General features: G+C 54.4%; 7 protein-coding genes across 15 annotated transcripts; 2 read left to right on the top strand and 5 right to left on the bottom strand.

Annotated features, from left to right (window-relative positions):
- Window positions 1-10,804: 10,804 nt before the first annotated feature.
- PLXNA3 (plexin A3) lies at window positions 10,805-24,671 on the top strand. The gene is made up of 32 exons (XM_047098431.1): window positions 10,805-11,407; window positions 11,794-12,333; window positions 12,818-13,000; window positions 13,830-13,958; window positions 14,029-14,129; window positions 14,494-14,617; window positions 14,720-14,876; window positions 14,956-15,055; window positions 15,229-15,343; window positions 15,510-15,710; window positions 15,847-15,943; window positions 16,084-16,274; window positions 16,354-16,499; window positions 16,571-16,691; window positions 16,797-16,933; window positions 17,042-17,212; window positions 17,498-17,591; window positions 17,675-17,914; window positions 17,991-18,134; window positions 18,204-18,438; window positions 18,528-18,670; window positions 18,749-19,005; window positions 19,130-19,196; window positions 19,293-19,439; window positions 19,525-19,684; window positions 19,839-19,942; window positions 20,118-20,214; window positions 20,500-20,690; window positions 20,946-21,115; window positions 21,603-21,815; window positions 21,954-22,104; window positions 23,604-24,671. The coding sequence occupies exons 1-32, from the start codon at window positions 10,811-10,813 to the stop codon at window positions 23,697-23,699; spliced, it is 5,619 nt and encodes a 1,872-aa protein (XP_046954387.1). The 5' UTR covers window positions 10,805-10,810; the 3' UTR covers window positions 23,700-24,671.
- Window positions 24,672-28,431: 3,760 nt separating this feature from the next.
- Window positions 28,432-29,678, bottom strand: LAGE3 (L antigen family member 3). The gene is made up of 3 exons (XM_047098440.1): window positions 29,461-29,678; window positions 29,019-29,147; window positions 28,432-28,772 (listed from the first exon to the last, which is right to left on the bottom strand). Exons 1-3 carry the CDS (start codon window positions 29,676-29,678, stop codon window positions 28,658-28,660), a joined length of 462 nt encoding a protein of 153 aa, XP_046954396.1. The 3' UTR covers window positions 28,432-28,657.
- A 5,183-nt stretch (window positions 29,679-34,861) lies between these two features.
- On the bottom strand, window positions 34,862-37,497 carry UBL4A (ubiquitin like 4A). The gene is made up of 4 exons (XM_047098439.1): window positions 37,401-37,497; window positions 37,113-37,218; window positions 36,705-36,919; window positions 34,862-36,586 (listed from the first exon to the last, which is right to left on the bottom strand). Exons 1-4 carry the CDS (start codon window positions 37,446-37,448, stop codon window positions 36,476-36,478), a joined length of 480 nt encoding a protein of 159 aa, XP_046954395.1. The 5' UTR covers window positions 37,449-37,497; the 3' UTR covers window positions 34,862-36,475.
- A 651-nt stretch (window positions 37,498-38,148) lies between these two features.
- SLC10A3 (solute carrier family 10 member 3) lies at window positions 38,149-41,882 on the bottom strand. Its single transcript, XM_047098434.1, is given in 5 exon segments — window positions 38,149-39,370; window positions 39,458-39,763; window positions 39,765-39,953; window positions 40,536-40,610; window positions 41,156-41,882. Coding segments are annotated over 5 exon segments (1,587 nt in total). The 5' UTR covers window positions 41,183-41,882; the 3' UTR covers window positions 38,149-38,380.
- A 3,836-nt stretch (window positions 41,883-45,718) lies between these two features.
- On the bottom strand, window positions 45,719-53,358 carry FAM3A (FAM3 metabolism regulating signaling molecule A). 2 transcript variants are annotated; one of them, XM_047098442.1, is made up of 10 exons: window positions 53,238-53,358; window positions 52,859-53,055; window positions 51,350-51,463; window positions 50,789-50,812; window positions 48,486-48,609; window positions 48,337-48,395; window positions 47,820-47,870; window positions 47,412-47,496; window positions 47,209-47,335; window positions 45,719-46,396 (listed from the first exon to the last, which is right to left on the bottom strand). In XM_047098442.1, exons 2-10 carry the CDS (start codon window positions 52,869-52,871, stop codon window positions 46,301-46,303), a joined length of 693 nt encoding a protein of 230 aa, XP_046954398.1. In that variant the 5' UTR covers window positions 52,872-53,055; window positions 53,238-53,358; the 3' UTR covers window positions 45,719-46,300. The 2 variants fall into 2 exon arrangements, with proteins under 2 accessions (XP_046954398.1, XP_046954399.1); XM_047098443.1 differs by lacking the exon at window positions 53,238-53,358 and having other exon boundaries at window positions 47,820-47,898; window positions 48,344-48,395; window positions 52,859-53,052.
- A 5,041-nt stretch (window positions 53,359-58,399) lies between these two features.
- G6PD (glucose-6-phosphate dehydrogenase) lies at window positions 58,400-72,052 on the bottom strand. Of its 2 annotated transcripts, none has more exons than XM_047098432.1 (13): window positions 71,857-72,052; window positions 70,836-70,963; window positions 63,583-63,620; window positions 63,393-63,501; window positions 62,497-62,714; window positions 61,371-61,529; window positions 61,086-61,211; window positions 60,675-60,768; window positions 60,120-60,306; window positions 59,595-59,830; window positions 59,426-59,502; window positions 59,248-59,340; window positions 58,400-59,147 (listed from the first exon to the last, which is right to left on the bottom strand). In XM_047098432.1, exons 1-13 carry the CDS (start codon window positions 71,966-71,968, stop codon window positions 59,057-59,059), a joined length of 1,668 nt encoding a protein of 555 aa, XP_046954388.1. In that variant the 5' UTR covers window positions 71,969-72,052; the 3' UTR covers window positions 58,400-59,056. The 2 variants fall into 2 exon arrangements, with proteins under 2 accessions (XP_046954388.1, XP_046954389.1); XM_047098433.1 differs by lacking the exon at window positions 71,857-72,052 and adding an exon at window positions 71,583-71,690.
- A 322-nt stretch (window positions 72,053-72,374) lies between these two features.
- On the top strand, window positions 72,375-92,591 carry IKBKG (inhibitor of nuclear factor kappa B kinase regulatory subunit gamma). 7 transcript variants are annotated; one of them, XM_047098436.1, is made up of 11 exons: window positions 72,378-72,518; window positions 76,424-76,625; window positions 79,332-79,543; window positions 84,582-84,700; window positions 86,900-87,052; window positions 87,600-87,696; window positions 88,788-88,931; window positions 89,171-89,313; window positions 89,530-89,591; window positions 89,791-89,967; window positions 91,609-92,591. In XM_047098436.1, exons 2-10 carry the CDS (start codon window positions 76,439-76,441, stop codon window positions 89,931-89,933), a joined length of 1,260 nt encoding a protein of 419 aa, XP_046954392.1. In that variant the 5' UTR covers window positions 72,378-72,518; window positions 76,424-76,438; the 3' UTR covers window positions 89,934-89,967; window positions 91,609-92,591. The 7 variants fall into 7 exon arrangements, 4 of the variants coding, with proteins under 4 accessions (XP_046954394.1, XP_046954393.1, XP_046954392.1 ...); XR_006965561.1 differs by lacking the exon at window positions 91,609-92,591 and having other exon boundaries at window positions 72,376-72,518; window positions 89,110-89,313; window positions 89,791-89,821; XM_047098437.1 differs by having other exon boundaries at window positions 72,377-72,518; window positions 84,585-84,700; window positions 89,791-92,591.
- Window positions 92,592-119,582: the final 26,991 nt, after the last annotated feature.

Genomic DNA, 119,582 nt, shown 5'->3' with positions numbered 1-119,582 from the left:
AAGTCCCACATCGTGTGACCTGGAACCCCGCTTCGGGTGAGCCCCGCTTCTCCCTCTCTGTCTCTTTCTCTCTCTCTCAGCCCCTCGCTCACTTGCACACTCTCTCAAAAAAATTCTTTTCAACTGAGGAAAAATTCACGTAACAATAACCATTAACCATTTAAAAATGTAGGTTTCAAAGTGGCATTTACTCTGTTCACAATATTGTGCAACTGTGACCTCTGCCTGGTCCCAAAACATTTCCATCACCTCAAAAGGAGACCCTGTGCCCATTAAATAGTCTCTCCTCACCCCCTTCCCCCAGCTCCTGACAACTACTAACCTTCTCTCTGTTTGTATGGATTTGCGTCTTCTGGAAATTTCACATAAACAGAATCATACAATTAAAGATCTATGAACATGGAAAGACACTTCATCTTCATGGATTGGAAGGCTCAATACCGTCAGGGTGTCTCTATTAGGTTTCCATCGCTGTGTAACAAATTAAGCAAAACTCAGTGGCTTAAAACAACACCCAGTCGTTACCTGACCGTTTCTGTAGGTCAGAAGTCCAGGCATGACATAAGCAGGGCCTCTACTCAGGGCCTCACGAGGTCGCCCTGAAGGTTGGCTGGGCTGCATTCTCATTGGAGGCTTGGGGTCCTCTCCCAAGCTCATATTGTTCTTGGTAGGGGTCAGTTCCCTGTGACTCCAGGACTAGGTCCCTGTTCTCTCATTGGCTGTGGGCCAGAGAATGCTCTCAGCTCCCAGAAGCCACCTGAGATTCACTGCTACCCCGGAGCCCTCCATAGCCATGTTCATGCTTGGAATCTCTCTCTTCAGGAAAGGCCCCTTTGTGGTTAAGGCCTCACCTAATTAGGTCTGGCCCACCCAGATACGCTCCTTTTTGATGAACTCAAAGTCAACTGGTTAGTAACCTGACCATGGGAGTGATGTCCCATCATGTGTGAAGGGTCTGCTCTGCCTCAAGGGGAGGGGATCATACAGGCTTATATGCTAGGAGGCAGAAATCTTGGGGCCATCTTAGAATTTTGCCCCATGATGACAACTTTCCCCAAAGTGATCTATGAATTCAGTGCAATCCCTACCCCAAACCCCAGCATGCTTTTTTTGTAGAAATTGACCACCTCATCCTCAAAGCATATAGACATGGGAAGGACCCAGAATATCCAAAAAACAATTCTGATTTCAAAACTTACTATGAAGCCACACTAATCAAGGCATGTCGTATAAGTACAAGGATAGGTGTGCAGGTGGATGGCACAGCATCAGGAGTCCAGAAATAAATCCTTACACTTACGGTTAGGAAATGATGCCGGGAGGGCGCCTGGGTGGCTCAGACGGTTAAGCATCTGACTTCGGCTCAGGTCATGATCTCGCGGTTCGTGAGTTCGAGCCCCGTGTCGGACTCTGTGCTGTCCTTGCAGAGCCTGCTTCAGATCCTCTGGCCCCCTCTCTCTCTCTCTCTGCCCCTCCCCCAGTTGTTCTCTCTCTCTCAAAAATAAACATTTAAAAAGAAAGGAAGGAAGGATGGATGGGTGCTGGAGCAGTCAGATATCTGTATGGAAAAAGTGAATTTTAACCCTGATGTCATGGGTTGAATTGTGTCCCCTAGAAAGAAATGTTGCAGTACTCCCCCAGGAGCTTGCAATGTGACCTGATTTGGAGACGGGGTTTTTATAGATGTAATTAAGTTAAGATGGGCTTGTATTGGAGAATGGGCCCCAATCTAATATGACTGGCATCCTAAGAAGAGAGGAGTTGGACACACACATGCAGGGAGCAGGCCATGTGACAACAGAGACCGCAGTGCTGTGCCTACTGGCCAAGGAAGGCCACGCACTGCCAGCAACACCAGAGGCTGGAAGAGGCGAGGACGGAGCCTCCCCCTAGAACCTTCGGAGGGAGCTCGGCCCTGCTTTCCCTCCTCTGGCCTCCAGAGCTGTGGGAGGATAAACATCTCTTGTTTTAAACCCCTCAGTATGTGGTACTTTCTTTCGGCAGCCCCAGGACACTCGCCTTGTTTGACCATATGGAGAAATGAACTAGACACGGATTATAGGCCGAAAAGTAAGAGCCCAGACTGAGAAAAACATCTAAGTAAAACACAGAGAAAATCTTTGTGACCTTGGGCAGGACACAGGAGACATTAATAATAAAAGGAAAAATGAATAAATTGGACTTTGGGGCGCCTGGATGGCTCAGTCGGTTAAGCGTCCGACTTCGGCTCAGGTCATGATCTCACGGTCTGTGAGTTTGAGCCCCGCGTCGGGCTCTGTCCTGACAGCTTGGAGCCTGGAGCCTGCTTCGGATTCTGTGTCTCCCTCTCTCTCTCTGTCCCTCCCTTGCTTGCACTCTGTCTCTGTCTCTGCCTCTCTCTCAACAATAAACAAACATTTAAAAAATTTTAAAAAATAAGTTGGACTTCATAAAAATGCAAACTTTTTTTTTTAATGTTTACTTACTTATTCTGAGAAACACAGAGAGACAGAGGGAGGCAGAGAGCGTGAGCAGGAAAGGGGCAGAGAGACAGGGAGACACAGAATCCGAAGCAGGCTCCAGGCTCCAAGCTGTCAGCACAGAGCCCGACGCGGGGCTCGAACCCACAGACCGTGAGATCATGACCTGAGCCGAAGTCAGACGCTTAACTGACTGAGCCATCCAGGCGCCCCAAAGCTCACTTTAAAGGGAAGACAGAAAACAAAGGCAATTAATGAAACTGGTTACCTAAAGGAGGAGGGACAGAACCAGGTGGTAGTGGTTCAGGAGGGGATGACATTGCCCTGGGTGTATCTTCTGTGTAATTTTGACTTCTGGACACATGTTGCTGCTTTATATACCTAAAGACTAAAAACAGCAGAATGGGGGGAAAGCTAAAATTGAACACAAACAGAAATTATCCCAAGAGTATTTTGAATGAATAGCATAACCACATTAAAGGGATACGTGAAAAAGACTATCCAAGCAATCTTTTTTTTTAACGTTTATTTATTTTTGAGACAGAGAGAGATAGAGCATGAATGGGGGAGGGGCAAAGAGAGAGGGAGAGACAGAACCGGAAGCAGGCTCCAGGCTCTGAGCCATCAGCCCAGAGCCCGACGCGGGGCTCGAACTCACGGACCGCGAGATCGTGACCTGAGCTGAAGTCGGATGCTTAACTGACTGAGCCACCCAGGCGCCCCATCAAGCAATCTTTTAAAAAAAAAAAAAATTTTTTTTTTAACATTTATTTATTTTTGAGACAGAGAGAGAGAGAGCATGAACAGGGGAGGGTCAGAGAAAGAGGGAGACACAGAATCCGAAACAGGCTCCAGGCTCTGAGCTGTCAGCACAGAGCCCGACGCAGGGCTCGAACCCACAGACTGTGAGATCATGACCTGAGCCGAAGTCGGACGCTTAACCGACTGAGCCACCCAGGCGCCCCCAAGCAATCTTTAAATATAGCATTCTTACTTTACACCCTCAGTGTTGACGGAAGACACAAACAACAAAATCCTGCAAATAAATCCCAAACCCCACTCAGTAGGTTTGTCTGTCCTGGGGCTATGGGTGCTGCCTATTACAGGAGGATCATGCAAACGAGTCAACATATTGACGATGTTGGGAGCTAGGTCTCTGTCTCCCACTACTGGAGAAGGGAGACATAAATATGGATTGGGGAAAGGCTAAGAGCTTTTATTGTGGAATTGGAAGGGAAGGTATCAGTAGTGTGTCCTCCGGATTTGTATATATAAATCTGTCTGTCTATCTATCTCTCCGTCTATCTGTCTATGTATCTATCTATCGGGGCAGATATCCTAGCTCTGCCCACTGACAGTGCCTAAGAGCACGATACCCCAGTAGCAATGAGCACACCTCAGCCCCATTTCTTGGTTTCTAAATATTATTCTCCTTGGAAGAATGGCTGATTCCAGGGTTGGGGTGAGCAAAAGTACAAGAAGCATGTGGAAATTCTTGTGCCAAAAGTAATAAAGGACCTAAAGAATTATGGGGCGGGACGCCTGGGTGGCTCAGTCAGTTAAGCGTCTGATTTCAGCTCAGATCATGATCTCACTGCTCTTGGGTTCGGGCCTCACGTTGGGCTCTGCGCTGACAGCTCAGCGCCTGGAGCCTGCTTCGGATTCTGTGTCTCCCTCTCTCTCTGCCCCTCCCCCGCTCACGCTCTGTCTCTCTCTCTCTCAAAAATAAACATTAAAAAAATTTTTTTAACAATGATGGGGACATGTCAGAAGGGCAGAGTCGTCAGCTTGAAGGGGCCAAATCTGACACAATTTGAACATCAACATGAATAATGAACAATAACGGGTTATAGTCCACTGAATAAAATGACGGTCCACAAGCCCATATTGATGATGAATACACAGATAAACAGAGGAGCTCTTCCTGATGGCAGAAGGCCATCGAATAAATGTAGGAGGGGTCACGGAGGAAGAAAACCCCTCTCGCGGCTGTCAGAATAATCAGTGATGCAGGCAAGGATTATCAATGATTGGGTGACGTTTTGATGAGGAACGGAATATTTACCTAGTTTTAAAGTATCTTCCTACAAAGTACTTTTTTGTTAAGTACACTCTACACCCAACGTGGGGCACAAACGCAGAACCCCAAGACCAAGAGTCACACGCTCCACTGACAGCCAGCGAGGGGCTCAGCTACAAACTAGTTTTTTTTTTTTTTTTTAATCTTTATTTATTTCTGAGAGAGAGAAAGCAGGGGAGCAACAGAGAGAGAAGGAGACACAGGATCCAAAGCCGGCTCCAGGCTCCAAGCTGTCAGCACAGAGCCCGACGCGGGGCTCGAACTCACAAGGTGCTCACAGTGAACGTCACAGGGAGGGGACAAGGCAAAGACACACAGAGAGACGGCCTAGCCTCACAGGGAGAGAGCGTGGGTGTCTTCCCAACACGACACAGCCTGGATCTCACCATGAGAAAACATCAGACAAACCCAAACTGAAGGACATTCTACCAAATACCTGGCCTGCATTCCTCAAAAGTGTCCATGTCATGAAACGCCAAGGCAAGCACAGGAATGTTCCAAATGAAAGGGGACTGAAGAGAAGTGACAACCAAATGCAATGTGCAGTCCTAGGCTGGACCCTGCATCAGAAAAAACAACGTGAACATTTCTGATGTTGACATGTTGTACTGTGGTTATGTAAGTCACTAAAATAATTCTATCGTAACTATACTGTGGTTATGGAGTGCAGGCTGAAACATTTAGCGGTAAAGGGGCAAGGTGTATGCACATGACATTGAATAGTTCAGAAAAATATCAATTTTTTACATAAAATAAATGTTTTATACTATATATATATATATATATATATATATATACACATACACACGTGCATACATCAGAGAGAGGTGGGGGTGACGGAGAGGGTGAGTGAGAAAGCAAATGGGGCAAAATATGAACTATGGGTGAGTCTGGGTTAAGGGCACATGAGGGCTCTCTGTGCTGTTCTTACAATTTTTCTGTAAGTCCAAAACAATTGCAAATTATAAAATTAGAAGGAAATCAACCACTTCTAGCCAACATTTGACAGGAAGGTTTAGCCATGGCAATTAGGCAACAAAATAAAATAAAAGACATCCAGGTTAGAAGGGAAGAAGTCAAACTATATTTTCAGATGACGTAATCTTGTATATGCAAAAGCCTAAGAGATCCCCTAAAAACATATTAGAGGTAATAAACGAGGTCAGCAAGGTTTCAGGACAAAAGGTCATTACGAAAACCAATTGTATTTCTATATACCCTAGCAATAAACAATCCAAACTGAAACTAAGAAAAGAATTCCATTTACAAATAGGATCAGAAAAAATAAAACACTTAGGAATAAATTTAACAAAAGAAGTACAAGGCTTGTACACTGAAAGCTACAAAATATCATCAAAAGATATTAAAAAGGACCTAAATAAACAGAAAAACATCTGTTCAGTCAGAGTTCTCCAGAGAAACATAAGAGGACACACACACAGAGGATTTATTTTGAGGAATTAGCTCATGCAATTGTGGGGGCTGGCAATTTGGCAGACTGGAGACTCAGGCAGGATTTCTATGTTACAATCTTGAGGCAGAATTTCTACTTCTCCAGGAAACCTTAATTTTTGCTTTTAAGGCTTTCAATTGAGTGGACCAGACCCACACAAATCATGGAGGGCCATCTGTACTTAAGGTTGACTAATTGTAGACATTGACCACATATACAAAATACCTCCACAGCAACACCTAGATGAGTGTTTGATTAAATAACTGGGGACCATAGCCTAGCCAACTGAAATTAATAAACATAAAATTGATCAACATCCCATGTTCATGGATGGAAAGACTTAATCTTATTAAGATGGCAACACCCCCTAAATTTACCGACAGAGTCAATTTCATCTCTATCGAACTCCCATTGGCTTTTTTTTTTTTTTTTTTTTTTTGCGGAAACTGACAAGCTTACCCTAAAATCATAAGGAAATGCAAGGGACATTGAGTATCAGGCAAAACACTCTTGGAAAAGAACAAATTCAGAGGACTCACAATTCCCAGTTTCAAAACTTACTACAAAACTACAGTGATCAACACTGTGATATTGGTATAAAGACAGACATATAGATCAATGGAATAGAAATGAAAGAGTCCAGGAATAAACCCATATAACTATTGTCAACGGATTTTTGATGAGGGTGCCAAGACCATTCAATGGGGGAAAGAACAGCCTCTTCAACACATGAATAGCAGTCACATGGAAGAAAATGAAATTGGACCACAACCTCACATTACATACAAAAACTAACCCCAAAATGGATCAGAGACCTAAACTTAAGAGCAAAAACTATAAAAGTCTTAGAACAAAGCATAGGGGTAAATTTTTGTGACCTTGGATTAAGGAATAGTTCCTTAGAACAACAAAAGACAAGCAGCAAAGGAAGGATAAATTAGTTGTCATCAAAATCTAAAACTTTTGTGCATCTGAGGACTCTATCAAGAAAGTGAAAAGAGAAACCACAGAATGAAAGAAAATATTTGCAAATCATATATAAGGGATTAATATCCAGAATATATAAAGAACTCCTACAACTTGGCAACAACAAAGCAAAAACTCAATTAAAAATGGGCAGAGCTTAGGGGCGCCTGGGTGGCTCAGTCGGTTGAGGGTCCGACTTTGGCTCAGGTCATGGTCTCATGGCCTGTGAGTTCGAGCCCCACATCAGGCTCCGTGCAGACAGCTCAGAGCCCAGCCTGCTTTAGATTCTGTGTCCCTCTCTTGCTCTGCTCCTCTCCTGCTCATGTTCTGTCTCTGTCTCTCTCTCAAGAATAAACAAAACATTTAAAAAATGGGCAGAGCTTGAATAGATGTTTCAGATTGCTTTGTATATCACAGAAGACATGCAAATGGCCAAGGAACTCATGAAAAGATGCTCAACATCATTCGTCATCAGGGAAATGCAAATCCAAACAAGATACCATTTCACACCCACTGGGATGGCTAGAAACAAACAATCAGATAATAAGGGTTTGTCAGAATGTGGAGAAATTGGAACCCTCATACACTGCTGATGGGAATGTAAAATGGTGCAGCTACTTTGGAAAGCTCTTTGGCCATTTTTCTCAAAATGTTAAAAATAGTTATCATGTGACCCAGAAATCCCACTCCTAGGTGGAGGGGAAAGGAAAATGTGTTCATGCAAAAAACTTGTACACGAACGTTCTTAACAGCATTATTCACAACAGCCAAAAGATAGAAAAAGCCCAGATGCTCATCAATTGATGAATGGAGAAATGTGATATATCCATGTAATGGAATATTGTTTAGCCCTAAAAGGAGACGAAGTCCTGATCCATGCTACAACATGGATGAACCTTGAAAACATTACGGTAAAGTGAAAGAACCCAGACCTGAAAGACGCATGCATATTGTATGAGTCCGTTCATATGAAATGTCCGGAACAGGCAAATCCATAGTCAGAAAGTAGATCAGTGGTTGCCCGCTGGGGAAGGGGGGGGGACTATTTATGAGTATGGGGGTTTCCTTTGGGGGTGATGAAATGTCCTAGAATTTGACGGGGTGGTTGCACAAGTTTGTGAATATACTACAACTCACCGAGTGTTACACCTTAAATGGGTGATTTACGTGATAGGCGCATTCTATCTTAATAAAGCTGCTTACAAAGAAAAGGAAAAAGAAAGCAAGGGAATTAAACCTCCAGATTCCGGGCCCGCGGTGGCGGTGGCGGGCTGGGTAAGGGGCCGGGTGTAGATGGCTGACAGCCTCCCGTCCTCGTGCTGGGCACTTGTACGGTATTAGCTGCGGGCCCTCCGGGTTATGGATCCTGAGGGGGAGGGTGTCCCGAGCAAGGACCGCGCGGACGTCGGCTGGCGCGCGCCTGGCAGGTCGACGAACGGCCGCCGGCGCACCGGCAGCAGGTGGCCAGGGGCGCGCCTCGGAGCGCCCGGGCGGGGCGGGGTCTGTGCGCGCCGGCGCAGCGGCGCGCCGGGCCCGAGGGGGTGTGGCGCGGGCGCGCGCCGGTCCCAGGGTTGCCCCAGGCGGCGGGCGGGGAGTAGAGGGAGAGGCACGCGCCGCGGACGCGGCCATTGTGCGAGGGGGGGTCGGCTCGCTGGGCGGACACCCAGGCGGTTCCTGGGGTTCCCGGCTGCGCGCCGGGCTCCCCCGGCCCCGGGGTAGGAGCGGCCCTCGCCCGCGCGCCCGGCCGCCCGGCCCTCCCTGGGCGCCCCTGCCCGGCGCGGTGGTACGGTCCGGGTTTAAAAGGCCCCGGCGGCCGCGGGCCTGCCCAGTGTGTGGGCGGCGGCGGGGGCGCGCGCGGGGCGCGGCGGCGGGGACGCGCGAGTGGGGCCGGTGTGGGGCTCGGGGGCGCGTCCACGTGGCTGGCAGGCGGCCACCCGGAGCCAGCGGCAGCGGAGGGACCGGTAGGTAGGTGGCCTCCATACCCCGCCGCCCGTGAGGGGACGGACTGCTCGGTGGCCCGGGATTTGGGCAGCTCGGAGGTTGGGTTCGGCCTCGAGGGGGTCGGGCCCTACCTCTGCTCTTGCATCTTGGACGCCGGCCTGAGTGGTCCTTCGTGCCCAGCGCCTGCAAAGACGGCCAGCCTGAGCCCAGCTCCCCTGCCCTATGTGGACCCTTTGTGGCTGAGGAGCGGCCCGTCCAAGGATTGCTGGGGCGCCTGCATCCACCGGGGTCCTCGTGGGTCCGTTGAGGAGTGCCCCTGGTGGGGGCTGGGCGAGCCAGGCCAGCAGCACGGTGAGGGGCATCGGGGAGTGGGACCCTGGAGCCGTATCTCTGTGTAGGGCTGTCTCTCGGGCAGACAGCTGGGTGTGCCTGTGATGCCCGAGGCTCCCACTTACAGGTGGAGGTTGGGGTGGGGGCTTGGGTGGCACATCCTGCCTCTCCAGGTCTCTCTCCTGACCTCTCCCCTGCCCCCATCTCCATTCCTAGGCCTGTATTCCTGCCGGTTGTGGAGGAGGTGAGGGTGGGATATGGCACCCCCATCTCTTCCGCCTCCCTTTCTTCTCTGGCTGTTGCATTGGGGTCCAGGATGCAGACCTGACAAAAGAGCCCCAGAGAGATGATCAGTCTGAGCTGAAACTCTTCAGTTTCAAGAAGGGCCTGTTCCTTGTTCTATCAAATGCATTTTTTCTTTTCTATCTCCTATGCATTCTTAGTTTGGTCCCCTGTACCCCCGCCCCCCGAGCTGGGTACCTTGTGTCTCCCTTGGGGCTTGGGCACAGAGAGGGTAGCTCTGAGCCCTGCTCCACTGGGTGCCATGACACTGCTCTGCTGTCTTTGCTGCCTAGAGCTGGCCAGAAAGCTGGGTGTGGCCTGGGGGTGAAGACCTGGCCAAGCTGGGCATTTGGCCCCCACCCCATCTCCCCAGGGCCTCGCTGGGTTTAGGGACATTGCTTCCTTTCCATAGGGCTCCTTGCACCCCCCCCCCCGACACCTCCTGTTCCCCAGCTCACCTCTGGATTTGGAGGGAGAGCTGCACAGGGCTCCCTGGGCCATCTGTCTGGCTGTGCCTGAGCACAGCCTGACTTATGTCTGTCTTGGCGCGTGGCTGTGGGGGCAGGCACAACTCGGCTTTGTGTTGCGGTGGGTAGGCCAGACAGCAGGCTCCTGGACAGCCAGCTAGGGGAGGCCCTTGGGGCGAGGAGGCAGCTGGGGCCAGGACTCCGGGTGTGATGGCACCGGGTTCAGTTTCAGATCTGGATGCCTCAGACCTCTGACCTGGGTCTCCTGGTGGCAATGCCACTCTGGAGTGGTGTTCCCCCCCCCACACACACTTAGGATTGTTCACTCTCCGCCTTTCCCCTTCCCCCAACTTGGGTGTGGGGCGTCTCTGTGGCCTGGGACTTGCCTGTAGTGGCTCTTGCGTGTGGCTGGCCACCCTAAGCTCCAGGATCTGGTGTTTGGGGTCTCATTCTGGGAGGGCCTCCCACCCTTCCTTTTTCAGCATCTGGCTCTGCTGCCCCCTTGGGTGTGGCCCGGTTGTGGGGAGGCCTCCTGGCTCCTTTCCAGCGGGGGTGGGGGGTGGGGGATGATTGATGGCCCTCAAGCCTGCCTGTGCTCGCTGCTCACTCATGCGCCCTGGTGGAGGCCCTCCTTGTCTCCCAGCCACGGGCACCATCTGGGACTCTGTGGTCCGCTGGTGGAGGAGCGGCCTCCACCCTCTGTGGCATGGTGCTCGGTCCGCTGGAGGCCCTAGGCCAGTGGGGCAGAAGGAAGGCAGGCAGCTTGGGCCTGGGCCTCTGATTTGCGCTTGCTTCTTCTCCCCAGGCCTGTCCTCGGGCGCAGCTGCCGGCCATGCCTGCTGTCTGCCTCCTCTTGCTGGTCCTCCTTGCCGTGGGGGGGGCCCTGGGCAGCGGCAGGCCCTTCCCTGCCTTCTCGGTGACAGACACGACGCTCACACACCTGGCTGTGCACCGGGTGACCGGGGAGGTGTTCGTGGGTGCGGTGAACCGCGTCTTCAAGCTGGCCCCCAATCTGACTGAGCTGCGGGCGCACGTCACAGGGCCTGTTGAGGACAATGCTCGCTGCTACCCACCTCCCAGCATGCGAGTGTGTGCCCACCGCCTAGCACCTGTCGACAACGTGAACAAGCTGCTGCTCATAGACTATGCGGCCCGCCGCCTGGTGGCCTGCGGCAGCATCTGGCAAGGCATCTGCCAGTTCTTGCGCCTGGACGACCTCTTCAAGCTGGGTGAGCCGCACCACCGCAAGGAGCACTACCTGTCGGGAGCCCAGGAGCCTGACTCCATGGCCGGCGTCATTGTGGAGCAGGCTCGGGGGCCCAGCAAGCTGTTCGTGGGCACGGCCGTGGACGGCAAGTCTGAGTACTTCCCCACCCTCAGCTCGCGCAAGCTCATCAGCGACGAGGACGGGGCCGACATGTTCAGTCTGGTGGGTGAGCCCGCTCGCCTGTTCACCTTGTCAGACGGGCTGCCGGGCCCTCCTCCCCTGCTGCCTCTTCTTACCCCCCTCGTCTCCCTCCTTCCTGCACCCTGTCCTGGCTCTGCCACCGGAAGAGCCCTGATCCAGGAGGAGGCCAGCCGCCGAGGCCGGGCCAGGGCCCAGGAGGGTGCTGCTCAGCCCACCCTCGGCGGCCTTTCTGAGCTGCGCTCCTATGACTCTGCAGGCAGAGTGGGATCACGAGGGAGGCCCCAGGGGCGACCGTGTCCTGGGAGCAGGGCCCGGAGTGGGGTTGTGGGGGCCGAGAGGCCAGGGTCTGGGAGGTTGGCAAAGGACACGGGCCTCGTCCCATGCTCTCTCCTGAACCCCCTCCACAGGTGTACCAGGACGAATTCGTCTCCTCGCAGATCAAGATCCCCTCAGACACGCTGTCCCTGTACCCCGCCTTTGACATCTACTACATCTACGGCTTTGTGAGCGCCTCCTTCGTGTACTTCCTGACGCTGCAGCTGGACACCCAGCAGACACTGCTCGACACGGCGGGCGAGAAATTCTTCACGTCCAAGATCGTGCGCATGTGCGCTGGGGACTCGGAGTTCTACTCGTACGTGGAGTTCCCCATCGGCTGCTCCTGGCGAGGCGTGGAGTACCGCCTGGTGCAGAGCGCCCACCTGGCCAAGCCCGGCCTGCTGCTGGCCCAGGCCCTGGGCGTGCCGCCCGACGAGGACGTCCTCTTCACGGTCTTCTCTCAGGGCCAGAAGAACCGGGCCAGCCCGCCGCGGCAGACCGTCCTCTGCCTCTTCACCCTCAGCAACATCAACGCCCACATCCGGCGCCGCATCCAGTCCTGCTACCGGGGGGAGGGCACGCTGGCCCTGCCCTGGCTGCTGAACAAGGAGCTGCCCTGCATCAACACTGTGAGCTCGCGCCCGCGCCCGCGCCGCAGGGCCCCGGCCTCAGTGCCCGCACCCTACCCTGGAACGCCGTGTCTTCCTGTCAGGGATTCCCACCCTCGTTGCCCCCGCCCTCTGCGGCTCCCCTTTCTTCCCCGGCCGCCTTCTCACTGTTGACGGGTGCTCTCTGTTCACGAGCTGCCGGCTTCCGGGTGCTCCGCGCTCCTGCTCCTGGGCGGCCCTGTGCCGTCCCGCAGGCCTCGGAGGTGTGTGGTGTGTCCGGGGGCCACCCGCTGCCTCAGCCTCACCCCCCCCTCCCCCGCTCCTCCTCCTCCTCCTCCTCCTGAGCCGCTGGCTTCCTGTGGGGTCCTAGGGCAAGCCGCTGGTCTTGGCTGGTGGGGGGAGCCGGTTCCAGATCCAGCTCCCGTCCGGAATATGGGGTCTCTGCCCTCTGTCCAGCTGGCGCCCCGAAGCTCGGATTCTCACCGCACCCATCCTGTTTCACCAGCCCATGCAGATAAACGGAAACTTCTGCGGGCTGGTGTTGAACCAGCCACTGGGTGGCCTACACGTGATCGAGGGGCTGCCCCTGCTGGCTGACAGCAGCGATGGTATGGCCAGCGTGGCCGCCTACACCTACCGCCGGCACTCTGTGGTCTTCATTGGCACTCGTACCGGCAATCTAAAGAAGGTAGGGCGAGGGCCGGGGGAGGGGGGACTTCCCGGGCTGGGCCCCAGGAACCTGGCCACGCTCCACAGGCGGCTCCTCGGCCACCCGCCCTCTCCAACACCAGTGCCCACTGTGGCCTCAGTTGCTGGCTTCCCGTGACACGGACCAGACCGGTCTCGAGGCCTCTCTGCTGGGAGTGCAGGGGCCCTGGCTGAGCCATCATTCTGGGTCCTCAGTTGAACGAAGGAGGAAAAATGTGAATGTAACCCCTTTTGCTCTCTTGTCCCCTCATGGGCACCAGGGCTGCTTCCGTTCCTAGACGGGGTAGCATGAAAGGGGGAGATGCACTCTGGGAGCCCCAGTGTGCTCGCTCCGAAGGGACAGTGGTCAGGAGAGCCGCCACGAGCTCGTCCGGCTCACCCGGCAAATACGGAGTTGTCCCCAGGAGTTCTGGGGTTGGCTGGGGAGGGTTCGTGAAGGGAGCCAGTGACTTCTGGGGGGCCTGGTCTGCTGCCCCTCCTGGGCCCTTGTTTGCATCTCTAACCACTTCACGGAGGCATCGCCCGCAAAGCATACACTTCTCCCACTTAAAGCATACAGTCTGTGGTTTTAGCAAGTTTGCACAGGGTGTAACTGTCAGCATGAGCTCATTCCGGGATGGTGTCTGTCATCCCCCAGAAAGCTCTTCCCCTGCCTATGGCCATCTTGGGAGTGGGCAGGTTGAGAGCTGAGCCGCACCAGGCCCTGGCTTCAGCTTGGCCACGACCTGGAAAGTCCGTGGCTTGACAAGTGGATGTTCTGGGTGTGTGCGGCACCCTGTGGCATCAGGCCAGCGTGTCTCGTGGCCCAGGTCCGGGTTGACGGCTCCCAGTATGCCCACCTGTACGAGACAGTGCCCGTGGTGGATGGCAGCCCCATCCTTCGAGACCTGCTCTTCAGCCCCGACCACCGGCACATCTACCTCCTGAGTGAGAAGCAGGTAGGCCCGTGGCAGGCGGCAGCGGGTGGCGGGGTGGGGGCAGGGCGGGTACTGACGCCGCCGTCCCCAGGTGAGCCAGCTCCCGGTGGAGACGTGCGAGCAGTACATGAGCTGCGCGGCCTGCCTCGGCTCGGGGGACCCGCACTGCGGTTGGTGTGTGTTGCAGCACAGGTGAGGGCCACAGGGCCGGGCAGGGAGGAAGGGTCTGCAGGGGTCCTGCTCCTGGGAGGAGCCGGCGATGCCCACTGATTGGGGTGGGCAGAGCGTGCCCTTGCCCACGTACCCATTTCTCCCAGTCGTACCCTTGTGGCCTCTGCCTCCGTCCCCTCCTGCTTCATCCAGCTAATGAGCGGAGCCCCCGTCCCGAGTGACAGCTCTTAGGGCCCAGGGGACGAGGCCAAAGCATGCTGTTGCCTGGCACTGTGGGCTGGGCTGGCCGTCCCCTCTTTCCCTGCGGACATATGTGTACCCTCCCACCGCCCGGCCAGGGCCCTCGGGACAGCTGTATAACGGGCTCTGGCCTAACCCCACGCAGATGCTGCCGTGAAGGAGCCTGTCCGGGTGCTTCCGCCCCCCATGGCTTCGCCGAGGAGCTGAGCAAGTGTGTCCAGGTGCGGGTCCGGCCCAACAATGTTTCAGTGACGTCACCCGGGGTGCAGGTAAGTGCTGTGATGGGTGGGGGTGCGTGGGCCCGCATGTGTGTGTGTCGGTGGGGGTTGGGGGGGGGACGCCTCCCGCTCTGACTCCTCCGCCTTCCCCAGCTGACCGTGGCCGTGCGCAACGTGCCAGACCTCAGCGTCGGCGTGAGCTGTACCTTTGAGGAGGTGGCGGAGAGTGAGGCCGTCCTGCTGCCCTCCGGGGAGCTGCAGTGCCCGTCGCCCTCCCTCCGGGAGCTGCGGGCTCTCACCAGGGGGCACGGTCAGTAGGCTGGGGCTTTCCGGGATGGGGACGCTCTGCGTCCCGGGCCTGCTCACGGCCACCCCTGGGCTCGCCACAGGGGCCACGCGCACTGTGCGGCTGCAGCTGCTGTCCAAGGAGACTGGCGTGAAGTTCGCCGGGGTCGACTTCGTCTTCTACAACTGCAGCGTACTCCGGTCGTGAGTACTGGCATCTCTGACCTCTGTCCCCACATCCCTCCGTCCCCTGCTGTGTTGTGTGGGCCTCAGGTGGGCCCCGGCGCCTCCTCCCTGGGGCTTCCCGTGTGCCCCGTGGGCGAGTGGTGAGAGCGCGGCCTGGTCTTCTGCGTTATTCGCGAAGCCTCTCCCTGCAGGTGCATGTCCTGCGTCGGCAGCCCGTACCCCTGCCACTGGTGTAAGTACCGCCACGTGTGCACCAGCCACCCCCAAGAGTGCTCCTTCCAGGAGGGCAGGGTCCACAGCCCTGAGGTGAGGCGGGTGCCGTGCGCGAGGGGGCTGGGCTCCATGTGGGCTGGCCTCTGGCTTTTCTGCCTTTGTTCTCATTGTTTTCCCGGAGCCTCTTCAGTTCGGGGCCAGCCCAGCTGGGCCCAGATGGCAGCGGTGGGTGTGTGGCTGACGGGCGGTCTCCCCGCAGGGTTGCCCTGAGATCCTGCCGGGCGGGGACCTCTTGATCCCAGTCGGCGTCATGCAGCCCCTTACCCTGCGGGCCAAGAACCTGCCGCAGCCGCAGTCGGGCCAGAAGAACTATGAGTGTGTGGTCCGGGTGCAGGGGCGGCAGCAACGGGTGCCGGCCGTGCGCTTCAATAGCAGCAGCGTGCAGTGCCAGAACGCGTCGGTGAGGCCCCCTCCCGCGGGGCATGCTGGTCGTGCGGGTCTGCGCCCGGCTCGCTGCTCAGAGAGCCCGACGTGCCTCTGGCGGGGGACCTTCTGAGCACCTCTGCTCTGGGGTGACGCAGGTCCCTCTCTCCCAGTACTCCTACGAAGGCGACGAGTACGGTGACACCGAGCTGGACTTCTCCGTGGTCTGGGATGGCGATTTCGCCATCGACAAGCCTGCCACCTTCCGAGGTGCGGGGCAGCATGGGGCTGTAGGGCCTGGGGCACGGTGGGCGCGACCTGGGGCCAGGTGCGGCAGGGGGACCCCGCGTCGGGGTCCTCGGTGCCCCCGGCGCCCCGCGGCCGCCCCCAGCGGTGCCCTCTGCCCGCAGCTCTCCTGTACAAGTGCTGGGCACGGCGGCCCAGCTGCGGCCTCTGCCTCAAGGCTGACCCTCGCTTCAACTGCGGCTGGTGCGTCTCGGAGCACAGGTGCCAGCTGCGGGCCCACTGCCCGGCCCCCAAGACCAACTGGATGCACCCGAGCCAGAAGGGCGCCCGCTGCAGCCACCCTCGCATCGCCCAGGTCAGCCTCCCCGGTCTCCTTCCGTCTGCCAGGCACCCACGAGTCTGGGCTCACCCTCGCCTATCGTCCTGCTCTGCAGATCCACCCGCTCATGGGGCCCAAGGAGGGAGGCACTCGGGTCACCATTGTGGGTGAGAACCTGGGCCTCAGCTACCGGGACGTGGGCCTGCGGGTCGCAGGTGTGCGCTGCAACCCTATCCCCTCCGAGTACGTCAGCGCCGAGAGGTGAGTGCGGCCGTGTGGGCGCCCGAGCCCTGGGCTGTCTGCCCCCAGCCCTGACCTTCTCTCACCCATAGGATCGTGTGTGAGATGGGGGAGTCGCTGGTGCCCAGCCCACCGCCGGGGCCCGCGGAGCTCTGTGTGGGCGACTGTTCTGCTGACTTCCGCACACAGTCCGAACAGCTCTACAGTTTCGTGGTGTGTGGGCTGCCCGTCCTTCCCCCTCCCCTCCTTTCTGAGACCCCTCCCCCCCACCCGCACCGGGCCACCTCCTCCCTCTCCTCAGGGCCGCTTCTCCCACAGACGCCAGCGTTTGACCGCGTAAGTCCCGGTCGGGGCCCGGCTTCCGGGGGCACACGGCTCACCATCTCCGGGAGCTCTCTGGATGCCGGCAGCAGGGTCACAGTGACTGTGAGAGATGGCGAGTGCCAGTTCGTGAGGTGGGCGGGGCCCCATCAGCTCTGGCCTGGGCACTGGGTAGGGGGCCACAAGGGCAGGGTGAGTCATGGCCCCGGGCTACCTGCTCTCAGCGCCCCACTTACCAACAGGAGAGACGCCGAGACAATCGTGTGTATCTCGCCCGTGTCCACCCTGGGCCCCAGCGAGGCCCCCATCACCCTGGCCATCGACCGTGCCAACATTTCTAGTCCCGGCGTCTTCTACACCTACACCCAGGACCCTACGGTCACTCGCCTTGAGCCCACCTGGAGCATCATCAAGTAAGACCTGAGGAGGAGTGTGGGTCGGGGACTGTGTCCCTGAGCTCCTGTCCCGGGGCCTCGCTTGGTGACTGGGGCCCAGGGCGTCAAGTTACGCGTCCTCCAAGCCTCAGCCCTCGTTGGCAGAGGGGGGCAGGGTCCTCCCAACAACATGGCACCTGGCATTCACCCAGTGACCTGGGGTGGGGGAGGCCCCGGGCTCCATGGCAGCCGTGATAACTCTCTGGAGGCCAGGCTGGGAGCAGTGGCGGAGGGAGCCTGAGGCCCCTCCCCCGCTGCCCCCAGTGGAAGCACTGCCATCACTGTGAGTGGGACCCACCTACTGACCGTCCAGGAGCCCCGGGTCCGGGCCAAGTACCGAGGCATCGAGACCACCAACGTGAGTGCCAGCGGTCCTCGCCCTGCCCCTAACCCTGCCACCTGTGGCTTCATGTGCCGGGCTGCCCTCCCTTGTCCCCGCAGACGTGCCAGGTGATCAACGATACCGCCATGCTGTGTAAGGCCCCCGGCATCTTCCTGGGACGGCCCCAGCCACAGGCCCAGGGTGAACACCCTGATGAGTTTGGCTTCCTGCTGGATCACGTGCAGACGGCCCGCTCCCTCAACCGGTCCTCCTTCACCTACTACCCTGATCCCAGCTTCGAGCCACTGGGGCCCTCCGGTGTCCTGGATGTCAAGCCTGGCTCCCACGTAGTGTTGAAGGTGCGAGTGGGGGCACAGTGGACCAGGAGAGGCCGGGAGGTGGGGAGCCCTGGCTGACCGCACCCTCCACCCACAGGGCAAGAATCTGATCCCCGCAGCAGCGGGCAGCTCCCGCCTCAACTACACGGTGCTGATCGGGGGCCAGCCATGTGCGCTCACTGTCTCCGACACACAGCTCCTGTGCGACTCACCTAGCCAGACGGGCCGGCAGCCTGTCATGGTGCGTGGGAGGTGGGGGAGGCCACCGGGTGGGCGTGGGGGTCAGCTCACAGTGGGGTTGTCCCTGCAGGTACTGGTAGGTGGCCTGGAGTTCTGGCTGGGTACCCTGCACATCACGGCCGAGCGGGCGCTGACTCTGCCGGCCATGGTGGGCCTGGCGGTGGGCGGCGGGCTCTTGCTGCTGGCCATCACCGCTGTGCTGGTCGCCTATAAGCGCAAGACTCAGGATGCAGACCGCACGCTCAAGCGGCTTCAGCTACAGATGGACAACTTGGAGTCCCGCGTGGCTCTGGAATGCAAGGAAGGTGCCTGGGACAGTGGTGTGGTGCAGGGCGGGTGGGTTGGGAGCCTCTCCCCTCCCGCTGCGCTCATTCTTCCTCCCCGCCCTCCCCAGCCTTTGCTGAGCTGCAGACGGATATCAATGAGCTGACCAACCACATGGACGGGGTGCAGATCCCTTTCCTGGACTACCGGACCTATGCCGTTCGCGTGCTCTTCCCGGGCATTGAGGCCCATCCGGTGCTCAAGGAGCTGGATGTGAGTCCCCAGCTCGCCTGCCGGCCCTCATCCCCTGCCACGCCTCCCCCACTCTCTGAGACGCCCTGTCCCTCCCAGACTCCCCCCAACGTCGAGAAGGCCCTGCGCCTCTTTGGACAGCTGCTGCACAGCCGCGCCTTCGTGCTCACCTTCATCCACACGCTGGAGGCCCAGAGCAGCTTTTCCATGCGCGACCGTGGTACCGTGGCCTCGCTCACCATGGTGGTCCTGCACAGCCGCCTCGATTACGCCACGGGGCTGCTCAAGCAGCTGCTGGCGGACCTCATAGAGAAGAACCTGGAGAGCAAGAACCACCCCAAGCTGCTTCTGCGCAGGTAGGTGCTGCAGGGCCGCGGCCCCGCCTCCTGCGGGCCCCACTCCCACCAGGCCCGCTCCTGCCTGGGGAGCAAGGTGGGTGGGCCCCCTCTCCAGTCTGGCCCAGCGCCCCTTTTGCCCTAGGACCGAGTCGGTGGCTGAGAAGATGCTTACCAACTGGTTCACATTCCTGCTGCACAAGTTTCTGAAGGTGTGCTGGGCGGGTGGGCGGGTGGGCGGGGCGACCCGGGGAAGCGGCGGCTGGCGGGCGGGCGGGCAGCGTACGTGTGCCCGCCCCTGGCTGCAGGAGTGTGCCGGGGAGCCGCTGTTTCTGCTCTACTGCGCCATCAAGCAGCAGATGGAGAAGGGCCCCATCGATGCCATCACGGGCGAGGCCCGCTACTCCCTGAGCGAAGACAAGCTCATCCGGCAGCAGATCGACTACAAGACGCTGGTGGGTTGGTGGTCGGGTGGGCAGGGCCTCAGGCATGACGGCACACCTCGTCTGGGGTCCAGCCTGTGGTTCCCCTCACCCGCAGACCCTGCACTGCGTGTTCCCGGAGAGCGAGGGCAGCACTCAGGTCCCAGTGAAGGTTCTCAACTGCGACAGCGTCACCCAAGCCAAAGATAAGCTGCTGGACGCTGTGTACAAGGGCGTCCCATACTCGCAGCGCCCCAAAGCCGAAGACATGGACCTAGGTGACCTTGCCCCTTCCTCCCGGCCCCGACCCTGTGGCCACATTACATTGACTGCCATTCCCGCTCCCTGCTTGGGCTCTGTCCGCTGAGGGAGGTGGGCCCCGGGGCCCAGGGTACTCTGGGCAGGACCTCAAGGGCTGTCTGTGGCCTACAGAATGGCGCCAGGGCCGTATGGCCCGAATCATCCTCCAGGATGAAGACGTCACCACGAAGATTGAGTGTGACTGGAAGAGGGTCAACTCATTGGCCCACTATCAGGTGAGGGGCTGGGAGCCACCTGGGGGCCCTGGCCCTGCCCCGAGGACACAGTCCCTCCTTGGGGAGCCTCGGATACCTCCGACATGCACACTGCAGGGTCCGGGTGGGTGGTGGCTCAGGCCCGTTGGCTCCCCAGCCTCCTGTGCTGCCCCCCCTCTGTCTCTGTGGTTTCCAGGTGACAGACGGCTCCTTGGTGGCACTGGTGCCCAAACAAGTGTGTGCCTATAACATGGCCAGCTCCTTTACCTTCACCCGCTCACTCAGCCGCTACGGTAGGTGCCTCCAGGGTGATGGCCTTGATTGGCCTTGTGCCCTCTGAGGCTGTGTCAGCCATCCTGGGGAGCCCCCTCTCTGAGTGGCCACCATGCTTCTGGTGGTCGCCCTGGGCCTTGCCCTTGGGAGATGTCCACTTTCATAGAGCCTGGAGGTGGGGCGGGCCGGTAAGAGTAGGCAGCCCCCTTAGCCCGCTGGGCTCCTGGAAGAGAGGTGGGCAAGAGCCGTGGCGATGACTGGCATGGCCCCACTGGCCTAAAGGGCATGCCTGTCCCCTGCCCCAGAGAGCTTGCTGCGCACAGCCAGCAGCCCCGACAGCCTCCGTTCTCGGGCACCCATGATCACGCCTGACCAGGAGACTGGCACCAAGCTGTGGCACCTGGTGAAGAACCACGACCATGCTGACCACCGCGAGGGGGACCGCGGCAGCAAGATGGTCTCAGAGATCTACCTGACTCGACTCCTGGCCACCAAGGTGTGGGCCTGCCCTGAGCCACCCTGGCCTCAGCCCAGACATCTTCTAGCCCAGCCTTGGCCCTGCGGTTGGTCCGGCCTGCCCTGGGGGTAGGCCGCGGGGTTCTTCAAATCTGGTGCGCCTTTCTCGAGGCCTGAGGCTGGGGCGGGGCCCGTCTGGGGCACTGTCCCTGCAGGGAAGCTCCTTGCCCCTCTGTCCCCCTGTTCTGCTGTGGGGCCATCCCAACCTGACCTGTGCTCTTGCCGACCCCTGCAGGGCACGCTGCAGAAGTTTGTGGATGACCTCTTCGAGACCGTGTTCAGCACGGCTCACCGAGGTTCAGCCCTGCCCCTGGCCATCAAGTACATGTTCGACTTCCTGGATGAGCAGGCCGACCGGCGCCAGATCAGCGACCCTGACGTGCGCCACACCTGGAAGAGCAATTGGTACCGCCTTGTGCTGGGCCACTGCCGGCCCCCCTGGGGATGGGCGGACAGAGGAAGGGAGGACACCTGTGGCTGTGCCGGCACTCAGAGACCAGGGGGGTGGGTGACTGACGGGGGCTGGAGCGGCCATCCAGGCAGGAGAGGGCCTGCATCAGTCGCCCCTCAAGCACAGGAGGGGAGTTCGGTTGATTCCGGATACGGGCCCCGCTGGGCCATGTGGGAGGCCGGGAGTGGGGCCGGCACAGAGCAGACGTGCTGACGGCCAGGCCCATGTGGTGGCCGTGGCGCGGGGTGAGATGCAGCGAGGACGGAAGGCTGTTTGCTCTCATTTCTAACTGCTTGAAGTCTGGCAGAAACTTAAAGAAAAGGCCGCTAACCCTAAATGTGTCACGCTTGCTGCTTGTGGGCAAGATGTGCACAGGCCAGGCAGGAAGCGTAGAAGGGAGCACTGACGGGATGGGCTTCAGGTGCCTGTCCCTCTATCCAGCCTGCCCCTGCGCTTCTGGGTAAACGTGATCAAGAACCCCCAGTTTGTGTTCGACATCCACAAGAACAGCATCACGGACGCCTGCCTCTCCGTGGTGGCCCAGACCTTCATGGACTCCTGCTCCACGTCTGAACATCGCCTGGGCAAGGACTCGCCGTCCAACAAGCTGCTCTACGCCAAGGACATCCCCAACTACAAGAGCTGGGTGGAGAGGTGGGCTGGGAGGGGAAGCCAGGCCTGGCAGCCCCCTGCCGCGTCAGCTTGGGGAAAAAGTCCCCAGAGACCGGCCTGACTGCCAGGGCAGGGGCTTTGGTGGCGCCTGCCTTTGTGACCTACTCAGGGTCCCAACAGGTACTACCGGGACATTGCAAAGATGGCATCCATCAGCGACCAGGACATGGACGCCTACCTGGTGGAGCAGTCCCGTCTGCATGCCAGTGACTTCAACATCTTAAGCGCGCTCAGTGAACTCTATTTCTATGTCACCAAGTACCGCCAGGAGGTGCGTGCCAGTCTCGCGGGCCCCCAGTCGTTAGGCCCTGATGGTGCGGTCAGTGGCAAACACGGGGGGGCCCCGTGAGGGTGAAGGGCACTAGAGGGTGGTGGAGGGGACAGAGGGGGCACGGACCCTATCTCTTAGATCGCTCGCAGCGCCTCCCCTATTCAGCCCCCAGGCTAGCACAGGTGATGCTTTCCAGATGCTGGGATTTGAGGGGGCTGGGAGAGAAGCCACTGGCCAGAGAACGAAATTCTGCTCAGGCAAAAGTAAAGGTCCAGGGAAGGGGTGGGCTGAGGGGCTAGGGTGGGGCCAGAAGGTAGGCAGGGCCAGCACCTTATCCAGCCCATGGGATTGGTGACCCCACACTTCAGCAGACAGGGAACATAGAGGTGTGGATCTGAGGTTGTATTACTGCTGGAAGTAAGAACCCGTCAGCCAGGACACGGCCCAGAAAGCTCTGAGCCTGGATGAGCTCACCAAGGGCAGCCGAGAGCCAGTGTAGGGGTACGAGTGGCCCACGCACTGAGTCCTGGGGTCCTGGGACACTCAGAGGTGGCAGAGAAGACAGGGAGCCAGCAGCAGAGACTGAGGAGTGGAGGGAGGGACCCCAAGACTGCAGGGTGGCCTCCTGGAACAGGACACACACACACACACACACACACACACACACACACACCACCTGGGGCAGGAAGGGGGTGGTCAGGAGGGAGAAGAGTATGATTGGCTTCCTGGGGTGCTACTGATGGTCAAGGGCAATGAAGCCCTAGAAGGTTGCCGCATTTGGCAAGGAGATCCTGGATACCAGCAAAGACAGGGTTGGATGCGGGTCAGGAGGGGACGGGGAAGTTGGGTGCGGGTTGGGATGGGGGTCAAGAGGGGACAAGGAAGTCAGGTGCAGGATGGGGGTGGGTGTCAGGAGAAGACGGGGAGACCAGGAGGGGATGGGGAGATTGGGTGTGGGGTGGGGGTCACGAGGGGTGGGGAGGTTGGGTGGGGGTGTGGGTCAGGAGGGGAAGTGAAGATTGGGTGCAGATTCCGGGTCAGGAGGGGACGGGGAGATCAGGTGTGGGGTTGGGGTTCAGGAGGGGATGGGGAGATGGGGTGCAGGGTGGGGGTCAGGAGGGGAAGTGAAGATTGGGTGCAGATTCCAGGTCAGTAGGGGACGGGGAGATCAGGTGCGGGGTTGGGGTTCAGGAGGGGATGGGGAGATGGGGTGTGGGCCAGGAAGGGACGGGGTGTTTGGGGACAGCGGGTCCAGCCCACTCCCGGGAAGGGCCGCACTGTGGCCGCCGAGCAGAGAAGGCGGTGGCTTCGGGGTGGCCAAGTCGCAGCGTGGGCAGAGGTGGGGGGCTGCAGCCCTTCCCACGTGCCGGGGACCCGCAGAGAGCGGGGTGCGTGGACGCAGGAGGGACAGAAGAGCTCAGGCAGGGGAGGACGGCTTGGCCACGGAGGGAGCGGCCCCTCCTCGCCAGCCCGGCTCCGGGGGGACCCTCCTCCCCCAGGTCCTCACCGCTCTGGACAGAGACGCCTCCTGTCGGAAGCATAAGTTGCGGCAAAAACTGGAACAGATCATCAGCCTCGTGTCCGGCAACAGCTAAGGGTGGCGGAACCGGTGAGGAGGGGGCGTCCCAGGCCTGAGGTGACCTCGGGGCCGAGCCCTGGATCGGGTGGCACGGGGGCGGGGATGGGGTGGTCACCCGTCTCTCGTGCCCTGCGCACACCCGGGCCCCCTTCATTAGTGCCTTTCTTTGGGCCCTGCATGGGGGCGGTGGTGACAGGACCAAGGGTCCTGACCCTGGCAGCAGCAATATCCCCGCCCTCCTACCCTCGTGCCCCCGGGTCGTGCCAGCCCCTGCCCCCTCTTCCTGTTTATACCCCCAACCACCTATTTATTTAATTTATCTGCCCCTCACCGTGTCCGTCTGTCACCACGTGCCCCTTCTCTGGGATGTGGACAACCTCACGCCCCTTCTGTCCTTGGGTCGTCCTGGCTCCCTGGTGGCACGGTCAGCCTCGGCCTCGCCTCTGGCACCTGCCCCTGGCCGTGGCCGGCCCCGCCGGGTCCGAGCAGGGGCCCCCGACACCAGCAGCACTTGATGGCGAGGAGGGGGGCGCCCAGGGTGAGGCGGCAAAGCCCTCCCCAGACTGTGGCTGCGCCCGGGGGTCTCCCCGCGGCTGGGTCCCGGCATCCCCTCCGGACTTCTCGGGGGTCGGACCGTACCTTTCTCGGGCGCCCTGTCCCCAGCACCTGGGGAGCTATGAGCGGGTTCGTGCCAGGGCCCCACGTGGGCCTGGGGGCTCTGGAAGTCTCCTTCTCCAGGCCCGAGCGCCCAGCTTCCTCGGCGTGGTGCCCGCTCAGCCCGGACCCCTCACCCCCGCTGCCCTGTCCTGCGCCCGCCCCGAGTGGCCGAGGCGGCAGTGCCTTACCCCTCTGTTCCCTCTTCCCCCTCCGAGGGATCTGGCCCCGGCGCGTGGTCCCGGAAACCCAGCTGTCCCCTCTGTTTTGGCATGAGCTTCTTTGTCGTTGTTCCTGGAACCTTGTTTCTGAATTAAACGTCGGGAAAACGGTGGCAGTGTGTGGCAGGTGGGTGGTCGGCGAGCAGGGAAGCAGGTGGGGAGGCTGTTGGACTCTGGAGGAGCTGGGCTCCCTTTATGGGAGGAAGGGTGACCCGTTGCAGGGGTCCCGCGCATCTGAGGAGGTCCAGGGCCACGTCCGATCCGTGCCAGCAAACCCCGGTGGCTCTCCCGTCAAGATCCAGCCGGAACCCGTTCCCTTCTCCCCACCTCCACTGGCCGCAGCCTGGGGGTCTCTCGCCTGCGTGCCAGTCTCCCCACTTCTGTCCTGCCTGCCCTCGTCCCCTTCCCAGCGCAGCAGGCACTGCGACTGTGGTGGTGGTTCCAAAACTATGCATTTGCCCAAACTCCTAGGCCTGTACACTCACAAAGGGGAAGGCTGAGAGGATGGAACTTAGCCCTCACTTCAAACACAAACAAGTAAACAAAAAGGCGAGGTAAACAGTCAAGAGAAAGCTGCTTGATCCAGGATAAGGATTGAAGCCCAGACCAAGGGAGGTGCCGGGCTGACAGCTGTGCAGGCACGTGGCCCAGAGGAAGCAGGCAGGGAGAGAGAGGGGAGGCCGAGGAAGATGGTTTTAAAAAATTACCATTGTGAGATTACAGAAAGGCAATGAAAGACTGAAGGCAATTAAAAAAAATTTTTTAATGTTTATTTTTGAGGGAGAGAGAGAGCACAGGTGCGAGTGGGGAGGGGCAGAGAGAGAGGGAGACACAGAATCCGAAGCGGGCTCCAGGCTCTGAGCTGTCAGCACAGAGCCCAACCCGGGTCTTTAGCCATGAGATCATGACCTGAGTCAAAGACGCTTAAGGGGCGCCTGGGTGGCGCAGTCGGTTAAGCGTCCGACTTCAGCCAGGTCACGATCTCGCGGTCCGTGAGTTCGAGCCCCGCGTCGGGCTCTGGGCTGATGGCTCGGAGCCTGGAGCCTGCTTCCGATTCTGTGTCTCCCTCTCTCTCTGCCCCTCCCCCGTTCATGCTCTGTCTCTCTCTGTCCCAAAAATAAACGTTGAAAAAAAAAATTTAAAAAAAACAAAGACGCTTAAGTGACTGAGACACTCAGGTGCCCGTAAACAAGGCAATTTTTAACCTAGGAGGTAAAGAAAGCCCAAGTGAATGGTTCCCCAAGAACCATTTTGGGAGAACGAAGAGGCTAGCAGAATGGAGAGTGGTATAAAACAGCCAGATCCTCAACCATCAAGAAGAAAGGTCCTCAAAATTACTTTTCAAAAGGAAGGAAGAGAAAGAGACCCTTGCTGTAGCCACTACAGCTGCTGTCTGCTGTCAGGTGAGAGTGTCATCACAACCGCCACCACTGTCCCCGTGACGGCGTGTCTCCCCTGCAGCACGCACCAGCTCGCCCCACGTCCAGCAGTCATAGACTCTTCGTGCGTGTGTAGTAGCAGGGACCGATTTACACTGCCACTTACTTGAAAGAGCCCCCCAAACCAGACAGAATAGATGAGACCCAAGCTGTAAGGAAACCAGGTATCAGGCGATGAAGAACGGCGATCTCCGGGAGATGAGAAGTCAGAGATCGGCCTTGCAATTGTCCCAGCTGACCGCATTGGGAGTTTTGTGCTGAGGCCCGCCGGAACTGGTGGGGCAGAGGGCCCCAAGGAGTGGCGGGGGGGGGGGGGGGGGGAGCATGGGCGAGGACCCTGTGGGAGGGAGCAGCGCACGGCTGATCAGCGCAAGCGCGCGGGGAGACCATTGGAGGCCCGCTGAGGACCATCTGACAGAACGAAAGTAACTTTGTTGGGCACTCAAGCGGGACAACAACCAACAGCTGTCCCCACCGGCTAGGAGGGCAAACCTCACAACTGGGGAAGTGTGGGAGTGGAAAATGACACCTGCCCCGAGCTGTTCTGGTCCCGTAGGGCAAGTCTTTGAAGACTCAAGAGGGTCCAACTGGGGGCGCCTGGGTGGCGCGGTTGGTTGAGCGTCCGACTTCAGCCAGGTCACGATCTCGCGGTCCGTGAGTTCGAGCCCCGCGTCAGGCTCTGGGCTGATGGCTCAGAGCCTGGAGCCTGTTTCCGATTCTGTGTCTCCCTCTCTCTCTGCCCCTCCCCCGTTCATGCTCTGTCTCTGTCCCAAAAATAAAATAAAAAAAAAAAACGTTGAAAAAAAAAAAAAAAAAAAAAAAGAGGGTCCAACTGTTCCAGGTAAGTGACGCATCGCGGAACAAAGCTCACAAATATTTGTAGGAATAGAAAGACCTCCAGCACCCAAGGAGAATCATGTCCGGCATCCAGTCTACAGTTAACGGGCACGCAGAGAAGCGGGGAAACCCAACCCACACAAATTCTCCGCTATAAGGTACCCAGGTCAGAAAGGAGGAAACAGAACTGGCTTTATCCTGAGAAAACACGATCACCTGTGGAGAAAATCCCATGGCGTCTGTCCACCAAAGAGCTGCCAGAATTGCTGGGTCTGCAGGAGACCTCGTGTGTCACGGGGAGCGCACTCCTTCCACCAAAAGGCTGACAGTTGTCCAGCACTTTTCCTCACTGAGCTAAGGCCAGTCAGCCTCAACGCTCTGATTCTAGTGTTTCTGGGTTGTTTGCTCTTCTCGTGCAAACTAATTTTTACATTATTTTTTAAGGATTTTTTTAAATGGTTTTTTTTTTTTAATTTTGAAAGAAAGATTGTGAGTGGGGAAGGAGCAGAGAGAGGGAGCCATGGGGCTCGATCTCGATCTCACAAACCGTGAGGTCACGACCTGAGCCCAAATCGAGTTGGACGCTTAACTGACTAAGCCGCCCAGGTGCCCCAAATTGTTATTTTGAAATGTTTATTTTCTTGAGAGAGCGTGAGTGCGCACATGAACAGGGGCGGGCAGAGAGAGAATCCCAAGCAGGCTCCCCACTGTCATCTCCCAAACTGAGATCGTGACCTGAGCCGAAGTCAAGAGTAGGACAGTCAACCAAGTGAGCCAGAGGCACCCCCAAATGAATTTTGTTTTCAAATTTTGCCAGAGCCAGCAGTGACAAGGTGTAGCAAAACCAGCATTCTGGCAGAGTGGTAGGTACGTTTTCTGGAGACTTAATTTTGCAGTCTTGACAGAGCTTTAAAAAATATACTAAATATTTACCCACTAATTGTACCTCTTTTAACCTAGTGGAAGGAAGCAATCATTCGTGCAAGGTCATATGCAAGAGTTCCACTGAGTCATCACCTAAAATAGGGCAAAAAGGTGAAAGCAATTTAAACGTTCAGTAGTTACATTAGAATATTATAATGCGTCTTTTCTTTTTATAAAAAAAACCTTAAGTTTATTAATTTTTGAGAGACAGAAACTGAGCAGGGGAGGGGCAGAGGAAAGAGGGAGACATAGAATCCAAAGCAGGCTCCAGACCCTCAGCTGTCAGTACAGAGCCTGACACGGGGCTGGAACTCACCAGCTCCAAGATCACGACCTGAGCCAAAGTCAGACGCTCAACCGACTGAGCCTGCCAGGTGCCCTTAATGCATCTTTCCTGCACTCATTCAATATTTTTGAAGAGTTTGGATAAAAAGTTCACATTAGATGAAAGCCATCAGGAGTAATGCGAAACGTGCCAACGATGGGCATATTCCCACATGTTGAGAGTCCTTGATACCGAAGGACAGGACGCACGTGGGTTCTGCCAGTTCCCAAACTGCCTTCTACCACCTTCCGCGACTTGCACGTCGTCGACATCCCAGAAGCCGCCCCCCCCCCACCTGAGGACAAAGGGAAGAGTATCCGGGGGTGCCGCAACTGAGAAGGAACAGGGAATAGCAAAGCTCAGTTTTATTTTCTGCAGTAGCAAACATTTAAATGGCAAACAAAACAAGGGGACCGTGAGTGCCCAAGGGCTCGGGCCCTCGTTGCCCTCAGAAGACCAGGCAGGCCCCCAACCTCAGGTGGCAGCTAGTGCAGGCATCACTGCCCTAGGAAGGACGGACCGCCCAGACGGGGGACACGAGGCTAGACCTTAGCCCCCTTTCGCCAGCGCAGGCTTAGCGGGAAACAGGGGGCCCGAAGCGCTGCATGGTCCGAATCACCAGGGAAAGCTGGTCAAGAAAGTTGATGATGGAAATTCGGAGGAGGCGAGAGTTTTCAGCTCTCCAGCGGCTGAGAGAGAAAAGGCAATCAAGTTGGAGGTGGTGGCTCCTCCCCTTCCTCGCTCCGCCCCCCCCCCCCCCCGTACCCATCCCTCGCACCCTTCTCCCCCCAGGAGCACCCCCCTCCGCGGGTGCAGGTGTTAGAGCCTGCGGGGCCCCTCCCCGCACCTAGTGCTTACGCTCCAGCAGAGCATCCCCCCCATGGAGACGACCCGCCACCTGCAGCCACCCCGACCCCGGCCCTTCCAGAACTTACATGGCCAGAACGCTGTCAGTTACGGTGAGCTGCTTCTCCACGATGCCTCCGTGCGGTTCCCGATCTGGGGCCAAGGACGCACAGGCGATCTCCGCCTCCAAGTGGGACGGGAAAGGCACGCCGAGGGCGCTGGGTGCAGATTCGGTTAAGGTACCACCCCTACTCACTTAGGGCCTGAGCCCCCTTCTCAGGCCACCCTGACGAGGCCACCCACTCCCGGCCCTAATCGCTCGCGGCCACCCCATTCCCTGGCCCAGGTCCTCCCACCGCCCCCAGGAACCCGTTTCCCCCCTGCTCTCCTTCCTTCCTCCTCCCCCACCTCTCTCCAGCCACCCCGGGACCACCCTGCTTTCAGATCTTTGCCCCACGCCCCGCAGATTACCGCGGCTCCTCTCCCTTTCCGCCCCCTGCCCATGCCCCGCTGTCCCCTCGGCTAGGATACAATATGTGTATTCGGGTTTCCGGCCTTCCGGTCGTGGAGAGGGCATCTCCGCCTGGCCCCGGGGCGTGCTGTGGTCGCGGGACACGCGGAGCTGCGCCGGCGACCGCGGCCTCCGTGCCTGCGCTGCAAAGGCCGCCACAGCCGCCCTGGCCCTGGCCCTCCAGGCTGTTGTCGGCGCCGCCCGCCGGGCCGCCTGCGTCTGCGTCTGCCGCCTGCATGGTCGCCGCGCTCCGCCCCAGACCCCGCCCTTCGAGCACAGGCCCGGCCGCTCGCCCAGTCGGCTGGCGGCTGAGGCGCTGCGGCTCCTTCCCGAAGCTCCGCCCCGCGCGCCGACCCCGCCCTCCCCGCGCACGCGCAAACGGACCGTCGGGAGGCTGCCGCGCGCGTGGCCGGTTCCCGCCAAAGCGACGCTCGCTGTCCCAGGCTCTCTCGGACCCTGGCTGCGGAAGCCCCGCCTATCACAGCTCGACGCCACCCCCAGGCGCCTGCGCCAACGGGCTCCTAGGGTTTCCAGTGAGGCCGCCAGGCCTGCGGCCGGTGCCCGCCCAGCCGGCCTTTCCGCCCTTGGGCCCTGGGAGACCCCCTGGCTTAGCTAGACTAGGAGCGCTTCCTCATAAAGCCCACGCAAGTCACCCCGGCCTCCCGGGAGCGCCGAGGCCAACATTTCCCCACCCCCACCTCCCGGCCGTTCCCTTGGGCGCCTGACTGGTTCCCGCCCAGCCAGCTCTGCCAGGAGCCCCTAGAGACTACCCCCCCCCACCCTTGTCCTCCTAGCCAACGAGGGCTCCCTCCTAAGGCTCCGCCCCCAAGCATCCAAAGCAAGGGGGCTCCCAGGAGCGCCTGAGCAAACGGACCCCCCTGTGTTCCTCCCGGGCCCGGGACTGCTTCCCGCGCCCCTGCCCCGAAGCCAGCTCTGCCCTGGGCTCCCAGAGACCCCGCCCTCGGCCGCCTCTCCAGCGGCTGCTCCCTCACCAATCGTCGCCACGCGCTGTGACGGGTGACCCCACCGCACCCACGCCAACCAGTCCTACCTCAGCTCCACCCCCTCCCCACACCCCTAGCCCCTCCCCAGACCTCGTGGGAGGCCGCCAGACACCACGGCCTGTTGTCCAGAGGGCCCTGCCTCTTCCTTGGGCTCAGTGTCCCCAGCACGTGCGGCTCCACGACCTCGCAGCGCTTCGTGGAGGGAGATGGGCCACAGCCCAGACGGACACGGCCCCGCACCCCGTCCCCTTCCCCGGCACAGGTGGACACACCAAAGCGGCCTTTGGAGGGGGCGACTGAGCACAGGTGCGGATCAGATCGGCGGTCTGGGAAGGTCACGAAGGGGCTCCCGTCGGGGGGCAAGCCTGCCAGTAGGAGGCAAGGAGGGAAGGGATGGCGACTGGAGCTAAAGTAGTTAGTGGCCACGGAGAACAGGGATGCGGTCGCATAGGAAAAACCACAGTGCAAAAGGGAAATCACTAAAATCCCAACTTAGGAAGCTACTGTCCATGTGCACGGAAATCCTGCAACGGTAGCCTGAAGTGTAAACGCCTCGTATCTCTGTGTGGTGGGATTGAGGGTGGTCCCCACTTCTTTTTTGTGTATCTCTCCCCCAAAAGGTTCACAGTGACTTTACATGACCTTTAGTGTTTTTAATTTTTAAATTTTATTTTGTAAGTGATCTCTGTGCCCCACATGAAGCTCGAACTCACGACCCCCCTCCCACACACACCCAAGCCAAAACGCACATGCTCTACCCAACGAACCAGGCAGCCAGACACCCCTACGGTCAAAAAGAGTTAAAAAAAATTTTTTTAAACATTTATTCATTTTTGAGAGACAGAGAGCATGAGTGGGGGAGGCGCAGAGAGAGAGAGGGAGACCCAGAATCCATAGCAGGCTCCAGGCTCCGAGCTGTCAGCACAGACCCCGACGCAGGGCTCAAACTTATGACCCACAAGATCATGACCTGAGCTGATGTCAGATGGTTAACCAACTGAGCCACCCAGGCACCTGTCTTAATTTTTAATATAAATTACATAACATCACTTACCTATTTAAAATTCTAAAATGATCTCCCATTGCCTTTGGAATCATATCCAAACTCCTTGATGTAGTTGATAAAACTGTGTCACCTGGCTTCCCGCTCATCCATCGTGTACCGTCACCTGTCTGCTGCCTCATTCTCTGCAGCCTGGGGGGCCCTTTGCTCCTGACCAAGGGTGGCCTGCCCTACCACTTTGAATTTATTCTTCTATTTGGAAGACTCCACAAACTTTCCCATAGCTGGCTCCTCCTTGTCTTCAAGATCTTGGCTCCAGTGTCACCTTTGAAAGGCCTGCTGGGTCACCAGTCTAACATCCTACCCCCAGGCACGATTCATCACATTTGCCCATTTTAGTCTGCTGCATAGAATTTTTCATAATCTGAAATGATAATCTGGTTTTGTTTTCTTCTATATCGGTCATATATCATCTCTGGTACCTTTTTGTTGTTCAGTGCAGTTTCTTCAGTAGGTGGTTTGTTGCTTGTTGAATGAGAGTATTAAGTACAAGAGTCATGGCTGTGTGGACCCTGCAATCTCTCATATAGGCAGTTACTTCACAGATATGTAACAGTGTATGGACAAAGTGACTCCTTGTAACATAAGTGGTCATAGGAAACTATAGGGCACAAGGTACGAGTCCATCAGCAGGAAGCTAGTGAAATCAACTATGGTGCATTCATACAATCACCCCAGACAGCAGTTAAAAAAAAAAAAAGAATCCATAATGAAAAATGAAATGCTTTCCGGGATATATTGTGTAAAAAAAAAAAAAAAGAATGCAAAGGACACACACTCTCTCTCTGTCTCTGTCTCTGTCTCTGTCTCTCACAGACACACATGTTTATTAGAAAAAAAAACAGGAAGGAGAAACCTGGAACTAATGAAAATAGTCCCCTGTAGGGGTCAAAATGGGCATGGGATTTCTTGGATTGTACCATTTTGTACAGTTTTGACTTTGAACCACATAAATAGCTCACATGTTCGAAAGTACATTTGAAAGAGCTAAAAACAACCGAAATGCAAAAGTTGAATACAAACAAAAACAAATGAAAACAAACACATGAGCCTAACTACACATCCAAATGATAATAAAACCACCCAGAGAAAATTCAGGTGATTTTAACTCCGCTTTCTGCTTGTATATCCCTTCAGGGCATTATATTCTAAGGACACAAGAATTGACCTTACTCTTAGTATTTTTGCCGTCAGCAATGGTAGTCATGAGGTTGCAGTGAGGCCATTTGGGGTGTCCTTTAAGGTAGACTGCCCAGTGCGGCAAATGAGTAAATACATCGCTGTTGTCAGCAACCAGAATTCTCTCTGTGGAATGACGAACGGTGAGAAAGGACTGTGATGCTGGATTGCAGTATGAGCTTAAACATACATATTTCCTTGTTTTGTCCGGTGAAAGGGTTTAGAAGCGATGACCCTCCAGTAGCAATGAACACACCCTACACCCAAGCCTTGCTTTCTCCATGTCATTCTCCACTAAAAGGAACCAGAGCTTCCTGGAGTGATGGGTGATTCCAGAGCTGGGGCAGGAAAAAAATACATGATGAGCCTGGAGCGCTTCGTGGTGCCAAAAAGTAAGGAAGTGCTTGAAATACAAAGGGAGGAGGCATGTCAGAGGGACACAGGGGCCTACCAGGAAGAACCACGGCTAGAACAGTTTGATCATTCGAAAGGATATTAGACTTTTGGGCGAGGAGTATGACTTGGGAAGGCGGCGCCAGGGAAGGTGCTGGAGTGTTGGCAGTGTTCTGTGGTTTGATCCAGAGGGGATGGATACATGGGTGTTATTTACTTTAAAAATCCATTGAGCAGTACACTGATGAGTAATGCACGTGACCGCATGCACGCTATAGCCCAATAAAAGTTACCCCCCAAAACATAACTTTTGGATTCTAAGTTGTTGGATAAAAAAGCCCAATGCATCCACCGCGGTAATCAAGAAAAGAGAGCCGGAGAAAGAAAAGCTCTTTCATGAGAAATGCTGCTAACTAATCACTGTAGAACGCGAGCCCTGGCAAACCACAAGTTTGAAGCCGTCGGTACAATTCGTTCAGGCAAGGGTCGGCATCGTGTGGTAAAACCGTTAGAGATTGCTGGGGAACAACACAGGCACATGGGCCCAAGGTGTTTATTACCGCAGACTCCTGGTGCTTTAGGACAGGGAAACGCACCTTTGTGAGGGAGAGGTGTGGCGGCCACAACCTTGACCATGTGACCAGAATGAGCCTCCCCGGGGGACGGCGCAGCCCCGCCCGGACTCCTGAAGCTGCTGGGGGAGGGGAAGGGCAGAGCAACTGGTCATAGCAGTTGAGCTGAATCTAACGCGGAGGGAATCAGGCAAATCCAGACTCTGGGACATTCTACAAGACAACTGCCCTGGGCTCTTCCAAAACTATTATTGCTTGATTGCCTACGGAGAACGGAGAGTTTTGAGAGGCGAAGGCGGCCTCCTGCGTCCTGTTAAAAGTCTGCCTGAGTGCTGTCGGCATCGACTGAGGCAGGCTGTGGCCTGCAGCATCCTCCCAGCCCTGCAGCACCCGCCCCCTCCCGTCTTCCCTCCCTTGCCTGCCCATCACCGCCCACTTCTGCAGACAAGCTTCCAGAATGCGGGATCCCCTGTCACCGGCACCACCCTCTCTCCTCGCCAGCCTGCAGCTAGCTGCTTCTTGCTTCCCAACATCACCAGCGACCGTCTTGTTACTAATGCCTCTTGGCAGTATTGGACAACCCCTCCTCCTTTCTGGAATGGTATTGTTGGCCCGTCATCCTGAGCTTTCCCTGTGGCTCAGTGTCGGATGTTCCTTGGCCTTTTCTGCATCTCCTGTTGGTGGAATGCTTCGAGGCCCGGTCCTCTCTCCTCTTTGCCGGCTACACTCTCTTGGAAGCCCCCTCATCTGTCCTCAGAGACTCTAGGACATCCTGTCCACACCTAACGCCTGAACGTCACTCTAGGAGGCCGCACAGGGCTTGGGGTCCCAGTCAGCTCTTCCATCAGGCTCCCACCACGCATCCTGAACACCTCGCTCCTGCCTCCGTGTCCATCCTGATCTCCCGGCTGAGTTCCCAACCCCCGTGTCCAACTATCCACTCGCCCGCTCCTCATCACCAGAGGGTTCTTGTGGCTCCTGAGTCAGGAGGCGCTGGCACAAGGGACTCAGCGACCATCTCTAGGGTCTGGCTGAAACGCGCATCTGTGTCGCACCCCTGCAGTAGGCAGTTGCTGCCCCAGGCCGCCATCCAGCCCTGGCTTTGGTTGAGAATCCCCCGCTCCCTCCCACAGCTCGTGGGTACCCAGGGGGCTGCCCTCCCACCACCCACCCCACCCCCGGCCCAAATCATCAGAACGGGACGTGCTTCTGACCAATGAAAGATAGCGTTTATTGGCTGGGGGCGTCAGAGAAGGAAGCTACACCGCAGGCCGCAGGCCGAGGCGGTGCTCCCGGCTGGGTGCGAACTAGAGATTTGGCAGAAACCCCAGGCCGCCATCTTCAGATCCTGAGGCAGCAGCCTGGGGTGGAGAGCCAGGGGGGAGGCGGGAAGACACTAGGCGTTTGGTGAAATTGTTCATCTGCTGCCAATATCCCGGGGACTTCTCAGTTCTGTAAACGGTTTCCTTTATCGTTTAGACCCATTTCTTTCATGGTTAAACCAATCGTTGGAAACCGAAAGCAGCCTGGCTAATATTGTTCCTTTCGGATACGAGTCAGTTTCACGTTCACCTTTAATGGGATTCAAAATTTCAACAAACATTTCCTGACTGAAAATAAGACGGGAGCATTGGTAAGTCACACGAGCTGCTGTACTCCCAGCTCTCAGGCAGAGCCAGGGACTTGTCTGCTCTTCAAAGCCTGGGGACCCAGCGTTCACCCCATGAGGACCAGGCAAGAGAGTGGCTTCCTTCTAGCCTCGACCGACCTAGGTGTCCTCCTCCAAGGAGCTGGTGACTAGATGACCTCTAGTGCCCGCACATCAGGCAAGGTGGGAGGCTCGGTGCCACCAGCCCACGCTTCTGCCCCCTTCCCAGCGCCCTGAGGTTTCCCTTCAGGCAGTGAGGGGTGTGCAAAGTGAAAGCCCCTGTACGTGCGGCAGGGGAAGGGGTCCACTTCCACACCGTGGGTGAGTGCAGGGTGTGGGGGCCTGTCCAAGGCTGAGTGACCTCGAGTCAGTCACCTGTCATCCCTAAGAGGTGAGAAATGCCCACGTCCAGGCGGAGACAAGCAGAGGGAGTAGCGAGGGGCTGTGACGCGAAGGGCCGGGCCGTCGCATTTCTGGGCCACGCTTGGCCATTGCTCCGTTTGGGGCCTGCTTACAGAGCGTGGGGTGGACGGAGTGGTGCAGGCCCCTCCCCCCAGGACTGGGTAAGAATGAAGGAAATGGAGGTTTCGAGAGTGGCCCTCACTGGGCAGAGTTAACACCTAGGGACCCACGTGGCACAGGGACTCGTCTGAGGTCATACCACACAGGTCCGTGACTCCCCAGCCCGCTTTTCCTTGTCGAGCGCCCACTGGCTGTGGCAGCGGAAGGGCAGCCCGGGGCTGGCTGTCACTTGACCTCCTGCCAATGCCGCACCTGTCAGAGGTCAGGTGACAGGATTGGGCAGCAGGCGCCAGCAGCTTCACTTCTCAGGCCTCGAGAGGAGTCGCTAGAGGATTTGTTCTCAGCGGGCTAAACAAGATTTGCCAAAGGCCGTCCGTCGGAACCCTTCCGAACGGTCCCTGTTTTCCCTGGGCACTCGGAGGCATTTTTAGAACCCGGCTGGACTCAGATGCTGGCTCCCTCACTTCACTGCTGGGAGCCTCGTCGTCTTACCTTTTGCGTGAGGCGTGGGAGCAAACCCAGGCAAGAACCAGGCGTGGACACCCAGGTACTGCCAGGTATTACTATTATTATGAGCCAGACTGCGACGGGAGAACACGTTTAATGCTACATGCAGCTTGTAGCCTGGCTGGGCTCCTCCCCGCACCGGGAATCTTATTTGGAGAACCCCTTCTCCATGGCTTCAGTTACTTCGGGGTGCAGAAAGCGGCTAGCCAAGCGTTCGATGTCATCCAGCGTCAGGCGGTTCAGGGACCTCTCGTAATCCTGAGGAGAGAAGGCCAGGAGGATTCGGGGGTGCCAATGGGTGGGGGGTACGCTAAGACAGAGTCAGGGGACGGGAGCAGCCGGGCCGGGGGCGGATGTCCTGGGCTACCGTTCTCACCCTCTGTAGTTGATCCAGGACTCTGCTGGCATCTGCCGCGCTGAAGTGGCGGGCCAAGACTTTGGAGATCAGCTGCCAGGCCGGTGGGGGTGGCGGCGGGGCCTCGGCCAGTCTCCGGGCAGCGCTTTCTTCCAGTAACACCTTCTCCAGAGGTTTGACCACTAGGTTGAGCTTGGAATTGGGCCCAACGCTGTAATCGGAGAGTCTTTTCCCATCTGCCAAAGAGAGATTGATGGAATCGTTACGCGCAGCGCAGCTCTGCGGCATCTGTCTGAGGAGGGTTCGGTCACCTCCCCGAAGGTAGAGTGGCCAGCACTCCAGCCATCACACTGCTCCTCGGGCTCGGCCTAGGCACCCCGTCCCCTGAATTCCTGCGGGGCTCCCTGGGCGTCTCCTCTTGCCGGGTACCTGCCAGGGCCTTGCCCTTGAACAGCAGCCGCTGCTGGCGCACCGGGACGTTCAGCTTCTCGGAGACCAGATGTTTCAGCGTGGACACCGGCTCGTCCTCCGACACCTGGCCGGGCCGAGGGCAGGAGGCAGGAGTTGAGGCCGCGGCCCCCCGCAGACGGCGGCTCTCCCGGCCGCCCCCTCCCCCCCCCCCCCGACCCCCAGCCCGTCCCCGCCCTCGGCCCGACCCCGCGCCCAGGGGGTGGTGAGTGCCCGAGCCGGCAGGCCGGCGGGGGCCCGCGACGCTACCTGCAGGCTGCACTCACGGCCCTGGAGCGCTTTCACCGTCAGCTGCATGGCGGCCGCGGCGGCGTCCACTGCGGCCGGCGCGCGCCCCACCGCCCCCCGCTGCGCGCCGCCGCCCCGGGCGCGCGCCGGAACCGCCCGCCGCTGCCGGAAGCAGCGCGAGGGGCGCGCCCCGGCCCCGCCCCCCGCCCCGCCCCGCCCCGCGCGCCGGGGCCCGGCCCCCGCCCCCGGCGCCGGAGGAGTCACCTTGGCGTCCGGCCTGGCGAACGCCCGGGCCGACGGATTCGCCTGCCACGGGAGGGAGGAGGAGCGAGTGGGGCCGGATCGGCTTCGTCGGGGAGCTGGGGTTTGGGGGGGGGGGGCGCCCCCGGCCGACTGACGGGCGAGTCGGCGCGAACCCCGACTCTCCCTCTCGGGAGTCCACGTAGTGGCCCGGCCCTGCCAAGCTTGCCCCACTGCTCGCGGGGCCTTCTGCCTCCTCTTTTCTAGTCTGGCCGCAGAAAACTGAGCTTGGGAGCTGGCCGCGGAGCCCGGCCTCTGCCCTCATTCTCCCACGCTCCTTCTAGAACGGCAGGGCCCACCTCTCCCAGAGAGGGGATGCGTGGGGAGGGAGAGTTGAGACAGAAAGTCTGTGCACGGGTCACCACTGCCACCCACGCCAGTCCTCCACCCTGGCCCACATCTACCCAGCCGCACCGTTCCTACCCCACTCCCCAGGCCCCAAAGGTCAAAGACTGGGAGGCACCCGAGCTTGCTTCTCTCTTTTATTGAAATATATTTTCTGAGCAGTGCCCACCTACCTAACTCAGCGTGGCCTCTTTGGCACTGAAAGCTGGAGAATAAAAAACCGGTAAAAAAAATAAGCCTGGATTGTTTTCTGAGTGCATAGTGCATGAGAGCCAAAGGCCTTTGGTACAGGAGAGCTGTGGGGGCGGTGGCTGGAGGCTGCAGGCGATGCGTGGTGGAAGCTGGACCCAGGGGCCTCAGGGGACTGGGCACAGGCTGCTGTAGATGAGGTGGCCAACAACCAAGGCCAGCATCTCCGAGGTGCCGCTCAGCGCTACAATGAAGGGGGCCTGGGAGGCGTAGTCGGCTTGAAGGCGACGGAGGGACAGCTGCAGCATGGCCAAGGCCAGCAGGCTGTTCTGGACCCCTACCTCAATGCTGACCGTCCGCCGCTGTGCCGCCGGCAGCTTCAGGCACGTGGCCAGGCAGTAGCCCACCAGGAGGCCGACCAGGGGCACCGTGAGGCCCACCAGCACGATAGGGAGCCTGACACCCGCCAGGATGAAGACCCCCATGCGGTAGGCCAGGAAGAGGCCACCCAGGAGCAGCACGAAGCTGAAAGGCTTGATGACGTGCAGCAGCAGCTGGGAGAACTTGGGGAGCTTGGACCTGATCACCACGCCGGCTGCTATGGGGATGGCGATGAACAGCAGGGTCCCCAGGATCTTGGAGATGGGCACGTGGAGCGTTTCATGGATGCTGAGCAGGCGGCTGTAGACGGCGGAGGACAACGGCAGGAAACCGGTGGCAGCCACCGTAGAGATGAACGTCATGGAGATGGCCAGGGTGACGTCCCCTCCGAGGAGGAGGCTGAAGAGGTAGCTCCCCCCGCCGCCAGGTGACGAGCAGGTGATGATGAGGCCTAGAGCCAGGGCCTTGGGCAGCACGAACACCTTGGCCATCAGGAAAGCATAGAAGGGCATGACCAAAAACTGGCCCAGGAGGCCCAGCAGCATGGGCTGGGGGCTCTGCAGGAGCCCTTTCAGAACCTCCAGTTCCACTTTGCACCCAAATGAACACTTGTTGACAAAGATCAGAGGCAGGAGCAAGTAGAGAATCGGGTTCTCTGAGAAGTGGACCAGGTCAGCGCCGAGGGTGCCGGGAGCATCTTCGGCAGGTGAGACCTTGATGCAGAAATCTCTCCGTTCCTCAATTAGCATGGGCGGGGCCTCATGGGGGTCCAGGAGCTGAATGAGGAGCGGGGCTAGCCCAGGCAGGCCCGAGTGGATGCTCACCACGAAGCCGCCCCCACCGCCCCAGGTGATGGCACTCACATTCTTGATGGTCAGCACCTCCGTGTCGAGGGAGGTGACCCTCAGCATGGGGCCAGGCCCTGTCCTGTTGCCCTGGCCCGGGTACTGGCTCGAGATCACAATGATGCCCTCGCTCTCCTCTGGGAACTCAAACTCCATCACAGAGCCGTCCCCAATGCTCAAGTATCGGCCCCCTGTCAGGGGCACCCTGTGGCCCAGAGCTGTGCTGAGGTTGGCACTGGCTGTTCCCCTGGCCCCCAAAGGCAGGCTGGCCAGAAGCAAGGAAGCCCTGAGCATGCCTAGGGGGCCTCGGCAACCGCCACCCCCCTCCCAGGCGAGGCCACCACTGGGAGCTGCTTCTGCCCCTCCTGAACACCATGGCTCTTCGCTGAGGACAGTGTGGCCAGGCCCTCTGTGGCTTAGGAGAACAGCCCCGCTGGTGCCGTTGGGCCGTCCGGAGAAGGGTCCATGGGCCGGGCCTGGCCCTGTGCTGTGCTCCTTGATGGCAGAGCTCTTCCTGAGGACAGACGGGACACAGAAAGGTGGCTGGTCAGGGTGACCAGCTGTGAGGCCGGGAGCGAGGGGATCGGTGAGCCCGCCTGCTGGGACACGCAGCAGAGCCCCTAGACCCAAACCCTGGGACAAGAAGGCAATGGCTAGTGTTGACCCTTAAGTGCCATTTGCCTGTCCCCTCCTCCAGCGTACCTGCGCCGAGTTTCCCATCCCTCGCCCACAGGGGCCACCTACACATAGGAGTTCCTGTTCAGCCTGCTGATCTCCCTGTGCTTTTCCAGTACGGTGAACATGCAGAAATGTCCTGATACCAAGGGACTTGGGAGAGCCACCCCGCAGTCCCATCACCACTAGCCTGTTCCCCGCGGGCTTTGAGCTATAGAGGGGCCATAGCTATACCACAACCAGGATGAAATCTCTGAAAGGCTGCGTGGGGATGCCAAGGAGACAAGTCTGGTGAGAGCAAAGGGTGTCTGACTGTCACCTGCCAGGCAGAAAGCAGCTGGCAAAGGGGCGTGTGCGGTGGGGCCTTGGGGGCTGATGTCTACCATGGATGTGGAGTTATGAATGGTGCTGCAGTGGCTACCTGGCCTACCCTACGCGCGGACGGTGGTGAGATGGGGGTCCTGGGATGGGGGGCAGGTCCTCTCCAGGGAGCCTGCTGGAAGGGGAAGCAGGAGGGGGTCAAATAGGACCACGTGCTTGCTAGGTGCTTTTCTTCCTCCTGTCAGAGCTCCAACTCATCTGTCCCCAGAATCTGAGCTGCTAGAAGCAGTGTGTCACATCTGAGAGGCTCTGCTCAGGGTCCAGAGCCCAGAACTTCCAGTGGGACCTAGTGTTTCCAGTGGGGGAAGGTGCCTCGGGATGGAAAGAGGTTTGCTTGCTTCCTCTTCTCAATTTGGGCTGTCACCAGCCTGTAGTCACATCACCTGCTGGAACTGGGGCAACCAGGATGGGGCCACAGTGGTTTATCATCACTACTGTCGTTTTCCTCTCGGTGCCTGATTGCAGTGTCCCAGTCCTGGAAGAGGCTCTGGCCTCTCGACATCCTATCAGTCTTTGGCCCTGTCCCCCGTCATCTGAGCCTGGGGAGCAGGGGAAGTAGGGTGAATGGGCAGGTTAAGCAAAAACTCATCCCTGGAGAGGTCCCCTCTTACCCGCTGCATGCCATGGCCTCTGCTGCTTTGGAGTTTGGGGGTCACTTACCCTGGAGGCCTTGGTCCAGCTTTGCATCCCACTGCTGAAGAGGGAGGCAGGAAAACCAGAGGGAGTATGAGAAGCAAAGTGGAGGGGAGTCACAGGGAAAAGATGACAGCACCCAGGACTGAAGCCACCGGGGTGGTGTGATGGTTCCTCCCTCCAGGAGGGAGGAGGCTAAGGGCCATCCACCCTGTCCTTCCAGTACTGCTGGCGGCTTTGAGTCACTGCAAGAGAGGTCTGGCCCAGATCCCACACCATTTCTGCTTGAGGGGCTGGAAGACTTTGAGCAGATGCACCCCAAGGCAGGGGAGGGAACCCTGGGCCGGCCGCTTTTTCCACACAGGCCGTGAGTTCGGTGTTTGGGCAGTTGGCATTGCCGACCCGGGGCTCCTCCCTACCTGGGACTCCGGAAGTTGCCGGGTTGGGCACAGAGCTCGAGCGCGAACCGAGGAGGGAGGGGCGCGCCGCCGCCGGGCTCTCGCTGTCGTCCTGCAGTCGGCAGGCGGGTGACCCGTCCGGGCGGTCCCGGGATCGCGCTACGGGCCCTCACGCCACCCCCAGGCCCTGCGGCCGCGCCCGTCGGGCCCGGCCGCCCGAGCGGGCGAGCACGGACCCGGGCCGGGGCCAGAGGCTGCGTTCCGCCCTCCCTTTCCGGCCCAGAGCGCTCACCCGCCGCCGCGGCCCGGGAGTTTGGCGCCGGCGCCAGCGCCTGCCGGCCCGGCGGACGCCTGCGAGCTGGGCCCGCCGGGGCCCTGCCCCGCCCCGCCCCGCCCCGCCCCACCCCGCCGCGCCCCGCCCCGCCCACAGGGGCCCCGGCCCCGCCCCGCCGAGGCCCCGCCCCTCCCTGCAGCGGCCGGCTCACCTCTAGCGACCGGGGCCGGTTCCGACCGGATGTGACGTATCCGGGAGCGACGAGTCGGCGCGGGCTCGAGGCCCCGGATGCCTTCCGGGTCGTGGTTGGTCCACGCCGTGGTTGGTCCACGCCTGGTCGGGCCCAAAGGCTCTGCGACCCCTGGGGGCAGTGGGACACGGGCTTAGCCGCTAGCAGGGCCGGATCGCCAGTGGGCCGCCGGTGGTGGCGGGAGCCCAGGGTCAGGCGCCGCCTATTCCCACCTTTCTTCGTTCGGCCGTGGACCCAGTGTCTAGTTCCACACTGTGGGACATCAGGGGGCTTGTCCGCTTTTCAAAACTTTTTTGGCGCCAGCAGCAGGGTCTGAAGGCCTCACGGACAAGGAATAGACAATCAGATGGCATAAGTTGGGCAAAATGGGGAGACAATAAGCAAGTGCTGAGTCTAAGGAAACTTGCATGTTCCGAAAGGCTGCTGGAAGAACTTGTCACGGCTGTGATGGAAGCTGGTGGCCCCCAGAGTTACAGGTACTTGCCCACGGCAGGTGCACAAGACACATCGTTGAGAACGTAACCAAAACAAAACGGCATTTGTATTTTAATTTTTATTTATTTTTAACGTTTATTTATTTTTGAGACAGAGAGAGACAGAGCATGAACGAGGGAGGGTCAGACAGAGGGAGACACAGAATCCGAAACAGGCTCCAGGCTCTGAGCTGTCAGCACAGAGCCCGACGCGTGGCTCGAACTCCCGGACCGCGAGATCATGACCTGAGCCGAAGTCGGACGCTTAACCGACTGAGCCACCCAGGCGCCTCTGTATTTTAATTTTTCAAGTACAGAATAACTTTAATAAAAATCTGTTAATTTAAAAAGTAAAAATATATTAAGTTTAAACTTACTTAAATACATTTTACTTTAAAATTTGTATTTGTGTGTGTCTTATAAAGTTCAGATTGGTACGTGTGTACGATATGTAAACAGTTAAACACATGGTTGGGGTGTATGCTTAAGATGGTTTGATTTATGTCAGTGATCAGAAACATTCAGAGGCCCTAGCTCTAGGCTGTTGTTTAGCCTCAGAGGACCAGTAAGGCATAAGCCGTGTGTGTGTGTGTGTGTACTTTGTCTAAGAACATCTGCGTACTGTCCCTCTCAAATGAGGTTGAGGGAGTCCTGATGGAAGCAGGGTGCAGTTTGCAAAAGGGCAGTGGGGGTGGGGCCGTCGGGGACTGGGTATTACTGGCCATAGGGAGAGGAGGAATGGGTCAGCCAGAAAGGCAGGGGAAGGAAAACCTAAAAGACTTGTCCCCCCTGGAGGAAACCTATGTTTTAATCATCCAACTAAATGGGAATTGGGGCCAGGGGTCAAGGGGAACAAACGCAGTCAGAAGGCTGCTCCCCGTTATTGTCAGTCGCTTCAGCACTCCCTGAAAAGCCAGAGTGGGCTGGTGGGGGGTCTGGCATGAGGGAACTTGGCGGCCTCTACAGGAAAAAGGGACGGCTAAATTAAAGGCAAGAGAATGTCATCTAGACTGAGAGAACATACAGAGCAAACGACAGTGACAGCAGTTCGGATGGGAGACCTGCCACTGTACTATGTTATAGAGTCACGATGGTGGCCCTAAGAGGTGTGCTTACTCCTACTTTCCTCCTCTCCAGGCAGGTTTGTCCGGGGACACTGTGATAAGTATGCGTGGAAGACGTGTTCTGTACAAGTATGGCATGCACTTGCTATTTACAGCGAAGTGTAGCGACAGCGGTCATTTTTGTCTACCCAGCATCAGCACCTCAATCCCTCCTCCACATTTGGTACACAAGGTTTGCATGGGAATCACCCCATGTGCTAATGACATTACTGGGGCTAGAATTACTGTGGGCATTGGGGTCTGATGTGGGAACACTAGTCCCCCTCTTTTGTCATTGCTTATTTTTGCTTATGTCCGTTTGACTCGGGATTCTGGCTTTTAAAACAAAGGGTGACCTAACTCTGGTAGGTGGGAGTGGGATTTCGGGGCAGGGGCACCACCCCGGTGGAGGAGGGCTGAAGGATATAGAAAGGTTTACCTCTACTTTGGAAAGTTGGGCAGGCTCTACCTCACACCGCCATTGGCTTCGTAGCCTGTGTTGGACCAAGTGGGGGATAAAGCTGGGCTTAGTGCTTCTATCTCTGTGACTGTGGAGACTCCTGGTGAAGACACGGCCCCCACCCCCGCCCCGAGGAGTTAGGGGCCATCGCTGGGGCTCGGTCCTGTGTCCCCAGAATGTAACACGGTCCAGGGCAGGGCCTTGGCGAATGTTTGGGGAAGGTCAGGCAATCGCAGCGGTGGTTTGAGAGGCCTCCCAGGCTTGCAGTGTGGACCTTCAGTGACATTCAGTTTCATTCGGGGCAAGCTATCAACCTTGAGGAGCCCCACTTACCTGGCTTCCGACCTCCTGGGCTCAGTGGGGACTTTTAGCTCTTCTGTGAATGGGGAGAATGACAGTCCTTTCTTGCTAGGGTTGGCATGAGGCCCACGCAGGTAGTAGGTGTATAATGGGAATGCCGATGGGGGAACTAAGGCGATATGGGCTGTGGGGGTGCAGGTGAAACACTGGGGCAACCCCACAGGTACATCGGACCTCATTATAGTGTCTTCCCTCCCTTGGGGGACATTTGAAACGGTCTATAATAAAAGACTTAAAAGTGGATCCACGGACGATACCACAGTGGTAGACACACATCATTACACATTTGTCAAACGCACAGACTGTTCAAAACCAACAAGGAACCCTAACGTCAACTCTGGGGTTCAGGTGATGAGGTGTCAGTGTAGGTTGGGGACCTACCTGTGCGAACTCTCTGCACTTTCCGCTCATCTTTGCTGTGCATCTCTAACTGCTCTAAAAAAGCACTTGGCTCGGGGTCAGGCTGGCTGTTGACTTCTCTGATCACCATCTCCCGGGCAAGCGCCCGGGCTCTTGTTGTCACCACCTCCCTGATCTTTGAGACAGCCTCTCCTCTTCTGCCTGCTCCATAAATACTTCCCTTTCTTGACACTTTGTTCACACTCCGGTAGCACTGACCTGTTAGAAGGTGGAGGCCCGGGAAGCCTGTTTCCAGAGTAGGACTCATTAAGTCCATCGCCACTGCTACGGCCCCCTCGAGGCCGCCCGGCTGGCTCCTGGATTCCCCAAACTGAGGAAGTTCCAAGTGCCTTTCCCCCTTTCCCTGACCACTTCTTTGCCCACGGGATGTAGCATTCCAGGAAAACTCCTTAGAGTTTCTTGTTGGTTTTCACTTAACGAAGGGAAATAGAACTGTAATCCTCAAGAAATGCCAAATAGGTCACATGACTTGGGCTTCAAAGCCTTGATCTCAAAGGCATCCAAAGCCAAAGGCTGCAGGTAGACACCCTAGCTCTTGAGGGAGCCTGAGGGAAGTGGGGAGGCACCTGGGCTGATTTTAATCCCCATCCCTGTCTCTACCCGCCTTTGAGGTGTTCGAGGGAGTTGGTGGGTTTCCTGCTCCCCCAGAGGGTAGAGCCCTCTCTCCTGGGCAAGGGTACAGGAATGCCAGCTGGGGAGCTGCTCTGCTTTCTGCCTGTGTCACATCTCAGCCACCGCAGAGACTGTCAGCGGCAGGAACCCTGGAGACAAAGTGTGTCTGCTAAGGCTGTGGGAGCAGGTTGGCTAAGCCTCAGGGACGTGTCCCTCCCCGCAAGGAGAACGCTGCCCGACTCCCCACTTAATGCACTTTATTCCACTGGGGCCACTAATTTATTGAGAGGTCATCTGGAAGGTGGGCCCCCGACAAAGCATGGGAGCCGCCATCTGCCGCGACAGGGCCGGTGATCAGGCGACTTTGGTGCCCCGGCTGGCTCGGCTCCAACGAGGCCCCTTCCCGAAGAGCGCGACGCAGGAGGCAGCCGGGTGTGGCTCATCTGAAGGAATCACCCTGGAAACAGGATCAGCCCCAAGAGCAGCGAGCGGCTCTGGGATGGAGAGGTTCTGGAAGATGCCCCGACCCACTGCGGAGCTGCTACCAGACTTGGCGCAGCAAGGGGCGAGCACCCGGGGCCCTTGTGACCACGGGTGCTTGGGAATCAGGCGGGGCTGACCCGGGGAAGCAGCTTTACAAAGAGACCCCCGCCACCGGTCACACCTGGTCCCGTCACCGCTTCGGAGCCCCGAGGTGTTGGGGCAAGACAGCACTCCCGGCTGGGCGTGGGGTCAGGCCTCAGCCTCACGCCGGCGCCGCCACCGCCTTCTCCTGGCCAGGCACACGCAGCCCCCCTCAGCCCGGTCCCTGTGCTCGGCCGGCTAGCTAGCCGTCGTCCTCCTGGGGATGCAGCCTTCCATCTCCAGGGCCTCGGGCCAGCCTTCGTACTTATTGGTGTGCTTACTGTTCTTCACGTGCTGTGGGGTTTGGGGAGCAGGGGGTCAAGGCCTCAGCCCTAAGGCACAAGGGACAGACAGGGCTTGCAGTCCCCGTGTGCTGTCAACCGACTGTGCACTCTCGGGGCACAACCCCCTCTGTCCCAATACACCTCGATTTTCTCATCTACCGAATGGGTGGAGTAGAAGAAGCCAGCTTCTCTGCACGTACGTGTGTGTGGCACACGTGAATATTCCCGCTCTCACCTGGCCCACAGGGGCTGCTGGAAATTTCAGGAAGAAAAAGGCCAGAGGGAGCATTTGTGCTCGGAGTGCTGAATTGCTCTTTTGAGGCACTCAGAGCCTTCCAGAAAGCACTGGAGCAGCCTATTTGCCTTGTCCTGCTGTGGGGGACAGGGCGGGGAGCCCCGTGGTTTCACCAAAGAGGAGGATGGCACCTGAGGCCTCCCAGCCCCGCACGTGGGGCTTGACATGTGTGGGTCTGGGGGGTCAGTCAGAGGACAGCAGGGGCCGGGGGGAGAAAGCCAGTGCAGTGTGAATCGGGGATCGGGGTTGCAGAAGCACGGGACAGGACTGAGCATCTTGAAGATGTTTGCGAGAAAGGTCTCTTAGTTGTGAGCCTTGCCATTACGAAAGCTTTGCATTTAAGGACCCTGTAGGGTGAAATCCATACAGGACAGGGAAGGTCAACGTTATACTGCCCCTCCCTGTGCACCCGGTGAGGGGTCTGGGGTACCTTGGCTAGGGGTGCTGGGGCAGAATCCAGGGAAGCCTGCGGGGTGAACGGAAGGGGCAGGCACACTATTCTGCGGTGCGAGGCTCTCCACCCGTACCTGCTCAAAGGGGCTCTTGTTCTGCACGCCCTTGGCCCCCACAAACACCCAGCTGTCCCGGAAGGCCAGGTCCTTCACATTCTTGCTGCCCAGATCACTGAAAAGCTTCCTGGTCTCCTCGTTCATCCTGCCGCACAGAAGGAAGACATATAAGCAGTCGCTGTGGAAGGGCGAGGCTGAGGCCGGCCTCGGCAATCACTTACTTGGTGGCTGGGTCGTCGTACGATGCCACAAACACCAGGGTACCTTCATGCAGTGGCCGAATAAACTTCAGCAGATCGTTGACATCTGGGGTGTCAGGTCACATGAAACACAAAGCATCGGGCACCACTGAGTAACCCTCCCTCGCCAACCCTTGGTCTCCAAACAAGGAAACTAAAGCAGGGATCAGGCCAGGGACACACCCACCAAGGTCCCCAAGTGAAAGGGACAAACTGGTACAAGAAGCCAGGGCCATGCCCATGACCGTACACCTGTTCCTCTCCCTGCCCTTTCCAAACCCAAGGAAGCGCTCAAGAAGCCACGGCGAATAGACAGAGAACGGTGCTTCAGGGGAGAGACGCCCAGTCATTCTGCCGCACGACGAGCAGGAGGCCATGACCGCCACTCACCTCCTGCCCACATGTCAAAGGCCCGGGCTTCGATGAGCTCACCGCTGACCCCTGGGTTGACAGGGAGGGAAGAGTCCTGCTGGGCGAGCCACCAGGGCAAGGCCACCATACCATCCCGGCCACCCTAGATCGGGCTAAGGACACGGCAGCGGCCACTGGGCGCAGCCCTTCTGGAAGCTTTGCAAACATCCTGCCCATTCATGCCCACCATGCCCCTTGTTCAGAAAGCTGCGGCCCATCCAGGGGCTCCCTAGGAAGCACCGTCCAACTTCCTGGAAACTTCTGGTTCTTTACTGCTTTTGTTTATTGGGTCACTTCTTCTGTGGAAACTTCAGTGTGCACGGACCCTCTTCCGGGCCTCTCTGTGGATTTCCAGAAGTGGGGCGGAGGGAGGAGAGGGCCAAGGCGAGCACCCAGATGCCTCCTCATGGGGAGGGTGTGGGGAAGGAGGGTGGCACATCATGGCATGGATCTGCTTCTCTGGTCTGAACTCTGACCCCACATCACAGGGACTCACCGTTCACCAGGGCGATGTTCAGTCCACGGCCCACGTTGTCCTTGACACTGCTCATGAGCCTGGCGGGGGGAGGAGGGGAGCAGAGTCCTCAAATGTCCCTCACAGATCTAGCTTTCAGGCTCCCACCCCCCTCACCGCAAGGAGCTCACATCTTATCTTCGAGGCAGATCTTTGGTCCGATGACATTGGCGGCCCCGCTGACCATGCGGAAGGCCAGGTGCTCCTCGGGACATGGCTGGGGCAGGCCGCATTTGTACTTCCTGGCTCGTGGCTCTGGGCAGGTACAGCAGGGGTGACCCACGGGCCTGGCCCTGGGGTCACCTGAGATCTGAGAGGGGGAGGTCAGGACCAGCCCACAGGTAGGAATGAGTGGCCACAGAGCAGGGGACCAATGGGGTGGGGGGGGGGACATGGCTTAGGCCAAGGCCAGGGACACTTCCACGGACACTCTGCATCCTGCTGGCGCCGGCCTCAGCGCAAGGTGACAGGGACCTCGGGGAGGCTTTTCTGCCACTGGTGGGAGGAAAGAGATAGGAGGGCTGGCCTTCGCTTGGCCCCGCCATGGAGAGAGCACAGGTGGGGAAGGAAGGGGCAGCTGGGAGGGCGACTGCAGGAAAGTGGTGACAAAAAAAAAGAGCGCCTGAACCCCACGGCAGAGGTGGGAGGACGGGAGGAGGGCGGCTGGCCTCTGTTACAGGTTCAACTGTGCCCCACAAATGACACGTTCAAGTCCTACCTCCCAGCACCTTCGAATACCAGCCGATTTGAAAATAGGCTCATTGAAGATGTAATTTGTTAAAATGAGGTCATCCTGGAGTAGGGTGGCCCTAAATTCAATGACAAGTGTCCTTTTAAGGGACAGACAAGACAGAGACGGAAAAGGAGGCCCCGTGCAGACGGAGGCAGAGCCCGGAGGGACGTGCCCACAGCTCGAGGTGCACCTGCGGCCCCCACAGGCTGGAAGAGGCAGGAGGGAGCCTCCCCTGGAGCCTGCAGACTTCAGCCTTCCGGCTTCCTGAACTGGGGGAGAAGCCGCGTCTGAGGAGAAGAAACATCTCAGTGTACGTGGTGCGTGCTCCTTTGTTACAGCCAGGAAACATCTGACAGCAGGAGGTGGGCGCTGCTCCAACAAGTCCCCCAAAAGGTGGAAAGGGCTTTGGAACGGGGCAATGAAGGGAGGCTGTAGAATTTTGGGGTGCAGCTAGAAAAGGCCTCGATTGCCTTATGGGACTGTTGGTAGAAATATGGATGGAAGAGGGCAGAGCTGGTTTGAGAGCGGGGAGAACACATACATCATCATGACCACGTTGTCGTCGGCAACATGAAGGTTAAAGGCGCTCCTGTGGGGCACCCGGGTGGCTCAATCAGTGAAGTGTCTGAGTTTGGCTCAGGTCATGATCTCACGGCTCGTGAGTTCGAGCGCCACCGTGTTAGGCTCTGTGCTGACAGCTCAGAGCCTGGAGCCTGCTTTGTTTTCTGCGTCTCCCTCTCTCTCTGCTCCTCCCCCACTTGCGCTCTGCCCATCTCCCTGTGTGTGTCTCTATCTCCCTCTCAAAAAGAAACATTAACAAAAATTAAAAAGGCGCTTCTGGTGAGGTCTCCGATGGAAACCGGGAACATGGTATTGGATCCTGGAGGTAAGGTTCATAAAGTGGCAAAGAACTCATAAACATTGAACTGGGATACTCAGTTGAGGAGGTTTCCAAACACAGTATTGAGGGCTCGGCCCGGTTTCTCCTTGGTGCTCACAGCAAAACGTGCGAGAGCAGGCTCTGTGCTTGGATGAGCATTTACTACGGAGCCAGAGGGTGCGACTTGTGGACCCGTGCAAGCATGTCAGTAGAAGCCAGGAACAGAAACGGCCTTATCCACGAGAGATCTGGAGGGCCCTCTCATCTCCTCGCTTAGAGTCTCGTAAATCGCACAAGAGACCAACAATGTTTTTTGAGAATTTTATACCAGCAGAAAGAGTGCTGTTCTGGGCTGAAAGGGACAGAAAAGGGGCAGAAGGAAGAAGCATGGCTCTGAGGGCAGAGCGGTGGCTACCGAGGCCAGAGATGGGCCAGGCCCAGAGGGTAGGACCGCACCCTCCACTCCGGAGGGTGCCCCTCACCCCCGTTCAGTTACATCCAGAGCACAGAGCATTGGGCCCTAGAGGATTCTTCTCAGGCCTTGAATCCTAATGGCATTTGCCCTACTGGGACTGGTGACTGGTTTATCCCTTCCAGTTCCTCCCTCTTGCAGTGGGGACATCTATCCTATGCTTGTCTTACCAGTAACTGGATTTCTAGGTTCACAGCATGCAAGCAGCTCCAGTGGGCTGTGATGGCCAGTTTGGGGAGGGATGAAGGGAGAACAGAGAGCCTGCAGGCCTTAAGGCAGGTAGCAGTATCAGAGAAGTAGTATGAGGGCTGGGCACAGGAAAGGAGCAGGGAGGTGACGGGAGGCTTACCTGCAGTTGCCGAGTTCTCTGGGCCTGTGGATACAGAGAGTTGTTGGTGTCAGGGTGGAGGCCTCCAGGGCCCTGTAGCAGAGCCTCCTGGCCTGACACCGTGAAGTCAAGGTAGAGGACTGATCAGGCTCAGGGGCCAGGGGCTAAGCCAGATTCAAGCCCCCTGCTCCGGGAAGAAAGTAAATTGCAACTGTAAATGGTACTTGGGTGAATCGTCACCAATGACAAGGCATAGAGTCCTGTCACCATCTCAGAGCCCAGCATATAGCCTGCAGGGAGCAGCCAGGGTGTCGTCCCCAGTGTTCAGCGGAAGTCTCCCTGCCCCTCTCTCAGACACTAGTGACTCCAACTGGGCACAGAATTCTAAATACATGGATTGGAGTTCCCAAATGAAACAACTGGGTGGTAGAGGGAAGAATGTGTTGGATGTCAGGAGGCCGACTGGGGTTAGCTAGAGGTGGCCCCCCAGGGAGACAGAAAACCCAGGCCACACCCACCTCACCCAGAGCCAGGGTGGCCACCCTGGCGACCTCCACAGACAATCAAGAGTCCCACACTCACTGGAGAAGAGTTGCTGGATACGAGGAAAGCCACTGCCAGGCCCACCTAGGAGAATGCTGACCACGATCCAGGTGAGGCCCACGGTGACAATCAGGGCCACAATGCGGAGGGGGCCTGGAGGCAGGACAGACACAGGAAGGCCACCTCAGTTGCCAGTGAGCTCCCGAATGACCCTAGGGCCTCTCAGGACTGGAATTCCATGCCCCCTTGGGAAGAAGAAGGTGGGGACCTGTTGCCACCCGGCAGGCCTGGGACAGGAACTTGAGATCGTGGCAGGTAGATGGAGGAAACAGAGCCCCAGGCTGGGAGCTGGGTTCTCTGTGGAGCCCTGTAACTTTTGGCCTCTGAGGTTACCAGTGTATTCCTGTGCCATCCATCGTGTCCTGTTTCTCCTGTTATGATGGAGGAGGGGGTCCCTACTCAATTTGAAGACCTGTTCCTTCACCTGTCGGGAGCTGGACCCTGAGGTCTCCTACTTGCGCAGATTTCTTGTCATAGTCCCCATTCGCTCTATCTTGCTCTTTCTCCTGTACCTTCAACATCTCCCGTTGTAAGAAGTCACCGAAGCGAAGGGGCTCCTTCAGAATCACAGCCCCATCCTGTGATTCTCTCTCCCCTCCCTTCATCTTCCCAGTTAGCATGGCCTCTCTCTCTCCTCCCTTCATCTTCCCAGTTAGCATGTCCAAAGGCATCTGCACTGCCTCTTTCTGCATGTCACCTTACACTGTGTCCCCACCTACTCCAGCCTGGCCTTGTCTACATCACCCCATCAAGGCAGCTTGTTGTCAAGGCCACCTATGACCTTCCTGGTGTTAGCTCCCTGAGTCGCTTGTGGGTCCCCATGCTGGAAATACTTGTCCACTGGCTTCTCAGACAGCACATCCTAACCCCATCTGGACGCTCGTCAGCCTCGTTGCTCAAATGATCTTCATCTATTTTCCACTGAAAAGCTCCGTGTGCCCCTGTTTCCCTACATACAGTCTACTCTCCTATACGTGCCCTCATCAAGTCCCGGCCCTGAATTAACCGCCTCCTTTCTTGCTGCAGCCCTGACTGATCTTGAGGCCGTAACTTCCCATCCAGTCCGTCACCGGCCAGTTGTCACGAGGATAGATTTACAACGCTGCAACCCTAGGAGGTCTGAAGTGGCAATTCTTGAGTTCCTCTGAAACCACGCCTCCCCGGTAGCACACCCCGCCCCCTCGAGCTAGCCGCCATGCTCCGCGAAGCCTCTCGCACAACTCATTTTCTCAGACAGCGGCCACAGCGGCCGGTTATCCGAGTTGGGACAAATCGACTATCTTAATCCTCCTTTCACAGTTCTTGAAGTTCTGGGAGGTGAAAGGATTTGCTCAAGGTCATAGAATGACACTTTGTGCAGGGTTCTCCGTTTCCAAAACCACACTCAGTGGTCCATCAGGGCACCTCCAGACACCGATCTCTGGACACCTGGGTCGCCAGGGCGATCCCCTTTCCAACTCCTTTGCAATCACTCTGGACGCCACCCACCTGCCAACCTCATGTCCACTTCTCCCGCGGGGTTGGGGTCGTCGGCAGGTGCAGTGTTTGGGGACCCTGCACTCTGGGGGCAACAAAACACAAGCGTGAGCCTGTGCTTGGTCCTCGCTGCTGGGTGGACGCGACCGGTGCACCGGCTTGTTCGTCCAACCACCTGGCCAGGCTCCTCGGGCACGCGCAGAAAGGCCCTGTCGGGACAAGAAGGTCCTCAGGAACCCGTCGGCTCACGGCCGTGCCCACGGGAGCCCCTGGACCCGGGAAGTAAAGCTGGTTCGCCCGGACGGAGGCCTCCTCCCATGGGAGGCCCCGTGCTCAGGTCGCCCTTCCCAGGCTGGGGACGGACGACGCCGGTTAGCTGGTGGAGACTTGCCTGGCCCGTGGGGCGATGCAAGCTGGGATGTGGGCAGCCTTGTCAGGCCGGTCGCCCGGCTCCGCTCGCGAGGGGAGACGAGGGAGATGCGCAGCTCGGTCCGACAGGCCCGGCAATGGCGGCCCGGGGGCGGGGCCACAGCCCGCCGGTACCGCCCCCGCCGCGGGGCTGGCAGAGGAGAGGAGGCGGTGGAGTCCCCGCCCCCGGGCTCAACGCATCCCCGCCCACAGGCCCGCCTCTACCACCCGCTCTGGCCGCCGGGTGGGAGGGGCCCGCACCGGCCCGGCCTCGGAAGGCGCCCCGGCGGGGTCCCCAGGCCTCCAAATGGGAGGAGCCGTGTGGTCGCGCTCCTGATCCACGCGTGCTTCGCGGTACAAACCTGCCCCCAGACTCCTCTAAGGCGGTACGAGCCGGCCTTCCTAGGCTTCGAGGGCTGGGGTTGCACTCCTGCCCTGCAGTCGGATTTCTGAAGCCTCGAATGAAGCGGATGTATCTGGGGTCTTAATTAGAAATTCTTTCAAAATTGGTATGTGTCTCTTTTAGAAACCAGGAGGTATAGAACAGTCCACCGGGGAAAATACCGGAACGTGACGAGCCAGAGGCCACCAAGCTCGGCCTTGCGATGCCTTTCCTCACAGTCGGCTTTCTAGATGGAAGCACGTTCACGTGGTCTCTCACCTCGCTCGGATACTGGAAAACTCGGGTCCGCTCCCCTCAGCGCCTTCAGGAAGGCGTCTTTGCCACCACCCAGTGCACCCCAATCACCTCCTGCACCGGGAGAGCTGGACCCGCTGTCAGGGGGACCCATCTTTCTTTCTGGACGACAGCACCTGGGTGGCATGAGAGTGCGGTGGGGGGGGGGCACCTGTGCCCCCTGACCCAATGACCCCACGACAAAGCCTTCATGAGGAAAGAATCCAAAATACAGACAAAGCCTGTAGAGCTAGGCAGTGACAGCTCTGGTTACAACCCAGTACCGTCTACACTGGTGTACGCAACACACAAGATCAAAGTAATCGGTTTTAGGCCCTGGCTGCTGCAGGCACGGGTTTTTTTTTTTTTTTTCCCACGGAATTTGGTATCAGACATAATGCTGACCATCTGTCAAACACCAGTGCTCTCCTCAGTGCTCTTTCCTGCAATGCTTGTAGCCGTGGTGCCCAGGACGGAGCTCCTGGGCTGCCAGCCGGACGAGGGGCATCTGCCAGACTGGTAGTTCAGAGAGGCCACTGTTTACATCTTGCTCAGAGCACGCATTTTGGAACGCTTGCTTTAATGAGTCCCCCTGAGGGTCCTGAGGCACACCCACCATCCCCACGGGCACCACATAAGTCATGGGCCAGAAGCCTGGCATTCAGTTTCAGGTCTTCGGGGCCTTGTGGGACAGCCTTGCACAACTCCCTTGTTTTCTTGGGGACTGTTTTTCAACCCGGACATACGGAGGATTAGGCCCTCATGTTGCCGCCCCAGCACAGGCAGCCAGCGTGAAGGAGCAGAAAATGACTCCGGTGGGCCCTCTTACCTGTGCCCCAGCACAGTTCCCACAGCTGAGGCGCCAGTTGACTGTTGTTCCCTGGGTCCCCTTGCCTCTGCCTCAGCGTAGGCAATCTGGAGTGGACGTGCCGGCTGATATCCTCAAGTGATCTCTCCTCTGTTTCTCGCAGCGTAGAAACTGGCCACAGAGCTGTCAGTCAGCGGCCCGCCTCCCAACCTGCGGGTTTCTACCCCACAGTAGATCCCCTCACCCGGGCCTTGTGGCCTCTAGATTGGGCAACCGGATCTCAGGTGGCAGTCGAATGCCCTCACCTCTGCCACAGTGCGGGACTCCAGAGCTGAAGGGACAATTGGCTTCCCCCCGCCCAGTCCTTCAGACCTCTGTGTTTAATAACCCACAGCTAAAGTGACACCTGAATGACCTCAACGGTCCCTCATTCTCCTTTCCAGCACAGGATACAGACATGGGCTTTCGTTCGAATGCTGTTGTCACCTGGGGCCACAGCACTGAGGAGGCACTGGCGTGCCTTCCGGCGGGGTTCACGTCCCCTGCCTGTGTAGCTCTCATTTCGGACGTGCTACTTGTGGATCGTGTCGGGTTCTCACGTTCTGCCTCAGGGTAGGGACCCAGACCTGAGGTAACCGCTCAGTGCCCACACCTGCCCCTCACCCGAGCATAGGCACGAAGAGCTGAAAGGGGGCTCTCCACACCTGACCTCCAAGCCTTGCCCTAGAGTACGATCAACTTAAATGGTAGTTGAATGTTGGAACTCGGACCCAGGACTTAGGGCCCCAGAGCTCAGGACTGTTGGTCGGCCTCACACAGGTGCTCCCATCCTGTCCCAGTGTAGACATTCAGCGCCAGTTGAAAGCACTTATACCCCAGCACCAATGTTACTACCCAGAGTGAAAGTGACAGCTTAATGTCCTTACCCGGGATCTCATGCCTCGTCCCCACTGCAGGTTCCTAGGGCTGAGAGGACAGTCGACTGTCCTCATCAGGGCCCTCACCGCTTTGTTCCACAGAGGCACCCAGAGGTCAGGTGACAGGTGAATGTCACCAGCAGGGCCCTTATGTCTGCCCCAGTGTAGCACCTACATCTGAAATGTCAGCTGACTGTCGTCACCTGGGCCCACGTGCCTGTCGCAGGAGAGACACTCAGAACACGAGGAGATTGGGACGCCCCAACACTCCTCCCTCCGTGCTCACACATGGTCATCCTGTGCTGTTGGCCCTGGAGCTGTGTCCCTCTTCTACTTTGGCCTCCTGCTGCTGCCCCTGTGTGGATCCCCCCAGGAGCACCCTCCCTGGTCATGCCATGCCAGCACGGTCCCCAGGGGACCTGGGGACCCAGGAGGACTGTCGACAGAATCCAGCTCTGCTGGGTTCCTCAGTCTATGAATGCCTGTGTGGCACTGCGAAGGACTCTGAACTTGAAGATCCCTGAGGGGTCAGGAAGGGCTCCCGCACCCTCAGTTACTTGACTCCTCCCCATCACCAAGGGCTTGAAATTATCCTCATATCCGTATTTTGAGGATTTGAGGTTTGCAGGATGGGCCAGGGCAGCAGCAGCAGACTTAGATGGCTCTTCCCCTGGAGTAGGCAGGGCAGCACCCCCTGGGGGGAAGCAGGGGGAAGGCACGGCCGTATCTTCAGGGAGGGACCCATTCTGCCCCATTCCGGGCCACCACCCCGGGGCCCGGCCCTCTCCTGTCATTTCAGCTCATCCTCCCATCACTGTGGCTGCACCACAGCCAAGGACAAAGACTCTCTGTAGCCACGTGGGAGCCAAAGTGTTACAGGAGAGCCTGTGAGTTCCCAGGCTGGCCCCCACGGACTCCTGGGGAAGCCTTTGCCACTGCCCCCTCTCCAGGAGGCCACAGGCACTAGAAATAAGGGTGAACGCCACTGCCCTCTGGCTGAAGCCTGGCCTACAACCCTGTCCACATGGAGTCTTCAGCTTCTCTGCACGGACCTGGGGCAGGACAGGTTTTGAGGTCCAGTTCCCACCCAGCTGGCACTCAAGGCTCTGTGATCTGTCCGTATCCTATCCCTATTCCAGTGAACTCGGTGACCTCCCCCCTTCCTTAATCGGAGGTGTGCCACTTTCCCTGGCTTCAGGAGGGGGCGGGAGGGTGGAGACGGCACCCTAGGGTGCAGGTCATGTGTCCAGGGGTGACCTACTACCCTAGCATATGTGGGGGGAACAGATCAGCCCACCGTTGGGGTTTCATCTCCGTACTGCTGTTGCAGAGTCGTGGGTGGGAGCCTTGGTTTGTCCCCCCGCAGTCAGCAATCTGCCTGCCACACTGCACTCCACTGGCCTCTCCCTACCCCAGGCTCCCAGCTACTACCATCCCAGCTCCGGGCGAGGGGGCTAGGCAGGAGCTAAGGCTGGCTGCTTCTCCTCGGTGGCAGGCAGGAATGGGCCTAGACGGTTGGAGCGAAAAGCTCTGGGCAACTGATTGCCTCCCAAGTGGGGCACGAGTTAAGCTGGAGGGAGGGGTCACAGCTGAATGCCCTCAACAGCCTGAGGGCCTTCTCCCTCCCGGAACAGGGAGCAGGCCAGCCGCAAGGCCCCGGGGTACGTGTTCACCTCCCTGGGAGTGGAACCTTCCTCCCCTGGTGTCTTTCTGGGCCCCTTGTTCCCTCCGCAAAATGTACCAGCACCTGATCGTGGTGTCCTGTTTCTGGTTGGTTGCATCTAGTGGAACCCAGGCCACGAGTGCAGGGACTGCGGTGTCGCTTCCTGCCGTGTCCCTGTGGCTCAGCCGAGCGGAGCTGGGGGAGGTGGCGGAAACGACTGGGGGCTGCTGCCTTTGTTGGGAGTGTACTGGGATGAACAGCGGTCCCCCTGATCTGTGTCCGCCTGGATCCTTGGCACGTGGCCTTGTTTGGAAACAGAGCGCTTACAGAGACAACCAAGGGAAGCCAGGCTGACGCCGTGCTGGAGCCGAGCGCACCCTGAATGCATGCAACAAGACCGGTGTCCTCGGGAGGGAAAGCAGGAGCCGTACATGCACAGACACCAGGCGGCGTGTGGAGACACAGACAGACACAGGGGTAATGTGTGTACGAGCCACGGAAGGCCAAGGATGTTGGCCACCACCTGCACGCGGAAGAGGCAAGGTCGTCCCCTAGAGTCTTCGGAGGGAGCGCAGCCCTGCCAACACGTGGGTTTCAGACTTCTGGCGTCAGGACTGTGACAGGATAAAAGTCTTTTGTCTTATGCTCCCCCCACCCCATCGGGCGCGGTGCCTTGTTACAGGCGCCCTCCCCCAGCACCCCCTCTGCCTCTCGTGCCCAGATCCCGCTCGCCAGCATGCACCGGCGGCGTGTGTACACGGCCCCCAGCCGCTCTGCTAAGCGAGCCGGCCGGGGCGGGGACGTCGTCAGGGCGGACGCCCACGTGGGCAGCGAGTGCATGGAAGCGTTCGGTGCACAGATGGGACAGGGGGCTCAGGAGGCAGCTGGGACACAGGGCTTGGCCACAGCTACACCCGGGGTCAGGGCTGACGGCCCAGGTCCCGAGCCCACACCGCGGAGGGAAGTGGGTGACAAAAACGGGGCGGCCCCGGGCCCTCCACCAAACGGGCCAGCATCAGGCGCAGGTGGCCTCCTCCATGGTTGCGAGTGGCAGGAAGGAAACAACCAGGGAGCAGATGGGTCTGTCTGTGGATTTAATGGCAGGGGGCTGAGACGGTGAGTGCCCCTTGCTGTTTCTGCTTTTCCAGTGGCGAGGGGGCCCCCCGTAGGTGCGTGGGCCGTGGAGTGCGGAGTTGGAGGGGCGGGGGGAGCCGGTGGGGCGGAGGGACATTCAGGGGGCCCATGACACAGGGGACGGCGGGGCGGCAGGTGACCAGGAATGTCAAGCGGCACGGAGACCTAGACCGGTGAGAAAGCGCTCGCCCCCCGCCCCGCCCCGCCCCTGTTCTGAGGAGCTCGCTCAGAGCCGGCGGAGTGTGGAGTGGCCTGCCCGCCGCCCCTCCCTGCCATCCCTCCCTCCTGTCCTGGTAGGAGCAGCCCCAGACCGGCAGAGAAGCCACGCCACTTCCTCCTGTTGGGGCTCACTCCCGCAGACAGAGGTGGCTCAGGAAAGGCTGGTGGCAGCTAGGGATGGTCATGGCGCGAGTCTTGAGTGCGTGGTGCTTGCGGAATGTAGCTAGGCCCAGGGTGGCAGGCAGCACAGAGCGGGCAGGGTGGCCAGGGGCCAGGAATGTGAGACTTATGGTCCTGAAGCCCTCCCGACATGGGCTCGGGGTGGCGGGCGAGCGGGTGGAACAGGACAGACAGGGCCACGGTGGGTGGGGCAGGGACCTGGGGCTCAGAGCTTGTGGGGGTTCACCCACTTGTAGGTGCCCTCGTACTGGAAGCCCACTCTCTTCATCAGCTCGTCTGCCTCCGCGGGGCCTCGGCTGAGAGAGCGACAGGCAGAGCGGAGATGTGAGGGAGCCCTTGGCCCCCGTGTCCCTTGCCCCCAGCCCATCCTCCCCCCTCCATGCCCCAGCGCCTCACCTGCCATAAACATACGGGATGGGCTGGGGCTTTTCGCGCTCGATCTCGTGCAGCAGCGGCGTGAAGATCCGCCAGGCTTCCCGGAGCTCGTCACTGAGGGGACATAGGGTGGCTCTGGCGTCGTTCCCGGGGTAGTGGGGGAGGGGGTTGCCCTGTGGGCCCCGGGGCCGCCCCTCACCTGCGCACGAAGTGCATCTGGTTCCCACAGAAGACGTCCAGGATAAGGCGCTCATAGGCGTCGGGGAGCTTCACGTTCTACAGGGAGGGGGTCGTACTCAGGCCGCCCATGCACGCGCACCCCCCCGGCCGCCCCCCGCTGCCCCCCCCGCCCCAGGGCGCGTGGCTACCTTGTATCTGTTGCCGTAGGTCAGGTCCAGCTCGGACTCCTCAGGGTTGAAGAACATGCCAGGCTTCTTGGTCATCATCTTGGTGTACACGGCCTCGTTGGGCTGCACGCGGATCACGAGCTCGTTGCGCTTGCACTGCTGCTGGAAGATGTCTCCGGACACGTCGCGGAACTGCAGACGCACCTCGGCCTTGCGCTCGTTCAAGGCTTTGCCGCAGCGCAGGATGAAAGGCACCCCTGGTTGGGGCGGAGCCGACTTCAGGTCCCGCTGCCCCAGCGGCCCAGGCTGAGCGCGCGTGAGGGGGCGAGAGAGGGGGTGAGGCGGGGGCTGTGTGAACGAGCGTGACGTGGGGGTGAAGGCGAGTGCGCACGTGTGCGGCGAGGCGGCCTCTCCCGCCCAGCGCCCCTCGGGCCCGGCGCCCCACGTGTATTGGCTGCCGCGCCCAAGCGGGTCACACCCCGGGAACGAGGGCTCCCTGGGTAGACGCTGGCCCGCCCGCCCGCCAGGCCCGGAGATGCCACCTACCTTCCCACCTCTCGTTCTCCACGTAGAGGACGACGGCCGCAAAGGTGGCAGTAATGGAGCCGCGGGGCACCGTGGGGTCATCCAGGTACCCTTTGGTGGCCTCGCCCTCTCCGCTGGGGTTGCCCACGTACTGGCCCAGGACCACGTTCTCTGACTGCACCTCGGAGATGCACTTTAACACCTTGACCTGGAAGAGAGCCGGGGCGGGGGGGGGTGGGGAGCTCCTTGGGTACCGGGGTGGAGCAGCCACGCAGAGGACAGACGGCAGCGGCCCGAGGCGGCCGTGTGACCGTGGGTGGGCTTCCCGCAGGGCTGCCTGGTCTGTGCGGACAGGGGCTGGTGCCCGGCCAGCTGCGCACACCCTGCCGAGGGGCGTGGCCGTGGCCTCCCACCCAAGGCCTCTCTGGGGCCACCTGGACCCGCTCTCCTCTTTTCTGAGGAGGGAGAGGCTAAGCGCCGAACTGCCCATGGGTCCTATCGGTCCTGGGACGTGACATCCTGGGCTTCTTGCTCTTGGGCCGGCAGCAGGGACCAGGAGGGTGCGCCTGCACCCACCTTCTCGTTGCGGACATCGTCCGAGTCAGTGGAGGCGGGCTTCTCCATGGCCACTAGACACAGCATCTGCAGGAGGTGGTTCTGCATCACGTCCCTGCAGAGGGAAGAGTGCGCGCAACGCACGTCAGGGGCTTCCAGGCTGGGAGGAAGGGGGGAGGCGTGGGCTCACCCCAGCCCCGCCCCGTCGGCCGCGCCCAGGCACATGAGGCACCTCAGACATGGCTTGCTAGCAACAAGCTATGACATTTGCTCCGAGCCTGTGGCTACCCCTGGACGTCACCTCAAGTCAAGGAAAGAAACAGTGAACCATCACTTCACGGTCACCACTGACCACTCACACACCCACCCACGAATGTGAACCTGGAGGGGGGAGAAGAAGCCCCCAGGACAGGGAGGGTGACAGGCTCTCACCGGATGATCCCAAATTCATCGAAGTAGCCTCCACGGCCCTCGGTGCCAAAGGGCTCCTTGAAAGTGAGGATGACACAGGCGATGTTGTCCCGGTTCCAGATGGGACCAAAGATCCTGTTGGCGAATCTGCAGGAGGCGCACGGTGGAGGGCGGCACCGCATCGCCAGGGCAACATCAGGCTGGGACGGCCCCGCCGCTCCCTATGCCCGGCCCCGCCCCGGCCGCCCCCCCTCCCCCCTCCCCCGCCTCCCCGGCTGCATGGCTTCTGCCCAGCCCTGGCCGGACCTCAGCACCATCAGGTTCTGCACCATCTCCTTGCCCAGGTAGTGGTCGATGCGGTAGATCTGGTCCTCACGGAATAAGGACGAGATGTGGTTGGATAGCCGGTCAGAGCTCTGCAGGTCCCTCCCGAAGGGCTTCTCCACAATGACACGGTTCCAGCCTCTGTGGGAACCCAGAGCCACATCACCCCATACCCGTCCTGGGGGAGCGGGGGCCAGAACCCTGTCACCCCCCAGGGTCCCTTCCTCAAGGAGAGGCAGAGCCTTCCCTCCCCTGTGCGTTCTCAGATGACCAGTGAAGCTCTGCTAGGCAAGGCCTCCTGCCCCACCTCGGCACACAGCCCCCAGACCCGAGGACAGCCGTCGTCTGCGGCCCTCAATGCCACGCTCAAAATTTCCTCGGAAGCCTTCCGGCCCGACCCGCTGCTGACTAGCAAGAGTGCTCCGTCCAGCGGATCCCGCTCCCCTCCAGCCCCACACTGGATCTTCAGGAGTGGCCCGGGAGCTAGTTGGGGGATGGGGCGGGGAGCGGATGTCAGGGGCACAGCTGTCTCCATGGATTTTAAAATGAATAAAGGTCCCTTTCTTTGCTATTTCCCACGGACAGTTAACGTGGCATTTTGCATTCAAAACCAAGGCAAAGTGAAACAGACCACTGGCTTTGGGAGGGAGGCACTGCCAGGACTGGTGTTCTGTAGGAAGCAACATGCTTGTGGAGCTATGCTGCCACCTTGTGGCCACGAAGGTGACCTTAGAAAGCACTAAAAAAACCGAGAGAACAAGGAACCAGCAGCAGGAGTTTTGTGGAGCAACACTGCCACCTTGTGGTCCTGGCAGGCATAGCTGCCAAGGAAACTTGGATTTCTAGCAAGACGGACCACGAGTGGCACGAGGATCTTCAGGGTAAACAAGTGGGGTAGCATTTTCAGTAAATGCTATTACAAAGCACCCGTATTTATACCCTTTTGCCTTCTGGGGGGAGCTAATTCGTGCGCAGAACAAACAAGGGTCACCACCTTTTTCCGACTCCGGAGACTAGTTTGGCCCAGGGGCTCTGGACAACCGCCAGGGCAGGCCAGACCAGCACAGGGCACACCTGGCAGGCAGGGAGGGCAAAAGACAAGCCTTACGTCTGGCTCATGCAGGTCTCATGGATGTGCTTGGTGACCGCCTCATAGACCGTGGGCGGCAAGGCAAGGTAAAAGAGGCGGTTGGTCTGCGGCCCCTGGTGAAGGCCATTCACGTGGCTGTTGAGGCGCCTGTAGGACGCCACGTCGTCGTACTGGCCAGCCACATACGAGTTGCGGGCGAAGAACTCCTCCAGCTTGGCCTTCTCCTCCGGTGTGGCCTGAGAAAGACGGAGCCAGGGACGTTGCCCCTCGCCAGCCCTCCCTCTGTCCTCCCACGGCCGGGGCGGGCTCCCTCAGCGGTCAGTCATCCTAGCTCCACGCCGGGTACACCCCCATCCTGTCAGCTTTGCATGCCCACGGGGGGAGGCTGAGGCAGCATGAACACTGCAAGATTTGGGGCCCAGCGGTCACCCCTGGGGGCCTTGTGCCCTAAGACACAAGTTAGAGTCCAGGAAACTGTGACCTGGGAGAAACACACCGGAGACAGATCTCTCTCCCAAGTCACCACACCAAACTGCGGTGTGCTGGGAAAGGCAGATCTGTAAGATTTCTGCGGTGAAGAGACTTTCTCGGCTCCTGGCCCCAGGGGGAGGGGGGCGCAGCAGGGGGGACCTGGTATATCTGGGTCAGAGGGGGACTGGGAGATGGGGCTCTCGGGCCGGCAGGGTTTTGTGCACCAGTATGCCAGGGCAGTGTGCGTGCCTGGGGGGAGGCAAGGATGACAACTGCGAGGGCATGAGCGCCTCCAAGCCATCTTCCTAACAAGGCCTTGGCCTTGGCCACGGCAGGGGACAAAGGGTCCTGTCCCAGAGAGCAGGAGTACGTGGAAGAAAGGGCATCCTGTGATGGGATGGGAAGGGGGCATGTCCCTCACGGAGACCCCAGATGCCACTCACTTTGAAGAAGGGCTCGCTCTGCTTGCGGATGTCGGCCACTGTGAGATGGGAGCGGGCGTAGCCCACGATGAAGGTGTCTTCGGGCAGAAGACCGTCGCGGAACAGCCACCTGAGGGCACAGCACGGCTGTGGCCAGGGCGGGGAGGGTCGGGAGGGCCGGGGGCAGTGGGACGGTATGGGACATGCTTACCAGATGGTGGGGTAGATCTTCTTCTTGGCCAGGTCGCCCTGCGGCAGAGGGAACAGGCACGGTTAGGAGAAGCTGGGGGCAGTGCCTAGACGGTCTCGCCTTGGAGACCGGGGCACTCGCCCAGGGTCACCGCTCAGCTACACGTATACCTGTCTCGCCCCTGTAAGTAGCGAGAGGAGCTGGAACTAGAGCCTGCGCTAGCCCTTTACCCTGCCCCTGGGCCGACAGCACCCCTGTATCACAGTAGCCACCCTGCCCTGGGGCGAATGGACCTCATCCCAGGAGGAGCGTCCACCGACCTGCTTGCCCTGTGACCACACAAACCATGGTCTCCAGTCTCAGGTGCAAGTGCAGTAAAACCCAGGCCAAAGAGCCCACTTCCGGGGTACCTGGGAGGCTCAGCCGGCTGAGTGTCCAACTCTTGATTTCGGCTCAGGTCGTGATCTCACGGTCTTGTGATCGAGCCCTGTGTCAAGCTCCATGCTGGGCGTGCTGCCTGCTTTTGTTTTTTTTTTTTTTTAATTTTTTAATGTTTATTTATTTTTGACAGAAACAGAGAGATAGAGTATGAGCAGGGGAGGGGCAGAGAGAGAGGGAGACACAGAATGGGAAGCAGGCTCCAGGCTCTGAGCTGTCAGCACAGAGCCTGACGCGGGGCTCGAACTCACAGACTGCGAGATCGTGACCTGAGCTGAAGTCGGATGCTCAACTGACTGAGCCACCCAGGCACCCAGCCTGCTTAAGATTCTCTTTCTCCCTCTCTGCCCCTCCCTTGCTCACTCACGTGTGCACGCCTGTTCTCTCTAAAACGAAAATAAAAAAAAGTTTCAGAAAGCCCATTTTTTTTTAAGTTTATTTATTTATTTTGAGAGACAGAGAAAGCACGAGTCGAGGAGGAACAGAGAGAAGGAGAGAATCCCAAGCAGGCTCCGCACAGTCAGCATGGAGCCTGACGCGGGGCTCGATCCTACCAACCATGGAGATCATGACCTGAGCCGAAGTCAGACACTCAAAAGACTGAGCCCCTCGGGTACCCTTCAAATAGCCCACTTCTAAACAGCCCACAGGCTAAATGAGGAAACCTGAAAACTCTAGAACCCAACGGCAACAGAAGTAGCATATATGAAAACCTAGGAGGCATGGCCTGAAATGCTGACATTAGCTTGGGACTAAAGAGCTAAGCGCCAGACTTAAGAAATCAGACAAAAGACAGTGGAACTTTCATTTTATTTTTAAATATTTGTTTATTTTTGAGACAGAGTGTGAATGGGGGAGGGGTACAGAGAGATGGGGACAGAGGGTCGGAAGTGGGCTCTGGACTGACAGCAGCAAACCCAACGTGGGGCTCGAACTCACGAACCGTGAGATCATGACCTGAGCTGAAAGTCGGATGCTCAACCAACTGAGCCACCCGTGCGGCCCGAGAGGATTTTAAAGCCAAACAAATTACAGGGCAGAAAACAATGAAAACTAAAAATTCGTAAAATGGAAAACAAACCGAAAAAATATATCAACAGAGCCAAAAGTTGGTTTTTAAAAAGACTAATGGAGACAGACAACCCTCTGGCGAGACTGTTTTTCTAAAACGCACGAAGAATTAGGAGTGCAACAGGACAAAAGCACAGTCAGGAAAACACAAAAGGGCATTTTATGAACAACCTCACGCCATGTCTGACAACTTTGATGAAATGGACAAATTTCTAGAAAAATCCAATCCATCCAAATGGACAGGGACCTGAGTGGGTGATGGTCACACAGGAAATCGGATCGCGGCCACAAACCTTTCGGCCCCGACAGTACCAAACCCTGACCCGTGCACTAGGGCGCTTCACCAGGGGGCCCTACCGAAACGCCGGCAAGAGGGAAGCCCGTCCGGAGGCAAGCTCTGCCTACGACCCAGAATATATAACTTACTCCTACGGGAAGATAAGAAACCAACGCAATTAGAGATCGACCGGATACTTGGCCAGGAAGAGAAACGAATGGCTAAGAGACACGTGAGCAAGTGTGCGAGGTCATCACGGGGCAGAAAAACGCGCGTTAAACCACCAGATGCTGCTTCACGTCTGTTGGAAAGGCTGCAATCCGAACGACCGGCAGCGCCGAGCGCCGGAGAAGAGGCGGCGCAAACTGTACGCGGACGTTCACGGCAGCCTTAAGTCGCGGTGGCCCCGCGCTCGGGACAACCCAGATGCTCAGTCAACATTTAGATTTCGTCTAAGAAACAAACCCTGAAAACCGAACCGAACCGAACCAAACCTCAATGCAACAGTCGAGCAGAGGCTGGGGAATGGGCGAAACAAGGGCAGAAAGTCACGGGAGCTGGCCAACGGACAGCGGCCATTCGCTGCGTCATTCTGTCCACTTTGTGGATGTGCGAGATTTTCCAAAACGAAAGGGTGTTGAACACAAGGCAGCTTTGAGCCACAGCGTGGCGCATCCCAGATATTCAAGAGGACCCCCCCCACCCCAGAAAGAATCACCGAGTTCCTTCTCTCCCCGCTCCAACAAGGTTGAATTTTGTAAGCTAACAAAGGAATTCTCTGCTCCAGGTGGAAGAGGAAGGGGCAAGAACGGTCATGGGCTCCGGAAGAACAGAGAAGCAGAGAGCCCTTTCATCTGTGTGCCCTACAATTAGAGCGTGGGATGGGCCCCGGGCGGGAACCCGCGCTCCGCCAAGCATTGCCAATCATCGGGGAGAGAGGAAGCCAGGCTGGGGTGTACTGGACTTGCCGCAGGCCGAGAAACTAACTCCAGGGACGAGGACCTAAATATTCAATGTGAAATTACCTTTTAGAAGCAATGTAACTACTGGATAAACTCATTTCTATGAACAGCTGCAAAATGGAAGCCACGTGACCAGAACCAAAGCAATTCTGGCCTGGTTAAATGCTCCCCCCTGCAAGAGACAAGCAGTTAGGAAGGCACCCAGCGGGCTCCTGGGTGGGAGATCCCGACTCTGGGTGGGGGCGGGTGCAGGCTCGAGGGTGCCTTGTTTGCTCCAGTTTCCTCCTGTTCTTTGCTCCTTGGGTGACCCGATGTCCCCACGCAGGCAAGTTTCTGTCATCTCCCTGTGTCATTTCCAGGCTCCAATGGGACCCCAAACTCCCAAAGTCAGTGGTTCCCAAACCAGGGTTCCCTGTGTTGGTGCCCGTGCCCACATCTCCTGTTCACAATCGATCCCCCAAGGAATCTGGTGTGGGTCCCTGTTGTAACTGCCACCTTCAGATGGCTTCTGTCGCTGGTCTTTCAAGGTCCCACTCCAACCCCCAGCCTGGGAAGTAAGCTCCCTGTCCACCTCCCTCAGTGCCCAGCAGCCCTCGTTACGGCACTCCTCACAGTGACCCATCAGTGGGGCTGGGGGGAGACACTGCTCAGGTCACTTCAGCCCTGCGTGCTCCAGAGAGGACCGGTTTGCTGTGGACCAGCCCGCGGGAGAAACAATCAGAACCATGGCCTGCAAACACCTCCCGACCTTCCTTGTGGCAGGTGATGTTTGCTGACGATCAAATTCCAGTAGGCTGACAGGAATCGGGACAGGTTGCAGGCAATGGATTGGTGGCAGGGGACTAGCCTCCTGTCTGCTGAGTCACGATGCCCAACACCCTAAGCTGTTTGTTCGTGCTGCTCCCCTTGGGATTAACCAGCAACGGAACCTGCTTGCCTTGTTCAGCTCAGTCCCTGTGACCAGAGGCCTGCCGGGCTCCACGTCAACCACGGGAGAGGTGAGGTGGGACCCAGGACAGTGGTAGGGGGTCCTGGCGGCTGCTCCAGGGAAGTGGCCCGCCCTCCCCCCCGGCCTAGACCAGCCTCCTTTGCAAGAAGGAACGTGGGAAGGCATCGACCAAATCAAAGCACGCCATGAGCCGGGAGGGAGAGGGGGTGGGGGGGGGGATGGAGCGCAGGGACTCCAGGTGAAATGCGGTTGGAAGTCTCGTCTTTCCCAACCCCCTCATTCTGCCTGAGAACCACAGTGGGGAAAGAGCTGCCCCGACACCTGTGGTGACCTAGCAGGAGAAGCGGCCCTCGTTAAGATCTCCAGGTACCAACATCTGTCCCCGCTGGAGTGCAGCGGGGGCCACCACCTGCGTGTTGCCCCCTAGGCTTGACCTCAGCTTCTAGCGTTATAAACCCGAGCCACTGCCGACATCTCTGCGTGAGGATTTTACGGCGGAGGGTACAGCAGAGAGCTTCACAGGCTGGCTGCCAGCTGGAGGCCTGGCAGGGGTGGGCCACCCAGGTCCCCCGAGGGTCACCTGGGTCAAGGATCTGCCTGGACTCCTGGGGTGGAGGCTGGGCCCTGGCTGGGGCCCAGTTGGCTCCTGACAGCCGGGGAGAACCTGGGGGCTGCCGAGGTAGGCTCAGCTGCAAAACCAACAAAAGGGCCTCCCTCTTACACCCTGGGGCTCGTGAATCATCAGGCCTCTGGGGAAGTGCCAAGGTCATCATGACACAGCAAGAATCTTATCGACCCAAGGGGGAAAGGCAGCCCAGAAATGCCCCCAAAGGAGAGAGGCGCTAGTGCTTCCAGGTCATACGGGCATGAGGGCTCGAACACCCATCAAGTCCATGGCCCTTGCGGTCCAGGTGGGGAGATTTGAGGTCCAGAGAGGCGAGGGGCTCGCCGAGAACCCTGCAGCGAGCCAGTTCTGCCCGGGCACACTCCCTGTCCTATTCTCTCTCCCGCTCCCCCGTTCCTTTCTCCATCCTCTATGGGGGAGAGTCCGCTGGCCTATCCGCGGTCTTATCAGCTGGGAGAGGAGGTGACCTGCCAGGCCCAAGGTTCCCCTCCGACACTGGTCTGTAAAGAGAAACTTGTTTCTTTCATTCCCGACGGGTACAGTAAGTACCTCCACTCCTTCCCCGGCTGGGCGCAGGAGTCCTGAGCAAGGGGGTGACGGCCACACTAGAGGAACAGAGAGCAGCTCAAAGCTTATTGGGTAGCTCCGTAAGCCAGCATCAGGACGCTCCCAGCAAGGAAGCTAGGCGTGAGAGCGAGGGGTGGGTAAACAGGGGAGGAAGGAGGAAGGGGCAGAGGGTGGCCTTGTGGGCCCAGCCTGCCCTGGGGCATCTGCTGGCCACTGGCGGCTCTGCACCTGCTCCTCTCTTTGCACGCGTGCTCCCCAACCCTGGCTCTGCAAACCTCACTCGGAAGGCCCTCCTCATGGGAACTGTGTGCCGGAGGTGGCTGGGGACACAAGGGCCTGTTTCCTTTTTCTGTCACGTGCGCCACTACGAGTTCTTATTCGGCTACCAACTCTCCTTGGGTCCCTTCGGCCCAGCACACAGATCACACAAAGAAGGCAGAGCCCGTGTTCACTACACCGCAGAGAAGCCACTGACTACGATTTAATGGATGAACGAGCAGGGAACTTGCTGGTTCCCAGAATCAGGCTGTGGCACAGTGCGTCTCCAGTGCCGCTCTATCTCCTACAAGGGGGGGCAGGCATCAGACAGCGGGAGCTGTTCTAGATGCTGCTTGCGCACGGGACGCCCACCCGCCTGGCCCCAGCCCCCTTGAGCAGGAGGACGGGCGAAACAACTCAGGACAAGGGGTCCTCCCCCACCCCACCCTGCTGTAGTGGCACTTCCCATTTCTGCTCTGGAAGCCTCTGGATGTTGCTCTCAGGGCAGAGGAGAGCAAAGGGGAACCCTATCAATTGCAAAAAAAGTTGCTCAACCCCAAGCTGGCCATAGGCGAAGGCAGTGAGCAATCAGGGAATTAGCTCAGCTCCAAGTCTCTTGACATCTGTTTCAAAAGGCCTCATTTGCTATGTGGAAACACTGAGGTTCAGAGAGGAAAGACACTTGCCAGTCACACAGCAAGCTTGGATGCTCTCAATAAAGCATCTAAGAGTTGAGGGCCTGGAGTTCTAAGCCATTTATTGTGGCCTGGGGTCCGCTGGTGGAGCGCCCTATGACAGGCTGCTATATGGATGGGGGAAGGAAGAGGAACGATCCTGAGTAGCTTTCTGCTCCAACTTGTTTCTTGAACGAACAGCCTAATGGTCAGAGTCCTAGGTGGGAAGGTCTGTGGCCAATACAGGTATGGCTCCTCGAAGCAGAACGTGCTCCCTCGAAGGAGGGCCAGGGTAGAGACCAAGGCTGCTCCCCGCTGCCCCATGTCCCCGGGTTCCCCCTACTCTTGGGGTTACGGACTCAGAGGACAGTGCTTGGGGTGGCCTGCCCTCCCCCCACCTTCTGACAGAGTGCTCCCCCCAGCAGCACTGTGTCCTGCCCTCCCTTTCTGAGTTCTGATCAGAATCACAAAAGCTGGCAAGGAGAGGCTCTGCATATGATACATGAACAAAGAACCAAGTTCTCTTCCAGAGCTAAGGGGACCTTGACATGGAAGGCACAGAGAGACAACGTGTACCCTGTCAAGAGTCAGCTACTTTGTTAGAATTCCTGCTTGAGATTGTACAAGTTACTGGCAGAAATTGTCACGGGATGGTTAGCAGGTTGTCGGTCTTGCCCAGGAGGAAAGTGAAGAGAGATCACTTTTACTTGGAGATGAAACCCTGGCAGCTCACCTTGCCACCCGGCAGATCTGGTTTCCACAGGGCACACCGGCGGGATGCTTTAGTCTGGGGGGTCACGGCTCCACTAGGCACCCCCAACCCCCTCCTGTCTCCACCCTCCATCATGTCCAGTTCATGTGCTATACCTCTGACTTTGACCTTCTGGACCAAAATGGCAGTTCCACAGCTGATACAATGGGCTGGGGTGGGACAGGTCATAGCTCCTCAGCAGGCCGTGGAAGTTTGGGTAATGACATGGTATTCAAAGGAAGGTCGAGTGTTTCCCCCTCCGGGGAAACTTGTGGTAGAGAGGGACAAGGTGGAGCTCGGGCCTCAGATCCTGCCTTTGGGACTAACTGTGTGACATTTGTCAAGTCACAAAGAGGTTGGAAAAGGATCCAAAGTGAACAGCCTCCCCTGTCGGCAGCTCGGTTTTCCCCGTGAAGGAAGAAGTCCGACCAGACAGTCTCTAAGGACCCCCCGCTCCAGGACATGGGTCTATAGTCAATGGCTGCACACGGATTTCATGACCACCTGGCAGTGCACTTATACTGGGTGGTACTGGGAAGATAGTGGCATACGGGCAGGAGCAAGAGGGAGGGCCTAGTGGAGCGGAGCCCCTGGGGCCCCACGACAATGAGTTGGGAAAGCCCAGGGACCCAGCAGGAAGGGACCTGAGGCAATGTCACACTCGAAGCCTGTTTAAGATGTGGGGCCCGCGGGGAGACTCACCGATGCACCCATGATGATGAAGATGTGTGTGTCAGATCGATGGAAGGCATTGCCCTGGTACAGCTCTTCCCGCAGGATCCCGCACACCTGGGTCCGGCTCAGGGCCACCTGCTCTGCCATGATGCTCTCTGGTTAAAGAAAGGCTCGTTGACAAGGCACAGAACAGAAGAGCATTGAGAAGTTTGGTCCGCTTCTGGAGGGGTCCTTTGGGATCTCACCCAGCGATGCCTGATTATTGAAACCACTCACTGAATGGCTGGGGAACAGGACGGCTGGGGGGGGGGGGGTTAGAAACTGCAGGCTCTGGGCTCCCACCATACTATCCAGGCAACTTTTTCTCATGGCATACTCTACAAAATATACATACTTTACCACACTCAAAGCACTGGTGGATGCCAGCAAGAGCCTCAATTCTGCGGGACTATGGAAAACTGCTGGAGCGCTACGTAGCCTGCCTGGGACCAATTCACCCCAGACTCCAGCGGAAACTCCACAATGAGCGGGAGCATGTTAGACCACGCAGACGACGGTGCAGTTCCAGCGCTCCTCCGGCCAAGCTGGGAGACGCCGGCAAGTCGCCGCCCCTCTCAGGGTCTCTATCTCCTCAGGGGTTCAACGGAGAGATGCAGGGGACACTGGGACCAATTAAACCCTCTCCATTCGGCCCCGCTCCCAAGCATGGCAAATCAAAGGGCCGCGCGGCACAGCATGCTCCTCCGCTGGCGCGGCGCCTGGCCCCTACGTTACCTGCGTCTCACAGCCGACGAACGCCGCGCTCCTAGCCCCTGAATCCCAGGCCGTTTCCGGGGGCTGTGCCCCGCCGGCTCATTTAACCAGCGGGGGCGGGCGCCTAATCTGAGCTGACCGGCCTCAGGCGACGCGCGTGGGCGGGGCCTCAGCGTGCCCCTCCCCCACATGGGCGGGGCGGAAATCGGGCGCGGGGAGGTGCGCGCGCATCCCACGCTGGGGGACCCCGTCCCCGCTAAGCTCCCACCCTTGGCCCGCCCCGCCCCTTGGGCACCTGCTCGCGCCTCCCGGCCGTGTGGCGCCTTCTGTCCCTGCCGCCGCTGCGCCGCGTCCTCGTTGCCCCGCGGGTCCACGCGCAGCTCTGCGCTGTCCGCCCGCGTACCCATCGCTAGCTCGGCCCGGTCCTACAATCCAGCTTTTTCGCCCGTCCCGGGCGGCCCTGCACCCTCGCGGAGGGGTCTACTTCCGCCGGCAGTGTGACCACACCTCCTTGACCCTGTTCCAGGGCGGGGCCTTCTGCAGCCAGGAGGCTCCCTATTAGCTCCTCCCCTGGCGGGGGCGGGGCGGCCCACCGCCTGGAGGCTGGAGATCCCCGCCCGAGAGACGAGGGTGAGAGTGGGTCGCGATGCTCCGAAAAGCACCAGGTGCTGCATATCACTGGGAGCGTCCTGTGGGCCGGCGAAGGCTGACGGGCTCGGGTTCCCCTCGGGAGCAGCCTCTGCCACATCTCTGCCGGCTCCTGGGTGGGGGCGGGGCTTGCGTGTTTTACTTCCGGATCTCACAGCTACGACACCGGAAGCCGGAAGTGTGAATTTCGGCAGCAGGAGAAGGAAAAGGTGACCGCAGAACCCGGACTTTCTCGGAGCGCCGGGGCCTGAGGAGTGCTCGCGGCTCGCTGTTCCTGCGCTTCTCACGTCGGACCGACTCTGCTGACAGGTGTGGTCGTCTTCTCGAAGACAGGGTACTTTCGGTGGGCGTTCCGCTGTCTCCGAGACTCCCCCGGACATCCAGGCTTCCCCTTCCTTTTGGGCCTGGCCCATTTCTGCTGCCTGCTTGTAGCGCACCGGCCGCGGCCGGCAGATGCAGGGGCCGGGTTACCTTGCTGGCGAGCGGGACTGTTTCCGTCCTCCGCCACCGCTGCGGAGTCTGACCACACCCCTGCTTTGTGGATGACTCTTCTAGTTCCGAGACATTTTCTGTTCATTAAACTTGACTGCATTGGAGGTTAAGTTCTTTAAAAAGGCTTCAAATATAGTTTGGCAGCTACGTGTCTTACTTCATGTGCCTCGCTTTGCAAAACGATTAATGTCTACCCGACCTCAAACCGTTTCTGTGACTTGGGGATGGATGAGCCATCCTGGCGTGTTCAAGGAATGGCAAGGAGGCCACTGTAGCTGGAGTGGAGTGTGTGAGGGGAGAATACTTGGAGAAGAAGCAATGAGGGACCAGACAGTTGAGGGCTTTGCAGGCCGTTTTAGGGACCTTGGCTTTTACACGGAGGGCAATGAGGAACTGGTAGGGAACAGAGTAGAGGAGGGACGTGATCAGAATTACCTGTTAGGCCAGTCTGCCCCTGTGGGGAGAACAAATTATAGGGGACAAGAGGTAGGAGCAGGGTGACCTTTTAGGAGGTTATCGCAGTAATCCAGATGAGAGATGGTGGTGCTTTGAACATTTTATTATGAAAAAGTCCAAAGATGTACAAAAGTAGAAAGAATAGAATAGTAAACCCCATGTACTCATCTCCCAGCTTTGACAGTTGTCAACTCATGGCTACTTTTGTTTAAAAATTGTTTTTACATTTATTTATTTTTGAGAGACAGAGACAGGGCACAAGTGGGGGAGGGGCAGAGAGAGAATGAGACACAGAATCCGAAGCAGGCTCCAGGCTCTGAGCTGTCAGCACAGAGCCCGACGTGGGGCTTGAACTCACAAACCACGAGATCATGACCTGAGCTGAAGTTGGATGCTCATCCGACTGAGCCACCCAGGCGCCCCAGGGCTGCTTTTGTTTAATTTATGCTTCTCACACACATCTCTTGTTATTATTATTTTCTTTTTTTTTAATTTTTTTTCAATGTTTTTATTTATTTTTGAGACAGAGAGAGACAGAGCATGAACGGGGGAGGGGCAGAGAGAAAGGGAGACACAGAATCGGAAGCAGGCTCCAGGCTCTGAGCCATCAGCCCAGAGCCCGATGCGGGGCTCGAACTCGCGGACCTTGAGATCGTGACCTGAGCTGAAGTCGGACGCCCAACCGACTGAACCACCCAGGCGCCCCGTTATTATTATTTTCAATAGTGGCTTTGGGACATAATTCTCATACCACCCAATTCACCCATTTAAAGTGTACAGCTCCCTGGTTTGTAGTATATCCAGAGTTGTGCAACCATCACCACTATCTCATTCCAGAATATTTTCATGACTCCAAAAAAACCCTGCACCTCGTAAGCATCACCACTATCTCATTCCGGAACATTTTCATGACTCCAAAAAAACCCCGCACCTCGTTAGCTATCACCTTCATTACCCCCTATCTCTCAGCTCTTAAGCATCCACCAATCATTCTGTCTCTATGGGTTTGTGTGTTCTGGACATTTCCCATAAATGTAATCACACAATATGTTGTCTCTTGTGAGTTGCTTCTTTTAGTGTTATGCGTGTAAGACTGGTCCATTTTTTGGCATGAGAATGTGCTGGACTTTTACTCATCAGTTGATGGACTTTTGGGTCATTTTCACTCTTTGGCCATTGTGAGTAATGCTGCTGTGAGCATTTGCGTGTGTGCATGTGTTTTTGTTTCTGCCGGGGAGATAGGTACCTAGTAGCAAATTCCAGACACTGTATAATTTCACTTCTAAGTATTTCAGTATGCATCTCTAAGAAAGGATTAAAAAAACATGAACAAAATAGCACTATGACACCTAAAATAGTATTAATTGCTCACTGTCATCAGATAGATTCTGGGATACGTTTTGACAGGATTTCCTGATTCGTTAGACGTGAGCCGAGAGACACAGGAGTCCAGAGGGACTCCAAGGTTTCTGTCCTGGTAGCTGGAGGATGGATTTGCCATCCACTGACAATAAGGAGGGCTGTGGGGGGGGGGGACTGGCTTTTGGGGGCTGTCAGGAGTGCAATTTTAAGGTTAGTTTTGAGAACACTACTAGATATCCAAGTGGAGATGCTGGGTTTGGGCGTCGTCAGCAAGAGGATGGGGGTTAAAACTGAGAGGCTGAATGAACTCTGTATTGGGGTGACCGATGTTAGAGAAGAGACCCCGGAACAGAGCTCTGGGGCACCACAACATGATAGGGTGGCTTGGTGAGGAGGATCCAGTGAAAGAGCCTGAGCAGGAGCAGCCAGTGAGGTAGGAGAACCAGGAGAGTGCTTTTCTGGAAGCTGAGGGAAGGACTGGTGGCTCATCACATCCTGTGGATGGATGGTTCAGTGGGGCGTTCAGGGGAGCATTATCAGCGTAATAGTTTATTCAGCGTTAAAGCCGTCCTCTCTGAGCGCAGGCCTGCTCCTGGAAGCTTGTGTTGGGATTGGCTTCCTCCTCCAGGTAGTCAGTCTTCTTGGGTGGACTTTATAAGGGCTCCAGGCTAGTGCTGCCCCACATTGCCGACCAGTCCACGGGGGAGTGCGCGCAGCTCATCCTGCTCTCTTAGGCTGCGAGTCCAGCTCCCGCTTTCAGATCCCTCAGTGCGCAGCAGACACTGGATGTCCCATTCTAGCCCTCAGCTCCAGGGAACACTCATGTGGTTCTGAGCAGTGTCCTTGAAGCTCCCCTTACTCGGCAGATTAATTTCCTAGAGCTGCTGTGAGAGATGACCACAAGCCGAGTGGCTAAGGTAACACATTTATCCTCTCCCAGCTCTGGAGGCCAGAACTCTGGAATTAAGGAGTCTGCAGGACCACGCTCCCCCCGCAGGCTCTAGGGGACGACCCGTCTTGCCTCTTCCAGGCATTCCTTGGCTCTTGGCCACATAACGCTCTGCCTTTGTCGTGACGTTGTCTTCTCTGTGTCTGTGTCTCTCCTTTTCTGTCTCTTATAAGGAGATTTGTCATTGGACTTAAGGCCACTCTAATCCAGGATGATCTCATTTCAAGATCCTTCACTTACTTACCCCTGCAAAAAGCCCCTTTTCCCAATAAGGTCAGAACATGGACATATCTTGCTGGGGGCCATCATTCAACCCACTACACTAGGTAAGGGGCCAAAACCCTTCACTCCTGCTCGGAGGTGTATGTAGCAGGTAGGATTCACAGCACACTGATACCTCCCTACAAAAATAATTCTCTCCCTAATTTCCACTCTCTGGGGAATTTTTTTTAAGTTTATTTATTTTGAGAGAGAGAGACAGAGAACGTGCGTGCGCAGGAGGGGGCAGAGAGAGAGAGAGGGGGAGAGACTCCTAGGCAGGCTCCATGCTGTAAACATGGAGCCTGACACGAGGCTCAAACTATTGAACCTCGAGATCATGACCCGAGGTGAAATCAAGAGTCTGACGCTCAACTGAGCCACCCAGGCACCCCTAAATTCTTCATTTCAGTTTACAGCCTGGAGATAGGTGCCAGACAGAGTTTATAACAAGTGCTGAGCCATACATAGCCTTTCTAATCCCACATATGGGCCTGCACCTCCCTTTGGAACGAAAGTATATCCCCCGTTTAGACTGAAAAGCCCATTTTAGCATCCTATTACACTTGACACAGTGCCTGGCATTCTGCTTAAAGTGTGGCCTTGGAACTCCTGCACAGACTGCACTCCCTGTCCTTCAAGGTAAGAGAATTCGGCGAGGGTCTCATGTGACACCTCTGCTGCCTTGCTCTTCCAGACCCTGACTTGTTGGATGAGCAGGCCCCCCTGGAAGAGTCAGCTGTGTGAGATGGTGCAGCCCAGCGGCGGCCCGGCAGGGGACCAGGACGTGCAGGGTGAAGAGTCTTCTCTGGGGAAGCCAGCTATGCCCCACCTACCTTCTGAGCAGGGCACTCCTGAGACCTTCCAACGCTGTGTGGAGGAGAATCAAGAGCTCCGAGGTGAGGAAGATAGCAGGTGTGCAGAGTAAAACGTCAGACGTCCCAGCCCTGTTGGTGGGGGGGGCTTACTCCCCTCACTGGTGCCTCTGCTTTTACTGGGTCTGGGGTGGGAGTACACCTGAGAGCCGGCTAGTGATTCAAACTCAGCCACCCTCCCTTTTTGTTTGAGGAGGGAATTCCCTGGAAATGGACTCTGAGGTATAGATTAATGTGCAGGAGGTTTATTTAGAGTGCGCCTACACAGGACCAGTCCTGGGGAAGGGAAGGGAAGGACAGGGAAAAAGCAGGGGTGGGCACGGGGAGAAGCTGGACAGCAGTGCAGGCCGACCCTACCGGGAGCTCTGGAGCCGGAACCACCGTTCTGAGTCGCCCCATTTGGGCCAACGGGGCCAGACTTTTCTGCTTCCTCCTGATCCATCATGAAGCACCGGCTATCCTGGGAGTAGGGGGGCGGCTCCCAGGAAGGGGGCGTGGCCTGTTCCTCGAAGGGCCTGCGGGCGGCTTTGGGAGGGGGCGCGGCCTGCCTTGGGAAGGGCCTGAGGGCTGCTTTGGGAAGGGGGCGTGGCCTGCCCTGGGAAGGGCCTGCGGGCTGCTTTGGGAAAGGGGATTTCTGGTTCAGCTTGTGCGGGGCGTGACCACAGGCCCGGTGGTGGCTCCTGGAACCTGGAACCAGTTCCTGTCTGTCTTCGTCACCGCCCCCACCCGCTCATCTGCTCATCTGCCGCGTCCTCACTGGTATTGTGCGGCAGCTTCTCCAGGTCCCAGGGGCCTGCACCTTGCCTCTCAGGCAGGGTGGCCGCCCTTGGGAAGGGGCACATTGCTGCCTGGCGTGTGACAGTACCCTACCCCTGCTCCCTGCCTTGTAATCACGCTTAGCCGTCTAGGGGCTGTCCTGGTCACTGCATAGTATCGAGCAGCATCCCTAGCATCTACCCCTAGATGCCAATAGCACTCCTCCAGTTATCACAACAAACAGTGTCCTTAATGTTGTCAAATGCCTTGCTATGTTGGGGTCACATAGAGCTGGTGGCCAGGTTGGGGGCAGGGAGACAGCTCACCTTCCACAGCTACATGTGTGGCCTCTGCTGGTCCCCAGCAGGGTGCTCTGGCAAGATGAACTTGGGGTGACAGTTTGTCAGGCTGGGTGTAGAGAGATTATGGCACCACCAGCTCCCCACCCAGGGAGCTCAGGCTTTAGTAGCAGGTAGAGACCTTGAAGCTGCATGGATTGCTTCTGTGCATCTGACCCACGGTTGTTCAGTGTGTTGGCTCCACACAGCATCGGCTCTGCACATTCCTGTTAAATGGGTGCTCTGTGTCAGGTCCTGGGTCAAACCGCCAGGGCCCTGAAGGTGTCTGCTCCCCAACAATGCCCATGATTGTGTCTAAGGAGGAGGGGGCAGGGAGAGGACACAGACTTCTCTTGGAATGTGTATGTGTGTGGGGGAAAATGTCATGGAAGAAATTGCATTAAGCTGGTGTAGGAGTGCATTTATGTGACATGTGCAAGAGGGGTGAATCCAGAGAGAGGAACAGATAAGTGGATGCCAGAGGCTGGGGGCCAGGGGAAGTGACTGCCAGTGGGTATGGGCTTTTTTGGGGGTGGTGGTGGAAATGTTCTAGAGGTAGCTAGAGGTGATGGGTGCATAGCTTTGTGAATACGTGAAAGCCACTCAATTACTGTATACTTTAAAATAGTTAAAATGATTAATTTGATGTTACGTGAGTTTTACCTCAGTAGAAAAAGAAGTCGCATATGAGTTGAGCCTTAGGTGGGGAACCGAGCAGGATTACAACAGGTGGAGTCGGGCGAGTGAAGCTGGAAGCCCTGCAGGGGAGAAGTCACACGGGGACGGGAGAGTGCAGAAGGTGACTCTGGAGCCGGGCTCCAAAGCCACTGTAGTTTGAGTGAAAGAATGTTCCGTCAGGTCAAGGGTTTTGACCAGAGGGTGACGTGAAGCTATTGCCTGTTCCTATCTTATATGGTTCTGTAGTTGCTAGAACCTTCACGTGTCACTGATCGGTTTTGTCAACGCTCGATGGTCCTCTGCTGCCTGGGGTGTCCTTGGGTGTGTGGCTCTCCTTTCCTCAGCCTCTGCTGACTGTCTGGCCTTTGCACACGCTCATCCTTTGGCCTGGTGAGAGGGGTACTGGCTGTCTCCTGTGTGTTTATTGTGCCCTGGGCACTTTGCTTTTTCATTTAACCCTCCGCGTCCTATGAGGTGGGTGCGATTATCCCCGTTGAACAGGCACACGAGGACGGTAAAGCTCAGGGAGGCCACCTGCAAACCTGGCGCTCCCGGGCCGCAGCCAGTGATGGCACAGGGAGTTTCCCCTGGTGGCCTTCCCGGACTCTGCAGGCAGGGTAGGATTTCCCTCCGCCGAAGACAGTGACTGAGCGCCCCAGGGCAGGCAGGCGTGCCTCTGACCCGGCCACAGTACAGATGGCCAGAATGAGTTCGAGTCACTTACAAAGAGAGTGCCATTTGGCACACACTTTTGAGTGAAGCTGATGTGTTTGGAGAAATTTAGGTGCTGGCCGTCGGCGTAATTGATGCTGAAAGTGTTACGTAAAATAAAAGGAACCATCTCAAAGCCATGTCTGTGTAAGAGGCCGCACGTGGGGAGGGTGCTGTGATGGGCCCAGGTCGGGGCTGGTGGGGCGCCCACCGGGTCTCACCTCTCTGCTCTCTCCTCTGCCGCCAGATGCCATCCGGCAGAGCAACCAGATGCTTCGGGAGCGCTGTGAGGAGCTGCAGCGTTTCCAAGGCAGCCAGAGGAAGGAGAAAGAGTTCCTCATGCAGAAATTCCAGGAAGCCAGGAAACTGGTGGAGAGACTGAGCCTGGAGAAGCTCGACCTGAGGAGGCAGAGGGAGCAGGCGCTGCAGGAGGTGGAACATCTGAAGAGATGCCAGAAGGTAGTCAGAGGGGCAGGGTGGGTCCTTCCCCGGAGCCGGCCGGCCGGGGCTGCCGGCCACCTGTGACACCAGCCGCCTGCATTCTGCAAACCGCAGGGACGCCAGCATTCCCGGAGGGCAGCTGGGGTCAGGGGTCCCCGAGACCACCCTCGGGCTCGGTGCTGCGCTAGGAGGGCCACGGAACTCAGCAGAGCCGTCCTACTCGTGGTTACGGCCGTTACAATGGCTGCTTACAGTGAGAGGACACAGGGGGCAGTCAGCAAGGACCAAAGGGGCGTAGGGCGGGGTCCGGGACAGACCGGGGGCGGGCTTCCGGGTCCCTGGCCAGGGGGGTCGTGGGGCAGTGCGGTGACGCGTGACGACGCGCGCAGGATGCCGCCGCCGGGGAAGCTTCCCTGAGCGCCGGCGTCCGGGGACTTCAGTGGGGGTCGGTCCTGTGGGCCCGGGGCGCCCGCGTGGCTGACCTCAGGTCCTCAGTCTCTGCCCCGCAGACGTGAAGCCGGGGCCCCACCAGGAATCACGCTGTCGGCGCAGACGGCCTGGCAGGGCCCTCAGGGAAGTGTGCCGGGTTCCTGGAGCCGCCATAACAAAGGGCGACAGACTGGGTGGCTCTAAGAAACAAATGTACTGCCTCCCGGTCCTGGAGGCCAGAAGTGCAAGAGCAAGGTCTGGGCGGGACGGGTGCCTCCCGGAGGCCGCGAGGGAGAACCTGGGCCAGGCTGCTTTCCCCACCTTGGCTTATGGCTGTGATGGTGGGCCTCCCGTGGCCTGTGGACACAGCGCTCCACCTCTGTCTCCGTGGTCACCTCGCCTTCTCCCCATGTCCGTGTGTCTCTCCTCCCCCTCTTATGAAGACACCAGGGTCAGAGAGAAATACAGCTGGACGGTAGTTGCAGCGGTGAGAACGGGTTTTATTTGGTAATTACTGACAGCAGGGGATGAGCTGAGCTCCGCTGTGATTTGCAGAGGTGACTGGCGACATAAAGAGTGATGGGGATGGAGGGGCAGTGATCCGGGGCTCAAGTGAAAACTCACAAAGGGGCCATCGGTGTAGATACATGAGGCTAGCTGGCAGTTACGGAAGTTAGCATTCTGTCCCGCACAGAGCCTGGGAATGGTTCTCAAGCCCTTGAGAAAGTGTCCCGGGTTGTGGGAGGTGCGCAGATGTTCCAAAGGGACAGAGGAAGGCTTCACGTTAGGGAGGCCTCTCAGTAAATGCTCTAAGTGAGCGGAGGTGGGGGCCTAGGTCTGGTGATGGCTAGAACAGGCAATTTTGGCAGCGCTGAACTTCCCTAGATCGGCTCTGAGTGCAGGGCTTCGGATGGAGTCAAAGTCGTTTTGTGCTGACATCTTTTGTAGTTCTCAACAGTCCTCGGGTCTCCCTCCCCCACCTCCTCCAGTACGGCTTCATCTTAACTTGATTGCATCTGTGAATCGGGTCCCATTCATAGGTTCTGCGGGTTAGGACGTGGACCTATCTTTTGGGGGCTGCCGTTCAGCCCATTACAGCCTCGGACAGATGGACTCACTGCTCTTTACTAAGTGCCTTCAGGGCCTCTGTCCGTGCAGCCCCGGGAGCCCCCACCGGCCGGCCCCGGCTCCCGTGACAGGGTGCTGGTTTCCCGGCAGGGGCCAGGACCCCTGCGGTAGCCCTGTTTCTCCGCTGACAAGCCTGTCAGCTCTGAAAAGCATTTTCTCTCCCAGTTGAAAATTCAGGTCGCCCCTGACTGAGCAGCCTCACCCAAGGTGGGCATCTCAGAGAAGCTCTTGTCCATTGAGCAGAGCAAAAACCTGGGCACAGCCCGAGTGCCCGTCACTGGAGAAGCCAGTAGAACAATACGTTGGAATTTTTTAACGGTTTTGCTGAGATAAAATTCACACGCCATAAAAGTCACCCTTTTGAAGTATAGAATCCAGTGGTATTTTGGGCGTATTTGTAGACTTGTAGAACCATTGCCACTAGTTCCAAAACATTTTCCTCCTCCCCAGCCTCGCGCTCCCCTCCAGAAGAAACCCCACCCCCGTTAGCAGTCACTCCCCACCCTCTCCCCAGCCCCTGGCACTCCCTGGTCTGCTTTCTGTCTGTGGGTGTGCCTGTGCCGGACCTCGCATGCCAGTGGGACCATCCAGCGTGTGCCCCTCACCTCTGGCTTCCTCCACTCTGCATGGTGTTTTTGAGGCTCATCCACGTTGCAGCGTGAGTGCGTGCGTGCTGTTCCTTTCATGCCGGGTGATATCCCGGCGTACGCAGATACCACAGTTTGTTTTCCCGTTCATCAGTTCACGGACATTTGGCTCATTTCCACTCTTTAGCTGTTGTGAGTAATGCTGCTGTGTGTTTATTTTTTATTTTAAGTTTTATCTCCTTAATCTCTGTATCCAACATGGGGCTCCAACTCACGACCTCCCACTGAGCCAGTCAGGCACCCCCGGTAATGCTGCCATGAACATTTGGGGGTGGACGTGTGTTTCCATTATCGGGTACATACCTAGTGGCTCCCCCGTTAGTTTGAAGCAAGTTCTAGACGCTGTGTGCTTTCATCCGTGAATATTTCAGTATGCATCTGTGAGAGAGGGCTTAGAAAAGACATAACCACAATACCACTGTCCTGCCCGGAACAGTCAACGTTAATCGCTCAGTATCATCAAATAGATCCGGGATATATTTTGACAGGGTTTCCTGATGCGTTGGATGTGAGCCGTGAGACACAGGAGTCCAGAGGGACTCCAAGGTTTCTGTGCTGGTAGCTGGAGGATGGATTTGCCATCTGCCGACAATAAGGAGGGCTGTGGGGGGAACTGGTTTTTGGGGGCCATCAGGAGTGCAGATTAAGAGAGGTTCATCTTGAGAACACTACTAGATACCCAAGTGGAGATGCCGATGTGACAGGCCAGGTGGTGTGGGGAATTTGCACTGTTCAATGGGGAGACCTTCACTGAGGTGTCTTCTAGTAAGGACCAGAACACGGTGAGGGGCTGGGCCGCATGGGTATCTGGGGAGAGCATGTTTTGTGGCGGGTGGGGGGGGGAGCATGTGCAAAGGTCCTGAGGCAGGGGCATGCCTGTCCTTTTCAGGGACCATCCGAGAGGCAAACATGACTGAGGCTGTGTGGAAGAGGCTGAGGAGTGGGTGGGAGAGTCATGGTAGGGGCTGGTTTTGTGGGCTTTGTGGGGCCAATGGAAGGATTTGGGCTTTGACCCGAGTGTGACAGGGACTGTGGGGGCTTCTGTGCTAGTGTGAGACATTATTTGGTTTCGTGTAGATTGTAGAGTGTAGGGGGGACTGTTATGGGTTGAATTGTGTCCCCCCAAAACAAATGTCCACATCCTACACTCTTTACGTCAGAATGCGATATTATCTGAAAATAGGGTCTTTGCAGAAGTAGTAAAGTTAGAGGTGCCTGGGTGGCTCAGGCTGTCAAGTGTCCGACTGATTTCAGCTTAGGTTGTGATCTCACCGTTTGTGGGATCGAGCCCCACATCGGGCTCTGTGCTGACAGCAAGGAACCAGCTTGGGAGTCTCTCTTTCCCTCTAACCGCCCCTCCCCTGCTTGCACATACATGTTCTCTCTCTCTCTCAAAATAAACAAATTAAAAAAAAAGGGGGGGGGCGCCTGGATCGCTCAGTCAGATGAGCATCCAACTTCAGCTCAGGTCATGATCTCGCGGTTCGTGAGTTCGAGCCCCGTGTCGGGCTCTGTGCTGACAGCTCAGAGCCTGGAGCCTGCTTCAGATTCTGTGTCTCTCTCTCTGCCCCTCCCCTGCTCACGCTCTGACTCACTCTGTCTCTCAAAAATAAAAGTTAAAGAAAGTTTTCATAAAAAAGAGAAATAATAGGATGTGGTCATGCTGGATCAGGATGGGTCTGTCCAAACACACACAGGGAAGATGGCCACGAGATGACAGAAGTAGAGATCGGGGCAAAGCATCTATGGGCCAAGGAGCGCTGGTGGCCTCTGAGGCCAGGACGGAGGCCCGGCGCAGATTTTCCTGCAGAGTCCCCAAAAGGCAGCAACCCTGCCCGCTCCTTGCTCTTGGACTTCTGGCCTCCAGAACTGGGAGGCAGTAAATTCCTGCTGTCCTAAGCCCCCTGCTTTGTGATTCTTTAGAGAAGACCCAGGAGACTGACTCCTACAGGTGCGGGAGCGGAGGAGGAGGCCAGGTGGACGCCATCGCAGCCCCCGGCGAGGGCCTTGAGTGGGGTGGGCGCTAGCCGATGGGGTCTGCTGATGGGCACAGATATGGACCCGTGGGGCGGGTGGTTGGACAGCCGGGCCGGGCTCATGGGAGGAGTCTGTCCTGTTAGCCTGCAGGGGGACAGCAGGCCTGCAGACCAGCCCCAGGTATGTATATGCAGAAAGCCGGGGGTTTGGGCCACAGTCCCTGCAGAGAAGGGAAGGAGCATTGGTGTGGTGCCCGCACAGGAGCCCAGGGTGGGGGTACAGAGGACAGGAGTGTTATTCGCTATGGAGGGTTCGGGATGCAGAGGACCGAGGCCAACCCTGGGCTTGAGTGGCTTGAGGTGGCAGGGGACCTGGTGTGGACAGTTGGATGAGGGAGGATGGGCCTCAGGGCGTATGAACGGCTCTTGAGTTTTGTCACTGGCGTAGGTCTTCTGGAAACGCATCAGTCCGTCTCAGCGCTCCTTCTGGCAGCCTCAGCCTGTGGGTGGAGCGTGTATTTTGACGCTGTCTTTAGGTCTCCCCTCCGTTGGCGGCAAGTCTCAGAGGCTGAGAGATTCCCACTCGGCTCCGTCCTCGCAGCCTGCTCGCCAGCCTCATGAAACTCGAGGCACCTCCATGCTACCGTCCATGGGGATGAGGAGGGGCTTGGGGGTGTGGGGTCCCAGGAGACTTGCCTTGTTGGGGTTGGGAAGCTTCTGGAGGTGAGAGGCCAGATGAGTGGTGGCACTGGGGGCAGGAGAGAAGCCCTTAGGTGATGTCTCAGTGCCTGCAGGCTGCCCTGCGGCTCAGGGGCGCTGGGGGTGGGCAGCTGGCAAGAAAGCATCACTAATGGGAAGTGGCTTTTTTTCACACAGCAGTTGGCTGAGGACAAGGCGTCAGTGAAAGCCCAGGTGACGTCCTTGCTGGGGGAGCTCCAAGAGAGCCAGAGTCGCTTGGAGGCCGCCATCAAAGAGCGGCAGGCTTTGGAGGGCAGGTGAGTGGGAAGGGAGAGCCCGCCAGGGGCTGCTGTCGCGGTGCCTGAGAAGAGTGAGGCACCTTTGGGGCCTCTGGGGGGGTTCCTGTGGGAGAGAATCGACTGGAAAATGTGGAGTGTGAGCACACAGGGGCTTGGAGAATCTGGAGCCCAGCGGTGCTTCGGGGCTCCCTGACCTTTTGCTGGAGCTTGGATCATTTCCTTAGGGAGCATTTTGGGGGGACCCTAGGAGCACACCCGTGATCCACAGTTATCCTCTAGAAGTACTCCGTGCTCTCACAGCTGAGGTTATTACAGGGAGAGGGCACACAGCAGGACCCGTGAGGACAGAAGACACAGGTCGGGGTGAAGGACTCCACGCCTTGGGCTCCCTCCCTGCCTTCCGTGGGGGGCCGGCTGAGTGCTCTCCCTTCTCCAGCAGTGACAGATACATCCCTGGAGACCAAGGGAACCCACTCAAGACTCAGTAGCAGGGGTCTTATTGGACGCTGGTCACATGGGCGCCCTCTGCCGGGCACACAGCAAACTCCCTGCCCCCTAGCAAAGCAGGTGCTATGAATAAACCAGCCAGTCGTGCGAACAGTCCAGGCGCAGGGACCACCCTTGTCAGTAGGCAAAGTGTCATGTCGTTTCAGGGACCCGCACCAGCCCATTGCCCGGGTGCCACCAGAGGGCTGACTTGGCAAGTGGCTCTGTTAATGTGAGTGGCCTGCCGGTTGCTCTTTTCTGCAGAGGGCTTCCTATAGTGGGGTCATTGGGTCAGGGGGCACAGGTGTCCCCCCCCCCCCCACTGCACTCTCATGCCACCCAGGTGCTGCCGTCCAGAAAGAAAGATGGGTCCCCCTGACAGCGGGTCCAGCTCTCCCGGTGCAGGAGGTGATTGGGGTGCACTGGGTGGTGGCAAAGACGCCTTCCTGAAGGTGCTGAGGGGAGCGGACCCGAGTTTTCCAGTATCTGAGCGAGGTGAGAGACCACGTGAACGTGCTTCCATCCAGAAAGCCGACCGTGAGTGAGGAAAGGCATCAGAAGGCCGAGCTTGGTGGCCTCTGGCTCGTCATGTTCTGGTTATTTTCCCCGGTGGACTCTTCTGTACGTCTAGCTTTCTAAAATCACGTGTATCACCTGTAGGACAATTTGATGTCTTTTCTGCCTGTCTTTTTCTGTGTACATAAAGGAAACAGCTAGAGGCAACTTTGGTCGGTTAACGACTCCGCACGAATGTTTACTTCAGCAATTCTGGGCTGTTGAGCAACGTCCTTTCGTGTCCCTCCTGATGTGGTCTGGCACTCAAATGCTGAGCTGGACAGCGTGGACACGGCCTCGCTCGCACCTAGGGTTTCCCACGTGGCCATTTTAAGAGCTGCAGAATGGGGCGCCTGGGTGGCGCAGTCGGTTAAGCGTCCGACTTCAGCCAGGTCACGATCTCGCGGTCCGGGAGTTCGAGCCCCACGTCGGGCTCTGGGCTGCTGGCTCAGAGCCTGGAGCCTGTTTCCGATTCTGTGTCTCCCTCTCTCTCTGCCCCTCCCCCGTTCATGCTCTGTCTCTCTCTGTCCCAAAAATAAAAATAAACGTTCAAAAAAAAAAAAAAAAAAAGAGCTGCAGACTTCATACACTTCTGTGCCCTGGGCAAGACAGATCACAGAGGGCAGTGTGCTCCGTGCATTTGGACAGTGGTAGCAGTGACCGTCCCCGGTGGCCTCTCCCACCCAGAAGGAGCCACTGTCGCCTCCACAGACAGGACCATGTGAGGCCTTGGGCCAGCAGGATGACATGGCTGGAGCCTGGGCCTGCACATCTAGGGAGCAGTGTGGAAATGGGAGACTGGGGGCCGTGGGGTGATGTGGCTGCGAGGACGGGGGCGTGGGGTCCAGGTGAGAAGAGGCAAGCCGGGCAGGGGCGCGGCTCCACTCCAGGTGTGTGCGCAGGGGGCTCCGGTTGAGCCGTTGCGGCGGGTCAGCTGCCTCATCGCTTCTAGAACACTGAGTGGGAGGGAGAGAGCCACTCCCCTAAGCCGGCCCTGTGCAGTTGCCCCGTCTCTGATGACGGTGCTTCCACGCTGACATGGACAGCCTCCCCCTTTTCTCGCCCAGAACCGGTTCTGCGTCGATGGGACGTTGTGAGCGCGCCCGCACCCGCGGGCCGCAGGGCTTCTCGGCCCGGCCGGGACCCCGCCGTGACCCTCCCCTTCCCCCGTGCCAGGGCCCGGGCTGCCAGCGAGCAGGCCCGGCAGCTGGAGAGCGAGCGGGAGGCCCTGCAGCAGCAGCACAGCGTGCAGGTGGACCAGCTGCGCATGCAGAGCCAGAGCGTGGAGGCCGCGCTGCGCATGGAGCGCCAGGCCGCCTCGGAGGAGAAGTGAGTGGCGCCCCACCCCCTGGACCGACAGGGGCCGGAGGGCCGTCAGCGGCTCTCTCCCCGGCGAGGAGCCCTTCGAGGGCCCGTCCCCTAGCGCCGTCACACCCAGCCGGCCCACCCTCGGTCCCACGACGTCTGCTCCGCGGCCCACGTGCACACGGCGCCGTTTGGCCCACGTGTCGGCAGCATCGGGCCCGGGATCCCGGGAGGCTTTCTTGGCGTGCCTCTGAGTCTCCTTGCACCCAGGCCGGTCCTCCCGCCTTTCTGTGTTTTTTGGGACGCTGACACTGTGGAGCGCAGGCGGTTCCACAGTGTTGCAGACGTTCCTTCTCTTATTTTTAAAAATGTTAGCTTTAAGACAAAAGGATGCTGAGCGTTTAGTGAAGCCTGCCTCAGAGCTGACGGCCTTCCAGGCCCGGAGGCACCCTGGCCACCCCCCTTCTGGTGTGTGGACGTGACAAGAAGGACGAGGGTGAAGTGGGAGGCACAGAAGCCTGTGGCTGAGCCAGGACGAGGTGTTTCTCCAGCAAAAGCTCCTTTTCCTCAGGCGGAAGCTGGCGCAGCTACAGGTGGCCTATCACCAGCTCTTCCAGGAGTACGACAGCCACATCAAGAGCAGCGTGGTGAGCAGCGAGCGGAACCGAGTGAGTACGGGGGGAGACGTCCCTGGGACTGTCTAGGACTCCGCCTTGCTTCCTCTCCCTGTGGCCTAGACTCGGAGCCTAGTTCCCCAAATTTAGGGACGTTGGAACTCAAGGCCCTATCTGAAGAGTTGACAGACTTGGCTTTCAGGAGGGATACCAGACTTGTCCTAGAGCTTTGTCAAGCTCGCGGTGTGACAGCCCAGGGCAGGACGTGGGGAGACGGCGATCTGCGTGCCGTGCTGTTTGCTGCCTATGGGTGACTGGGCTGGGCCTCTGGATGCTGTCTCTGTGGGCTGGGAACTTGCCTGTCTCCATGGCCAGTCGTTCCTGCCAGCCATCACCAGCTCGGCTCCTGGCTCAGATTTCTGAGAGCCAAGGTAAGCCCTGGGAATGTTTCCATCCCCCCGTTGAAGGTGGCTGGGAGCCCTCTTCTGGTTTGTTCTCATCAGATCTGTACTGGGCGCAGTTTCTAGCGAGCACATTTTGCGAAGGATGTTGTCAGATGTGAACGTACGCAGGGGAGACTTGTAAGGGTCAAGCCTGAAACCGACCCTGTGAAGAACGGTTGGTTACAAAGCTGTGGCCCCTTGGTCTCCAGAAGGAAGGCTTCGTGGTGTGTGTGGCTGTCCGCGTGTACGTACGTGTGTGTGTTTGTAACGTGTGTGCGTGCGTGCGGGGGCGGGGGGCCTCTGTGAGGGACCAGCAGACCTTCGACCAGGGGGCAGGGTGGAAGGACTGATGGCTCTCAGCTTAGTGGTGGCATGTCGTGGAGCGTTCGTGCAGGAGACCCGCTCGGTGTGGAGGGGATGGCCTCAGGAGGGGGTGTGGCGGTGCCCCTTGAAGGGTTGGAGGAGGGCTGTGCAACTGGGGATTCTGGGAAAGGCACGTCGCACCGGCTGACCTCACAGTTCCCCCTCCAGCCTCTTGCCTTCCCTGGGCCCTGCCCGCACCGATATCTTGTGGTCGGCATCACTCTGGCGCTGGCCGGCCTCGGTCTCTCGTTCCTCGTGGTTCTTCTCACCTGGAGCGGCCGCCGGCCCCTGCCCTGGGCCAGCTCGGGCTCCGGCAGCCCCCCGCTTGCCCATTTCTAGGGACTGCAGCTGGAGGACCTGAAGCAGCAGCTGCAACAGGCCGAGGAGGCCCTGGTGGCCAAGCAGGAAGTGATTGACAAGCTGAAGGAAGAGGCCGAGCAGCACAAGATAGTGATGGAGACCGTTCCGGTGCTAAAAGCCCAGGTGAGCGCGCTCCTCTGTGGCCTGCCGGCTCCGGGACCTCGCGTCCTTTTGTCGTGGCTTCTTGGAAGCCCTTCGCGCCCCTCGTGCCGTTCCTCGACCTGTCGGTGCACGTGCGGGTGACTTTCCCTTGTGCGGTGGGCTGTGGGAGGGCAGGAGCCAGCTCTGCCTGGTCCCCCAGCACGGAGTGTCCGGTGAATGGCCGACGGATGGCAGGCGTGCCCCTCTCTTGGCTTTGCCAGGCGGACATCTACAAGGCCGACTTCCAGGCCGAGAGGCAGGCCCGGGAGAAGCTGGCCGAGAAGAAGGAGATTCTGCAGGAGCAGCTGGCCCAGCTGCAGCGGGACTACAGCCGCCTGAAGGCCAGCTGCCAGGAGTCCGCCAGGTGGGCCCCCCCCGCCCCCCCCGCGCCCCAGGACTGGGACCCGGTGCCCTTCTCTCGCAGTGAGCGGTGAGGCAGGGCTCGTGGCTTGTCGGCCCCTCGCCTTCCGTCCGTCCCCTCTTCCCGCCCCCTCCTTCTGCCCCACCCTCCCTTCAGCCTCCTACGGAGGCCCTGGAGCTTTACTTGCCCTCATTGATCTGGCCCTTTTTCTTTTCAAAGGATTGAAGATATGAGGAAGCGGCACGTGGAGGCCTCCCAGGCCCCCGTAGCCCCTGCCCCAGGTGAGTGAGCCGCTGGAGGGTGGGTGGAGAGGGAGGGTGCCAGCAAAAGCCCCTTACCGCCTCCCCGGACTTACTCTGTGGAGCGCACTGCCCCCTGGGGGGGCCTAACGGGGAGGGGCCGGTGGTGGTGACTCCAGGAGCCACACCCAACAGTTCCGACAGGCCTCCGTACTTTCTGCGGCTTCCCCTCTTTCTCCAGCTCACCCCTCCTTCCACCTGGCCCTGCCCAACCAGAGGAGAAGCCCCCCCGAGGAGCCGCCTGACTTCTGTTGCCCCAAGTGCCAGTATCAGGCTCCCGATATGGACACCCTGCAGATACATGTCATGGAGTGCATCGAGTAGGGCCGCCTGCTGACGAGTAGCACGGGGCCGCACGGTGCGTGCTGTCCTGCGCGCCCGGTCCTCGGTTACGGGCTGGCTGACACGGAGCGGGCCGCCTCTTTGAGCACCAAGGGCTAGCTCGAGGACCTCACGCTTCAGCTCCCCCATCTGCTGGCTTGCCTCAGTTAGGGTACCTGCGACCCCAGTTAGGCCCGATGCTCTGCTGTTTTTGTTTGTTCTGTCTGCTTGAACTGCCTGCCTCTAGGGGCTCTGTCTTTTTCCACCTCCTCTGGGGAAGTTGAGAATCAAGGCCAGGGCTCTCAGAGAGAACTTCTTAAGCCGAGATGGGCAGAAGCCCTTCCCCACGCCCGCCCCCCCCAAGCTCCAGCACACCGTGGCGCCAGCGCCCTCGCGGGCTGTGTGCCATTCCGTTTGGAGGCTGCACCGTGCGCGATCCAAGCAGTCCGCTGCTGACGAACATTTGGGTTGTGGCCGCTCTTTTATTGTCACCGAGAATGCTACAGCGAACAGCCGTGTGCATCAGTTACGCGTATCTCTGGGGCAGATTGTTAGAGGCAGTGGCATTGAGCACGTGCACACGGGGTGGGTGGTGTCAGGGTGCTGCCCCCCACTTCCTCGTAGCCTTGCCCATCTGTCAGGCGTGGGGTTGTCTGTTAAGGGTGGGTTTGAGCATCTTTGTGGAGCTTGAAGGATCCTCTCCAGGTCTTCTGGTGGTAATGGCTCGTTTGTACTTTTTGCCCACTCTTCTACCGGTCATAAGCGGGATCAGCTCTCGAGTGTGGTAGACATTGCGATGATCCTCTCCTACCCTGACTTTGTACCAGCGTGTCGTGGGTCTGAACTTTGTTATCTTTCATACATCTCTCCACCTGTCCTGCACCGCTTTGGGTTTGCCGTTGTGAGCAGCTCCCGGTCTGACGGGGAGCCGCTTCCCATGTGTACACTTTTCTTTTCCCTTTCCTTGCACCGCAGCGTGCTCTTGCCCTCCCCGGGCGCGTCGCTGCCCTGTGTGAGCAGTGGTGCTTGTGAAGGGAGGCCACTAGGCAGTGATTGGTAGATCGTGAACGCTGGAGCACTCCTTATCGTTGCTTTGTAAGATGCTGGATGTTTCCTTGGATGTCAAAGCCACGGGCGTTAACCCTGCAGTTGTCAGGAAAGAATGTTGGAAGTGGAGGGAGAATGTCCTACGCTCCCCGGGCCCTCCTCTGTTCTCCCCTGGCTGGGAGCGGGCTGTTGCTGAAGACAAGCCTGGCCCAGGGCTTGGGTGGCGCTTGCGGGAGCAGGGGTGCCTTTTCCATTGCCCGAAGCCCGAGTGTCTAATTGCACGTGATTATACTTTGGGAAAATGTTAAAGGCCCGGGCAGGCCCCCCCCAACTCTCACCTGCTGCATTCAGTCCTGATCCTGCGATTTTTCTGTAAGAGCGCTTTTAGTTTGCGGGGGGTGGGTATTAAATTCCCGTGGCCCCTGTGACAAGAGACCAATGTGGTGGCTTAAAACAACAGGAATTCATTCTTTTGTGGTTGTGGAAGTCAGAAGTCTGAAATCTGGGTGACAGTGACAGCAGGGGTGGGAAAATCAGTTTCAGGCCTATCTCCCAGCTTCTGGTGCTTGCCTCCGTGGTTACATGGCCTCTTCTTTTTTCTGACCGTGTCATCTTTTCTGTCTCTTACAAGGACACCCGTCACTGGACGTAGGGCCCACCTACATCATATCCACGGTGAGCTCACTTCGAGGTCGTTATCTTCATTACATCCACAGAGACTCTTTTTTCCAGATAAGGTCGTAATCACAAATTCTGGGGATTATGACATGCATCCATCTTTTGGGCCACCATTGAGCCCAGCACAGGGCTGTCTTCTACAGCGCACAGACTAGGACAAATGGAGTTGAAGCCAGATGTCTTCAGCGCTGGTGGCTCCGTTGGGGGGGCTCCATTCCCCGGGATGATGGTGGCTGCAGAGGCACGTGACTGGTTGGGTGTGGGGCAGGTCCTTGCAGGTGGGAATGTCGCTCTTTACGACATCGTGTGTCCAGCTGGACGCTGCGCCAGGGCCGGCAGACACAGGCGGGGAGAGGAGGGGGAGGCTGCGGGACAGAGCCGAGGGAGCGGCCCGCGCCCTGGGCCCCAGCTACCATCTGGGTAGGGACGGGCTTCCTGCTATGTCGGGGTAGCGAACACAGGCATGGGGAGCCCCTCTGTGACCGGCCCTGTCTTCTGAAAGGGAGTTGAGAGGAAGAGGATGAGACCCGGCAGTAGTGAGAGGCAGATGTTCGCGTCCCGGGACCTTGCCTCGGGTTCTGGCAGCGTCACCCACATGGCCATGCGCCCGTATGGTCACTGTACGTTAGACCCCAAGGATTGAAAGCACACCATTCACTAAGGAGTGAGGGGCTTCTGCTTTCTTCTCTGGCTTTCCTGAGATTGGGCTTCTGGAATAAGTGGTTAGATCCCTCCTGTGAGGGAAGCGGCCTGCCTACCTAATTACCGTGCCCCTTGACCCTCACAACCCTGGGTTCGGGAGACAAAGACCGAGCTAGAAGCGCATCCCGCCGAAACCCGTGTCCTTCCTTGTTGCTCACACTTGACTGTGTGGCTACGTGCTGGTCAGTGCTGAAGAGACATCCAGGTGACCAATAAAATGAACACAGTAAGAAAGCGTTTCTCCTTCACTAGTAACTAAAACACACAGTCAAACTCGACAAAAAGTGATGTCAAACTGGCAACACATGAAGACCTTGGGTGTCCTGCGGGCAAAGTGCACGGCCGGCCCCCTGCCGGGGCCTGGTTTGGCAGGCTGGAACCAGCACTTAGGAAGCAGCCTCAGCCCGCGCCACCGGAAGCGGAAGCGACAGCCGGGTGCACACAGCGAGTCTGGCATCGCAGGGGCGCTCGCCGTGCCATCCTTTGTAGCTGTGCTTGGGGACTGTGTTGTGAACATCTGGCCACGTGGAACACTCTGTAGCACGTTGATGTGAAAAAGCCAGTAGACGAGATTCTGTACAGAGTGTGACCCCAATAACAAAGTAACCGCAGCTGGTGCACACCCGGCTACCGTTTGGATGGGTGTGGGTGGTAGGATGACCGGTAATGAAGTTTTCCTTTTTTAAAAAAAATTTTTTTTAATGTTTGTTTGTTTTTGACAGAGAGAGAGAAAGAGAGAGAGAGAGAGAGAGAGAGCGAGCATGAGTGGGGGAGGGGCAGACAGAGAGGGAGACACAGAACGGGAAGCAGGCTCCAGGCTCTGACCTGTCAGCACAGAGCCCGGCGCAGGGCTCGAACTCACCGCGAGATCACGACCTGAGCCGAAGTCGGACGCTCAACTGGCTGAGCCACCCAGGTGCCCCTGAAGTTTTCCTTTTGTATTTAATGTGTCTTCTGAATGCCTATACTTTGCACATAGTAAGTTGATACCCAGAAAATGTATGTTACTGCAAAGTCCGCCTGGTATTAGCACTGAGGTTTTGTCTGTGCTAGTGGCTGAGAAAAGGGCACACTCCCGTGACTGCCAATGAATTGTCTAAGTGACTGATTTGATGCTCCTGGGGTGTATCTGCTGGGGCTGCCGGGACAAGGCACGGCAGGCTGGGCAGCCCCAACAACAGAAACGTATTTTCTCCCGGCTCTGGAAGCCAGAAGCCCAAGACCCACGTGTTGGGAGGCTCAGTCCCTCCTGGGGGCTGTGCGGGAAGGACTGGTTCGAGGCCCGTCTCCTTGGCATGGTCTCCCCATGTGCGTGTCTGTGCGTGTCCGTTTCCAAACGTCCCCTTTTTATAAGGACACGGTCCTCTTGGGTTGGGGCCTGCCCTCGTGACTTCCTGATAACTGTCCCGGCTGTGAAGACCACGTCTCCGAGTAAGGTCACATTCTGAGGTCCTAGGGGTTAGGATTGCCACATTTCTTCTTGTGGCGGGAGGACACGTTTTAGCCCATAACGCACGGGTAGCCCAGCCCCATTTCATAGCAGGAGAGCATGCGGCCCGGCCCGCAGCAGGAGCAGGAAGCCTTCCATTGACAGCTGACCATTGATACTGCACGAAGGTGACCGGGCTGAGCTGGCTTCCTTGGCTGAGGACTAGGCCCCGCAGCGGGATACTAGTAATCCAAACGGAGCTGATGGGTTCTCCCACGTTCTCTGCTGAGCCTCGGAGAGCAGCGGAGGAGGGGACGGTGTGCTAGAGGAGGCCGCCCTGGGCCCGGCGGCTGTGTGATGGTGGGTCCATGACTTCACCTTTCTGAGCCCCAGTCTCCACATCCATAACATGAGAACCTCAAAGCTTTGCCTTCCATTAGAGTAGCTGCTGAGAGCTGGCTGTAGTTTGCGTCCTTTGCCACAACAATGGATGGACAAGAGAAGGAGGAAATCCCATAGGACCACAAGAGCTTCTCAGCATGGCCGTGTGGCCGCCTCATGGTTTCTCTGCATTCCCCAATATTCCTTTCTTTCCTCCTCTTCTGAAGCCACTGTTAGTTTGTTCCACAAGGTATATCACCCGAGGATATATTTTCCTGTAGTAGGCTAATTATTCTTTGATGTAACAGCTGAATAGTAAGTAGCTGAGCATTATGATTTTTTTTTAAGTTACTTTGCATCTCTGGGGCTCTTGTTTATTTTTTTTTAATGTTTTATTTATTTTTGAGAGAGAGACAGAGACAGAGTACGAGCAGGGGAGGGGCAGAGACGGAGGGAGGCAGAATCCACGAACCAGGCTCCAGGCTCTGAGCTGTCAGCACAGAGCCCGATGTGGGGCTTGAACCCGTGAACCGGGAGATCATGACCTGAAGTCGGACGCTTAACCGACTGAGCCACTCAGGCACCCCTGGAGCTCTGTCTTTTAAGTACTTTAAGTAGTAAATATTATATTTACTAAATAGACATCATCAGGGTTCCACTCCCTTTCTTTTCTTTTTTTTTTCCCCCCTTTTCCTCTTTCTTTCATTTATTGGAAGTTCTTATGGAGGAAGAAAACAAATTGCCCTACGGTTTTCCTCACTAGTAATCAGCCTTGGGTATCAAAGCAAGTAAATCCAAATAGCTCTAAGTGCAGTGGACTGAGATCAGAATCCACGATGAATTTAAGTGAAGGTTGTTCAAAGTGCTCCTTTAAAACTAATTCTTGGGGCTCCCGGGTGGTTAGTCAGTTAAGTGTCTGACTCTTGACCTTGGCTCAGGTCATGATCTCAGAGTTTGTGCGTTCAAGCCCCTCAGGCTCTGCACTGATGGCATGGAACTTGCTTGGGATTCGGTCTCGCCTCTCTGCCCCTCACCTGCTTCTGTTCTCTCTCTTTTTCTCTCAAAATAAATAAATAAATTTACACCCTAATTCTTGGGGCACCTGGCTGGCTCAGCTGGTAGAGCACGTGACTCTTAATCTTGGGAGTGGTAGGTTTGAGCCCCACATTGGGTGTAGAGATTACTTAACAATAAACTCTTTTTTTTTTTTAACTTTTTTTTTAACGTTTATTTATTTTTGAGACAGAGAGAGACAGAGCATGAACGGGGGAGGGTCAGAGAGAGGGAGACACAGAATCTGAAACAGGCTCCAGGCTCTGAGCTGTCAGCACAGAGCCTGACGCGGGGCTCAAACTCACGGACCGCGAGATCATGACCTGAGCCGAAGTCGGACGCTTAACTGACTGAGCCACCCAGGCGCCCCAACAATAAACTCTTATTAAAAACCCTAATTCTTTTGTATCTATTATGGTGCCATTTAGGAATGATGTTTCCATTGATGTGGGAAGCAAAGACAGAAGGAATTGGCAGATAAAATTAAATTTCCTTATAACCTGCAGCCCATTGGCAAATACTTGAGGCAGGCAAAGTAAACCTTTCCTTCAGAACTCCCTACTGTCTTTTTTTAAAATATGAAATGTATTGTCAGGTTGGTTTCTATACAATACCCATTGCTCATCCCAACAGGTGCCCTCCTCAATACCCATCACCCACCCTCACCTCCCCCCCACCCCCCATCAACCCTCAGTTTATTCTCGGTTTTTAGGAATCTCTTATGGTTTGCCTCCTTCCCTCTCTAACTTTTTTTTTTCCTTCCCCTCCCCTATGGTCTTCTGTTAAGTTTCTCAGGATCCACATAAGAGTGAAAACATTGGTATTTGTCTTTCTCTGTATGACTTATTTCACTTAGCATCACACTCTCCAGTTCCATCCAAGTTGCTACAAATGGCCATATTTCATTCTTTCTCATTGCCAAGTAGTATTCCATTGTGTATATAAACCACAACTTCTTTATCCATTCGTCAGTTGATGGACATTTAGGCTCTTTCCATAATTTGGCTATTGTTGAGAGTGCTGCTATAACCATTGGGGTACGAGTGCCCCTATGCATCAGTATTCCTGTACCCCTTGGGTACATTCCTAGCAGTGCTATTGCTGGGTCATAGGGTAGATCTATTTTTAATTTTCTGAGGAACCTCCACACTGTTTTCCAGAGCGGCTGCACCAGTTTGCATTCCCACCAACAGTGCAAGAGGGTTCCCATTTCTCCACATCCTCGCCAGCATCTATAGTCTCCTGATTTGTTCATTTTAGCCACTCTGACCGGCGTGAGGTGGTATCTCAGTGTGGTTTTGATTTGTATTACCCTGGTGAGGGGCGACGTTGAGCATCTTTTCATGTGCCTGTTGGCCATCTGGATGTCTTCTTTAGAGAAGTGTCTATTCATGTCTTCTGCCCATTTCTTCACTGGATTATTTGTTTTTCGGGTGTGGAGTTTGGTGAGTTCTTTATAGATTTTGGATACTAGCCCTTTGCCAGATATGTCATTTGCAACTACTGTCTTAATGGTAATGCTTTGCTGGAGGGAAAATCAACCTAGTTTGACAATAGCTAGGCCTCTGGTATCCTTCTTTAGCATGTGAAAATCTCTTGGGAAACTTTCTCTTGACTTTACCTCCTCTGACTCCCAAGGATATAATCAGTCTCTCCCTAGGGTCCCAGGGCAGCTCTTCCTGCCCATGGCTCCTGTCCCCATATTTTAATAAAATCACCATTTTTGCATCAAAGATGTCTCAAGAATTCTTTCTTGGCCATTGGTCCTGAACCTCACGAACCCCAGCCATCACCCCAAACCTCATCATCCGTGATCTAGGTTTTTCTTTTTTTTTGAGAGATAGGGAGAGAAAGCAAGCAAGGCAGGAGCAGAGAGAGAGAGAGAGAGAGAGAATCCCAAGCAGGTTTCCACGATGCCAGAGCAAAGCCTGATGTGGGCCCCGAACTCACGAACCACGAGATCATGGCCTAGGCCGAAATCAAGAGTCAGATGCTTAACCAATTGAGCCACCCAGGTGCCCCTCCATGATCTATGTTGATTGAAAGATCAATTTTTACCAGTGACTTTACATTTTACAGCAGTAAATTTTTACTTGTGGGTTTAAAGATTCAACTAGGGGCCCCTGGGTGGCTCAGTCAATTAAATGTCTGATTTGGGCTCAGGGTATGGTCTAAAGATTCATGAGTTGAAGCCCTGCATCAGGCTTGCTGCTGTCAGTGCAGAGCCTGCTTCAGACCCTCTGTCTCCCTCTCTCTGCCCTTTCCCCATGCTCTCTCTCTCTCTCTCTCAAAAATAATCATTTTTAAAAGATTCAGTCAACAAATGTATATTTAGCAAGGCACTATAGGGGACATGAAAACTATGACAGTCTGTGCTTCTGGATGACCAACGCTGTTTATTTATTTTTATTTTTTACAAATTTTTCTTAATGTTTATTTTTGAGAGAGAGAGCGAGAGAGCAAGAGAGCACACAAGTGAAGGAGGGGCAGAGAGAGAGAGGGAGACACAGAATCCAAAGCAGGCTCCAGGCTCTGAGCTGTCAGCACACAGCCCGATGTGGGGCTCAATCTCACAAACCGTGAGATCATGACCTGAGCCAAAGTTGGATGCTTAACCGACTGAGCCACCCAGGTGCCCCCCAGCTACTGTTTAAAATTTAATTGGATGGGGCTCCTGGGTGGCTCAGTCGGTTAAGTGTCTAACTTGATTTTGGCTCAGGTCATGATCTCATGGTTCGTGGGATCGAGCCCCACATCGGGGTCTGTGCTGACAGCAATGGAATCTGCTTGGGATTATGTCTCTTTGCCCCTCCCCTGCTCGTGCTCGTCCCCCTCAGAATAAGTAAATAAACATTAAAAATTGCCTTTAAACAAAATAAAATTTAATTGGAGTATATATAAAAGAGAAAATGAAAAGCTAGGAAAATACTTGAAATCTTATCAAAGTGTTCCCTCCTAAGCTCCAATGTTCCTTTTTCAGCAAAGGAAATATCATAGGAGAATATCAATGCCTGGACCAGGAGTTAGGGGAGTCTGGGATTTTTTTCTGAAATTGAGTGAAGTGTATTCTTAGATGACTGCGAATTTCCAAGACTCTTGAAACATCTTTGCATCTCTTTCCAATTTGCTGTTACTTCACCTGAAATCCAATTGGAAGGCTTACACTTCAGCTTTATCCCATTACTTGTTCTAGTCAAATAGTTCATGGTGACTTAATTTGAGACATGGTCCCTAGGACATTGGGACCCAATGATGGGAGATGGAAGTCCACATGCTGCTCTGTCCCAAAGGAGATGGCCTTCATTCTGGACTGCGTGGAGCCACCTGAGTGGGATGCAGATATTGGAGAACTGAGAAGACATCACTGAAGACCCCAGCCCTGTTACACTTGATAAAGAAAGGCCATGAGTGAGGTGCCGGGCTGGCTCAGTCAGAAGTGCACGTGACTCTCGTTCTCAGAGTTATGAGTTCAAGCCCCACGTTGGGTAAACTTCAGAGAAATTAAAGAATAATAAACAAGAAAAGCTGAGAACATTTATTATTGCTCCCCCCCTGAATGCAAATCATTTATGACTGATATCTTGATCTCTATCTCAAGCCTTTTCTGTCCTTTGGGAATATGTATTTAAAAATTTTTTTTAATTTTAATTTTTTTAATGTTTATTTTTGACAGAGAGAGAGAGAGAGAGAGAGAGAGAGAGAGAGAGAGAGAGAGAATGAGTGGGGGAGGGGCAGAGAGAGAGGGAGACACAGAATTGGAAGCAGGCTCCAGTCTCTGAGCTGTCAGCACAGAGCCCAACGTGGGGCTCGAACTCACGGACTGCGAGATCATGACCTGAGCTGAAGTCGGATGCTTAACCGACTGAGCCACCCAGGTGTCCCAAGAATATATATTTTTTTAAAAAACTTTTTAACAAAGTTTATCCATTTTGAGAGAGAGAGAAAGAGAGAGAATCCCAAGCAGGCTTTGTACTGTCAGCACAGAGCCCAACGTGGGGCTTCAACTCACAAGCCATGAGACCATGACCTGAACTGAAACCAAGAGTCAGACACTCAGCCGACTGAGCCACCCAGGTGCCCCTTGAGAGTATGTATTTTTATTTATATCTGGGGTGGTATTAAATTGTCATCATTAAAATATGTCTATTGGTAAAAAAAAAAAAATTAAAAAAAAAGGGGGCCCCTGGGTGGCTCAGTCAGTTGGTTGTCTGACTTCAGCTCAGGTCATGATCTCACTGCTTGTGAGTTTGAGCTCCGCATCAGACTCTGCTAACAGCTAAGAGCCTGGAGCCTACTTCAGATTCTGTGTCTCCCTCTCTCTCTGCCCCTCTCCCACTCACACTCTGTCTCTTTCTCTCAAAAATAAACGGTAAATTTTTTTTAAAAGTATGTTTATTGGTAAGATATGAACAATGTGATTATTAATAAAGTTAGCTTGAATTCCCCCATTAAAAAGGATCCTAAGAGAATACTATGAATAATTAATTATATGCCAACAAATTAGGTAACTTAGATGAAATAGACAAATTCCTAGAAACACAAACTACCAAAACTGATTCAAGAAGAAATAGAAATTTTCAAAACATTAGAAAAATGGGGGGGGGGGCATGCCTGGGTGGCTCAGTCAGTTGAGTGTCCGACTTTGGCTCAGGTCATGATCTTGTAGTTTGTGAGTTCGAGCCCTGCATCGGGCTCTGTGCTGACAGCTCGGAGCCTGGAGCCTGGAGCCTGCTTCAGATTCTATGTCTCACTCTCTCTCTGCCCCTCCCCCAGTCGTGCTCTGTCCCTCTCTCAGAAATAAACATTAAAAAAAATAAAAAAAAGAAATAGAAAATTTCAACAGGCCTATCATGTGTAAAGAGACTGAATCATTGCTGTGATCTGAATGTGTTCCCCCTAAATTCATATGTTGACATCCTAACCCCCAAAGGATGGTATGAGGAGATAGGGCATTTGGGAGATGATTGAGATGGGACCCATCTTTATGAAAGAGGCCCCAGAGGACTTGCTTGCCCCTTCCACCATGTAAGGACATCACAAGAAGTCTGCAGCCAGTAAGAGAGCTCTCACCTGACCATGCTGGCACTGTGATCTCAGATTTCTAGCCTCCAGAACAAATGAGAAACAAATTTCTGTTGTTAATCAGCCACCCATCCATGCATTTTGTTAAAGCAACCCAAATGGACCAAGGAAATCAGTAATCAAAAACCTCCTGGGGTGCCTGGGTGGCTCAGTCTGTTAAGCTTCTTGGTTTTGGCTCAGGTCATGATCTTGTGGTTTGTGAGATTGAGCCCCGAGTCGGGTTCCATGCTGGCAGTGGAGCCTGCTTGGGACTCTCTCTCCCTCTCTCTCTCTCCCCCTCCTCCACTCACTCTCTTCCATGTGTGTGCACTCTCTTTCTCAAAATAAATAAACTTAAGAAAAAAAAAACTCCTAAAAGAAAAGTCCTGGACCAGATAGCTTCATTTAAAGAATTAGCACCAATCCTTCTTAAACTCATTAAAATAATGAAGAGGAGGAAATACTTCCCAATCCATTGTGTGGGGCCTTCCCTTCCCTTCATTCCACGAGCATTACCTTGATACCAGAGCAAGACAAAGATATAAGAAAACTAGACCACTACCCCTTATGAATATGGGTCCAAAAATCCTTCACAGAGAAAGCATTTGACAAAATCCAACACCCCTTCATGATAGAATGGTTAGAAAGTTGGGAATGGAAGGGAACTTTCTCAACATGATCAAGGGCATTCATGAAAAACCCATGACTAACATAATATTCAATGACTTTCTCCCTAGATCAAGAATAAGATAAAGATGTCCACTTTTACCACTTCTTTTTTTTTTAAGTTTGTTTATTTTGAGAGAGAGAGAGAGCATGGGACAGAGAGAGAGGGAGAGAGAGAGACACCCCTGAGCAGGCTCTGCACCATCAGCACAGAGCCTGACATGGGGCTCGAACTCATGAATTGTGAGATCATGAGCTGAGTTAAAATCAAGAGTTGGACGTGTTATTAACCGACTGAGCCACCCAGGTGCCCCTTACCACTTCTTTTTGGCATTGTACTGAAAGTTCTAGCCACAGCAATGAGACAAGAAAAAGAAATAAAAGACATCCAATTAAAACCATAAAATACCTAGGAATATATCTAACCAAAGAGGTGAAAAATCTATATGCTGAAAACTATAGAAAGCTTATGAAAGAAATTGAAGAAGACACAAAGAAATGTAAAAAGATTCCATGCTCCTGTATAGGAAGAACAAATATTGTTAAAATGTCGATACTACCCAAAGCAATCTACATACTCAATGCAATCCCTATCAAAATAACACCAGCGTTCTTCACAGAGCTAGAACAAATAATCCTAAAATTTGTATGGAACCAGAAAAGACCCTGAATAGCCAAAGCAATCTTGAAAAAGAAAACCAAAGCAGGAGGCATCACAATCCCAGACTTCAAGCTATACTACAAAACTGTAATCATCAAGACAGTATGGTACTGGCACAAGAGCAGACACTCAGATCAATGGAACAGAATAGAGAACCCAGAAATGGACCCACAAATATATGGCCAACTAATCTTTGACAAAGCAGGAAGAATATCCAATGGAATAAAGACAGTCTCTTGAGCAAGTGGTGCTGGGAAAATTGGGCAGCAACATGCAGAAGAATGAACCTGGACCACTTTCATACACCATACACAAAAATAAACTCAAAATGGATGAAAGACCTCAATGTAAGACAGGAAGCCATCAAAATCCTCGAGCAGAAAGCAGGCAAAAACCTCTTTGATCTTGGCCGCAGCACGTCTTACTCAACGTCTTACTCACGTGTTGATCTTACTCAACACGTCTCTGGAGGCAAGGGAAACAAAAGCAAAAATGAACTACTGGGACCTCATTAAAATAAAAAGCTTCTGCACAGTGAAGGAAACAATCAGAAAAACTAAAAGGCAACCTATGGAATGGGAGAAGATATTTGCAAACGACATATCAGGTAAAGGGTTAGTATCCAAAATCTATAAAGAACTTATCAAACTCAACACCCAAAAAACAAATAATCCAGTGAAGAAATGGGCAAAAGACATGAATAGACACTTCTCCAAAGAAGACATCCAGATGGCCAACCAACACATGAAAAAATGCTCAACATCACTCATCATCAGGGAGATACACATCAAAACCACCAGGAGATACCACCCGACACCTGTCAGAATGGCTAACATTATCAACTCAGGCAACAACAGATGTTGGCGAGGATGCGGAGAAAGAGGATCTCTTTTGCATTGTTGGTGGGAATGCAAGCTGGTGCAGCCACTCTAGAAAACAGTATGGAGGTTCCTCAAAAAACTAAAAATAGAACTACCCTACGACCCAGCAATGGCACTACTAAGCATTTATCCAAGGGATACAGGTGTGCTGTTTTGAGGGGACACAGGCACCCCTATGTTTATAGCAGCACTATCGACAATAGCCAAAGTATGGAAAGAGCCCAAATGTCCATCAATGGATGAATGGATAAAGAAGAAGTGGTATATATATACAATGGAGTATTACTCGGCCATCAAAAAGAATGAAATCTTGCCATTTGCAACTACGTGGATGGAACTGGAGAGTATTATGCTAAGTGAAATTAGTCAGTCAGAGAAAGACAAAAATCATATGACTTCACTCATATGAGGACTTTAAGAGACAAAACAGATGAACATAAGGGAAGGGAAACAAAAATAAAATAAAAACAGGGAGGGGGACAACACAGAAGAGACTTATAAATATGGAGAACAAACTGAGGGTTACTGGAGGGGTTGTGGGAGGGGGAATGGGCTAAATGGGTAAGGGGCACTAAGGAATCTACTCCTGAAATCATTGTTGCACTATATGCTAGTTAATTTGGATGTAAACTTAAAAAACAAAAAATAAAACAAGCTAATAATAAAAAAAGACGATCCAATTAGGCAGCAAAAAGAATTAAAAGACATCTATATTGGACAGAAAGAGGTGAAACTATCTCTATTTGCAGAGGACGTAATGTTATATGTAGAAATTTCTTACAATTTTTTAATGTTTATTCATTTTTTGAGAGACAGAGAGAGACAGAGCGTGAGTGGGGGAGGGGCAGAGAGCGAGGGAGACACAGAATCTGATGCAGGCTCCAGGCTCTGAACTGACAGCACAGAGCCCGACATGGGGCTCGAACTCATGGACCATGAGATCTTGACTGAGCTGAAGCCGGTTACTTAACCGATTGAGCCACCCAGGCACCCCATATATAGAAATTTCTAAGGAATCCACAAAAAAAAACCGTTAAAGGTAACAAATGAATTCAGCACAGTTGCAGATATAAGATCAACATGCAAAAATTAGTTGTGTTTTTATACACAAGCAGTGAACAATTTGAAACAAAATTAAGGAAACAATTCTATTTAAAATAGCACCAAATAGGGTCATCTGGGTGGCTCAGTCAGTTGAGCATCTGACTTCGGCTCAGGTCATGATCTCATGGTTCATGAGTTCAAGCCCCGAGTTGGGCTCTGCACTGACGGCACGGAGCCTGGAGCCTACTTCAGATTCTGCGTCTCCCTCTCTCTCTGCCTCTCTCCTGCTCGCACTCTCTCTCTTGAAAAAAATATTTTAAAACATTTAAAATAGCACCAAATAGAGCAAAGTACTTAGGGATAAATTTATCCAAGGAGTACAAACTTGTGTGCCGAAAACAACAAAACATTGCTGAAAGAAATTAAAGGCGATGTAATTAAATAATTAAATAGCATCTTTGTTTATAATAGCCAAGGACTGGAAACTACCCAAGTGCCCATCAACAGTAGAATGGATAAATTGGAGTAATATCAACCCCTACCATAATGTGATAGATAGCTTACAAGAAATTTAATCATATAAAATGTGAAATTTTGTCATTGTGGGATTAATGAAATGAATGAGGCAAGCCTATTAGACCATCCAAATCTGTCCTGACCCTGGCTGGAGTTTGGTGCCATCTACTGGCAGGTGTTGCCCTGGCATAAGCATTGATGAAGATTCTGGGTCCAAGGGCTGGGACTTCCAGGAGAGGGACAGTAGCTATAGGAATCTCCCACTTAGTTGGGCCTTGTTTTATCTACTTGGTCTGGGGATATTGGGTTGGGAGAATACTGGGGAGACCCTCCCTCCATCTTGCTTCCTGAGACAAAGCTATGTGTTTCTTTCCTTCCTGGCTTTACCCTCCCTTCCATGACCTCCTGGTGAAAGTAAAAACTTTAGACTGCATCTGTTTGAGAACGGGGGCTGGGCAGAGGAGGGGAGGCAATGTCTGATATTCAGCTATTCCAGGTCTAATTGTGTTATCAGGTTGTGTTATCTGTTTATATTCTTGTGCTATCATTTATCGGAGTATTATATAGCAGTGAAAATAATGAACTAGAGATATACACACCGGCTTGGTTGAATCTTTCTTAAGCCTTTAAATTTTTTTTAGAAGTTTATTTATTTATTTTGAGAAAGAGAGAGGCAGAGAGAGAAGGAGAGAGGATCACAGGCCCGTTCAAGTGTTGGATGCTCAAACTACTGAGCCACCCAGGCACCCCTCTTAAGCCTTTTATTGTGAAATATAACACACATATAGCCAAGGACACACAATATAAATGTACAGTTTAATACATTACTATAACATTAGTGCAACCATTGCTCAAGGCAAGATATAAAACACTACCATAACTCCAGAAAGCCCTGTACCTTTTCCAAATCATGACTCTACTTCCTTCCTAGAGGTAACCACCACCCTGTGTTTTATGTTACTGTTCTTTTTTCTTTTCTTTATAGCTTTGCTACTGTTTTAGTTATCTATTGCTGTGTAATAATTCTTCATTGTTGTCTTTTTCACTTATAGAGGTATGACTTACATATAAAAAGCTGTACATATTTAATGTATACAACTCGATGAGTTTGGGGATAAGTATACATTCATGAAACATCACTGCAATCTATGCCATAAAGTTTCCTCCTGCCATTATTGTTATTATTATTGTTATTATTATTAGTGTTTGTGTTGAGAACACTTAACATAAGATCTACCCTCTGAACAAATTTTAAGTATGTAATACATTGTTGTTAACTATAGGTACTATGCTGTATAGATCTCTAGAATTTATGTTATAAATTTATTTTGTAACTAAAACTTTGTATCCTTTAACCATCTTTTCCCCATTTCCCCCTTCCACCAGGCCTTGGCAACCACCATTCCATTTTCTGCTTTTATGAGTTTGACTAGTTTAGATAAACATATGAAATCATACAGTATTAGTCTTTCTGTATTGTGGCTTATTTCATTCCCTTAGCATAATGTCCCACAGGCCCACCCATGTTGTTGCACGTGGCAGGATTTCCATCTTTTTCAGGCTGAATAATATCCCTTCGTATGTGTATGCCATATTTTCTTTATCCATTCATCTGTTGATGGACATTTAGGTTATTTCTGTATCTTGGCTATTGCGAATAATGCTGCTGCAGTGAACAGGGGAGTGCAGATATCTCTTTGGGATCCTGATTTCAATTCCTTTGGATAAATAACCAGAAGTGAGATTCATAGATCACATTGTAGTGCTAGTTTTAATTTTTTGAGGAACCTCATACTTTTCCCTGTATTGGCTGCATCAATTTACATTCTCACCAAATAATAACCATCCTAACAGGTGTGAGGTGATATCTAATTATGATTTTTATTTGCATTTCCCTGATGGTTAGTGATGTTGAGCACCTTTTCACGTACCTATTGGCCGTATGTATGTCTTCTTTGGAGAAATGTCTATTCAGGTCCTTTGCCAATTTTAACGTTGGTTTATTTATTTGTTAGTTACTGACTTGTAAGAGTTCCTTACATATTTTGGATATTAGCCCTTTATCAGATATATGGTTTGCAATCATTTTCTACCATTCTGTAGGTTGCCTTTTCATTTTAGTGATTGTTTCCTTTGCTGTGCAGAAGTGCTTTAGTTTGATGTAGTCCCACTTGTCTATTTCTGCTTTTGTTGCCTGTGCTTTTAGTGTCGTATTAAAAAATTGTTTCCAAGATCAATGTCAAGGAACATTGCCCCTATGTTTCCTTCTCAGAGTTTTATGATTTCAGGTCTTATGATTAAGCCTTTAATCCATTTTGAGTTGATTTTTGTGTATGGTGTAAGATAAGGGTCCAATTCATTCTTCTGATTGTAGATCTCCAGTTCCCAACATCATTTAGTGAAGAGACCATTCTTTCTCTGTTGTATATTCTTGGTACCCTTGTCAAAGATCAATTGACCATATATGTGTGAATTTATTTCTGGACTCTATTCTGTTCCATTGGTCTATATGTTTATTTTTATGTCAGAACTACATACTATTTTCATTGTTATAGCTTTGTAATATAATTTGAAATCAGGAAGTATGATGCCTCCAGTTTTGTTCTTCTTGCTCCAGATTGCTTTGTCTATTTGGGGTCTTTTTTTGGTTTCATATGAATTTTAAGAGTGTTTTTTCTTTTAAAAAAAGTGTTTTTTCTTTTTCTAAAAATTACTTTTTTAATGTTTATTTTTATTTTTGAGAAAGAGAGAGTGAAAGCAGGGGAGGGATGGAGAGAGAGGGAGACACAGAATCCAAAGCAGGCTCCAGGCTCTGAGCTGTCAGCACAGAACCCGATGCAGGGCTTGAACTCACAGACCGTTAGATCATGACCCGAGCCTAAGTTGGACACCCAACTGACTGAGTCACCCAGGCTCCCCTAAGAGTGTTTTTTCTAATTATGTGAAAAAATGCCATTGGAATTTTGATAGTGATTGCTTTAAATCTGTACATTGCTTTGGGTGGTATGGACATTTTAACAATATTAATTCTTCTAATCCACGAACATGGGTTATCTTTCCATTTATTTGTGTTGTCTTCAACTTCTTTCATTAATGTTCTATAGTTTTCACTGTACATCTTTCACCTCCTTTATTAAATTCAATCCTAAGTATTTTGTTGTTTTGATGTGATTGTAAGTGGGGATTATTTATTTATTTTCTTTTTTGGATGGTGTATTGTTAGTGTGTAGAAATGCAACAAATTTTTTAGTGTTGATTTTGTATCTTGCAATGTTACTGAATTCATTTATTAGTTCTAACAGTTTTTTGGGGGAGTCTTTAGGGGATAATTTTACTGCTTCCTTTATGATTTGGATGCCTTTTGTTTCTTTTTCTTGCCTAATTGCTCTGGACTTTCAGTATTATGTTGAAAGAAATGGTAAGAGTGGGCATCTTCGTCTTGTTGTTGTTTGTTTCTGATCTTAGAGAAAAGCTTTCAACCTTTCACCATTAAGCATGATACTAGCTGTGGGCTTGTCATAGATCACCTTTATTATGTTGAGGTACATTCCTTCTACACATATTTTATTGAGATTTTTTTTTTATCATGAAAGGATGTTGAATTTTGTCAAATGATTTTTATGCATCTATTGAGATTATCATATGATTTTAATCTTTCATTCTGTGGGTATGGTGTATCACACTGATTGATTTGCAGATGTTGAACTATCCTTGCATCCCAGGGATAAATCCCACTTGATCATGGTGAATGATCCATTTAATGTGCTGTTGAATTTAGTTTGTTAGCATTTTGTTGAGGATTTTTGCATCTATGTTCATTAGAGATATTGGCCTGTAATTTTCTTTTTTTTTTTTTTTTTTATAGTGTTCTTACCTGGCTTTGGTATCAGGAAAATGCTGACATCCTAAAACATTGTTCCTTCCTATTAAATTTTTGGAAGAGTTTAAGTAGGATTGACGTTAATTCTTCTTTAAGTGTTTGGTAAATTCACTAGTGAAACTATCTGGTTCAGGGCTTTTCTGTGTTGGGAGGTTTTTGATTACAGATTTAATCTCTTTACTTATTGATCTGTTCAGACTTTCTATTTCTTCCTGATTCAGTCTTGGTAGGTTGTGCATGTTTAGGAATTTGTCCCTTTGTTCTAGGTTATCCAATTTGTTGGTATATAATTGTTTATAGTGGTCTCTTAATGATCCTTTGTAGGGGCGCCTGGGTGGCGCAGTCGGTTAAGCGTCCGACTTCAGCCAGGTCACGATCTCGCGGTCCGTGAGTTCGAGCCCCGTGTCGGGCTCTGGGCTGATGGCTCAGAGCCTGGAGCCTGTTTCCGATTCTGTGTCTCCCTCTCTCTCTGCCCCTCCCCCGTTCATGCTCTGTCTCTCTCTGTCCCAAAAATAAATAAACGTTGAAAAAAAAATTAAAAAAAAAAAAGATCCTTTGTATTTCTGTAATATCAGTTATAATGTCCCCTCTTTCATTTCTGATTTTGAGTCTTCTTTTTTTTCTGAGTCTTAGCTAAATGTTTGTCAATTTTGTTTATCTCTTCAAAAAACAGCTCTTAGTTTTGTTGATCTTTTCTGTAGTTTTTCTAGTCTTTATTTCATTTATTTCTTCTTTTTAAATATATATTTTGAAGTTTATTTATTTTGAGAGAGAGAGGGAGAGAGAGAGCACAGGGAAGGGGAAGAAATAAATGGAGGGAGAGAGAATTCCAAGCAGGCTCTGTGCCTCCAGCACAGAGCCCAATACATGGCTCGAACTCCCAAACCATGAGATCATGACCTGAGCTGAGAGTAAGAGTCGAATGGTTAACTGACTGAACCACCCAGGTGCCCCATATTTATTTCTGTTCTAATCTTTTAAAAAAAATTTTTTTATGTTTATTTATTTTTGAGAGAGAGGGAGAGACAGAGCATGAGCAGGGGAGGGGCAGAGAGAGAGGGAGACACAGAATCCAAAACAGGCTCCAGGCTCTGAGCTGTCAACACAGAGCCCAACGTGGGGCTTGAACTCACAAACTGAGAGATCATGACCTGAGCTGAAGTTGGATGCTCAGCCGACTGAGCCACCCAGGCACCGCTGTTCTAATCTTTATTATTTCCTTCCTTCTACTAACTTTGGACTTATTTTTATAATTCCTAGAGATACAGAGTTAGGTTGTTTATTTGCGATCTTTTTTCTTAACGTAGGTGTTTATTGCTAAAAGCTTCCTTCTTACAACTGCTTTTGTTGCATATAATAAGCTTTTTAATACTATTTCCAGTTTTGTTTATCTCAAGATATTTTTAAAGAATATTTTATTTTTAGGGGCGCCTGGGTGGCTCAGCTGGTTGAGCATCCAACTCTCGATTTTGGCTCAGGTCATGATCTCACAGTTTGTGAGTTTGAGCCCTGCATCAGGCTCCGCACTGAGCGTGGTGCCTGCTTGAGATTCTCCTCCTGACTCTGCCCCTTTCCACCTTTCATGTGCGCTCTCTCTCTAAAAAAATATATTTTAAAGTAATCTCTACACCCAACATGGGGCTTGAACTTACAACCCCAAGATCAAATGACATGCTCCACTGACTGAGCCAGCCACACGCTCCTCAAGATATTTTTTGATTTATTCTTTGACCCATTGGTTGTTCAGGAGTGTGTTGCTTAATTTCCAATTATCTTCCTGTTATTGATTTCTAGTTTCATACCACCGTGGTTGGAAAAGATACTTGATATAATTTCAATCTTCTTAAATTTGTTAAGATTTGTTTTGTATCCAACATATGCTCTATCCTGGAGAATGTTCCATGTGTGCTTGAGAAGAATGTGTGTTTTGCTGCTGTTGGGTAAAATGTTCTGTATATGTCTGTTAGGTCCATTTTGTCTAAAGTAAAATTCAAGTCCAGTGTTTCCTTACTGATTTTTTATGTCTAGATAATTATCCATTGTTTAAAGTGGAGCCTCTAAATCCCTTTTTGTATTATAATTTCCTTTGTTCTTCATTTCTTTATATGGTTTTGAGTTATTTCCTTTTAGCCTAAAAGTTTTCCATTAGTATTTCTTGTATTTCAGGTCCACTAGGAACAAATTCTCTCACTCTTTATCTGAGATTGTTTTTATTTTTTTTCTAACTTGAAAATAAATACACTCACAATCCATAGAGTTACATTCCCTTTACCACCCCCACAACCTTGGGAGTGCCCAAGGAACTCAATGAGTCTTAAATGTCACAATGTAGGGGCGCCTTGGTGGCTCAGTTGGTTAAGCATCCGATTCTTGGTTTCAGCTCAGGTGGTGATCTCATGGTTTGTGGGTTTGAACCCTGCATTGGGCTCCACACTGGTGATTCTGGGCCTCCTTGGGATTCTCTCTCCTTCTCTCTCTGTCCTTCCCCTACTCGTGCTTGTTGCACCCACACGACTCCTGAAACAGAATGCTATGGGCACCAGTGACAGTCACAGCAAAGTTTATTGCAACTAGAGGCAAGGCTGACCGATTGGGACCGACACTCTTGATCAGAGCACGGCCTCGAACAGCCGGGGTACAGAGTTTTTATAGCTGACCACATCTCTTATCATCACCTGGGAACAGAACAAAGAAATAGTTCCCAGATGGGGGTGGAAACAGTTCTGCCATTAAGCCACAACCAGTTGACCTCCTTGACCCTGCCTCTGGTGCCACTTTGTCCTTGAACTTTTGTTCCCTTGATTGATGAAGCCTAATTTAAAACAAGGCTGTTATCTCAGCCTACAGTGTCAAAACAAAGCTGTTATTTCTCAGGGCTACAGGTTAGCCCTACACTACAATTTAACCCTTACAGTGCTCTCTCTCTCCCTCAAAATAAGTAAATAAACTAAAAAATAAAATAAAATAAAATGTCACAGTGAGGAAGTATCTGCAATGTGAACACAATATATTGTAAAAAGAAAGAAATTCTTTGGTCAAAGTGTCCTCCAGATCTCTGTGTGGTCTTGCTTATTTTTCTGGAACATTCTTTTTCATTATTCTTACTCTAGCCCTAAAGTTCTTTAAAATACACCCATGTTTGAAGAAACTAAGAGGTAAATACGCGCAAGAATGTCTTTATTTTAATTTTATTTTCTGTGGGAAATAAGCTTAGGAATTCCCTGACCTTGCACCGATGGGTTAACAAGGCGTAAAGAAATAGAAAGCCACAGGATGAAAGCATCAAAAATGAGGTAAACAAGATTAGGTATTCAGGGCGGAAACGCCCCCCAATTTAGTATAATAGCAGAAAGCTGCTTGCACAGGAAGGAAGGACGACAATAGGTAAACAGGTAAACAGGGCTATAGACCACAGCTGGCAAGGTTGCCCAGAGTGGAGCTAATTAGCAAAAGAAAAGTGCCTTGTTGGCCCTGAGGTAGCATGCTCTGTCTTGTGCCCTAAGCTAGCTAAGATAAACAGAAATGGAGCCTCATGCCTGCTGTAAACAATTTTCCTGGCACCAGGACTTTGTTTTGTATTGACCCAAACCCCTAACACCGCATATCTTTGAAACCCCCCTTTTCCTTCATGTCTATGAGTTAATTAATGTACACGGTTTCATTGTCTCTCTGTGCACTCCCATCACGCTTGTAAGCCTTCTGATCTTAATAAAAACAGCAAGGACCCTTATTCAGGGATCTCGTCCTCTCCCAGACATTAGCCTCTCTCGCATTTTAATCCTGCGTCTGCTCTCTTGCTGGACCAGAGAGAACTTTAGACCCAGAGTCTACGACAATTTTCAAGTCTAGTTTTCCTGGAAATGGCATTACTGGTTGACAGTTTTTTTCTCTCAACGCTTTGAAAATGTCATCTATTGCATTCTGGCTTTCCATCGAGTCTGCTGAGGTGTCAGCCATTAAGTGAATTGTTGTTCCCTTGTACATGATGGATTGTTTTTCTGCTTTTAAGATTTTTTTGTCTATGGCTTTCAGCAGTTTGACTATGGTGTGTCGTGGTATGGATCCCTTTCTGTTTGTCATATTTGTAGGCTGTTGAACTTCTTGGTTCTGTAGATTAATGTTTTTCATCAAATGGGAGATTTCAGTCATTATTTTTTTCAGTTTTTATTTTCTTCCCCTTTCTTTAACTCCTTTCTTTCTGGGAGTCTCATACACTTAAGCTGTTACACTTGATGGCATCCACCATCAAGTGTATATGCAGCTATGTTAATTTTTATTCAGTTTGTTTTTCTTTCTATTATTTGGATTATGGTACTTTCAATTGGTTTATCTTTGAGTTTGCTGATTCTTTCCTGTTTCATCTCATATTTGCTGTTGAGCCGATCTAGTGAAGTTTTCATGTCAGTTCTTACATTTTTGAAGTCTAGAATTCCCATTTGGTTATTTTATATGGGTTCTACTTCTCCACTGAGATTCTGTATTTGAAGAATTGTCATATTTTTGTTTAATTACTTGAACAGTTTTCTATAATTCTTTGAACATATTCATAATAGGTGCTTTGAAGCTTTTGACTACTAATTTGAATATCTAGACCCTCTCAAAATCAGATTCTCTTGGCTGCTTTCACTAGTAAGTATGGGTCAAACTTTCCATTTTCTTTGTGTCAAGTTGTCAAGTGGTTCCTAAGCAGCAGCACTGTGGCTGCTAGGTTTTGGCTTGCCAAATTTTCATAGATTCAGCTGGTAAGGAAACAATGAGCCCAAATGGATTCAGATAGTTTATAACTTACACAGCCAACAAAAGCAAGATCAGCATAGTGTCAGATCATGTCTCTGGTCTCACAGGATGACACCAAACCAGAAGAACCATATGACAGGTGACACAGGCAGAACACTCTGCCATTGAAGATTCATCTCTAAAATTGCAGCCAAGCATGTTTATAGACTTGTATAGAATTGTGAAGCTGTAACCTGAGGGGAAAAAGGTGGAAAGTTCTGTGCTCAACTGCAACTGGGGAAATAGATGAAAAATGGCTTTCTTGAAGTATCCCACAGGCTACATATGAGAAAATGCCACACAGCAGCTCCATACTAGGATTTCCCCCCTTGCTCTAGGAGAATCACAGGGTGTTCTACCAAGACCCAGGTCAGACTGTAGTCAATTCTTGCCTATGTGGAGATGTGCATGATCATCAGGGTGCACCACAGAATTGCTGTTCCCTTATACTTTGCATGTTTGTGTTTGTTGCTTTTGTTGAAAAATGGATATTTTAGATAATGTGCAACTTTTTGGCTTCTGAGCTTTTCTGTTTGTTTTGTTTTGCTCTGTTTTAGTAACTTTTGTGGACCTAAACTGTGGAATTTGTCACTCCCACAATCAGTCTGTCTCATGGAGTACAGCTGCTGTTTTCTCTCTTCAGATTTAAAAAATTCTTCTTTTTTCATTTTAGAGAGAGAGAGCATAAGTGGGGGAGAGGGGAGAGAGACAGAGAGAGAGAGAGAGAGAGAGAGAGAGAGAATCTTAAGCAGGCTCCACGCCAAGTGGAGCACTCTAGCCCAATGCAGGGCTAGATCCCACATCCCAGGACCCTGGGAGCATGACCTGAGCCAAAATCAACAGTTGGATGCTCAACTGACTGAGCCACCAAGGCGCCCCTCTTATTTTTATTTTTTAACCTGGCTTCCTAGCGTCTGGATAGCTTAGTGGTAAGCCAATGATTTTGGCAGAGATCGTGTGGAAACTTCTTGAGCCCAAAACACTTTCACCATTTGCAGATTGATCTGTATGTGGATTGGGAGTGTGGTGTCTAAATGCGGTGTCTCTCTGGTTGGATGGGAGCCCCAAATGTGGGGCCACCATTGGGTGGAAGCCAGTGGTGTGGATGGTGAAAAGAATTCACCTGAGGCAGAACATAGGAGAGAGGAGTTATTGAATATACTGCAAGGGAGCAGCGGGCAGGACAGCAGAGAGGCTGTCTGCAACCAAGCAGTGGGTGGGGATTGTTTTTAAAGGGGGAAGGTGAGGAGGTATGGTGATGTATGCAATTTTCCCTTTTTGGTAAATGTGCCTGGCTGTAAGTAACCATTGGTTAGTTAGGGACTATGGATACATCTTGAGGTGGGTCGCCCAATGGGCCTGTCTGTATTCAGCCAGGGGGTCAGAGTGGGCCCTTTCTACATTCTACTACTCAAGCCTGTTTGCCTAAAAGCGGCCTCTACAGGGAGTACATTCCCTTAGCTTTCACTTTCTGCTTGTCTCTCTTGGGTCTCCCCTGCTCATGCATGTAATTCCCTAGTCAGCTAGGGATGAGTGGAAATTGTTTTGCCCTTTTATGACTCTGTTAAATTTCCGGATGGCTCACTGCTCATCTTAACTATGATCACAACGTTATTCAAACTGGGTTTTCCCATTTGTTCCTTATCAAATTCTCCACTTTCAAAAGACAACAAAACCTTGACTTTTGCTCCCTTTCCCAAATTAAGATCCCCTCCTGTGACAGTACAGTTACCTAATTAAAAGGATGGGAGATTGAGAGTGGCGCTGGGCAAAAAAGCTACAGAATCCAGGTGCTCTTCACTGAAGTTGGAACGGTTTGTTGCTTACCTTTCATTACTTTCCAGAGCCCTGCAATGTTTGTTTTTGATAATGTTATCTAGTTTTGTACTTGATTTTTTGTGTATAGGATTTGTTAACCTCTTCACTCTATCATACTGGGAATTCTGCATATATCACCTTTATTTTTGAAGGATATTTTCATGGATATATAGAATTCTAGGTTGGAAATGATTTTCTTTCAGCACTTTGTATGATTTTCTTGTTTTCTGGGTTCCACAGTTTCTGTGGAGAATTCAGCCGTCCATTTTAGTTTGTTTCTTTCCCTTCCTTTTTTCCTCTGGCTGCTATTAAGATTTTCTCTTTGTCTTTGTATTTTAGCAGTATTACTACGATGTGCCTAGATATCATGTTCTTTGTATTTATCTTGTTTGACCTTTACTGACCTTTCTTGAATGTATGGCTTGATGTCTTTCATTAATTTGAAAAATCTGAATTCTAATATCGACTCTGCTCCATTATCTTTTTCTTCTTTTGAGACTCCATTTACATGTATGTTAGGCCTCTTATCCATGTCCTACATGCATTTTACACTGTTCAGTTTTTCCAAAATCTATTCTTTGTGTCTCAGTTTAGATATTTTCTTTTGGCCAGACATTCATTGACTTCTTAATTTCAAATATGGGAGTTTTCAGTTCTAGGATGTCCATTTAATTTTTTTATAGTTCCAACTCTCTATGAAAATCTCTATCGTCTCTCTTTTTCTGAACATATTAGTGATACTTATTTTAAAGTCATTTTCTCTGCTCATTCTAATACCTGGGTTACCCCTCAGTCTGCTTCTCTTGGCTATCTGTTTTTTCTCTTGGTTATCGGTTTTTTTCTCTCGGCTATCTGGTCATATGGTCTTGTCAATTCTCATGCCTAGTGATTTGAACTGAGTCCCAAAGATCATGTATAAAAATACTGTAGGTATTCTAGATGAGCTTATCTTCCACCAGAGAAGGTTAAGCATTTTCTCTGCTAGGTAGATAGAATTTGGGGGCTTATCACCATACTCTGTCTAATCAAGGACTGGTTTATGTTGATGCCAGGTTGCAGTCTACTCCTGGTTCACTAGGGCTTTCGATTGGCAGTCTTGGTGGGTCTAGTGGGTGCGGGTCTTTGTCTACACAGCGCTGGCAAGACTGCAGAAACTTCTACTCTGCTATTTTTAAAAATTATAGTCAAATACACATAACACAAAATTCACCATTTTAGCCAATTTACAGTATAAAATTCAGTGGCATTTAGTACATTCATAATGTTGTGCAACAGTTACCACTCTCTAGTTCCAGAATTTCTTCATCACTTTAAATGGAAACCCCATAGGCGCCTGGGTGGCTCAGTGGGTTGGGCGTCCAACTTCGGCTCAGGTCATGATCTCACAGTTTGTGGGTTCGAGCCCCGTGTCGGGCTCTGTGCTGACACCTCGGAGCCTGGAGCCTGCTTTGGATTCTGTGTTTCCTTCTCTCTCTGCCACTCCCCCGCTTGTGCTCTCTCTCTGTCTCTCAGAAATAAATAAAGGTAAAAAAAATTTTAAATGGAAACCCCATATCCACTAAGCAGTTATTTTCCATTCCCCCTTATCCCAAGCCCTTAGGAACCACTAATCTGCTTTCCATCTCTATGGATTTACCTGTTCTGGATATTTCACATAAGTGGAATCATATAATATGTGGCCTTTTGTGTCTGGTGTCTTTTACTTACCATAATGTTTTCAAAATCCATATATATTGTAGCATGTATCAGTACTTTATTCTTTTTTTTTATGGCTGAAGAACACTCCATTGTATGCATACATTACATTTTACTTAACTGGTTATTCATCAGTTATTGACATTTGAGGTATTTTTACCTTTTGGCTATTGCACATCATGCTGCTATGAATATTCTTGTACATGTTTTCATTTGAACCCCTGTTTTCAGTTATTTTGGGTATATACCTAGGAGTGGAATTTTTGGGTCATATGGTAATTCTGTGTTCAACTTATTGAGAAACTGCCAAAGTGTCTTCCAGCCATAGTGGCTGCACCATTTTATATTCCCACCAGCAATGTGTGAGGGTTCCAGTTGATCCTCATCCTAGCTAATGCTTGTTATTGTCTTTAAAAAAATATTTATTTTTTAAGTAAATTCTACTCTTGGGGTGCCTGGGTGGCTCAGTCAGTTAAGGGTCTGACTTTGGCTCAGGTCATGATCTCATGGCTCATGGGTTCAAGCCCCACGTTGGGCTCTGTGCTGACAGCTCAGAGCCTGGAGCCTGCTTTGGATTCTGTGTCTCCCTCTTTGTCTGCCCCTCCCCCACTCACACTCTGTCTCTGAAAAATGAATAGACCTTGAAAATTTTTAAGTAAACTCTACTCCCAATGTGGGGCTTGAACTCAGAACCCCAAGATCAAGAGCTGCATGCTCCACTGAGTGAGCCAGGCACCCCTGTTATTGTCTTTTTAAATATAGCCATCTTAGTGGGTATGAAGTGACATCTGATTCTGGTTTTGATTTACATTTCTCGGATGGCTAGTTATTTTGAGCATCTTTTCATGTGCTTTTTGGACATTTGTAGATCTTCTTTGGAGAAGTGTCCATTCAGACCTTTCCTCCATTTAAAACTAGGTCATTTAGGGGCACCTGGCTGGCTTAGTCAGTGGAGCATGCAACCCTTGATTTCAGGGTTGTGAGTTCAAGCCTCATGTTGGGTGTAGATTACTTAAAAATAAAATCTTAAAAAAATAAAATTATGTCATTCTCTTTTCTCTTTTTATTTTTAAAAAGTTTTAAAAAATTTATTTAAATAATCTCTACACCCCATGTGGAACTTAAACTTATGACCCGAGATCAAGAGTCACATGCTCTTCCAAATGAGCCAGCCAAGCACCCCTCTGTTTAAATATTCAGTTGTAATAGCTCTTTATATATTTTGGGTAGTAGAGCCCTATTAGACATATGATTTGCAAAATGATCCACCACTCTGTAGGTTGTATTTTCATTTTCTTGGTGATGTCCCTTAAAGCGCAAAAAAATTAATTTTAATGATATCCAGTTCATCTATTTTTCTTTTTTTTTTTTGCTTGTAGTTTTGTTGTCATATCTAAGAAACCATCATCTAATCCAAGAACATGGTTTTACACGTTTGTTTTCTTCTAAGACTCTTCTAGTTTTACCTCTTAAATTTAGGTCCATGATCAATTAGGATTTAATTTTTGAGTATGGTGTGAGGTAGGGGTTCACATTCATTCTTTTGTATGTGGATATTCACTTATCCCAGCACTATTTGTTGAAAAGACAGTTCTTTCCTCATTGAATTGTCTTCCATCTTTGTTGAAAATAAATTGACCATAAATGTGAGGGTTTATTTCTAGATTATCAATTCTATTCCAGTTGGTATTTATGCCAGTTTTTGTTGTTTTAAGTCACTAAGTTTGTTGTGCTTTGTAATGGCAGCCTTAACAAACTAATATATCCCCCAAGTCTCCAATTTTGTCACTTTAATTCCACTTGACCACTTAAAGTTCTGCTGATTTCTCTATCCCCCCTCCCTTTCCAGCATCAACCCTCAGCCTCTATCTGCATTGAGATCTGAAATTATTCCCAGGAAAAAAGTAGTTGCAGATGGTCAGTGTAAATTTATCACTTCCTTCAGGGTTTTCACTTTTGTTTGTTGTGTTTCAGGGTCTCTCCTTTAGCAGGTCTTTGTTTTACAAACACAGTGAGACTACAGAAAATTCCTACCACTGCTCAGCTTAGGTCTATAGCCTCTGGCCCTGTGCCGCTTCAGAACTATGCACATGTCTTCGGGGAGAGCAACTGTTGGTTTGAGGACCCAAAAGTCTCTAATTTTGTCACTATAGACCCATATAACTGTTAAAAGTTCTGCTGTTTTTTTTTTTTTCTGAACCTTAGCAGTAGCTTTCTGTATGGGTTAAGTTCAGATTCTCAGCAGCTATCCTTCAACTAGAGCCAGCATATTCCTCTAAGCAAAGAGCAGCTGCAGTACCTCAGCTCACGTCTAAAGGTTTCTCGCTGTCGGGGTGCCTGGGTGGCTTAGTTGGTTGAGCCTCTGACTTCAGCTTAGGTCATGATCTCACAGTTTGTGGGTTTGAGCCCCATGTTGGGCTCTGTGGGGACAGCTCAGAGCCTGGAGCCTGCTTTGGATTCTGTGTCTCCCTCTCCCTCTGCCCCTTGCCCACTCACATTCTTTCTCTGTCTCTCTGTCTCTCTGTCTCTCTCTCTCTCAAAAATAAACATTAAATTAAAAAAAATAAAAATGAAAGTTTCTCCCCATCTTATTCTGCTCATGTGGCTATAACAAAAATACCACAGACTGGGTGGCTTGTAATCAACAGACATTTATTTCTCACAGTTCTGGAGGCTGGAAGTCCAAGATCAGAGTGATGGCAGATTCAGTGTTTGGTGAGTGCCCACTTTCTGGTTCATAGATCACCATTTTCTCATTGTGTCATCACATGGCAGCAGGGGCAAGGGTGCTCTTTGGGGTCCCTTTCATAAGGGCACTTAATCCCATTTATGAGGGCTCCACCCTCACAGATATTCACACCATAACATTCCACCCTGACATCTCAAAATTCATGTCCTTTTTGCATGCAAAATGCATTCATGCTATTGCACTAGCCTCAAAAGTCTTAAGCAGTTACAGCATGAACTCTAAAGTCTAAGGCTAAGTCTCATATAGGTATCATCTAAATCTGATGTGGGTAACACTCAAGATATGATTCATCTTGAGGCAAATTCCTCTCCACCTGTGAACCTGTGAAGCCATACATATTGTGTGTTTTCAAAATATAATGCTGGGATAGGCATAGGATACACATTCTCATTCCAAATGGAAGAAATAAGAAAGGAAAAGTGACAGGTCCTGAGTAAGTCTGAAACCTAATAGTGCAAGTTCCAGTAAACCCTAAAGCTCAAGAATAATCTTTGAAAGAATGACATCTTGCCACTTGCAACAACGTGGATGGAACTGGAGGGTATTATGCTAAATGAAATAAGTCAGGCAAAGTAAGACAAATATCATATGTTTTCACTCATATGTGGAATTTGA

This window comes from Lynx rufus, unplaced genomic scaffold, assembly GCF_022079265.1.
Source record: "Lynx rufus isolate CCGP_SWC_20201006 ecotype Redwood Valley unplaced genomic scaffold, mLynRuf1.p SCAF_49, whole genome shotgun sequence".
In the NCBI taxonomy this organism is placed as follows: Eukaryota; Metazoa; Chordata; class Mammalia; order Carnivora; family Felidae; genus Lynx; species Lynx rufus.
The sequence above is the reverse complement of the archived record's forward strand: the minus strand, read 5'-3'. Positions and strand labels throughout refer to the sequence as shown.

What these genes read in the sequence shown, in the direction of transcription:
- LAGE3 (XM_047098440.1), bottom strand. Translation starts at nt 29,678, where the DNA reads ATGCAGGCGGCAGACGCAGACGCAGGCGGCCCGGCGGGCGGCGCCGAC. An exon ending in GAAACCCGAATACACATATT is followed by an intron (nt 29,148 to 29,460) that starts GTATCCTAGCCG and finishes ATCTGCACCCAG; the next exon opens with CGCCCTCGGCGTGCCTTTCC. An exon ending in ACTGACAGCGTTCTGGCCAT is followed by an intron (nt 28,773 to 29,018) that starts GTAAGTTCTGGA and finishes TTTCTCTCTCAG; the next exon opens with CCGCTGGAGAGCTGAAAACT.
- G6PD (XM_047098432.1), bottom strand. Translation starts at nt 71,968, where the DNA reads ATGGGTACGCGGGCGGACAGCGCAGAGCTGCGCGTGGACCCGCGGGGC. An exon ending in TCATCATCATGGGTGCATCG is followed by an intron (nt 63,621 to 70,835) that starts GTGAGTCTCCCC and finishes CCTCTGCCGCAG; the next exon opens with GGCGACCTGGCCAAGAAGAA. An exon ending in GAGACCTGCATGAGCCAGAC is followed by an intron (nt 61,530 to 62,496) that starts GTAAGGCTTGTC and finishes GGGTTCCCACAG; the next exon opens with AGGCTGGAACCGTGTCATTG.
- UBL4A (XM_047098439.1), bottom strand. Translation starts at nt 37,448, where the DNA reads ATGCAGCTGACGGTGAAAGCGCTCCAGGGCCGTGAGTGCAGCCTGCAG. An exon ending in CAAGGGCAAGGCCCTGGCAG is followed by an intron (nt 36,920 to 37,112) that starts GTACCCGGCAAG and finishes TCTCTTTGGCAG; the next exon opens with ATGGGAAAAGACTCTCCGAT. An exon ending in TCCTGGATCAACTACAGAGG is followed by an intron (nt 36,587 to 36,704) that starts GTGAGAACGGTA and finishes TTCTCTCCTCAG; the next exon opens with GATTACGAGAGGTCCCTGAA.
- IKBKG (XM_047098436.1), top strand. Translation starts at nt 76,439, where the DNA reads ATGAGCAGGCCCCCCTGGAAGAGTCAGCTGTGTGAGATGGTGCAGCCC. An exon ending in TTCCGGTGCTAAAAGCCCAG is followed by an intron (nt 88,932 to 89,170) that starts GTGAGCGCGCTC and finishes TGGCTTTGCCAG; the next exon opens with GCGGACATCTACAAGGCCGA. An exon ending in AGCTGCCAGGAGTCCGCCAG is followed by an intron (nt 89,314 to 89,529) that starts GTGGGCCCCCCC and finishes TTCTTTTCAAAG; the next exon opens with GATTGAAGATATGAGGAAGC.
- FAM3A (XM_047098443.1), bottom strand. An exon ending in TATCCAGCAACTCTTCTCCA is followed by an intron (nt 50,813 to 51,349) that starts GTGAGTGTGGGA and finishes CTGTATCCACAG; the next exon opens with GCCCAGAGAACTCGGCAACT. An exon ending in ACAAGAGCCCCTTTGAGCAG is followed by an intron (nt 46,397 to 47,208) that starts GTACGGGTGGAG and finishes CAAACCCCACAG; the next exon opens with CACGTGAAGAACAGTAAGCA.
- PLXNA3 (XM_047098431.1), top strand. Translation starts at nt 10,811, where the DNA reads ATGCCTGCTGTCTGCCTCCTCTTGCTGGTCCTCCTTGCCGTGGGGGGG. An exon ending in GGCTCTCACCAGGGGGCACG is followed by an intron (nt 14,877 to 14,955) that starts GTCAGTAGGCTG and finishes GGCTCGCCACAG; the next exon opens with GGGCCACGCGCACTGTGCGG. An exon ending in CTCGACTCCTGGCCACCAAG is followed by an intron (nt 20,691 to 20,945) that starts GTGTGGGCCTGC and finishes CGACCCCTGCAG; the next exon opens with GGCACGCTGCAGAAGTTTGT.